A 119,950-nucleotide genomic window follows, 5' to 3' on the forward strand; every position below is an offset into this window, starting at 1 on the left:
ACAAAATTCAGGCAATACCTCTTGGTTGAAATGCTTGGTACTGGATCTGTCATCAGAATGGAGGACCTTTATTGCTACATCTAAGTGATTGAGATGGCCCTTGTATACCGTTCCATTAGATCCAGCTCCGATCTTGCGTGATTCTGAGAATGATGATGTAGCGTTATCAATCTCCTCCCAGGTGAACGTCGAGTACGAGTTGCCATGAAGTACAAAGAGCTCCTCCAACCTCGACTTCTGATCAGCGACCTTTGATGCCTTTATTAGCAGCCTATTTTTCTGCATAACCTCTGCTCTTACAAGATCCTTAACATGGGTGACTACCTCCTCTGTGGCACATCTACGGGCCTTCTCTTCCTGTACTTCATCATTGGCCTTATCCACCCTGGACTGTATCTCTCTTAACTGAGCTTTCCCTTCCACGCGCTTTGCGGCTAATTCGACCACCTGACATCAACAAGGGACAGAGGTAAGATGATTTAAACATCGTGCTGAATTGGTAATCTGTTTTAGTGTTTATATAGCAGCTATACCACTGAACTTGCCTGGCGAGATGCATCGGCAGACTCATCCTGGACGAGTTTGTGTGCCCCCTGTACATGTCTCAGTTCTAGCCTCAGCTTTTCGAGCTCTATATTAACATCATCCTGTGTTGGAACAGGTTATCAGGTCTGAGCAGACTGAGTATGCAATCACCAAAATATGCCATATTTCTTTCACCTTCTTTTCCAGAATAACAGTTAATTAGCCTAATTAAGGCATGCATCTATTCAAGAACAAGTTGCATGTAAATGTCCAATTCACTAAATAATTGAAAGCACACACTGTCAACGGGATTGGAGGAAAAAAAAAGTAATTGAAAGCACACATGCCATATTTCTTTCACCTTCTTTTCCAGAACAACAGTCAATTAGCCTAATTAAGGCATGCATCTATTCAAGAACAACAAGTTGCACCTGTCCAATTCATTAAGTAATTGAAAGCATACATTGTCAACGGGATTGGAGGAAAACAAAGTATGGCGCAAAGTTGGAAAAGAAAAATCGGGGAATTTTTTAGTATATTAACTGGATTATCTGGAGGGAAATCAAACCAGAAGCTTTTGGTTGGACGTCTAAATACAGTTTTCAGTGAAGAGATGCATGTCATTTAAATTCTGCCAATAACCTAAGAAATTGAACAACTAACCTTAGTTTCTGAAAGCATTAATCCCCGCAGTGAACTTCCTTGTGTTGGCGCCTTGTTGGAAGCCCGCAGTCTACTTGATATAGAACTTTCACTATCAGTGCATGAGGTAATTCTTCTGTCCTTGTCAGCATATACTGATGCAGATCCACTGATATAATCATATAGAGTAAATGAGCGATTACGTTCGGCAGATGAACTACTTTTGAGGTTCTCTGATGCCAAGTTGGAGCTTGGCAGACTTAGCAAACCAAGCAGAGTTCGTGCTGAACTGTCGCTCAAATCTGATGAGACAAGGTAACAAGTAACGTTCAGATGGTGAGAAGAGAAAATAAGAAACCCCAATTTGACATTGTTTTTCAGATGAAACTTTTGAGCCAAGTATTAGAAACAATAACAGGCTTATGTCTTCTTGCAAGTTTGCTATAGTTTTACATTTCCAGTAGGAAGGAGAAATGTGCAGGAATCAAGGATGCACAAATGGTGAGAAGGGAAAAATAAGAAACTCCAATTTGACATTGCGTTTAAGATTAAACTTTTCAGCCAAGTATTAGAAACAATAACGGCCTTATGTCTTCTTGCCAGCTTGCTACAGTTTTACTACATTTCCAGTAGGAAGGACAGATGGGCAGGAATCAAGGATGAACAACAAAAAGGGAGAAATATTTGGTCTTAGCTTGACAACAGGGGATGCCTTACCTGATCTCAGGGACATTTCGCCTGAAAACGCTTGGCTGTCGGAACTCCTACAAGAAGACGTTTCACTTCCTAGTCCAGGGGAATAAACTGAAGATAATCCATCCTTTGAAACAATATATGTAGTGCAAAAGCTGGGGATACTCTTGCAAATCTTGGATGATGCCTTATTTCCACTGGACTTCCTACAAGAAACAAATGTCATCCGATGATCAACAGAAGCATGTACATTGTTATTAATCGTGACACGAATCAGTACAGTAAAGTACAGGTATGAGCACCACATACCTAGTGAAGGCACTCCTGCTGGTAGGGTTACCGACGACGAGGACCCGTATCTTGTACTGAGTGACAAGATTGGAAATGGTATCCGCCACATCATCACCCTTAACAAGCAGTACTTCAACTTCAACCTGAGTCCAGCAAATAAATAAACACAACCAACAACAGAAGATGAGTTGATTCATCGACTGAGTCCAGAATAGGAAACGTACTTGTTGTTAAGGTTGGAGGGGAAAAGGCAAGTCAATCAAAACGAACCTTGTTCTCATCACACATTTTTCTGTAAGGGAGTAGCATTTCTTGCGCCTGAACATGCACTTCCTTGGCATAGGCCTCGGCAATGTCGGGGCGTACTTCATCGATCGGGATGTAGTTCCCCACTGAAGCCAAGCGAACGTTTCAGAGAGTAAGTAAGAACTACTCCCTCCGTTCCATAATTCTTGTCTCAAAGTTGCTCAAAAATGGATGTATCTATTCATAAAAAGTGTCTAGATACATGTAAGATTTCGACAAGAATTATGGAACGGCGGGAGTAGATTGGAAGAAATCGAAGGCGAGTTGGAAGAAAGGGGGTTGTAGGCAGCATACGTGGTGTAGGTACAGCGAGGACTGGGGTGAGGACATGGATGAGCTTGAAGATAGGGGCGGGCTTGTCCTTGCCGTTGGCGAACTTGGCGAGAGCCCATCGGAAGACGTAGGTGCTGGATTTGGAACCGCCGAGCGCCAATCCGACAGTGAGCGGCGCATCCGCTGATCCAGCCCCCTCTCCCTCCTCTTGGATGGCCATCGATCGATCAATCAATCAACCACAAGCCTGTTTCTTCATCAACAACGATAAGAAAGAGGGGAGAATCCATCAGCGACGTACGGGAGAAGACATGGATGAAATTACCAGTGGGATTGCGGCTAGCAAGAGAATATAAGCACGAGGGTTCGTTCCTCTCCGTCGTGTTCGCTCGCTCCGCCGCGCGCGGGCGGCGCCTCCGCTCCCTAGCTAGGCTAACTATCTCTCTCTCCCGCGGGCGAGCATTGGCGGGCGCGCGGACTGGGATTGGGATGCGGCGAGAGAAGGGAGATAAGAAGCGCTAGGGTTCGTGCTCCGACGTTGGCTCTCGCGCGCGGTTGCAGGCGAGCAGTGGTGCGCGCGCGCACTGGGTTGTAGGCTAGTGGAGTGGGTCTGGTGCGAATGAGTAGTATAGAGGATGGAGGAGAGCTTACCCGTGCTGTGGAGGGCAGTGCCGTCGTGCAGTGCTTCTTCTGTTCCGCCGGCGAGGAGAGGAGGAAGAAGAAGAGAAGGTGCTCTACGCCTTCGGCGCGGCGGTTAAGGAAGAAGAAAGCGGGCCAAGAGAAGAGACACCAACGGAATGGAGGGGAACGAACCCTTGTGCATAATTGGTCTCATCACTGGTGGTGGTGGCCTGGTGGGCTTCTTCTTTTGCTCGTGGTCCTGGGCTGAGCTGGATTCGGCCCACCCACTGCTTTGCTTTGTAGATCCAATCCTCGATGGCCATGTCGGTGCTCTCTCTAAAAAAAAAACAGAAAAAAAACAGTCCCACCCAAAAGCAAAACTGGTGCCCTTTCATATACGCTACATTTACATGTGAGACAGCTTCGTCTTCTACCATCACCCATATTCCATTAGCACTTGCTTTACAAAGGCATCTTTTGTTATTCTGCAAAATTCTTTATTTCCATTCCAAATGTCAACTTACGCAGTTACTTATAGCTAGTTTACATACTGCATACATGAGCACTGTTATTGAACTTACAGAGTTTGTATGTGCCCCAAAAATTGCAATCATGTGCCAACCAAAATCATATACAGGAAATTCATATGACATCCACATTTCATTCATCTCATCTCAAATCACATCAAAGTTTCCGTGCAAATCTAAGCATCCAACATGCCAACCAAAATTTCGTCATCCTATTATCTCAATTGTGAGAGAATTCCATATTTACCATTGAGAATTTGCCCATATGTCCAAATGCCACCGAGAATTTACCTGTTCCAAATATGACATTCAAATTTTACATGGGGTACAAATATGCCACTACCGTTAGTTGACCGCTAGTTGACCGTTAAGTCAATTTCATATTGACCGAAATATGCCTGGTCCACAGGTCAGAAAAAACAAAAAGAAACAAGAAAACTAAAATATCCTCTCGGTCTCTTCTCCGTCTCTCTCCACAAATTATGATGAGTTTTAGTATATTAACATGCTGAATTTATTATGAATCTTGTGATGTTAATTAAAATCAAAGGCAAGTGATATTGAAATTTTACAATTTTTCATGCTAAAATCATTATTGCTGAAACGTACTCCGAAATGGTATTATGGGCATCCTAAAAAGCTTGAAAAGCTAAGTTTTCTAAAATGAGTAATTTGTTGTAAACAGAACATCAACATATTACATAGGGGCAAAATTGTCTTTTCATCTTTTACCTAGCGGTCAACTAACGGTAGTGGCATATTTGTACCCCATATAAAATTTGAGTGGCATATTTGGAACAGGTAAATTCTCGATGGCATTTGAGCATACGGGCAAATTCTTTATGGCAAATATGGAATTCTCTCATTAATTGTTGCACTGTACTATCTATAGTAGTAACTTGGAATTTCAACCTGGTACTGCACAAATTGCAAAACTCAAACTGAGACGGTCTAACCATGGGTCACTTTCAACCATGTCATTTGACTACCATCTCACATCTCATCTCCTAACCTGGACATTCCTACGATGCAAAATTGCTCCTTCACTTTATGCAGAAGCTGACACGGACCTATAAACAGACAGACAAACAGGCAAAAACAACTCTCTACACCATCCATATTACCCTTCTCTGATATGTGCAGTTAGACTGACTAATTACCAATCAAAGGCCTCCCCCCTGGGACCTCCAGCTTGAGATCGCACTCAGAAGAGAATGGTTAGACACCAACGTCTTGTTAGGCAACAGTGCTTTCGTCACCGGTGACAGTTCATGCTTGGACAGCCACATCAGAATCGCGTTGCGCTCATACGTGTGTCCATCCGCAGCAATGCATGGGTCCTGCATCACCTCCTACACCAAACAAACAAACTAGTATCACACATACGTATGATGAACACAACATATACACTGACCATTATTATCCTATTTTACTTTACCTTGAGTATTGGGCACACGAAGTGGCTGGGTGGCCCTGGCACTGGCTCCGATGCCGCACCCGCAATATTCTTCAGCCGTTCTAGTTCTACCGCCACCATATTCTTGAGGTCAGGCCGGTCCTTGCTCCGCATTTCCAAACAGCTGAGGCCTAGATGAGCTAGATCGTACGCTTCTTTCGCGGGCCAATTCCCTGCGCTCCCATCCAATACATCCATAAGCTGGCCATCTTCCACTGCCCGCTCCACTAGTTCAGGTAATCCAATTGGTGACCTTGCCGTCAGCAGCTGAAGGATCACCATCCCAAGCGCGTACGTGTCAGACTTCACCGACACTTGCCCAGTCCTGTGGTACTCTGGGTCTATGTAAAACAATGTGCCTGCCAGACCAGTATTCTTGTACATTGTACCACTTGATGAAGAATCCTTCAATGGGACAAGTGTTGACAAGCCCACATCACCAATCTTGCTGACTAGATTGCGGTCAAGGAGGACGTTTTCAGGCTTAAGGTCGCGATGGATGATTGGGTTGGGCTTTGTGCTGTGCAGGAACACTAGGGCTGAAACAATTTCCCAGGCAATGCAGAAGCGGTGAAACCACGGGATTGGTTGTGTGCCATTTATGCATTGTAGCCTGTCCGCGAGGCTACCATTCTCCATGTACTCATACACCAAGCAGCCCCTGTCTGGCAAGGCTCCGAGGAGCATCAACAAGTGTGGGTGGCGTATCCTGCGCAGAACGTCAAGCTGCAGAAATAGCACGTATTCTCAAGTAGTACACAGTTTCACTATATTATGAAACATTGATTAGAACACAATGTTGCTTAACAAAATTGTTTAGTAGGACCACAAAATCCTTGCAATACCTCTTGGTTGAAATGCTTGGTACTGGAGCTATCATCAGAATGGAGGATCTTTATTGCTACATCTAAGTGTTTGAGATGGCCCTTGTATACTGTTCCATTAGATCCAGTTCCGATCTTGTGTGATTCTGAGAATGATGATGTGGCGTTATCGATCTCCTCCCAAGTGAATGTCGAGTACAAGTTGCCACGAAGTACAAAGAGCTCCTCCAACCTCGACTTCTGATCAGCGTCCTTTGATGCCTTTATCAGCAGCCTATTTTTCTGCATAACCTCTGCTCTTACAAGATCCTTAAAATGGGTGACTACCTCCTCTGTGGCACATCTATGGGCCTTGTCTTCCTGTACTTCATCATTGGCCTTATCCACCCTGGACTGTATATCTCTTAACTGAGCCTTACCTTCCACGCGCATTGCAGCCAATTCAACCACCTGACGTCAACAAGGGATAGAGGTAGGATGATTTAAACATCACGCTGAATTGGTAAATTCGTCCATTTTTATAGCAGCAATACCACTGAACTTGCCTGGTGAGATGCATCGACAGACTCATCCTGGACAAGTTTGTATGTCCCCTGTATATGTCTCAGTTCTAGCCTCAGCTTTTCGAGCTCTGTATTTACATCATCCTGTGTTGGAATAGGTTATCAGGTCCAAGCAGAGTACGCAATCCCCAAAACATGTCATATTTCTTTCACCTTCTTTTCCAGAACAGTTAATTTGCTGAATTAAGGCATTCATCTATTCAAGAACAACAAATTGTATGTAAATGTCCAATTCACTAAGTAATTGAAAGCACACATTGTCAACGGGATTGGAGGAAAACAAAGTACAGCATAAAGTTGGCAAAAGAAATAACTGTGAATTTTTGAGTATATCAGAAGCTTAAGGCATGCATATCAATAAAATTCTGGCAATAACCAAGAAATTGAACAACTAACCTTACTGTCTGAAAGCATTAATCCCTGCAGTGAGTTTTTTTGTGTTGGCACCTTGTCTGAAAGCATTAATGCCTGCAGTGAACTCCCTTGTGTCGGCACCTTGTCTGAAGCCTGCACTTTACTTGATATAGAGCTTTCACCATCAGTGCATGAGGTAATTGTTCTGTCCTGGTCAGCATATACTGATGCAGATCCACTGAGATAATCATATAGAGTAAATGAGCCATCATGTTTGGAAGATGAACTACTTTTGAGGTTCTCTGATGCCAAGTTGGAGCGAGGAAGACTTGGCAGACCAAGCAGAGTTCGTCCTGAACTGTCATTCAAATCTGACAAGACAAGGGAACAAGTAACGTTCAGATGGTAAGAAGAGGAAATAAGAAACTCCAGTTTGACATTGTGTTTAAGATTAAACTTTTTATCCAAGTATTAGAATCAATAATAGGCGTATGTCTTCCATTTCCAGTTGGAAGGGAAATGGGCAGGAATGTATTATATTGCATGCCAAGGATGCACAACAAAAAGGAATAAACATTTGGTCTTAGCTTGACAACTGGGGATGCCTTACCTGATCTCGGCGACATTTCGCCTGAATGTACTTGGCTGTCGGACGTGTCACTTCCTAGTCCAGGGGAATAAACTGAAGATAATCCATCCTTTGAAACAATATATGTAGTGCAAGAGCTGGGGACACTCTTGCAGATCTTGGAGGACGTCTTATTTCGACTGGATTTCCTACAAGAAACAAATGCCATCCGATGATCAACAGAAGAATGTACATTTCTATTCATCATGGCACGAATCAGTACAGCACTAGTATGAAGACCGCCTACCTAGTGAAGGCGCACCTGCTGGTAGTATTACCGACGACGAGGACCTGTATCTGGTACTGAGCGACAAGATTGGAAATGGCATCCCCCACATCATTACCCTTAACAAGCAGTACTTCAACTTCAACCTGAGTCCAGCAAATAAATAAATGAACACAACCAACAACAGAAGATGAGTTGATTCATCGATTGAGTCCAGAACAGGAAACGTACTTGCTAGTTGCTAGGATGGAGGGGGAAAGCATGTCGATCAAAACTAACCTTGTTCTCATCACACATGTTTCTGCACTGGAGTAGCATTTCTTGCGCCTGAACCTGCACTTCCTTGGCATGGGTATCGGCGATTTCGGGGCGCACTTTATCAACCGGGTAGTTCCCTACTGAAGCCAAGCGCGCAGAGAGTAAAGTAAGTAAGTACAGTAGATTGGAAGAAATCGAAAGCGATTTGGAAGAAAAGGGGTTGTAGCATACGTGGTGTGGGTACGGTGAGGACTGGGGTGAGGACATGGATGAGCTTGAAGGTAGGGGCGGACTTGTTCTCGTCCTTGTCCTTGCCGCTGGCGAACTTGGCGAGAGCCCATTGGAGGACGTAGGTGCTGGATTTGGAACCGCCGAGCGCCAATCCGACAGTGAGCGGCGCGTCCGCTGATCCAGCCCGCTCTCCCTCCTCTTGGATGGCCATCGACCAATCACGTGCCTAGTACTTCATCAACAACGATAAGAGGGGAGAGAAACCATCAGCAACGCACGGCAGAAGAAGACATGGATGAAATTACCGGTGGGATTGCGGCTAGTGAAGAGCATAGAAGCAGAAAGGTTCGTTCCTCTCCGTCGTGTTCGCTCCGCCGCGCGCGGGCGAGCATTGGAGGGCGCGAGCACTGGGATTGGTCTGCGGCGAGAGAAGGCAGATAAGAAGCGCTAGGGTTCGTGCTCCGGCGTCGGCTCTCGCCGTAGCGGGTGAGCAGTAGCGCGCACTGGGCTATATAGGCTAGTGCATTTGGTGCGAATGAGTAGCAGAGGATGGAGGAGAGCTTACTCCGTGCTGTCGAGCGCAGCGCCGTCGTGCAGCGCTTCTTCCCTTCCGCCGGCGAGGAGGAGAGGAGGAAGAAGAGAAGGTACGGTACGCCTACGCCGCGGCGGTCGAGGAAGAAGAGAAGAGACGCCGACTGAATGGACTTAATTGGTCTTATAATGGGCCAGTCGGCCGTGTTTATATCATTGGTGGGCTTTTTCTTTTGCTCGTGGGCTGGGCTGCTCCAGCCAGTGCCTTTTGCTTTGTGGATCCAATACTCGATTCTTCTTTTTTTTTTCTTTGCCCTTCGAGATGGTCTTCTCCTTGCCGCTGAAATAAACTCTCCAGCAGCGGCATTTATTCAGATTGATACAATGTGGTTTATCCATGTTACATACGTACTGACACACATGAGCGCTGATCGAACTATATATGTAACGAGTTAGGATACATACATACATATATACATACAAACAAGAATTTGATTATGGGAATCTCTTGATCATTGTGTGGTAGAAGAAGGTCACTAACTAATTACGTCCTCTGCTGGAGGACAAAGCTATGGCACTTCCTGCAGCAGCAGTCTCTGCACTCATGACATCGTCTTCTTCCTCCTCCGTCCCAACGACCCTTCTCCAGAACCAATGCCTCCTCCAGACCTGCTCCATCTGCTCCATGGGCAGCTGCTTCGTCTCCGGCAGGAAGAAGAAGACGAACAGCGTCATCAAGCACACCCAGCCCCCAAACAGAAAAAACGTCCCGGACCTCAGATGGCAAAGCATGGCGAGAAATGTCTGCCCGATCACGAAGGTCGCCAAGAAGATCACTGCGATCACAACGCTCTGCCCGGCCGACCTGATCTCCAGCGGGCAGATCTCTGTCGGAACCAAGTAAGTGAGCGGCCCCCATGACCAGGCGAACCCGGCCACGAAGACGCACATTATGACGAGCACCAGGTACGCGTACTCCTTGTCCATGGCGCCGTGGTCCTTGAACTTGGCGGCGAGGATGGCGCCCACGGCGAACTGGGACAGGATCATCTGGACGCCGCCGGCGAGGAGGAGCTTGCGGCGGCCGGACCTGTCGACGACGACCATGGCCACGACGTTAGCGGCCGTGGCGCAGAGCCGGGTGACCACGGCCGACATGAGCGAGGCGCTCTCCTTGAGCCCGATGGTCCGGAACATGACCGGCGCGTAGAAGTTGATCACGTTGATGCCGGTCACCTGGTTGAAGAAGGGGATCAGGATCGCCATCGCCAGCTGCGGCCTGTACTTCTTCTTCCCCAGGAGCGTCCTCAACGGGCGGCCTTGTTGTCCGGCTCCGGCTGCGGCGACAAGGTCATCGAGCTCCTTCTGGACGCCGGCCGTGCCGCGCAGCCGCTGGAGCATGGCTTTCGCCGCGTCGGTGTTGCCGCCGCCGCGCTGGATGAGGAAGCTGGGGGTCTCTGGGAGGAAGATGGCGCCGACGGTCAGGAAGGCGGCGGGAACGGCGGCCATGGAGAGCGAGATCCGCCAGCCCCAGCCGCCTTCGATCTTGGCGACGCCGTAGTTGATGAGGTTGGCGATGAGGATGCCGATGCTGATGCAGAGCTCGAAGCCGTTGTTGATGGCGCCGCGGTACTGCGGCGGCGCCATTTCTGAAAGGTACAGCGGAATCGACTGCGAAACATTACAAACAGAAAAAAAAGTTAACACGTCACGGAGTGAATATCCAATTTAGATTTCGAATATCGAAAGAAAGTTTGGTAAAGTTTCTTTTTCTCAGCTGATTTCGAAGGAGAATCTTAATTTTGTCTCTCTTTTGGTAAAGCATATAGCGATAGGAGAGGAGGGGCTGCCTAAATCATGTATAGTGCACTTCCTTTTTCTAGCTGTTCTTTCACTTTCAGTGACGTGAATATGTAGCCACCACTTTGGCCTCAAGACTCTGGCAGCAGCACATTGCTGTAGCTAAGTTCAGATACTGATCTGTCTTGTTGGTTTGCTGCTGTTTTTATCTAATGACCGAAAATACCCCAATTAATTCTGTCCACCACAAGAATGTTCGAAAGTTTGGACTTTGGACTAATAGATTGTCCTTTCTGACCATGAAGAAGACTGCTCCTGTCACTTGACTTTGGTCCCGAATATGCATTTGAAATATCTTAAGTAATGGAACATTTTCCTTGAGGTAATTGTACAAGTATGAACAATCTCTGGACAGTAAATACAAGTACTAGAGATAGTTGTGTGGTTGCCAAATTTGACAGCGGACAGAAGTGGTTCTACAGTGACCACGGTTGCTTTCTGGCCAGACTGGATTGGTTAGGTAAGAAAGGTACTTCCAGAAAATGGACTCCGCTGAAACAACAAGCCAATTTTTAGGTGTGTGGCTTGGACGCTTGGTAATTGGAGTCAATGAAACATTGACTTTGGTACCCTATCCGAGCATGAAGCTCATTTGGTCATTAAATATTCATACAAAACCGAAAGTCATAGCTAATTAACAAAGTATAAGTTGTAACAATATGAGGTTTGAGATATTAAAACATGTAGGTCAGTACCTGATTTGTGAAGCCAAGGCCGATGCCGAGGAGGATCCTGTTGAGGAGTAGCATGTAAACGTTGACGGCGGCGCCACCAAAGACGGAGCCGGCGATGAAGACGGAGCCGCCGATGAGGATGGAGGCGCGGCGGCCGTAGCGGGTGGTGACGGAGGATGCGAAGAGCGTGGCGACGAGACCGGCGACGTAGAGGGAGGAGGTGAAGACGGTGAGCAGCTCGCTGTCGAAGCGGCAGTAGTTGCTCACGTCCACCTTGTCCCCTTTCATCTGGTGGTACACCTCCGGGAAGAACTTCTTCAGAAACGACTCCATCGACGTCACTCCACCTACACAAAGTTTACAAGATTAATCTCAACATCACATCATCGTGATCGATCATGCATATAGTACTGATCCCAATTGTTTAAGTACTCCTAGCTTGCAGGATTAGTAGTATTAGTTTTGATTACAGTACTTTCCCGAAGGAAGATGCATGCTGGCAGAAAGCCTGAACCGGTTTCCTACTTAATCAGCTAGAGTGTTAAATGCAGAAGCCTCCAATCTGGCATGCCAAGTACTACATCAATCACTGCAGCGTGCAGCTGTAGTACTTGCGTGGCAGCTGAGCTGAGCTGCATTATGCAGATGGTAATACTAGTAGCAGTTGGCAGGCAGGACCAGGACTGAATTAAGCAGCTCTTCGTCGACTGATGGACTGACACCAAGGGATGGGAGTAGACTGCTTAAATTACCTGAGATTCCGAGATCGTAGCCGAAGAGGATGCCGCCGCTGCCGGCGACGATGCAAGAGAGCACCACGAAGGAAGTCACGCGCCCGTTGTACCCAGCCGCTGCGGCGGCGCCGCCCGTCGGCCCTTCCACGAACGCCCCTATCGCCATTAATCAACAAGCTGGAGCTCAAGCTAGCCGCACTGCTCTGCTCTGCCTCTGCGGCTGAGAGAAGCCGAGATGGAGGGGGAGCCCGCTCTCTTTACTTCCTCCTCCTCCTCTTCTTCTTCTTCTTCTTCTTGGGGCCTAGGCTATTTATTGTGTGAGCCACTCCAGTGTGTTCTGGTGGGCAATGGCAACGGCAATGCTCTGCTTTGCTGCCCCCCCTTAGCTCTCCCTCTCTGCCAGTGAAGTGAAGATTGGATGCTTCTGGCCGACGCTCTCGCTTTGGCATCACGTACAGTGGAGGGACCACGTGTCAGCCACACTCATCTTGGTCTTGTCTAGCATGAAATGGCTTGCTTCTGTTACGTGGGCCCACATGCAGAGGGGGCATGCCACATGCATTGTTTTTTTGTTTTGTTTTTTTTCCTCCTCTTTTTTTGCCTGCATGGACGCCACATGTAACGAGTTTAAAGCCCAATCACCGCCCTCCTTAATTTAATTTCAAAACGTACAATTACAACCTGGTTTTAATTATACCACCACCACCAAATGGATGATCTCTTTAAGCTCTGTTGTAGCACATGCACTTTCTCTTTTACCTGGTTTATTAACAACAAGGTTAACCCACCTTTTATTTTATTTTTGCATTTGCAGGCATGCAAGATGTTTCAGTGAGCAGCATTGCCATCCATGCAGTTTCCATGTGTGTGAATAGAGAGAGTCAGCTAGATATTGTGATGGAATCTGCATCCATCAGGTGTTGCTAACATTTTTTTCCTTGCTGCATGCATGTCATTTTGGTGGATTTGCTCTTGTGCTGTCCTGCTGCTACAAGCTAAGCTATCATCAGTATACTTTGCAGGAGACGAGGAGCTAGGGTGCATTATTTACAAAAAGGCAAGGGTGGAAGATTCTATACACATATGACATATCCATCTTTTTATTAGTCCCTCTTTTTCCATTCCATTCTTTTATACAGATCGAGCAGCAAACAAACTGACTAAAGGTGCTCATGTAACTGTAAATTGTATCAAGGAATTTGGCGTCGACCGGCCGATTGATAGGACGTGTTGGTACACATACATATGTACAATACGGGACGATGTATGGATTGATTGATACTACTGATGAGATTGCACTACACACACGTACCCATCCATCCTTTCTTAAACTTCTTTGGTGCCAAATATCTATTCATCCTCCCACTCTCTCTTGCTTTATATATGTTGTTCCATTGTGGTGCACACATATAAAGCTAGTACCAAAGTTGTATACGTGGATCTTACAACGATGGCACAAATGATCGATCTATCAAGATGCGTGTCACCTCACCTTAAGGAGACAAAAAGAAGACTCTTCTTTCTGAATTCCTTGTGTTAATCGGTCAGTAGTATTGGATAATTTCTGACGGCGATTTGGGTTAGTCCTACTGCTGTGATATGTACGCATTGCATCATCCTTCCTTACGACCGATTCCAAACCCAATTCAAATTCCAGATAAGTCAAGGAAGAAACTGAAGCCCAAAAAGGAAGAGAAGAAAAAAAGCAGTTTATTTATTTTATTACCGTGATTATTAAATGGTACATAATCCGGAACACATTGTTGTCTGAATAAACAGCAAACATTTTCCTGGAAACAAACTAAAAGTGAATCCACAACTAACGAAGCCTGTCCAGTGCTTGAGACGCCAGCATTACTCAGGTGACTAGGTAGCGTATGCCTGTTGTCGGACCGCTTCTATCAGTCAGGAGCTTGAGCAGGCTGCTACTCTCACCCTCCTCCCCTTCCATTTGCTGCCTTCTTCTTTCCAGCATTGAGTAGGCGCAGTACTCCACCTCGTAGATCTCCAAACCCGCCCCGAAGCACGCCACCGACGAACCAACGCCCTCGCCTGCAATGCAAAAAAACACCGCCTCAAATCCTTCACTCCAAAATCTGCACAAATGTTGTACAGAATCCGAGCTACGAAGAACGTGATAATGTGTAGTCTGTTTTCGCTTGCGGCTCAATGCTTGTGAACTCGACGACTCACCGTGTGTTACCAAAAGCAGGTTCTCGTTGGGATATTTGTCGGCAAGAGCCTTGATCACGCTGCCGTACCGAATTCTTGCCTCCCTCACAGATTCTCCCCACTTTGGTACCTGCAGCGAAAATAAACATGACAGTTTCATCAGGTATGTATGATGGACTTGTAGACAAAAAGGGAAATTAATGGTGACTTAACAAAGGATTACTACTGGCTGGGTGATTGGTAACTGTAAAAAGGAAATAAATGACGAGACCTCCGGGTAGAGTGGCTCCACAGAATGGTCGATAGTTCCAGGTGGTAAAACGGCTTCGAGTTCTGACAAGTCGGGAAACCACTTGACGACCGCGGGTGCAACCTGGCTAACAATACTTCCCATTGCTTCCACATTCATCATCTCAGACAGTGCATACTCAATTGACACCTGAAACCATCACAAAGAGATTTTACCCACCACTGCGCACAAATTATAAACAGAATGCAGGAACAGCAGCTCAAGAGTCGAAGTGCAGGCAGCACTATCTTCACCATTCTGTCTGCAATGTTGGCAGTACGCATCCACATTTGATAAAAATGCATAGGTTGAATTACATGTAGATTTATTCTGGTGAAAACCCCATATCAATCATACCAAAAGAGTACCAGACCTACTGAATGAAATGGTAGGCTGGCTCAATCCTGTACTTTGGCTGGTACTTGGCTAGTGGCATGAAAACTGAAGAATATGTGTGCCGCATTCATTGGCTATATGGGCCAAGCAAATTGCTGTAACTATTGTTATCCTAATCAGTATCTGTTGAAATAAGTAACAACTTGAAGTTTCTTTTTAGCAGGAGCAGGTTCAGGTTTAAGAAAGAGTCAGTCACTACTGTTAACTGAAACCATCCATCTCCGTGCAGATCCTAGAGATAAATCTCAAGCCTAAAAGGAAACTGTAGTGTTTGATGAGGAGAAGAAGAAAATGATTTATTTTCTGATGGAAGGAACTCGCTCACATTGCCCACAAATCGGCAGTCAACATCCCGATCCAGTTAACATTAGATTACGCGAACAAGAACGAATGAATGAGGAAAAGGATTCATCCATGACAGGATGACGAGCAGTAGGAGGAAGAGAGGGAGACCTTGACGCGGGAGGTGTCGAGGGGCACATTGGCGCTGGAGTCGACGGTGACGAGGGCGGCGTCGTCGGGGACGGCGCAGAGCGCGGCGACGGCCTGGGCGGCGGTCTGGAGGCAGCGGAAGAAGGGGGATACGAGGACCCGGTGGAGCCTGAAGCCGTCGGCGGCGGCCTGGGCCCTGATGCGCTTGCCGACGTTCCACGCCCTGAGGATGCCGGCGTCGGTGAGGGGCGGGTCCCAGGGCCGGGGCTTGTTGGCCGGCCACATGGGCTCCGCGTGGTCCAGCCGGTCGCCGTGCCGCATCACCACCACCCGCTGCTCCGCCGCCGTCATCGCCATGGCCTCCTCTGTTTCTTGCACGAGACGAAGAAGAGAATGTGTTCACAGTTTCTGTTTCTTCTCTTCTGAAACAACTCCCCTCTTCTTCAGCTTCTTTCTTAAACAGCAAAAGGTTTTCAATTGCGTTTTTTATTTATTTCTTTTACATTATTAGTACTGGTAAAGTCGACTTGTGAACAACCCTTCCAAATTTTCAAACGAACAAAAAATATAAAAATGTTGATAAGCAGACGTAGAATATTTCTCAATGTCTTCTCTCTACCGAACAGAGACAGAGACAGGTAAAAAGGTTATATATGAGGACACTTGTCTGCCTCTCTTCTATCAACCAATAAACACATAACATGACATGATCACATTCACAAGTTCCCGTGTACTGCTTGACAGTGATGTGATCAAACTTCCGTTCAGATTCCTATTCTTGTTCTTATTTTTTGAGGTAGATTCATGTTCTTACAAGAAGAGCACAAATACTCCACATGCTTCCCTTTTTACAGCACTCACACAGACCAAACCATAAGCAAGTGACCAAAAAGAGGCTTTCAGTTCCACTCTACAATATGCTGCTGCTTGCTAGAGGTTGTCAAACATGGACCCTGTTTATTCATTCTTGCCTTGCTAAAACCGAAAAGGATGTCTGTCTAGTTCTAGGGGATCAGCAATATGGAGCCAGAGGTTTTCCGAGCTTCGAGATCGGCATGAGCCTGAGCCGCTTCGGACAGCGGGTAGGTGTGGTTCACACGAATGCGCAGCACCCCGTTGGCCACGTTGGCAAACACCTCACCAGCTGAATGGAGCAACTCATCACGAGTGCCCGTGTAATGCAGCATACTAGGCCTCGTCAGGAATAGCGACTTGGGAGCCAGGTCGCTCATCGGAATGGGATCAGGTGAACCTGAGGACTGCCCAAAAGACACCAGGAAACCACGGGACGCCAGGCATTCCATAGAAGCCTGCAGACAGAAGAAAGATTGGGTATCATTCCTCATATCAGAACTACACAGTACATATGCAATACAAGTGACTTAGTTAAAACCCATTATGCCCACAGGAGTACTGAATCACTGATGTCAAGGGGAACAACAACCTATTATTTTGAAAGGAGTGAGCACTAAATTCTCATTAACAGGTACCACGTACATATAATTTACTTTTTTTTTGCTGGGACGATTGCAACACAAGCAGATAATGCCCACATCTCAGTACTTCTTTGCAAAGGATCAAATTATGTCCTCTCCAAGTCCAAGTGAAAATAAACTTTCAAAGTTAAGACCTACTACAACAGCCTTACCTTGTATGTATCCTTTCCAACAGAATCATACACCACATTTACACCTTTTCCATCTGTAATCTCCTTGACTCTCGTCGCAACATCTTCCTTTGTGTATATGATCACATGGTGACATCCATCTTGAGCCGCGTGTGCAGCTTTCTCTTCGCTTGAGACAGTCCCAATGACAGTGGCACCAAGGGCATTCGCCCACTGACAGAGGAGTGAACCAACTCCACCAGCAGCAGCGTGGACAAGAACAGTATGACCGGATTCAACCTGCATGGCAAGAAAAATACAGTCAAGCTCCCTGTCATGGCAATCAGTTAAAACATGATGTACTAATAATCTCAGAGCATATCTAATATCAGTAATAACAGAGGAATATAGAGCTCCCCCATTCTGTAGAGGCTGACAAATATTTTGCGATAATCTATGAGGAGAAAAAGCCCTATGTTCACCCTTGCAGTGGGGGATTTTGCACCTCGGATTTCGGAAGTTTGAATAGTTAATTATGTCTTCCACAGGTAAAATATAATGTATAGGGACCATGCCCTGGAGATATATAACGTGCAGCTGTTTTTTACTTCTTTATACTGACCAGCTGGCCATAATCCTTACACCGCTCGCAACATGTATGTGTGGATCAATTTTACGACTCCGCCAGGCCAAAACAACAGGGAACAATGAAGGCAAATAGTTAAAAACGGATGCTATACCATACCATACCACTATGCGCAAGACAATTATATGATTTTGCAGAGTCAAGGGGAGAATCTACAACCTTGAATACATGGCGAAGCAAGACATACAGTGCATAGTTACCATGCCCCTGGAGACATATAATGTGATTATGCTTTATGTAGCTGTTTTTATTGACCTGCTGGCCATACTATCCTTACATGGATGCTATCAAGCAAAGAAAATTATATGATTTTGCGGAGTAGAAGAAGAGTGGGTCTACCTTGAAGACGCGGCGAAGCAAGACATGAGCAGTCATCCCCTTGAGCATGATGGCGGCAGCCGTCCTATGATCAACGGAAGGCGGGACGGAGACAGCGACGTCGGCCGGGATGACCTGCTCCTCGGCGTAGGAGCCCATGGGCTTGCCGGCGTAGGCGACGACGTCCCCGACTTTCCTGCCCGTGAGGCCCGGCCCTACCGCCGTCACCACGCCGACGGCTTCCATGCCTGGGAGTTAAACAACGGCTTTAGGATTGGGTTGTATTGGATTGGGCTAGGAATGAACGGATTGGAGGAAGAGGATGGGTACCTGGGGTGAAGGGGAGGGGGGCGGAGTAGACCCCCTTGCGGAAGTAGACGTCGATGAAGTTGACGCCGACGGCGGTGTTCTTGACCCGGATCTCGCCGTCGCCCGGCGGCCCAACCTCCACCTGCTCCCATCGCATCGCCTGCTAGCCATCTCATGGAGAAATCAATCGATTAGGATTAGATTAGAGAAAAGGGCAAGTCGAGTCGATGGATCGTTGGCTGCTTGCCTCCGGCCCGCCGAGCTCGTGGACCCTGATTGCGTTGACCATCTCGGCGTTGCCGCAGCAGCAGCGGAGGAGGAGGCGCGGTGGAGGAGGACGCGAATTGAAGCGGGCGGCGGAGGGGACGACAGGAATGGAGAAGAAGGAGAGTGGGGATGGTGCTACTAATCGAGTGGAGCACGGCGTCGTCATCGCCTAGCTCAGCTCAGCTCAGCTGAGAGTGACATCTAACCCTGCCACCTGGGCTTGACCACCTGGTTACCTTCCCTAACTTTGCAATCCAACAAAGAAATGCAAATTAATTACTCCATCCGTTCTTTGTTTTTGTCATGCGGTACCGTAGTGCGTAGTACCAGTATGATTCTGTTGCTACCCAGAGTTAAATTAGCTCCAAGCAAACACACGCACACTGAACTGAAATCTGACTGCTGCACATTACAAACAACCATCTGCTGGTACACAAACTTACCCAAATGATCTTTGCTTTGTTCCAAGGATCAGATTATCCTTGGAACATCCCTCTCAGTACTACTATCATTTCCACTGGCAAATGAATGCACAAACAATTAAACACAAAAAACATGCATGGCCAGCGTGGGCAAGCGAAACAACGACCAACTATGTTTCTTCTTTTCTTGTTTCAACCCCTCCTCCAGTAAAGTATCACATCACAGCGTACGCTTACACCAGAAAATTTCCTTTTCGTTTTACACCACAAGTGCCGTATGCCATTGTGATCCTCTACTCTTAGAGCGAGCACAATAACATCCTACGCACTCTTGTGTTGTTAGCTTTGCTCTCAAACAACACACGCACCAAAACAGACCCCATCCCCCTTTTTTGTAAGTTCAATCTCTTCCTATCTACAGCATGTGTCGTGCCCGCATTTTCAACCAAGCACATTCCTAGTTCCTGCCACCACCGCATAAAGCACCACGAGACCCGCCAGCAACTTTTTCGAAGCGAAAACTCTCAGATTGATCTTCACCCTGTGCGCCCTCATGAACTTCAGCAGCGCTTGTCCTACCAGCGCAAGCAGAGAGCAGACAGCAACGAGCGCCATCTTCGCAGCATCCTTTGGGCCCCCGATTGTTGTCAGCTCGTTCCGGTCAAACTTTATGTAAGTTGAGTGAGCGGCACTATCACCAGCGTCATCGCAGCCAAGTCGAAGGGCATCATTCAGCCGGTCAGAAAGACGGATTAGGATCCTCGCAAGCCAGGCCACTTCGGTCTCTGAGATGGGCCTCTTCATCCAGTCACCTCTGTATTTGACTTCACTGAACTTACTTTTCCCTGAATAGGGATGCTTAGGTGTAAATACCTCACCACGTCCCTGATGTTGATGCTGGAACTCTTCTGGTGCGGTATTATGATGGATGCCCTCAATTCGACTCTGGAAAAGCTTTTTCATGCAGGATCTTATCAAATCCAATGACTGGAGAGCTTGTAGTGTGTCACCTGGTAGACGTTGTATCTCCAACTCTGCTCGGATCAAAAGCAGCTTCACAAAAATAAAAATTGAAATATCAGCACATGCTCGTAATAACAAAATGAGAAAAGAAACTACACACCAAGCACAAACAGATAACTATTCACTAGTCATCTAGCATATTCACACCGCAAAGCAAAGTATATATAGTATCAATAAAAACTGAACAAGAGTAGGTGATATCACACAGCTTCAAGTAGATACAAATTGCAGTTTGACCGCTATGTATTCTTGAGAAAAAAAAAACACTGCACAACTGGTATTAGCCTAACTACAAAATTGTCCTCCAGTCCATCAACATTGGTACAAAGTGTAGTTTAACAAAGTTGTATTCTTAATTAAAAAGTGCAAGTTATGGCAGACAAATTACAAAACTATGCTCCTGGTTCATCAATATATACTGACTGTAATTCGTTTGAGGTATCTGCTAATAAAAACCACACTAAAGTTAAATTATATCATGAAAGCTATTTAACTCGGTGGACTTTGTTCCAACAGTACAACTCAAATAATCAAATCTGTTGATCTAGAGCTGATTTCAGTTGAACTAATAACTGACAAATACACTAGAAGTGGAATCAAACATGTGAAAATATTAAACATTATACCAAATGACTAGGACTAAACAGGCTAAATTACTAATCATATGATCAAATGTGTACCTGAAGCAGATGATAAGCCCCTTCCTCGCCACAACTGAAAAGTCTTAGATCAGAGTTCCAATGCTCATGCAAGAAAGACCCGTCTGCATCAGTCTCTGTCAAGCCATCCTCCCAGTCCTGAAGTAAACCACAGGTTATACAAAATAATTAGGACGGTGACTTCATGGTAAAATCAAATTCAAATGCCAGTTGAATTGTAACACACCTTCAACTGCTCACGGATTGATGGCACATACTTCAGCACATCATCTGACGAACATGAGGGTGAAGTAGCCAGTCTAGAGTGATAGGCGACATCCACTTTATACAGAAGATCTACCAGTTCTGTAGAGGAAGACAAGACTTCCAGTACCTGGAAAGAGTATAATACAAATAAATATGTCATGGGACAATAATACTCAAACATATAGCACAAAAAAGCATTTCTTCTACTCCCTCCGTCCCATAATTCTTGTCGTTGTTTTTACTAAAACAACGACATGACTAGCTTCTCATTAGTGGGTTCATTCGACATGACTAGCTTCTCTCTCTTTTTTTGCCAGAAACATCTGAATTACACACAATAGCTACAATAAACATAAGGTGATCCTTGACAGGACAATCATGAAATGCTGAAAAAAGTTGCAGCACAGCAATGTATGGCCAAATACTTCTCTGAAGTATATAAACTGAACAGAAAAAAAGCTTAACACACAAAGCAAATAGATTTAAAAAAAAGATATCTAACAAAGGACCTTAAGCATGTTACACAAAGCCGCACATTTACATTTAATTATATCTTATGGCATGTACCATGTAGAAGTAAAACAGTGGGGGTTTCTCAATCAGATATTTACAATCCTAACTTTGAGTAATTGAACACCAAACTGCTGTACCTAGAAACACGAGACCTGAAGCAGCTAACTGAGTATAGAACATAAATTTGACTATTGTCATGTTTGCCATGGCAACAGAAGTAAAACTCAGGAGCCAGGACTAACCTTTTGGATCATCAGGAGCACCGAGGAGACATCAGAATGGATAAACTTGTGTGCAAAACCGAGGAAATGCACCACCATCGAGCTATAGAAGAGATAATTGGACAGCACGTAATTCTTCCACGGCGGAGTATAACAGAGCGCATCTCTTTTCTGGCTCTCCTTTCCTTCTGCAGCTTGTTGGGTGCCCTTCCCTTGCATCAGGGACACATCATACTCATCCAGGTCCTCTTGGGTAACCTTCCATGGCTCCATATATGCCAGCCACACAGAGAAGACTTGCGTAGCGTTTTTAATGACCGCGCCGATGGGGCAGAACAAGAAGGCCCTCAATACAAAGCGATACATAGGCCTCTGTATGAGGGGATTCCAGAAGCCAACCTGGGTATCAGAGATCACGTTCCTCGCGGCCGATCTTTCAAACACCGTGCGTGCATCCGTCCGCGGACCGCCGTCACAGCAGTTGAGGTACATGACGAGCAGCTTGACGGCATCCCCGAGCCCAGGTGGCGGCAGGTGGGCACTCAGCTCGGCGCGAGCCCGGGAGGGCAAGTGCAGGCCAAACGCGCGGCAGGTCTGCACGGGCAGCGGTGAGAAGTCGTCCCCGACGAGCCAGAACTGGACGAGCGTGTGCAGGAAGAAGTCTGCACGGGCGAAAGGGTCCATGATGTGGCCTTCTTCGCTGGCGGTCCGCTGAAGAAGGGTGCCGCCGAGCCGGCGGCGCAGCAGCGGGGTGCAGGCGGTGGGCACGAACTGTTTGAGGTAGGCGTAGAGTAGCTTGAGGTACAGGGAGGGCTCCGGCTTGTGGCCCGGCTTGCGGGTGCCGATGGCTGTGGGGGCGAGGGTGGAGACCCAGGACTCGAGGCGGGAGCGCGATTTGAGGGCGGGATTGGAGGCGGATGCTGGGGAGGGGGAGGCGGAGGCGTCGGAGGAGGAGACTGGGTAGTAGGCGAACCAGAAGAGGAAGTACTCGAAGACGGAGAGGTGGAGCTCGTGGCCGACGCGGGCGGCGAGGAGCGGCGAGAGGGCGAGGAGGTCGGGGTTGTCGTCGGAGAGGGCGGCGCGGAGCCAGTGCGGGAGGCGCTCGGAGGGGAAGGCGAAGCGGATGAGCGCGAGGCGGTCGGCGCTGGCGGCGGCGGAGAGGAGCGGGCCGGAAGGGGAGAGGAGGGCGAGGAGGAGGTTCGCGAGGGTCGGGTCTGGTTGGGCGGCGGCTGCGAGGTCGAGGAAGGATGGGGAGGAAGGCGGTGAGGAGACGAACAGGCGGTAGAGGATGGAGGGGAAGGCGTCGGCGAAGAAGGCCCGCGGGTTGTCGGCGGCGTGGCGCGCGAGGTAGTCGAGGACGGCGGTGGCCGCGGCAGCCGCGGCGGGCGGCGTGGCCGCGGAGAGGACGGTGGAGGCGAGGGCGGAGGCGTCGGCCATTTTGCCCCGGTCTCCTTTCTCCGCGTGCGTGGGAGACGAAGAAGGGACTAGGGTTTTGGACTGCAGCCTGGCTGAGTGCGGGGCGGTCGGTTCGTCTTCGTCGGAACGAATTGAAGAAGCGTGACGTGGCGTAACCGTAGGATAGGAGAAGAAGCGTCCATATTAAGCTAGTAGTCACCTCCAACGTACACTTCACACTCTCTCGAAAGAGACATGTAAAATGACCAATATTTGAATTCTAAATTTCTATTCGGTAGTATTTTCTCCATTCCTAAATACTTGTCGCTGTTTTAATAAGAGTTTGCACTAAAACAGCGACAAATATTTAGAAACGGAGGGAGTAAGTAGTAGCCTTGGCGTCTGGTATTTTAACTTTGTGGGCTACTCTATAAGTTTTGAATGCTTTCAGGCAGCATGTTTGTGCCCAACGCGTTATGATCGTTTAGATGCCACATAACATAACATACTGCTACTACTTGCTTCTTCTACTGACCCGGTTAGGGTCCTCACTCCTTAATTAGAGTGCCCATTGGATCAATCTGAATCTGCCTGTTCCCTGCTGGGCGATCGCCGGAAGTAGTACCTGTTTACCACAAAACAGCGAGGGTTATTATTCATCACCAAGTATATACACCGATCGACAACTGGTGGTAACAAAATTGGCTTAGAGAGGTCGTCGCATATATACACGAAAATGTCGATGCCGTGGAGCGACGAGTACTTCCTGAGAAGTCGCTCGATGGTATACCACTCTGATCGTTGGGAGCCACTTTGCTGACCGATCCGGGGCATGTGGATACTCGCTTCAGGTAACGCAAATGGAAACGAGAACAATGTGAGATTGATAGATTTACTAGAAATAGAATAAAACCGCATTGGATCATGCAATGTAGAGCTTGGTGACTAACAGCTTCCAAAGGAGTTAAAGTAAGTTAATCTATGCAAGCATGTTGTAACTATTGTTCTAGTATTACCATAGGCACAAACACTTACACCAACTATTGTTCTAAATAAATCGAGCTGGATTGGTAACTGAACTAGATTCACTTGTGATAAACTATTTGTACTGAAATAACTCGATGCTGATGGTTTAGCACACAACACTGTCTGCTTGCTAAGTAGTAATCATCAGAACTAGTAAAAATATTAAGGGCAGACATGAATGGGTGAAAACAAAAGGTAGCACTGGAATGTAAAGAATCAAAGATACAGTCCAGGTTTCAAATATCAACAAGGCAAAAAGGGATTGGTACCAGAACGCTGAGCAGCTGAGAAGGCAGCCTTCGATAAACACAGCTCCAAATCAGGTATTGAAATTCCACTTCTTGGAATTTTACGCTTCCGACTATAGGACTGCACAACAGCTAGTGCCACGCACAGAGGTGCATCCAAACTTCGGCTACAGTTGGCTTCTGCAGAGAGGATACAATGCAGTGAAATAGAATGTAGACTATGATTATCCGCAAAAAAAAAGTAGACTATGATTTATACGCTGATAGAAGCTCTGAAAAGAGGGTACAAATTAAGTGGTAAGAAAATGGCTTGAGTAACAGTGGACTACAATTTATACACTAATAGAAGGTGAAGCTTTAACAGATGCACAAAGATTATTGTATGTAGGAAATTTTCAGTATAGCCATGAAATTTCAGTAGACTTTTGACACCAAGCATTTCAAAGCCAGGAAACGGTGGCTCGACTTGAATTTGATTGGCATTAGCTTTACTGACAGGGTTAGCTCAGCAATTGGCGGCTGATGATGGAGCAAGACAATTGTGTATCATCAGAGTAAGCAGTGCAGTGCTTTGGGCAAAACGAGAGCAGTTCGATGACAGTTTTGGGCATTCAGGTACCACTTGAGTATGACAAAAGTAGCTCACACAAGTCAAACAGGTGCTTGTCTTAAAAGAAGTGAAATAATGGAGCCAGTGTAAGAGCCAACCATCTAGCTGAATCAAGTGAAGATCCCCCAGATGAAGATCGTCAAATTCACAAGCACGATGATAAGCATCTGGAATGCATGTCGAGAGACTGGCCAAAGCATCAAACATTCCTCCATGTCCCCATGTCCCAGAATTATCTACACAACTGCACCAGCATTTGGTTTGTTTAGTACAAAGTGTGCTTCATATGATATGAAACAATTAAAATATTGGAAGGAATTCAAATAAATTGCACATTTTAAGCTAAGCAGTTCAAAAAAACTTATCTAAAACCTCAGAGCATTCTATAAACAAAATATTGTATAATATGCTACAATTCCGTCAAGATTTCTAGTAAGGGGTAGTGGACTTTGATATGATGTAAACACACTTCTCCCTGAAAAAAGAAATACCTGAATATAATGGCAGGCTTTCCAGGGCAAACTTTTGATGGATTAGTACAATCTCCGTAAACAAGCTGGACAGATCCTGAGTCTGAAATATTCTGATTTGGTATGTCATCAGGATCTTTGACCGTTAATGTCTCATACCCTGAAGTTTTCCACTTTGCTAATCTCTTCTCTTCAGCTTTTTTCTTATTAGCTTCACGTTTCAAGACCTTTTCTTCAGGTGCCGATCTTTGTCTTTCTTGCTCAACTGTGACATTTTCAATAGAATGTGAAGCCTCTTTAAACTTTCCCACCCAGGATAGATATGCAGCTTCATTAATCCCAGGATCAATGTTAATAGAATCGCAAGTTCTCGTAATCACAGCTGCACTGCTGTCAGTCAAATTTGGATTGATTTCAAATGCTCGGTCATCCTTTTCTGAAGGTTCATGAGCACGCATCTTGATAACATTTTCTGACATTGATTCCAACTTTGCGAGTGTCTCCTCATTCATTGTTTCTGTGGCTGTATCTGCAGGGTCAAATTGGTGTAAGCCAAATATAATCGAGCGCATGTCACTAGCTTCATTTCGCAGATCTTCCCCTTTCCCATCAGTTGTATCCTCATCCCCAAAAATATTGTGGCTAAGCTTAAGTTTTCTCTCCGCTCTTCGCATGATGACCTGCATCCATTTTAAATAAAAAAGGTAAAAAAAAACTGAGGAACAACTTAGTCAAGCAAGTACTAGTACACCACAAGTGAGAGTCTTGACCTCTTCAATTGTGCGCTGTGATACCAAATTTATTGACAATACATGGTTTAGCTGCCCAATGCGGTGAGCACGCTGCAAAGCCTGTTTGTCAGCTTGAGGATTCCAATCTTGTTCGTAAAAAATAACCTGCAAACAATCATTCCAATGGGCAACAAAATGATAAATAGCACAAATTTTCAAGAATGGCAGAATGATCATCAGTCTGGAACTGTCTGCTGGGCAATAAATAAAAGGAATTGAACCATCACTGGAATCAGTAGATAAGAGTACTGGATTTGATTAGCTATATTTTGAATTTGACTACACTCACAGTATCAGCACCAATGAGATTAAGCCCAACACCCCCTGCTCTAGTTGATATCATGAAAACAAAAGCTCCACTTGGATTATCGTCATCTCTCGCAACACCTTTGGTAGGTTGAGAGCTGAATTTTCTAATTGCCGCAAACCGTTCCTCAGCACGTACTGAACCATCCAGACGCTCGTACGTGTAATTACGCAGTTCTAGGAAGTCCTGTTAAAGGGACGATGCAGAAGTAAATACATACAGGGAAATCACAAGCGTAACTTTAAGAGAAATAAGTCATTAGATGCCAGCATGGTTGGAAAAAAACAGAACCTGGAGAATGTCCAGTGTATGAGTCATCTGAGCAAACAGCAGTACACGATGACCTAACCTGTGTAGCTTCTTAAGAATGAGATCTAGCACAATGAGCTTCCCACTGGCCTGAATAAATATGACCATAAAATATCATTAAAACAACTGGTTTGCAAAATCCCTCTCAAATGTCCATGTTAAAAATTCACGCATGCAAATCAGTTCATAATACGCTAGAATCAGGCACAATCTAAACATGCTCTTTAAGTGTCCTGTTTTGAAACGAGTAGAACTGACCTGAACTAAATGCTCCCCTTCTTCATAAGGCTCGGGCTCAATGCCACTGAATAGATATGGATGACTGCAAGCTTTCCGAAGTTGAATTACCTGGCAGGAGTTACAAGGACAAGACACAGAACTTAATTTGTACAGAGCTTGGAAATAAAGGCAAAACAAAGTCAAAATGAGATATCATCAAAGCATGGCTTGTTAAAATAGTAGACCCCGTGTTACAGCACTCTAATATGAACTAACAAAACCCTAACAGTTACTCTGAAGAACAAAATAAACTGTAAATGGTATGCAAAAATAGCATATAAAGAATGTAAAGATACATTGAAGTACGATTTTACTGAGATGTGTTATGTTGTATTTGATAAAATACTTACAGCTGATAAGCAATGAGTAGACAAAAAGTCAGCCAGGAGGCAAAGAGAATGAATCAATGAACACTAAAACTCAGCCAGCGAAAAACCAAGAAGTGCATTCCATTAGCAAAAGAACAAGTACCAAACATGAAAAATGATACGGAGGATACTGAAATCTGCACAGTTTAGTATTGTGGAGCTGAGCATAGATACAAAATGCTGCTATAAAGAATAAAGAAAATCATTACAATGTTTTGCAGAGATTGATGACGAGAAGATCCACCACTAAATGAAAGAAGAGTTTGCAGCTCTTTTCTCAACACTGACAAGTATAGCTTCTTCTGTAAGGGTGCCATAGGTACCATCCTGTAAAGATCATGTTAACTTAAAAAAAGTAAAGGAGGGCAAAAATGCAAGAATATTATGCTGAAGCTCAGAGACTAACACTGTCAGCTCAGTTAATGGAGGAAGCTCAAGGATTCCACTCTGAGTTAGTAAAGCTTTTGTTCGCCGCAGCATAAATGCTCTGAGTATATGTTTAATGTTCTTGAAGTGTCCATTTGCTTTATTAGCTTCACTACCTGTTGAGAAACATTTTGACCAGATGGCTAATCAGACATAGTACTCACGGCCTAGTTGCGCACATGCCGTTTCTGACAGAACAAAAAATGTCACTGGGAAACTGCATAGAGCTAAATATGAATCCCTCGATATACCTGCCAGCAGATTCCCTGCTTCCTTGAAAGTAGAAAGAAATTCATCCAGAGAGCCGAAAACTGAAGGCATGCAGAAGTGCATCAACGCCCATAGTTCAGAAAGGTTGTTCTGGATAGGTGTGCCTGTTAGTAGTAGGCGCCTTGGCATGATAAAATGTTCTTTAAGCACATTATACAGTAGCTGACAAAATGCAAAACTAGTGTTATAGTCAGAGCCATACAACTCCCACAATCATAAAGAAAAGGCGGTTTTACTACATACACTGGATGGATTTTTAAGACGCTGGGCCTCATCAATAACCACATAGAGCCAGGGAATTTGTGAAAGGAAATCTTGATCCATTAAGGCTATGTCATAGCTTGTCAGCATCACATCAAATGGTAATTCCTATTTGTGTTGATGAAAAGAATAAAGAAATTATAGACCAAAAAACAAAGCTATTATGGGACATACAAGAACAACAGATATAACAGCCAACAGGTGTTACTGATATTGAAGGAGATTTAGAAATAAAATAGACAAAAAAAAACATACATTCGAATTAGATGATGCTGAAGATTTCTGGACACCTTCATGCATAATTCTCCGTAGATCACGACGATGCGCCTTGTCACCGGCATACTGGATAACTTTCAACGTAGGGCAAAATCTAGCGAATTCCGATGACCATCCATGTGTCACACTTAGAGGGCATAATACCACTGAAAGAAGAAGACCCTTATGAGGTAAAAACAGAAATGACAGTAGAGTAATAATCTGTGAAGTAGGCAAGTGAAAACAACAAAGGTTGGGTACACACGAAATGGTCCAGGTGTGATGGATTGGATCTTGAGGTAGCTCAACAGAGAAATTGCCTGTAGGGTCTTCCCAAGTCCCATCTGCCCATGGTCAGACACATGAGCAGTGACTCACAGAAGCAAAAATGTATGGAATGGAACCAAATGTTTAGTGCCCAAATGTAAGCTACGTTATCCCCGCCTAAGAAGGTAATCGTGCACAGAGGAGAGCTGCTGGAAGGAAGAAGCAAAGGGGATGGGTCACCTCATCGCCTGCAAAACGAAACGGGAATATTAATCGATTAATTAACTAGTCCAAACACACAATATAGCGATGGATGGAGGAGTTGATGCCGGCGAGAGGGGTGCGACTGAGAAAAGAAGGCGCGGGGCGCGGCGGCCAGAAGGAGGAGGCAGAGAGAGCCAGGGTGGCGTACCGAGCAGGACGTTGACGCCGAGGTGGTAGCGGCGGATGAGCCAGTGGACGCCGTCGAGCTGGTGCGGCTTGAGTTGGACCGTGACCCCGAGGTCGGCGGAGGAGCGGCGGGGAAGCGGGGAGTGATGGTCCGAGGCGAGGACGAGGTCGGCGGCGGCGAGCAGGCGGCGCTCGTAGGCGGTCGTCGGCATTGGGGGAGGCGCGGGAACTCGCGGAAGGAAGGAAGGAAGGAAAAAGGGAAAATCGAAGTGGGGAATTTGTCTCGTCAGAATTTTAATTCAGAGGCGAAAAGGCTAGTGATAAAAATAAAAAATAAAAAGAGAAATGGGAAATTTTCGCTGTGTCCAGTACTACCATCTATGGCCTGTTCCGTCTGGGCTCGGTGACGGATTTTGCCTGCTCCTGGACGGCCTGTCCCTGCTCCCTACAGATAGAATTCAATCCAGGCATCAAGTGCAGACATCAAGCACTGCATGCGAAACACAGAAATTGAAATAACTGATGCAGGAATCCCGAAGAGGGCTATATACGGAGTAAGCATATGTCACGAACAACGGCGTCTCCACACGATCCACGGCCGATCGACCAGCAAGTATTGGCTTCTGTTTTATTTCCTTTTTCAATCCGGCCCGATCGATCTCAATATCTGCCTATATATATATATGGGTACAAAGCTCTCGATCGAATCCAATACCCCTGCGATCCATCGAATCCAAGGCATGGCGTCGTGGTCAGACCACCTCCCGCTGGATCTCCTCGGCCTCGTCATCGCCTGGCTCCCCAACCCCGTCGGCCATGACGCGCCGCCACCGTCCACACCAGCTGCCGTGGATCGCCTTGACGGAGGGCGACGTCGTCACTCCCTTCGACGGCCGCTCGCATTCGCATAGCCTCCTTCTTTGCCCGACGACGTGTCACCGTCCAAGGCTCGACCGACACTTGCCTCCTCCTCGGCCTAGGCCGCAAGCGCTTCTTCTGTGGAGGGACGCTCTACGACTTGCAAGACCCTCTCTCCGACGCCCTCCACAACAACAACAACAACCAGACTTGCGCCGGTATCTGCAAGTTTGTCATGAGGTCCACCGTCGATGACTTCATCGCCGTCGTGACAAACAACGTCAACTATCCGATGGCAGTGTTTCGGCAGGGCAAGGGCGTGTGGTTGCCGAAGCCGCAAACACGCCCCTACATGTAATATTATCGATGTCGCATTCCTTGGAGACATGCTCTATGCAATCAACAAAGCCGAGGACCTCATTCCCCTTCATCTTTCCGTGGGTGGCGATGGCAAGCCCATGGTCGCCATGGGCAGACGTCTCATCAGGCAACCGCCGGATTGTTATGATTATGACATGTGAAGCTCATCCGATGATGATGAAAACGACGACCAGGAGGAAGAAGGAGAAATATATGATAGTGACGATGACAATGAGTGGGAAGGACAAATATATCATGATGACGACGACAACGGAGAGGGAGAGGAAGACCAAGGTGGAATAGATGATGACAGTAGCGATGATGCAAACAAGGTGGAGGAGGACTACAACGAGGCTTTGGGAGTAGATGTTGGCACCTTTTCATCTAATTACTCCACCGAGTCTACGAAAGTCAAGGAAACCGGCGAGACCAACATCTTATCTCGACACCTCATCAAGTCGCGCGGGAAGCTGCTCATGGTGAGACAACATAGACGAGTAAAACCTCCCGGCTACGTTGATGGCCACACTCATCACGTGGAAGTCTTGGCGGCGGACGCTAGCACAGGCGCGTGGGTACCGGTACCAGTCGGCAATGGGTGTGCCCTCTTTATCAGTATGAATTTCTCCAAGTGTGTCCCCGCACCTTGCGGAGAGGTAAGAGAGGACGTGATATATGATATCGATACAGGCGAGGTGTATGACATGAAATTTCGAAAGATGCAACGTTTCTATACGTCTCGTGGAGCAGTAACATGGCTCTTTCCTCCGGAGCTGGTGGTTTAGCAAAAAAACCAACCACAACATATGTGCAGACATGAAAAATAGCATGTCGTGTCATGTTTTGGTCAAGAACACTTGTTTATGCCAAGGGTTCTTCACAATCCATTAGCAAAGAAAATATAGAAATCCTGACACATGTCCATAAAGTTGTAAATTACAGCGGCTTCACATTGCATGTGCTTAAACTTTAGTATTCCCGCTAAATCAACGCACCATTGGATCGAGAGAAGTCCAATTTGTACTGGGTTTTTTCTTTTTAATTTTCGGACAACAAACTTTTTAGTTTTTACCCACTCAAGGGTCGTCGTGAATGTGTGGATATGTTTCATTTTTGATGTAAAGGGCACTGCACGATTTCTCATTTGCTAATTACTACTCCCTCCATTTCATAATTTTTGTCTTAAATTTATCTTAAAAATGAACGTATCTATTAATAAAATGCGTCTAAACACATGTACAGTAATTCAGAATCCTCGCAAAATGAAAAATCATTTTCCTTTTTAGCCGCCCGAACCCGAACTCCCGAAGTTACCCGACCCGACTCAAAAAGCCGACAAAGCAAGGCAAGCGCGTTTCCTCGAGTCATCCAGTTCAGATCTGGCGGTGCCAGTTTTGGAGTCGGTCGTCGTCGCCGCCGGCAACTCGCAATGGCGGAGGAGAGCCACCCGTCTCGCTACGTCAAGCTCACCAAGGACCAGGACGCCCCCACCGAGGACATCCGCCCCGGCGAGCTCAACCAGCCCGTCCACGTCCCACAGGTTTCCTTCTTCTCACCCTCGCACGCGATTTCCCCCCTCCCCGATCCTATCTCAAGCCCTGACTGTTCCCCGCCGTGCGCAGCTCGAGGGCAGGAGGTGCAATGAGTGCGGCCAGGTCCTCCCGGAGAGCTACGAGCCGCCCGCCGACGAGCCCTGGACCACTGGGATCTTCGGATGCACCGACGACCCAGAGACCTGTATGTATCATCATCACCTCCCTTCTCCCACTTCGTTCCTCCGAAGTCAACGCTATTTTGAATTCATTCCTGGGGTTTGTCTGCACCTCCTGCCACCCCATCGATCTGGGTCTGCCCCGTGCCTCATGTTGGAGGCCTTGTGCAGAAATATTTGCAACAGTTCGACAGTCTTAGAATGGAGACCCGGCTCGGATCTCGATGGATGATGTGAGTTCAGTGGGAAACAGGGATTGGCTGTAATTGCTTGCTTGTATTGTATCATCCTTCGTTTTGTGCAGAAATATTTACAGTTGCATTGCTTGCTTGTATTGTATCATCCTTCGTTTTGTGCTGTCTGGGTGACGCTGTAATTTCGACATGCTGCTGTTATTAGATCGAAACAGGGATTGGCTGTAATCCATCCCCTCCCCATTTTATAATCAAGGTTTGCCTTGTGTGGCTAGTCGTTAATAGCGCTGAAATTAGGGCTACTCACTTTTGGGTTGGCTGTAGCGCTGCAATTAGGGCTATTTAACAGCGCTGAAATGCTTCCGTGCGTGAGTGCGCGACGGTTTTGCAAGGCAATGAATCAATGAAGTGATGCCAGTGGTTGGTACCAGATATACCAAATTTGTCGACAGCTTCACGTGGGTATTCTGGTTGGACATGATAATTTTCAGAGTAACCCTCTCTATTTCCATTTACATGGAATCAAGATAACATACTTATTCTTAGTTTATTTGTCAAATGAGCATGGGAGAACTTCCAAGTTCTGTTACCTCCACTTGTCTAATATGGACATCCTCTTCATGTGTTCGATATAACGTTTGAACTCCTGCAGTCCTGCTTCACACTTTCCTTGCGTGTCGAGAAGGAATGTGAATAAGAACAATGGTAGCTGTGATAAATCATGGAAAGAATGTTAGATTCCAGTTTTTCCCTCTTCTATGTCTAACATTATCCTCTGCAGCTGCCTGACTATCTCTTCACCACTAGGCTAGTTTACTCTGTTTCTTGGATTTCTGCACCATAATACGAAGTCCGAGTTAAATCCATGCCTAGTGTTGAATGTGAATTATATTTTTGTCCCAGTTTTTGGACTTCTATTCTTGTGCTCCTCTGGCGCTTTTTATTACCTGCCGTACTCTTACTGGCGTATCCTTGTATGTGTTGACATGTTCACACCCACCTTGAACATAAACAAAGCTAATGGAAATATCTTAGGCTGAGCAAGAGAGGCACTATATTATTGACTTGCTTCTTTTAACTTTTTTATTCGCTTCTGCTAAGATTTGCATTTCTTAGTTCATTAATTGGCCATTTACTTAATTCTTAACCGAGTCATTATCTAGCTGTCTAATATACATTGACTTGAGAGTAGTTCCTAGTGGCTTCATACCCATCCTGCTTATGAAACATTGAAAGCTCAGTTTTGATGATAAACTTGCTGTTTGTGGCTTTGCTCTTCATTCGTCATCGTTTCCCTTTGGACAATGGCTATATCTAATTTTCTGTCCAGAGAAAGCTTTCTAATGGAATAATATCTAACTGTCAAACTGCACATTCTCGTCATGTCAGGTCGCACTGGATTGTTCTGTCCTTGCGTGCTGTTTGGGCGCAATGTTGAAGCCCTTAGAGAGGATATCCCTTGGACGACACCTTGTGTTTGCCATGCTGTCTTTGTGGAAGGAGGGATTGCGCTTGCAATTCTCACAGCAATATTTCACGGTGTTGATCCAAGATCGTCGTTTCTTATTGGAGAAGGTTTGATGTTTACCTGGTGGCTGTGTGGTACATATACTGGCATTTTCCGTCAAGAACTCCAGAAGCGATATCATCTCAAGGTGAAATTCTGAAATCCCTTCGCTGCATTCTTTTCTGTGTCACATACTCATGCATCAATTTACTCATATCGAAGTCTTTCATGCTTCCAGTCTTGTATATCCTCTTTTTGTGCGTAAGGTTATCCCCAGATGGCCAGAGCTCCCCAAGTTACACCAGCATGCTAAATCTGTTCATCATATTACATTATGTTTGGTCTTCTTGTATATTGGTGTCTAAATTTGCTACTCTGATGTGTAGTTTGCCTGCACTTCTGTGTTAACTAATTATTCTGTTTCAACCAGAATTCCCCATGCGACCCTTGCATGGTCCATTGCTGCCTGCACTGGTGCGCAAACTGCCAGGAGCACCGCGAAAGGAGGGGCCGCCTTGCAGACCACAGCGCCGTGCCGATGACTGTCGTCAATCCACCTCCGGTGCAAGAGATGACCGCGGCAGAGAACCGTGCCCCGGAGAACGGGGCACCCAACCAGGCTGAGCTTGAGGCGTCTAAGAAGGATCATGATGACGTGGAGGTCATACCTTTGTAGGCCAACCAAAGAAATAAAAAGGGAATTTTGATTGATGATACCTAGTTGAGTGAGTGAGGCATGAGACTGCTATATGTTGGTGGTGCTGATCGATGGATGATATTCTCGTGTCATGTGGAACCATTATATGTTAACACAAAGAGGTCTTATCTGCCGAAGAATTTTATACATGTGCACAAACAAGAAAATAGGAGCTGTGCATTGTTGATTGAAAACGTCAGGCCTAATCTATGTAGTAAACTTGCCTGCTGAACCGACTCATGCTATCTAAAGTTCATTTAGAACTGCATGGATTTTAATTACATAATGAGTTTGCAGGTACCATTTGCCTCTCTGCTAAACCAATTCATGCTATCTACTACGTACAATAGTGCATTCTTTACAACAACAACAAAAAAAACTGTATTTCTCACCCTCCTCTTCTCCTTCCTCTGCACGGAAGTGAAGGCAAGGGACTTGCACTCATCTGCCTTTGCACCGAGATGAGGAGGTTTAGCCGTTTAGGGTTCGTCCTTGATGGCAGCTGCCCTTCATCCACCAACTCCGCAGCCCGCCAAGCTACCTATCTGCTTGTTTTTCATGTTCTCCGCGCTGTGATGCTGCTACCAGCGACGCGTCCTAAGCAGCCCGATTTTCTGCTGTTATTCATCAGAAGAATCTACCTTTCCAGCTATTCATTGAACAGTCCAGGGTCAAGGATACTTCACTCTCAGCACTGGTGTGATGGTAAATGCAGCCCAGTTTTGTCCGGTTAGGACGTTCGTAAAATGCTTGGTACTTAAGCTGTTATTGCTGTTGTGCATCTGAAAGAGCACGATGATGCATGCCCACCCCACCATTTCCAGACAGCAGGCCGGATTTCACATAAGAATTGAAGATGGCGTATTTAGGAAACAGTATTTTCTTGCCAGTTGGCATCCACAACGCACTCTCCATTATTTCAACAATATATTTAAATTTGGCTAGCTAAAAGAAACATATGTATGTAATGCTTCTTCTGTTCAGTAATACATGATGTGTTGGTAGAAAACTAAAGAATTATGAAAATAATGAATATCTAGTTATAGATGTTTCTTGCGAGGGTAAGCCTCGACAAGGCGTACAGAAACGTGTGGCACGAGAAATTTGAGACTTGATGTCAAACACTTGGCCCGTGTCAAGATCATAAATGACACCCTCCTCCACCTCTCCGCAGGGTGCAGAAACACACTTGGAGAAGCACGTGCTGATGAAGAGAGCCCGGCCTAGCCCACTCCCGGCAGGCAATGGCACCCATGTGTTGGAAATATGCCCTAGAGGTAATAATAAATTTGTTATTATCATATTTCATTGTTCTTGATAAATGTTTATTACCCATGCTATAATTGTATTTATTGAAAACTCAAATACATGTGTGGATAAATAAACAAATACCGTGTCCCTAATACGCCTCTACTAGATTAGCTCGTTGATTAAAGATGGTTAAGGTTTTCTAACCATAGACATGTGTTGTCATTTAATAACGAGGTCATATCATTAGGAGAATGATGTGATGGACAGACCCAAACCTAAACATAGCTTTTGATCGTGTCACTTAAGTTTAAGTTGCTTATGTTTTATTATGTCAAGTATTATTTCTTTAGACCATGAGATCATGCCACTCCCTAGTACCGGAAGAATACTTTGTGGGCATCAACCGTCATCTCGTAACTGGGTGATCATAAAGGTGTTTTTCAGGTATCTCAGAAGGTGCTTGTGTTGGGTTCGTTGCATAGGAAACAAAATTTTTCCTACGAGAAGTGCGGAAGAAACCCAAGAATATATATACTAGATGTATGTAACGAGAGGGATCATGAACACCATACCCTCGTAGACCGCTAAGCGTTACGATCACGAGATCGTTGTTGGTGTAGTGGAACTTTCAATGAGATCAATCTCAGTGCCGAACGGACAGCACCTCCTTGGTATCCACACGTTCAGCTTCACGTTATCTCCTCCTTCCTCGATCCAGCAAGCGAGAGGGAGAGGTAGACGAGATCCCGGCAGCACGACGGCGTGGTGACTATGGTGAATATTCTCACGGGCAGGGCTACGCCGTGCGCGTGAGAAGAGGAGGAGAGGAGGGCTCAGGGGAGAGAGAGATCCAACTGAAAGCTTGGGGTGTCTCTCTCCCTTGCCCCCCCTTCTATTTATATAGGGGTAGAGGAGGCGTGGCCGGCCAGGACTATCCCGCGGCCAGGACTCTCCGGCGGCCAGGACTCTCCCGCGGCCAGGACTCTCCTCCTGGCCGCATGGGCCCTGTGGGCTAGCCCCTCGGCCCATTAAGGCCAGGGTGCTCCCTCACAGGCCCATTTAGCCCAGGGATAGGTGGGCCTCAAGGTGGAACCCTCCGGATCCCTCCGGAACCTTCTAGAAGCTTCCCGGTCAAAACCGGGAAATATTCCAAACTTTTCAGAACCCTGAAAACAACTTTCCATATATAAATCTTTATCTCCGGAACATTCCGGAGCTCCTCGTTGCGTCTAGGATCCCATCCAAGACTCCGAATCATAATTAATATCATCATCATTTATCTCATCTAACCCAAGCAACATGAAACGTTAAGTGTGTGACCCTACGGGTTCGAGAACATGTGGACATGATCAAATATCAATAACCAATAGCGGGACCTGGATGTCCATAATAGTTCCCACATATTCCACGAAGATCTCATCGGTTGAACCACTATGTCGAGGATTCAATTAATCCAGTATCCAATTCTCTTTGTCTCGCGATATATTACTTGCCCGAGATTTGATCGTCGGTATCGCCATACCTAGTTTAATCTCGTTACCGGCAAGTTCTCTTTACTCGTTCCGTAATATAATACCCCCGCAACTAAACACATTAGTCGCATGCTTGCAAGCTCATTAGGATGTTATATTACCGAGAGGGCCCAGAGATATCTCTCCGTCACAAGGAGTGACAAATCCCAGTCTTGATCCATACAACCCAACAAGCACCTTCTGGGATACCTGAAAAACACCTTTATGATCACCCAGTTACGAGATGACGGTTGATGCCCACAAAGTATTCTTCCGGTACTAGGGAGTGGCATGATCTCATGGTCTAAAGAAATAATACTTGACATAATAAAACATAAGCAACTTAAACTTAAGTGACACGATCAAAAGCTATGTTTAGTTTTGGGTCTGTCCATCACATCATTCTCCTAATGATATGACCTCGTTATTAAATGACAACACATGTCTATGGTTAGGAAACCTTAACCATCTTTAATCAACGAGCTAATCTAGTAGAGGCGTATTAGGGACACGGTATTTGTTTATTTATCCACACATGTATTTGAGTTTCCAATCAATACAATTATAGCATGGGCAATAAACATTTATCAAGAACAATGAAATATGATAATAACAAATTTATTATTGCCTCTAGGGCATATTTCCAACAGCTTGTTGGGTTGTATGGATCAAGACTGGGATTTGTCACTCCTTGTGACGGAGAGATATCTCTGGGCCCTCTCGGTAATATAATATCCTAATGAGCTTGCAAGCATGCGACTAATGTGTTTAGTTGCGGGGGGTATTATATTACGAAACGAGTAAAGAGAACTTGCCGGTAACGAGATTAAACTAGGTATGGCGATACCGACGATCAAATCTCGGGCAAGTAATATATCGCGAGACAAAGAGAATTGGATACTGGATTAATTGAATCCTCGACATAGTGGTTCAACCGATGAGATCTTCGTGGAATATGTGGGAACTATTATGGACATCCAGGTCCCGCTATTGGTTATTGATATTTGATCATGTCCACATGTTCTCGAACCCGTAGGGTCACACACTTAACGTTTCATGTTGCTTGGGTTAGATGAGATAAATGATGATGATATCGAATTATGATTCGGAGTCTTGGATGGGATCCTAGACGCAACGAGGAGCTCCGGAATGTTCCGAAGATAAAGATTTATATATGGAAAGTTGTTTTCAGGGTTCTGGAAAGTTTGGAATATTTTCCGGTTTTGACCGGGAAGCTTCTAGAAGGTTCCGGAGGGATCCGGAGGGTTCCACCTTGAGGCCCACCTATCCCTGGGCTAAATGGGCCTGTGAGGGAGCACCCTGGCCTTAATGGGCCGAGGGGCTAGCCCACAGGGCCCATGCGGCCAGGAGGAGAGTCCTGGCCGCGGGAGAGTCCTGGCCGCATGAGAGTCCTGGCCGCCGGAGAGTCCTGGCCACGGGATAGTCCTGGCCGGCCACGCCTCCTCTACCCCTATATAAATAGAAGGGGGGGCAAGGGAGAGAGACACCCCAAGCTTTCAGTTGGATCTCTCTCCCCTGAGCCCTCCTCTCCTCCTCTTCTCACGCGCACGGCGTAGCCCTGCCCGTGAGAATATTCACCATAGTCACCACGCCGTCGTGCTGCCGGGATCTCGTCTACCTCTCCCTCTCGCTTGCTGGATCGAGGAAGGAGGAGACAACGTGAAGCTGAACGTGTGGATACCAAGGAGGTGCCGTCCGTTCGGCACTGAGATTGATCTCATTGAAAGTTCCACTACACCAACAACGATCTCGTGATCGTAACGCTTAGCGGTCTACGAGGGTATGGTGTTCATGATCCCTCTCGTTACATACATCTAGTATATATATTCTTGGGTTTTCTTCCGCACTTCTCGTAGGAATTTTTTTGTTTCCTATGCAACGAGCCCAACAGTGGTATCAGAGCTAGATCTATGTGTAGATGTTTTGTACGAGTAGAACACAATTTAGTTGTGGGCGTTGATGTTCATATTGCTACCTCCTTTGTGCACTATTGGATTTTGCGGGATAGTGGGATGAAGCGGCTCGGACCAACCTTACTTGTCTTCGCACAAGAGACCGGTTCCGCAATTAACATGCAACTTGTATTGCATAAGGCGGCTCGCGGGTGTCTGTCTCTCCCACTATAGTTGAAATCTGATTTGCAATGGGAGGCCTATATGGTTAATAAGCAATTTGTATATCACCGTTGTGGCTTTTGCGTAAGTAAGAACGGTTCTTTTAGTGCAGCCCCTAAAGCCACGTAAAACATGCAACAACAAAGTAGAAGCGTCTAACTTGTTTTTGCAGGGGCATGTGATGTGGTATGGCCGAGATATGATATAATATATTTGATGTATGAGATGATCATGTTTTGTAATATTTCACGACTTGCATGTCGATGAGTTTGGCAACCGGCAGGAGCCGTATGGTTGTCTCATTAATTATTGTATGACCTTCGTGTCAATGATTTAATCGCCATGTAATTGCTTTACTTTATCGCTAGTAGTAGCAATAGTCGTAGTAGCAATAGTTGGTGGAGGCAACTATACATGACGCCCGAGGACCTAGGCGCCATGCTGGTGATGATGGAGATCATGCCCGTGCTTTGGAGATGGAGATCAAAGGCACACGAAGAGAAGGCCATATCATGTCACATTATTTATGCATGTGATGTTTATCCCTTTTATGCATCTTATTTTGCTTAGTTGACGGTAGCATTATAAGATGATCCCTCATTGTTAATATCAAGATAATAATGTGTTCTCCCTTAGTATGCACCGTTGCAAAAGTTCGTCGTTTTGAAGCACCACGTGATGATCGGGTGTTATAAACTCTACGTTCGCATACAACGGGTGTAAGCCAGTTTTACACATGCAGGAATACTTTGGTTAACTTGACGAGCCTAGCATGTACAGACATGGCCTCGGAACACAAGGAACCGAAAGGTTAAACATGAGTCATATGAATGATGTGATCAACATGCTGATGTTTACCATTGAAGCTACTCCATCTCACGTGATGATCGGACTTGGTGTAGTGGATTTGGATCATGTGTCACTAAACAACCCGAGGGATGTTGATTTTAGTGGGAGTTCATTAGTAATTTGATTAGCTTGAACTTATTATCATGAACTTAGTCTAATTGCCTTTGCAAATATGCTGTAGATCAATGGCTCGTACTACGTTCAATATGAATACTCTCCTAGAGAAAGATAAACTGAAGTCCAATGGAAGCAACTTTACGGACTGGTTCCGAAATGTGAGGATTATCCTCGAAGCTGCCAAAAAGGCTTATGTTTTTGATGCAGCACTTGGTGCAGAACCCGCAGCAACTGAGTCTGCTGACGTTACGAACGTTTGGCTGACTCAATCTGAGGACCACAATGTAGTTAGGTGCGGCCTCTTGCTTGGTATGGAACCTGAGCTCCAAAAGCGTTTTGAGCACCACTCGGCATATGCTATGATTGGGGAACTGAATACTTTACTTCAGACCCAAGCCCGTGCGGAGAGGTATGATGCCTCCGAAAGGTTCTTTAACTGCAAGATGGAGGAGAACAGCTCCGTTAGCGAGCACATGCTCAGAATGTCTGGGTACGCCGACCGCCTGAGACAACTGGGAATTGAGATTCCTAATGAATTAGGCATTGACCGGGTTCTTCAGTCACTACCACCTAGCTATAAAAGTTTTGTGGTGAACTACAATATGCAAGGGATGGATAGGACACTTCCTCAGCTCCTCGCGATGTTAAAAACCGCGGAGGTGGAAATCAAAAAGGAGCATCAAGTGTTGATGGTCAATAAGACCACCAGTTTCAAGAAGGCAAAGGGTAAGAAGGGAAATTTCAAGAAGGGTGGCAAAACTGTTGCCACTCCCGCGAAGAAGCCCAAATCTGGACCTAAGCCGGATACTGAGTGCTTCTACTGCAAGGGGACTGGCCACTGGAAGCGTAACTGCCCCAAGTACTTGGCAGATAAGAAGGCTGGCAATGTCAAAGGTATATTTGATATACATGTTATTGATGTGTACCTTACTAGTACTCGTAGTAGCACCTGGGTATTTGATACTGGTTCAGTTGCTCACATTTGTAACTCGAAACAGGAGCTACAGAATAAACGAAGACTAGCAAGAAATGAGGTGACTATGCGCGTCGGGAATGGATCAAAAGTTGATGTGATCGCCGTCGGCACGCTCCCTCTACATTTATCTTCGGGATTAGTTTTAAACCTTAGTAATTGTTATTTGGTGCCTGCGTTGAGCATGAACATTATATCAGGATCTTGTTTAATGCAAGACGGTTATTCATTTAAATCAGAGAATAATGGTTGTTCGATTTATATGAGTAATATCTTTTATGGTCATGCACCACTTGTGAATGGTTTATTTCTATTAAGTCTCGATAGTAGTGACACACATATTCATAATGTTAATGCCAAAAGGTGCAAAGTGGATAATGATAGTTCAACATATTTGTGGCCCTGCCGTCTAGGTCATATTGGTATAAAACGCATGAAGAAACTCCATTCAGATGGACTACTTGAATCACTTGATTTTGAATCATTTGATACATGTGAACCATGCCTCATGGGTAAGATGACTAGAACCCCGTTTTCAGGCATAATGGAACGGGCCAGTGACTTGTTGGAGATCATACATACTGATGTGTGCGGACCAATGAGTGTTACAACGTGCGGTGGATATCGTTACTTCCTAACCTTCACAGATGACTTGAGTAGATATGGGTATATTTACTTAATGAAAAACAAGTCTGAGACATTTGAAAAATTCAAGGAATTTCAGAATGAAGTGGAGAATCATCGTAACAAGAAAATTAAATTTCTACGATCGGATCGTGGAGGTGAATATTTGAGTTACGAGTTTGGCACGCATTTAAGACAATGTGGAATTGTTTCACAACTTACGCCGCCTGGAACACCACAACGCAATGGTGTGTCCGAACGTCGTAATCGTACTTTATTGGATATGGTACGGTCTATGATGTCTCTTACTGATTTGCCACTGTCGTTTTGGGGTTATGCATTAGAGACAGCCGCATTCACTTTAAATAGGGCACCATCTAAATCCGTTGAAACGACACCGTATGAATTATGGTTTGGCAAGAAACCTAAGCTGTCCTTTCTTAAAGTTTGGGGATGCGAAGCTTATGTAAAAAGGCTACAACCTGATAAGCTCGAACCCAAGTCGGAAAAATGCGTCTTCATAGGATACCCTAAAGAAACAATTGGGTACACCTTCTATCACAGATCCGAAGGAAAAGTGTTTGTCGCTAAGAACGGGTCCTTTCTAGAGAAGGAGTTTCTCTCGAAAGAAGTGAGTGGGAGGAAGGTAGAGCTCGATGAGGTTATTGAACCTTCTCTCGAATTTGAGTGTAGCGCAGCACCAGAAACTGTTCCCGTGCATCCTGCATCAGCTAGAGAGGAAGCTAATGATAATGATCATGAAGTTTTGAATGAGACAACTACTGAACTTCGCAGGTCGACGAGAACACGTAATACTCCTGAGTGGTACAATGTTCGTGTCATGAATGTCATGTTGTTGGACAACGATGAACCTGCGAATTATGAGGAAGCGATGATGAGCCCAGACTCTGAAAAATGGTTAGAAGCCATGAAATCCGAAATGGGATCCATGTATGAAAACCAAGTATGGACTTTGGTAGACTTACCGAATGACCGAAAGGCCGTTGAGAACAAATGGATTTTCAAGAAGAAAACAGATGCTGATGGAAATGTTACCGTCTATAAAGCTCGACTTGTCGCAAAAGGTTTTCGACAAATTCAAGGAGTTGACTACGATGAGACTTTCTCACCCGTAGCGATGCTAAAGTCTGTTCGGATTATGTTAGCAATTGCTGCATTTTTCGATTACGAAATCTGGCAGATGGATGTCAAAACCGCGTTCCTTAATGGTCACATTGAGGAAGAGTTATACATGGTTCAGCCCAAAGGTTTTGTCGATCCTAAGGATGCTAATAAGGTATGCAAACTTCAGCGTTCCATTTATGGGCTGAAGCAAGCATCTCGGAGTTGGAATCTCCGTTTTGATAAGGTGATCAAAGGGTTTGGATTTGTCCAAACTCACGGAGAAGCTTGTATTTACAAGAAAGTGAGTGGGAGCTCTGTAGCATTTCTAATACTGTATGTGGATGACATATTGCTGATTGGGAATGATATAGAACTTCTTAAAAGTGTTAAAGGCTATTTGAATAAAAGTTTTTCAATGAAAGACCTTGGTGAAGCAGCTTACATATTAGGCATCAAGATTTATAGAGATAGATCAAGACGCCTGATAGGACTTACACAAAGTACATACCTTGACAAAGTTTTGAAAAGGTTCAAAATGGATCAAGCAAAGAAAGGGTTCTTGCCCATGTTGCAAGGTAAGATATTGAGTAAGACTCAGTGTCCAGCTTCGGCAGAAGATAGAGAAAAGATGAATAGTATCCCCTATGCCTCAGCGATAGGCTCTATTATGTATGCCATGATGTGTACTAGACCAGACGTGTGTCATGCTGTTAGTTTGACTAGCAGGTACCAAAGTGATCCAGGAGTGGAACACTGGACAGCAGTTAAGAATATCCTTAAGTACCTAAAAAGGACTAAAGAAATGTTTCTCGTTTATGGAGGTGACGAACAGCTCGTCGTAAAGGGTTACGTCGATGCTAGTTTTGACACTGATCCGGATGACTCTAAGTCTCAATCCGGATACGTATTTATTTTGAATGGTGGTGCAGTTAGCTGGAGGAGTTCCAAGCAGAGCGTTGTGGCAGCATCAACAACTGAAGCGGAATATATGGCTGCTTCAGAAGCGGCACAGGAAGGAGTTTGGATGAAGGAGTTCATATCTGAACTTGGTGTGGTTCCGAGTGCATTGGATCCCATGGACATCTATTGTGACAACACTGGTGCCATAGCCAACGCCAAGGAGCCGAGGTCTCACAAGAATTCCAAGCATATTAAACGCCGGTTTCACACTATTCGTGAATATGTCAAGGATGGTGACATAAAGATTTGCAAAGTACATACGGATCTGAATGTCGCAGACCCGTTGACTAAACCTCTTCCACGAGCAAAACATGATCAACACCAAGACTCCATGGGTGTTAGATTTATTACAGTGTAAACTAGATTATTGACTCTAGTGCAAGTGGGAGACTGTTGGAAATATGCCCTAGAGGTAATAATAAATTTGTTATTATCATATTTCATTGTTCTTGATAAATGTTTATTACCCATGCTATAATTGTATTGATTGAAAACTCAAATACATGTGTGGATAAATAAACAAATACCGTGTCCCTAATACGCCTCTACTAGATTAGCTCGTTGATTAAAGATGGTTAAGGTTTTCTAACCATAGACATGTGTTGTCATTTAATAACGAGGTCATATCATTAGGAGAATGATGTGATGGACAGATCCAAACCTAAACATAGCTTTTGATCGTGTCACTTAAGTTTAAATTGCTTATGTTTTATTATGTCAAGTATTATTTCTTTAGACCATGAGATCATGCCACTCCCTAGTACCGGAAGAATACTTTGTGGGCATCAACCGTCATCTCGTAACTGGGTGATCATAAAGGTGTTTTTCAGGTATCTCAGAAGGTGCTTGTTGGGTTGTATGGATCAAGACTGGGATTTGTCACTCCTTGTGACGGAGAGATATCTCTGGGCCCTCTCGGTAATATAATATCCTAATGAGCTTGCAAGCATGCGACTAATGTGTTTAGTTGCGGGGGTATTATATTACGGAACGAGTAAAGAGAACTTGCCGGTAACGAGATTAAACTAGGTATGGCGATACCGACGATCAAATCTCGGGCAAGTAATATATCGCGAGACAAAGAGAATTGGATACTGGATTAATTGAATCCTCGACATAGTGGTTCAACCGATGAGATCTTCGTGGAATATGTGGGAACTATTATGGACATCCAGGTCCCGCTATTGGTTATTGATATTTGATCATGTCCACATGTTCTCGAACCCGTAGGGTCACACACTTAACGTTTCATGTTGCTTGGGTTAGATGAGATAAATGATGATGATATCGAATTATGATTCGGAGTCTTGGATGGGATCCTAGACGCAACGAGGAGCTCCGGAATGTTCCGAAGATAAAGATTTATATATGGAAAGTTGTTTTCAGGGTTCTGGAAAGTTTGGAATATTTCCCGGTTTTGACCGGGAAGCTTCTAGAAGGTTCCGGAGGGATCCGGAGGGTTCCACCTTGAGGCCCACCTATCCCTGGGCTAAATGGGCCTGTGAGGGAGCACCCTGGCCTTAATGGGCCGAGGGGCTAGCCCACAGGGCCCATGCGGCCAGGAGGAGAGTCCTGGCCGCGGGAGAGTCCTGGCCGCCGGAGAGTCCTGGCCACGGGATAGTCCTGGCCGGCCACGCCTCCTCTACCCCTATATAAATAGAAGGGGGGGCAAGGGAGAGAGACACCCCAAGCTTTCAGTTGGATCTCTCTCCCCTGAGCCCTCCTCTCCTCCTCTTCTCACGCGCACGGCGTAGCCCTGCCCGTGAGAATATTCACCATAGTCACCACGCCGTCGTGCTGCCGGGATCTCGTCTACCTCTCCCTCTCGCTTGCTGGATCGAGGAAGGAGGAGACAACGTGAAGCTGAACGTGTGGATACCAAGGAGGTGCCGTCCGTTCGGCACTGAGATTGATCTCATTGAAAGTTCCACTACACCAACAACGATCTCGTGATCGTAACGCTTAGCGGTCTACGAGGGTATGGTGTTCATGATCCCTCTCGTTACATACATCTAGTATATATATTCTTGGGTTTTCTTCCGCACTTCTCGTAGGAAATTTTTTGTTTCCTATGCAACGAGCCCAACACCATGCACCTGTGCTGGCATCCGCTTCCAAAATGTCCACTTGACGAGTCGACTCATGGGTGTTATGTACTCTCACCATGAGTAGCTTCCCACCTGACTCTATGAGATGCCGGGTAATGATGATGGTCTCATCGGTATCTTTGTCATGAATATATTCACCGGAAAAACTGAAACCATGGCTGCCATCATCTTCTTTGGGTGCCTTGTCGTCGTTAGCTACGACCTCGTCATCTTCGTCCTCCTCCTCATCATCATCAGAATCAGAAGTATCCCACACGGCATAACCATAAACTGGTTTCCCGATCCGTTGCGAGGAGATCAATCTGACGGACATTCTCGCGGGCTTTCCGGCTAAGATCGCCTCCTTCCCTGGCAAATATCTTGGATTGCCCCTTCACTTTCGTAGGCTACGGAAGGTCGACTTCCAGCCCCTCATTGACGAGGTTGGGGGCCGCCTCAAGGGTTGGAAGGGTAAGAACCTCTCTCGGACTGGGCGTGTGACGCTCGCCAAGGCGGTCCTTACTTCTACGGCGACCTACCACCTCTCAGTCATCAACATACCAAAATGGGTCCGCGCAAAGCTCGACAACATCTCCAGGGGTTTCATCTAGAAGGGTGACGACAGTGAGACTGCTGGGCGCGGTCATGCATTGATCAACTAGAAGACGGTGTGCAGACCAAAGGCCCTGGGCGGCCTCGGGATCACGGACATCGAACGCTTCGGGAGGGCCCTCAGACTTCGATGGCCTTGGCTCAAATGGACCGAGCCTGACGAGCCTTGGGTTGGTTCCTGTCTACCCTGTGATAGTGCAGATATGGCGTTGTTTCGTGCTTCCACCAGGATCACGGTGGGGGATGGTAACACGGCTCAGTTCTGGCTCGACAACTGGTCAGGGGCTGGAGCCTTCTGCTGCCGGGCTCCTGAGCTTTTCAAGATTGCATCCCGTAAGAACAGATCGGTGTGCAAAGAGTGACGGACGGAAACTGGATCAGAGCGGTTGGCCGGCTCTCCTCCCTCGCACAGCTGCATGAATTCGTCGATCTCGCCAACATTGTCAGCTCCATCGTCCTGGACCCCCAGCGCTCGGACTCCATCACCTGGGTTTTGACCACGGACGGCGCCTATTCCTGCCGCTCCGTTTACCTGGCCCAGTTTGTTGGCTCCCACCCACGCTTTTTAACCTCCAAAGTCTGGGAGGCACACACGGAGCCAAAATGCAGAGTTTTCTCCTGGCTCCTCCTGCACAACTGCATTCTCACTGCTGATAGGCTCGCCATCCGCGGTTGGCCCCACGATCCCACATGTCAGCTCTGTTTAGGGGGCCAGGAGACAGCCACTCATCTTTGCAAGGACTGTCCTTTCACTAGAGAGGTTCGGAGACTTGTGTGTCACTGGACGGGTGTGGTCACGGCTCCGGCTGAATCTTTCGACTCCATTAACGAGTGGTGGGATGCCTCCCTTCCCCATACCGGCAAAACTATTAGGAGAAGAGCAAGTGTCACCTCATCTACGTCTGGTGGAACGTTTGGAAGGAACGCAACTGCCGCATCTTCAACCACTCTCGTCTCACCTACGTCGAGGTTGCCCACAGGACTTTTGAGGACATCATTCAGCGTGGCGTTGCCTTCGACCTCAATGCCGCTGGCCTTGTCTTAGAGCCGGACTAGGTGCTCGGTGTACGGGGTTTTGGGTTCGGAGACTTGTGTGTCACTGGACGGGTGTGGTCACGGCTCCAGCTGAATCTTTCGACTCCATTAACGAGTGGTGGGATGCCTCCCTTCCCCATACCGGCAAAACTGTTAGGAGAAGAGCAAGTGGTCACCTCATCTACATCTGGTGGAATGTCTGGAAGAAACGCAACCGCCGCATTTTCAACCACTCTCGTCTCACCTACGTCGAGGTTGCCCACAGGACTTTTGAGGACATCATCCAGCGTGGCGTTGCCTTTGGCCTCAATGCCGTTAGCCTTGTCTTAGAGCCGGACTAGGTGCTCGGTGTACGGGGTTTTGGGTGTTCCCCCGGCTTTGTTAAAACACCACTCCTCTGTAAATACTTGTTGCTTTTTTCTTAATGAAAAGTGCTCCTGCCTGTTCCAAAAAAAAAAAGCACAAACTCACACGCACACGCATTCTCCAGCCCAATTGCTAAGCTGGTTCATTTTTTTAAAAGAAAATTGAGAGGCGAAGAGCAGGAATAGAAATAGACACGTCCGGAGTAGCGCCGATCACAAAGCTAAGACGCGTTATTCACTTGCTACTACTGTATTTCTCGATCAAACACACAGAATGACGAAATATTCAAAACGAAACTTAGATGGAAGAAGCATCAAGTACCTAACTTCCTCTGTTTTTTTCCCATGTTTTCTTGCAATTGTTCCCTTTTGTTGAAATTTCGTTCCTCGCCTTGAAAAGGGGAAAGGAGTAAAAAGACATTATTAGGTATAAAAGTTTGCATATCTGATTCAAAAATGACAATGTGAAATGTTGATCTATAGGAATCTCGAATCTTTACCAAACAATATACATAACTAAACCTTTCTTACCAAACACTGCACAAGTAATGCGAAATTAGAAACTAAAGAATCTTTGATTCGTTTACTATTTTACTTGGGGAGGACACCCACTGAGATCTACAATCAAATAGAAGAAACAGTTAGAAACATAAGAGGCGAGTACTACCGAGGAGTGCCTTGCGTTCGAGCATAAAGTAGGCAGTTGCACGTAAAGGCACGATGAACTACAACTTCCATGTAGCATGTACTTAAATTTGAGCATGCAGTGGTTAAAATGCTGTTAATGCAGGCCGCTCTGCTATCTGATCATCTGATGATGCATGGACAGTACTTGTGGATAGACAAGTGTAGTTGTTTAGGATGCACCCAAAAACAACAGAAAACATTGCCGTGAACAAGACAGTAGGCTTCAGTGAAGTCCTCCCAGAGGTGAACAAGGCATCACTTGGCGAACCCCCAATCATCTTTATCTTTATCTTTATATTTATATTTATACATTTATAAAGGTCTGAATTGGTGCTCGCGAGTTCACTCCAACAAGACTATCCCTTAATGGATACGAAATTATCTAATTGCCACTCATTCTATACATATCATGATCTTTTGACTATACTTGATTGGTTTTCATGACTTTCAAGATAATTGTTGTTTTCAAAAACAGTACTCCCTCCGTTTCTAAATACTTGTCCCTGTTTTAGTACAAGTTTGCACTAAAACAACGACAAGTATTTAGGAACGGAGGGAGTACTTGACAAAATTCCTATTTATTAGAATTTTTTAAAATATGAGTGACACATATTTAAACAACTCATGCATAATACAAATTCTTAATTTCGTAGCGGAGCACGGACATTTAGCTAGTATCAACAAAACATCAAGTTTGAATCCACTTTGCCCGCACATAACCAGACAAATCTCAAGCGAGTCATTCAAACACTCCTTGAAATGACACAACGCAGCGTTGTAGACTGAATTGCAATGTACGCACAAAAAATCCTAGAAAATCACACATACCACATATTTCTCAAAACAGTGCATATATCATTGTGCCGGCAAAACATGTCAAACGGCGGCCTGACTACCAACAAGGTCCATTTGGATCAGAACACATTGCGCACTGAAGTTCACCGGGGAAAACACATAGATATATTTTGTGCTCGAAATTTTTGGAAAATGGAGTTACAAACACTTTCAACTCACACTATTGACCAAAAACTACAACCAAACAACCAGCTCTCTTATAGACATGCATACATTTAGGGGATGGAGTTAAAATCTTGTCAATTAATACACGGAAACTAATGTCTGGAACAATTCTAGATTGTTTAATGGTCAAAGAAGGAATTAACCAGATTATTGCTTATAATCAATCTGACTAGATTGGCAGCCCATATGAAAAGTAACATAACTTGAAGCCCTACGTCAATCCTGGAAGGACTACAAGAACAACCTAAAAGGAACTAGAAGATTACTGAACAACATCAACACTGCCCACCTAAAAGGCAATAAAATAAAATAGAGGAACACCCTAACAGGAACTACAATACCACTAGCACAAAGAAAAACTCACTTATCTCCAGGAATGGACACACCCTGTGCGGCCAAGAGAGAAAAACTAAACCATAATTCACTTCACCTCTGTCCCCTCTCCCAACCGCTTCTCCTTCTCTCTGCACGCGCCCGAGGGCTAGGTCAGAAACTGCCAGAACATGTTGAACGTACAAATAAACAAATGTAATTTTCATATAAAGAATAAAAATGCACAACTTGAAAACCATAGATTCTTCAAACTCAGGCGTCATTGTGATGGTGAAAGATGTCCAAACGACAATTTGACTACAGGCAAGGGACATCTGGGTTGTTGGAATAAAATTTTGCATTGGTACACGCCACCCTTCAAGCTTACAAATGCACAAAACAAACCTAGGGGGAACAATAAGCTTCGAAACGAACAATGATTGGACAAATGCACAAAATGACTTATTTAACCATGGAAAGAAAAGGAGAGAGGGTAAGACCATGCATGATTTGCTCCATGCTGCTTGCTCCCAAAACAAGATCGCAAATAGCCCAAAAGGACCGCAAAACACCACTGCCACTCTCATATTAGCCATGATCAAGAAGAAGAAGGGTAAACACACATATACATCTGCAACAAGTCCGACAACAGATCAACAAACAGGAATCTCCAACTGCACAAATCAACGCTACAGCCGCCCTATGCAGAAGAGTAGAGTACGCACGCACATATTATGACATTAATCTACAACCGCCCACGAACAGATCAGGCACCAGGTTTATATCTTGACCTACATAACAAGAACCCCCTACCAGAGGAGCATGTACAGGAAAGCAAAACCTAACAGGAAACTACTGCTAAGCCATTGCAGATCAAGGATTTACTTGCCGACGATGTTGCCTCGATCGCTGCCGACGATGTTTACTCGCGATCTGCCTCGACTCTTCCAAATCCATTGGGCAGGGAAAATGACAGGAGAGTGAAAAGAAAGGGCCCAGGCAAAAAAGATAAGACACCAAAAGGCCCAACGAAAGGAATAGGGCTCATCAGGCATACGGGCCGGAAAAAACAGAAAACAACACAAAAAGCCCACGGGCTGTACACTCGCAGTCAAACTGCTGGAAAACACAGACGACACAAATCTTGATGCCAGAACAATCCGACGAAGATTGAGAAGAAAAAAATCAGCCTACTGTGGTTTAGCCACTCCTTTTCTTGTTACACTTTTTTTGGCGTTTGCAATTTGTCCTGGAAGTGAAATTCTTTGTGGGGTATGGAATGATGTTACTACTTATAGTTTACAGAGAGCAGTACCATGGAGTAAAGAAAGATGGCATGGTCTGTATTTCGAAGAAACACCTTTTACATGTACTAGTATTCGCCATACATGCACTCTGTTTTAAGATTTGAAACAAGGTTAATTGGATCTATACCGCTCTTTATTCTACCGGTTGAAGATATGTCATTACAAAAACTTGACTTGAAGAAATGCCATTCTAACTTTCTTATATCTCTAACTATGCCATTCTGTCCACATAAGACCAATAATTGTTCATAAAATACATGTATTTCAGCGTGTACAACAGTATTTACCATAATATCTCTATTTATAACATTCAGCAGTACGTTCGAGTCTTTCAGTCGCCGTAAAGGTTCAAAAAATTCAAATTTGGTCCAAAATTCTCAGAAAAATCTATAAAAGTTACAGAAAATCATAACTACTTTTATGAGCCTACTGTCCAAAGATGAGCCATTTCTAGGCACATATGAACCCCTAAACCGCTTTTTCTAGGGTTTGTCGCGCTCTCGAGACAGTTTGGGGACGGGATATGAGGCTCGCGTTGGGGATAAGAGGAATAGAACTGTTTGACTTGGGATTAAAAGAAAACTTCTCGTATAGAGCTATGTATATACGTATTTAGACAGTATACGTGATGGTATTGGACAAAATGGCATGAATAGAGTGGCATTTCTCCAAGTCAACTTTTCGTAATGTCATATCTCCAACCGGTGGAATGGCATAGATCCAATTAACCCTTGAAACAAAGTCTAAAACATGTAAGGGCAATTTTTTCACGACGCTTCTCTTTTGGTGCTATTGTGTCAAGTGTAAGACTGTCATTATTGCCAAGTTCCGAATTTACCACCCTGCATCATTTGGCATTGGTGCTAAGATTGCCATTCATTATAGTGTAGTCATCGTGCTCGATCCTCCCTCCTCCCTCCTCCAGCGGCCCACTTGTTCCCCTAACAAGCTAACTCCTTCCCCTCCTTCCTAACTCCTTTTCCACAACGCCGAGAGGAGAGCCACCCTTCGTTGGGCTCGACCTCTCGGGCGAGGTCAACGTAGCCCACTGTGAGGAGCTCTGTGCGGGTTGGAGTAACAGATGAAGTGGTAGATAGGCGCCTCGAGGTCCTCCGCCCCCTAGCACCGCATGGGGACAGAAGGACCGCATCGGAGACGCGCCCATTTGCGCCTACGATCCTAATCTACATCAACTACTTAATCCAAAAACTTTATTGTTGCTCGGTCGAATGTTTTTAGCTGCTTGTTTGAATTTTTTTTATTCTTCGTTTTTTCTTATTCAAATCTACAAGATAGTCCTTGGCAGAACAAATCAGCATGAGCACAGAGAGAAACCCTGTAAGAGGTCACCATGGCGCGAGTAGGAAGAGGTTGGAAGTGTCTGTCTATACATAAATTTTTTTGTTGATCGTCGAAATTTGTGGCACCTAGAGCAGGAGGGTGCTGGCACGGTCCCCATAGTGGCATGAACCGAAACCAAAAGGCAAATTTGATATTTGATACTACAGTTTGACCTACCTATGACCTGTGGGTGCTCTTATATGTTAACACAAACATGATTTTTCTGCCCCAAGTTTTTATACATGTTATTTAAACCTCCTCGCAACTCGTGAAGCTATTTCGTAATATGGTGTAGAAAAGTAGCCAAAACATTGATTGGATTTTAAGATATCTTACCACATAGGGAGCATGCCACATGGCAAGAAAAAGCAATTGTGCGTTGTTGATTGAAATTGCCAGGGCTAACATATTTTATTGAACTTTGTTCGCTGAACCAATGCTATCCAAATCTCATTCACAAGTGGATGAACTTTATTTACATAATGAAATTTGCAGGCATTATTTACTTGTCGAAAAGAAAACCCCTGCATTTCTTCTCCTCCCCTTCTTCTTCTTCCTCTACACGAAAGAGAAGGAAAAAAAAAGGGGCAACTGCGCTCCTCCGCCTCTGCACGGAGATGAGGAGGTTTAGGGTTCGTCCTCCATGGCAGCTCCCGGCTGCCCTGCGCTTCCCTCCCTCCCGCCGCCTCCACGCCTCCTCCACCAACTCCGGCGACTCCGCCGCCCGCCAAGGTACCTCTCTACTCTATCTTATTTTTCATGTTCGCCGCGCGGCGGCGGCGGCTGTGCTTCTGCTACTAATAGCGAACTATGGCAAGTTCTGTTCAACTAGACCGACGCGTCCTAAGCACCCCCATTGCTGCTGCTGCTGCTGCTAGCCTGCTACTGATTGCGCACATAAGTCGTATCAGCACCTTAATCCTGCTTATGTTAGCGACACACACGTTCTCTCTTGTCTGTCATGTTGATTAGTTCATGGGTTCATCTCATGTTGCCATGGGGGCGCAGCAACCTATCTTAATCATATTATTCGTACAGTCCTTGAGTTCTTTGCTGTATTCTTATTTATTTCCTTACCTAACCGCAGTTGCTCTTTTGTCTTCTCAAAGGATCCCAATGTCACGGGTAACATTGTGCTTGTTTTCTTTCCCGTGATGATTTCCAGGCAAATTCCTTTTACCTGGTGCTTCGGCAGCAGCTCTTCTCATGCTTGGTGTTCTACATGCTAAGCGTATGTACGATGACAAAAAGGTAAGCTGTCATGCACGCTCTGTCAATACGACAATACGACTAGAAAAACAATGGGACATATTTATTTATGTGCTGGATGGAGTTTACCTTATGTTTGACCTGATAAATAGCAACTGCATTTTGTTAGACTTGTTTAGACTTTTATATTGGTATAATTGGGTCATCTTGTTCAATGTGTGTGTAACCCATTTTTCATCCTTTATTTCATGAGTTAGCTTGTCGAAAGGAAGGAGAAAGGAATTGAGCCAGAATTCTCGCCAGATCTGAAGGTACCATAGTTACTAGAACTAGTTGTTTTTTCCTTCTGGAATTTGACACATTACTGCAAATTGATGTCATTTTTAATACGCAGGCTTCATTTTTTAGGCTTCTGCCATTGCGTTCGATGTCACGGTTATGGGGATCCTTGATGGAAGTGGTGGGTATTCTTTTACCTATAGAAACTGTTGAAGTCTTTCCTGCTTAATTAAAGCAAAATAATTTCTCTGTAGGAAGTTCCAGTGTTCATGCGTCCTGTTATCTACAAAGCATGGGCTCGAGCATTTCACTCCAGTATGTATTCTCCTGCCATGAAGATTTCTTATGCTACAGTTTGTTTGGCAAATATAGTTTTCCAGTCTCTGGTTGACTTGCCTTCTAAAGTATATAATGCTTGTATACTTCAATATATCATGCAATATTAGTGTGTTCAAATGTGAATAATACACAACATGCTTGGTACATAATATTGTCAATAAAACGACTTCTTCAAAAAATAATATGTAAATGCTTGAGCTTGTAATATGTATATGCTACTAGTGCTTAGTAGCATATACCATCTGTTTTCTTCACTCATCTATTCTACTCCCTCCGATCCATATTAGTTGTCGAAATATTACATGTATCTAGACGCTTTTTAGGCATAGATACATCCATATCTGGGCAAATTTGAGACAATTGATATGGATCGGAGGAAGTATGTATGAAATCATGATACTTTCTACGCTTATTTGAGAAATTTCCTTTCCATGTTTCAAGCGCCATTTTGATTATTTTCTACTGTAGATTTGCAAGAATCTGCTCTGCCCCTAGAAGAATATCCTTCTTTACAGGCATTCTTCATCCGCAGTCTTAAAGAAGGATCAAGGCCTATTGATCCAGATCCAAACTGCCTGGTAACTAGATATTATACTGTATGGCTATTGGTCTAATGTGGTGGTGGTTCGAGAGTTGACACTGATCTGGTGTGTGTGTTCAATGTTTCATTTAGGTGAGTCCTGTCGATGGTAAAGTTTTGCGGCTTGGGCAACTCAGGGGTCCAGGAACCATGATTGAACAAGTCAAAGGCTTTTCTTACCCTGTTTCTTCTCTTCTTGGTGCAAGTTCATCGCTTCATGATACCACAGAAAAGGATTTTTCTGAAGAGCAAACAGAAGAAAACGTGTCTGAGGGCTCAAATGCGAAATCGTGGTGGCGAGTATCAGTGGCTTCACCTAAACTACGGGATCGAACGCGACTGAGGTATTTATACTCAGATATAAAATTGACATGTCTAATAATTTTATGCATTGCAAGTGTTATAACTACCATGCCTGCCCCTCCTCTAGTACAAGCCCTTTCAGAATGCTTTGATCTGATATTTTTATATGTATTGATATATCATGAGATTGGTTTACTTGGAGTTCAGTAGACCTTTTTGACCTTAAGTTAGCTTTTAGTACAGGCATGGGTTCTGTGCTTGTTGGATTCCCCGTGGCATCTGTGTTTTGTAACAGAAATCTAACTGCACATGATGCACATACTGCTCCAGGCTGCAAGCTTATGACCAGTATTAGACATGTCAATTTTATACGTACCACCAACAGAAACTTTGGATGCCACTATTCAGACATTTTTCTTTGGTGCACCCTTTTGTCTATTCAAGTTAATGTGTTACCGTTGAATGCCTCTCAGTATTTGTTACTGAATGTACTTGTATTTCGACCAGTCGTGGGTATTAACTTCAACCCCTCCTTGTCAGCCCAAAGAGAGGGATCTTTTATTGTGTCCTCTATTTACACCCTGGTGATTACCATCGAGTTCACTCTCCTGTTGATTGGAGTATTTCCAAACGTCGGCATTTCTCAGGTTTGCGTTGTATTCTGTTTTGTAGTGTTACCTGTGTTGTCGGACCTTGAGTATCTCAAAAATATTGTGTCTATAGGCAATCTTTTCCCGACAAATGAGCGTGCTGTGAGGACTATCAGAAACCTGTATGTTGAGAATGAAAGGGTAATTTACCTTTTGCTTTCTTTGAGAAATTCAGACAAGATAATCATATATATATATATATCTCTTTTTCCTTTGAAACTACTGTTCTTACTGAACCTATCACTGTTAATAATAGGTTGTACTTGAAGGTCAATGGAAAGAAGGTTTTGTTGCAGTTGCAGCAGTTGGTGCTACGAATGTTGGATCTATCAAGGTATCTCTTCGCCACGACATCTATTTAAATCCAGATCAGTCCAAATCTATGCACCAAGTGGATATGTATATATGTGACTTGAAGCATTTCACTTTTTCAGCTATTCATCGAACCGGAGTTGAGAACAAACAGCAGTCCAGGGTCAAGGATACTCCAGTCCCAGCCTCCCGATGAGCGCTTTTATGGACCTGAAGGCACTGGTGTGATGGTTAAAAAGGGACAAGAGGTAAACGCAACACAGCCCCAAATTTGATATATAAAAACAAAAATGCTTGGTAATTTTAGCTGTTATGCATTATTGGCGAATGTTGCATCCGAAGAAAAGCAAAGTTTTGATGTCTCCCCCTCCCACCACCTTTGCAGATAGCAGGATTCAACATGGGGTCGACAGTGGTCCTCGTGTTCGAAGCACCGTTGTCCAAGAAGGCAATGGAGGACGGCATGCCCACGTCGGATTTCGGTTTCTGCGTCAAGGCTGGCGATAGGATCAGGGTAGGAGAAGCCATTGGGCGATGGAGCTGATCCTAGCATAGCATCGGTCTAGTTAGTTGCATGGTAGGATCGAGTAGCCCCTTGTTATTGTTTCCAGTTTGGGCGTTTGCAACTCGTGTTGGGAGTGATTTTTTTGGGTATGGAATGGAATGGTGGTAGTTTAGAGAGCAGTATGATGAAGGTGAAGAAAAGAGATGACATGATATGAATTCTGAGGAACATTTTTCACCTGCACCCTTAGATAGTTGGCAAAATTTGTCCAGAACATGAGACCTATGCTATCAAGTACCAACGCGTTAGCATTTCTAATTTTTTGTTTTAAAAATAAATTAATTGAGTTCATAAGATGTGTGTCAACAATCACACAAAAATTCAAATCCAAATCATTATTACACACACAGAAAAAAGTAAGACAAAATTTCAGACTCTATTAATGTGTGGATTTGTCTTTTTTTTTCACCGGTGCGTGCTGCATTCTAAGTAGATCAAGCTTTGATGTCTCTATCTCCCAGCACATTTTTAGATATCAAGATTCAACATGGAGACACAGCAATAGTTATTGTGTTCGAGAAACCTTTGTCCAGTAAGGCAATGGAGGACGACACGGTCTCGTCGGACCATAGGTCTAGTTCCATGGGTACTAGGGTCGACTACCCTCCTTTTTCTTCTTCTTCTTCTTTCAAGTTTGGCGTTTGCAATTCGTGCTAGAAGTGAATTTAACGGTGGTAGTTTAGAAAGAGCAGTACGACGAAGGGAAAGAGGAAAGACGTCCTAGTCTCAAACTCTGAACTCCAATAAACATTTTTTTTTTACATATACCATTCTTGTACCTGCACTCTATTTTGACTGGTGGAGAAAATTTGTCCGACAAATGTAAACAGTGAACTGAAAAAAGTACTCCATACCTTATTGCAAATTCATGGATGCCGCGTGCACAGCAGGAGGAGTCGAGTGCAGTGCAACGGACGCAAAGCGATGGTGATCCAACGGCGGGGAATGGCTGAAGTTGTTGGTCGAGATGGAAATCGAATAGATTAAGAATCATTAGAGATCCCCAAAAACTGCAGCAGCACGCAGATCTTCCTCTCCTCTTCTCTTCTCTTCTCTTCCTTCTTCTCCCCCAGCCAGCCAGCCAGATCCAAATCACCAAACTGACCCAACCTAGCCCAGATCCACCCTCCTCCCCCACCTCTCCCTCCTCCTGCCGGCCGGTGGGTGGGTGCGCGGCTGCTCAGGTTGTTTAGGAGGGTCCCGTCGCCGGAGAAGAAGAGGGCCGGCCGTCCATCCAAGGCGGCGGCGGCGGACGGCGGGCGAGATGCTGACCAAGTTCGAGACCAAGAGCAACCGGGTCAAGGGCCTCTCCTTCCACCCGCGCCGCCCATGGATCCTCGCCAGCCTCCACAGCGGGGTCGTCCAGATGTGGGACTACCGCATGGGCACGCTCCTCGACCGCTTCGACGAGCACGACGGCCCCGTCCGCGGCGTTCACTTCCACAAGACCCAGCCGCTCTTCGTCTCTGGAGGTACGATCCGCGCCCCCGTGCCTTTCTGTTTCTGCCTCCCACCCCCTGGATCTGGTCGGCCTCATGCTTCCGCGCTTTACCACTGCTTCGATCGATCGAATCCAAAATGGCACGGCTATGCTCCGATCCAGATCGAGCTGCTGTTTAATGGCTCTAGTTGTATGGCATCTCCAGTATCCAATGAACAAACAAGAATAACAGCAGATCTGATTGGTCATTGATCTGGGTTTCCAATTAGCAGTGTTGCAACATAAATTTGGGCTATAATTTTTTCGTGCGATTCTGAGTCTCACCAAAAGTTCTAGGTACCTGCCAGTTAACTCGTCATATGCTGAACTTTAGAAACACCCCAATTGTGCTTGTAGTTATATCTGAAGTATTCAAGCAAGAGAAGAAGAATAGATCTCATTGGCTATAGACGTTGTTTCTACTTATTGGCTATATACGCTGTTGTACTTATTGGCAGTGTTGCAAGCAAGTTCTGGATGTTCTTTAGCATACATTGTGCTATGTTTCATGTGATTCAAATTCTGGACAAGTTTCTAGGCACCTTAATAATAATCCTAATGTTTGACTGTAGTTCCTCATGTGTCTCAATACTCATAGGTAACTGATACTCTTTTGATGCATTACAGGTGACGATTACAAGATTAAGGTGTGGAACTACAAGACACATCGCTGCCTCTTCACACTCCATGGGCACCTTGACTACATCCGCACGGTCCAGTTCCATGACGAGCATCCATGGATCGTCAGTGCTAGCGATGACCAGACAATCCGTATTTGGAACTGGCAGTCACGCACCTGTGTTGCCGTGTTGACAGGGCATAATCACTATGTCATGTGTGCCTCCTTCCATCCCAAGGAGGACCTGGTCGTGTCAGCATCTCTGGATCAGACCGTCAGGGTGTGGGATATTGGGGCGCTCAGGAAGAAGTCGTCGTCCCCAGCGGATGACATTATGCGTCTCACGCAGATGAACACTGATTTATTTGGAGGCATTGATGCTGTTGTCAAGTATGTCCTGGAGGGTCATGATCGTGGGGTCAACTGGGCCTCATTTCATCCCACGCTGCCACTTATCATTTCTGGGGCAGATGACCGGCAAGTGAAACTGTGGAGAATGAATGGTAACACTATGAATCCCTTTCAACTTCATAGATTTTTTTCTGCATGGTACCGAACAAGCATTTGCATGCCAAACCAAATCCCATGCCACTATTCATATTTTACTAGTTCTGTTAAAAAACATGTTTTATCTTGCCGTTTCCTGAGTATTAAAATATATGTTCTATCTTGCTTTTTTCTGATCTTAGATTTTTATGAACAGATACAAAGGCATGGGAGGTTGATACTCTGAGAGGTCACATGAACAATGTGTCATGTGTACTGTTCCACGCGAAGCAGGACATCATTGTATCCAACTCAGAAGACAAGAGCATCCGTGTTTGGGATGCCACAAAGAGAACTGGTATCCAGACATTCAGGCGAGAGCATGACCGCTTCTGGGTCCTTGCTGCTCACCCTGAAATGAATCTTCTTGCTGCTGGTCATGATAGTGGCATGATTGTATTTAAGCTGGAAAGGGAACGCCCGGCTTTCTCCGTGAGTGGTGATACAGTGTTCTATGTGAAGGACCGCTTCCTCCGTTTCTATGAGTACTCAACACAGAAGGAGGTCCAGGTGGCCCCGATAAGGAGGCCTGGATCAGTCAGCTTGAATCAGTCACCAAGGACGTTATCATATAGCCCAACTGAGAATGCTGTCTTGATCTGCTCTGATGTGGATGGGGGCTCATACGAGCTTTACATTGTTCCTAAGGACTCTGCTGGCAGGGCTGATTATTTGCAGGATGCAAAGAAGGGTGCTGGTGGTTCTGCAGTTTTCATAGCACGGAACCGGTTTGCAGTCCTGGAGAAGAGCAGCAACCAGGTTTTGGTGAAGAGCCTTAAGAATGAGATCGTGAAGAAAAGTCCTCTTCCTATTGCAACTGATACTATTTACTATGCTGGAACTGGGAACATTTTGTGCAAAGCTGAAGACAGAGTGGCCATCTTTGATCTGCAGCAGCGGCTTGTTATTGGTGAACTCCAGGCGTCTGCCGTTAAGTATGTGGTTTGGTCCAGTGATATGGAGTCCGTTGCACTGCTCAGCAAGCATGCCGTAGTCATTGCAAACAAGAAGCTTGTCCATCGCTGCACACTTCACGAAACCATACGTGTAAAGAGTGGTGCCTGGGATGAAAATGGTGTGTTCATATATTCCACTTTGAACCATATCAAGTACTGCCTTCCTAATGGGGACAGTGGTATTATCAGAACTCTTGATGTTCCTATTTACATTACCAAAGTAACTGGGAACAACATTTGCTGTCTGGACCGTGATGGAAAGAACAAGATAATAATAGTTGATGCATCTGAATACATTTTCAAGCTGGCCCTTCTACGGAAACGCTATGATCATGTCATGAGTATGATAAAAAACTCACAGCTTTGTGGGCAAGCAGTCGTTTCTTATTTACAGCAGAAAGGGTTTCCAGAAGTTGCTCTCCACTTTGTGAAAGATGAGAAGACCAGATTTAACCTGGCTCTTGAGAGTGGAAACATCCAAATTGCTGTTGCTTCTGCAAAGGAGCTTGATGACAAGGATCACTGGTACAGGTTGGGAATTGAGGCTCTGAGGCAAGGGAATGTTGGTATAGTTGAATATGCATACCAGAGGACAAAGAATTTTGACAGGCTGGCTTTTCTCTATCTGCTAACTGGTTACTTGGACAAGGTTGGCTTTATGTCTAAGATAGCCGGGCAGAATAACAATTTGATGGGCCAGTTCCACAATGCATTGTATCTTGGGGATGTCAGGAAAAGAGTTGAGATCTTGGAGAGTGCAGGACAGGTACCTCTTGCATATGTAACTGCAGCCACCCATGGGCTCACTGAAATTGCAGATAGGCTTGCTAGTGAATTGGGAGAAAATGTGCCTTCTCTACCTGAAGGGAAAGATAGATCACTTTTAATTCCTCCTGCACCTCTCACAGCCTGTGGTGATTGGCCATTGTTGAGGGTGATGCGTGGTATTTTTGAGGGTGGACTAGATGCTACTGGGAGGGCGGAGCATGAGGAAGACGATGAAGATATTGCTGGTGATTGGGGTGATGAAGACCTTGAAATTGTTGATGTAAGTAATGTGGTTGAAAATGGAGATGTTACTGGCCATGTTGAGGGAAGTGAAGCAAATGAAGAGGATGGGGAAGAGGAAGGTGGCTGGGACCTTGAAGACCTGGAGTTACCAGAGGCAGAGACACCAAAAGCTACTGGTCCAGCCCGTTCCACTTTGTTTGTGGCTCCTACACCAGGCATGCCTGTCAGCCAAATTTGGACTCAGAAATCATCTCTTGCTGGGGAGCATGCTGCAGCGGGGAATTATGACACTGCAATGCGATTGCTAAGCCGCCAGTTGGGCATCAGGAACTTTGCTCCTTTGAAGTCCTTGTTTCTTGATGCACACATGGGTAGTCATACCTTTCTGCGTGCATTTGCAAGTGCTCCAGTTATACCTGTTGCTGTGGAGAAGGGCTGGAGTGAATCTGCTAGTCCCAATGTGAGGGGCCCACCTGCACTTGTGTTTAGCTTCTCTCAAATGGATGACAAGCTTAAGGCTGCATATAAAGCCACAACAGAGGGTAAATTCCCAGAAGCACTGAGGCAGTTTCTTAACATCCTATATACCATCCCACTCCTTGTTGTGGACTCGAGGAGAGAAGTCGATGAAGTGAAGGAGCTTATTGAGATAGTGAGAGAGTATGTTCTTGGTCTTAGGATGGAAGTCAAAAGGAAGGAACTGAAAGATGATGCTACCCGTCAACAGGAGTTGGCTGCATACTTCACTAACTGCAAGCTGCAGAAGGTTCATATGCGTCTTGTCCTCACCAGTGCCATGGGTCTTTGTTTCAAGGGTGGAAACTATGCCACTGCAGCAAACTTTGCACGCATGCTTTTGGAAAACAGCCCAAATGAGGCCCAAGCAAAGAAGGCTCGGCAGGTTCTGCAGGCTTGTGGTGACAGGAAAGATGGGCATCAGCTGAACTACGACTTCAGAAATCCGTTTGTTGTGTGCGGAGCAACCTTTGTTCCAATATACCGTGGGCAGAAGGATATTTCCTGCCCATACTGCGCGTCTCGGTTTGTGCCCTCCGTCGAAGGTCAGCTTTGCAGCATATGCGAGCTCTCGGTGGTTGGAGCGGACGCTTCGGGCCTCCTATGCTCCCCTACACAATCGAGATAAATGGCAACGGTGGCTTCACCTTGTGTTTATGTCTGTATCTCCAGTTCGAGGACCATCTGTTATCGTTATATCGTTATATTCTACCAGAGATTTCATTACCAACTTGTGAGGAATAAGTATAGTAATTGGTTGTCTTGAGTCATTTCTTCCTCTGTCCTTGATTTTGGTCTTATACGGCTTTAGACCTCATTTTTTGCCCTCGAGGAACAAGTATAGGAATAACTGTTTTCGTTGTATTCTATCAGTCAGATATGCTTTGTGTGTTTGGTTTCTGTTTATTGTTCTGCGTTTGGTTGGTATGCAACCCTGTATACAATTACAGGGTTTATTCTGGTGCCATGTCGGTTTTTGCCCAGACAACAACACCAGGAATGCTGCTGTGACCAAGATCCTCTCATATATTGATTTGTTTGTTCCTGTAAAAGATCAAATAGGTGCAGTATACATCAGCAGCTCAGCATAAAGATCACGCAGGCCTGACGCACCTCTGTATGCATATCAGATACTATACTTCCTCCGTCTTGACCGATTAAGACACCTTGACCGATTAAGACACCGAGCAGGAGCTCTTTATCTGATGAATGTAGTGAAGCATGCATCACTGGACTGGTCCAGACATGAGGTAAAAGCTCTTCGATTAGACATGGCAGCTTTCAGGTGGCCATGGGGTCTGGCCTGCTGCCATAAACCGTTGATGGGACGAAGAACAACTAGCCCACACTCGCTCACCTGTAGAGCCATGTTTTTCCTGAGTTGGCTTCCTCACCAACATCATCTGCAAAGCACACGCCACCCCCTTGCCAGCCAACTCTGTTGTATGAATGAACAAATATGTTGCTCAATGCAAAAATATGTGTGCTAACTAGTTACGCGAGAAACATGATAGCAAAAGGACTGCCGACACAAACTCAGCTGGTTTCAGGCATTTGAAAACCAAGTGTTAAGAGTTCTTTCTTGTTTTTTCTCAAAGATATAGTTACGAAACAAATGCCTTTTTACTCAAAGAACAACTTGATATTGGCGTAACTGTATCTGACTAGGTGGAACTTGGTGAGATTTCAGGTCAAGTTGGCCAGTCTTGCCTCTGTCTGGAGATCCACAAACTGATATTCTTCCTCCACCCTCATTCTAACTATTCTGGATCTTGGTATACAACTAGCCAGTATATTGGTTATCGTTGGGAGAAAGAAAAACATACCTTAGTTCACCTCACAGATTAAATTTCTGCTCAAAGTACTTGTGTATGAAGAAACATCATAAGCTAAGGCATTTTAACCCCAGTGTTTGGACAATAAAGCTTGGCCAGAAAACTCACATGATCCTAGAAAAAATGTAGGTAGCTGTTTCAGCATATAAAGGAGGTTATCCTTTCCCACAATAGCACAATCTCCACCTTTTCCACATGATCTCAACAAAAACCTTGTAAGAAAAGCTTTTAAGAGAGTGAACACCTTCCTGTGTCCAGTCTTCTTCACTACATTTCTGTATATTGCGTAGAGCCCCGCTGCACATAAATCGTGCAAGGCAGGAAAAAGATGGCGGCGTTGTGCATCTCTCCTACGTCGGCAGGCCCAGCACATAGACACACTAGTATAGTGGTTCAAAAGAGTCAGCTAAACTGATCTGTATCATCCCTAAAACAGTAGCATGCTCATGCTGCTAAGGTTACAACATATATGTTCTGTTCATTCAGATTAGCTTACCAAGTAAAACTGCATACAGAAGTGCCCATAATCAAGATGTTGTTCAGAGGAATGAATATACACTGGTTCAAGAAACAATGTAGGTACACTCCCTTATAATGTATTTGGCTCAATGAAGTTGAACAAGTACAAGCAAGAAGAACTACTCAATACAGAGAGACAGAACAGTGATCCACAACTCAATTGGCACTACTGCTGCTGCTACATGAGGGACGGATCGCAGATAGTACAAAGGGGATTCATTCTTCTTGTAGAAAACAGGAGCTAGCACACTATTAGCTAGAAGAACATAAGTGAGCACGCCAGGGTTGTTAGAAGAGCCCCTTGTTCCTGCAACAGAGAAGGAAATCAGATGAATCACAGGACATGTGGTTTATGAGAGAGACGGGGGAGGAGGAGGAGGATCGGAGAAGATGAGGTAGGCAGAGGCAGAGCACACCTACGTCTGCTTGGAGAAGGAGGAGGATGGGGCGGCGGAGGCGATGGAGGAGGAGGAGGCGGAGGAGGACGAGGACGGGGAGCGCTTGCTGCGGAAGATCATGTAGGCGAGCGGGAGCACGACGCCGGCCATCATGATCGCCGCTCCCAGCAGGTACCTCGCCGGCGACGGCGCCTCCAGCTCCATCGCGCGCTCCCTCTCTCTCGGCGGCGGGTGATCTGGATTTGGATCTGGAGACGATGACGAGATGTCTCCAAACTCCCTCCTCGTTGCTGTTGAGACGACGAGACTGCTACAACGCCAACTCAGCTTATGAGAATACGCCTCTACTCGGCTAACACGTAAAACTGAAGATTACGCTTTACGCAGACGGAGGCGTGCATCGGTTGTGTCTACCAACCGAAGACGAACAGAACCAACTAACCAAAGCAACCAAGCAGACGCAGGGGCTCGGATTAGAATATCGTCGGCGATGGGCTGGAAGAGTTGGCGCCATCCTCCTCTGCAGCACCAACAACCCACGCCAGCGCGCACGACGCCATGCTCTCACTCGCTCGCCGCCCGCTCTCCGCCGCCGTCCCCGTCGGCAACCTCCTCGGAATCCACCTCTTCCAGTGCCCCGTACGTCCCTCTCTTTTCTCCCCCATCCCTTTCCCCTTTCCTCATGTGCCGATGCGAATGAGAAATTCTTCGTCACCAGGACGCGGTGGGCATCGTGGCAAAGCTGTCCGAGTGCATCGCCACCCGCGGCGGCAACATCCACAGCGTCGACGTCTTCGTCCCCGACGACAAGCCCGTCTTCTACGCCCGCAGGTCCATCCCCTTTATTATGTATTTATGTGTATAACAGATCAGTTCAGTTAGTCCTCCTGTCAGTCTGCCACCTGTTCGATGAATTGCCCATGCTCCTCTCTGTGTCACACCACTGCCACGTCTTCTTCTTTGCAGCACTTAAAAATTATGTTAACGCAGGCCCTAGGTTCAGGTTGTCACCTTAATCCAAAATGGTGAAGCACACCAATTTCTTTTACCTCCTCTACTTTCATTCTACAATACTCCGTTATCATGAAGAAAATGCCTCTTTGTTGCAAATGCATTTTACGCAAGCCAAATTATCCATGAAACGTAGTTAGTACGCTTGTCGTGTCTTCAGTTATCTTCAGCTCATCTGGCTCATTTTACAGTGAGTTTACGTACAACCCAAGGCTCTGGCCGCGCGATGAGCTTGGCGCCGACTTCCTCCATTTGTCAAACCACTTCAAGGCACAAAAATCTACCGTACGAGTGCCTGATCTTGACCCAAAATACAAGATTTCAGTCCTTGCATCAAAGCAGGTTTGCGAATTTCATACCGCTATAGATTTTGCTGATAAAAAAATTGAAATGCTAGGTATGAAGTTCCGTATCTCTCTTTCTTCTGTAGTGATACTATGCTGTTTTGACAAGTATGTTCTCATCTTTTCCAGGACCACTGTTTGTTCGACTTGTTGCATAGATGGCAAGAAGGCAGGCTTCCAGTTGACATTAATTGTGTGATAAGGTGCATCATATAAGGCTTCTTATTTGGGCCTTGTTTCTTGCTTATCCAAATATGTTATTCCTTAAATAGATTTTCTCGTTTTCTTTTTTACAGCAACCATGATCGACCTACAGATAATCACGTAAGGCGTTTTCTTCAGAGACATGGAATTCCCTATCATTACTTACCAACAACTCCTGGGAACAAACGAGAACAAGAGATACTAGAATTGATTGAAGGTACAGATTTTGTTGTGCTGGCAAGATATATGCAGGTAATTAAGCTTTTTGTCATAGTTTGTTTACCTGTTCCTTCCTTCTTCTAAAGATTGTTACAACAGAATGAGACAGAAGTGCTAGCATCTAAAATTAACATACAAGGCTGAGACTGTTATTTGACTGATTTTCGAGAGCTCTTACGAGTTTTGCTATAGAGTTCGCTATATGTGCATATTTAAGAGTTGATCACATATGGGGTATTGGAATGTCTTGTCGCCATTAGTTCTGTAGACTTTCAAGGTCTAGAGTACTAACATGTTATATTGATTTCTGACACTCAAATAACGGTGACACTTATCATGTTTTGTCGCAGGTAATGTCTGAAAGCTTTCTTAAAGCATATGGTAAAGATATAATTAACATTCATCATGGACTTCTTCCCTCATTCAAAGGAGGGAGTCCTTCAAGACAGGTATTGAAATTATTAAATTTGTGAACCTAATCTGTTTTTTCCTTTTTCCTTTTTAATTTTCAGTCCTGTTACTCCTTTCAGGCCTTCAATGCAGGGGTGAAATTGATTGGTGCAACTAGCCATTTTGTTACTCCAGAACTTGATGCTGGGCCAATCATTGAGCAGATGGTAACAATATTTTTCGTATAAAAATAGTTATTAGTGGCTGAATTACTCAATCGTCTTTATTAGAAAAGGAGCTGTCATTCTTGACCACTTTCACATAGAACTGTTGCGACATTGTCTGTATTAAACCAATGCATTTTGTTTATGTAGTTGGAAATTCAATATTTCCTCCTTTTCATGTAATGCAGGTTGAACGAGTTTCTCACAGAGACACATTACAGAGCTTTGTTGTAAAGTCTGAGAATCTTGAGAAACAGTGCCTAGCAGAAGCTATCAAGTCATACTGCGAGCTCCGTGTGCTACCATATGAGCTCATGAAGACTGTTGTATTTTAATTTTTTTGTAATGGGTTATTTGATGTCTATTATTTTTCCAAAATTAGCAATAAGTTATTCATTTATTAATATATCCACATTCAGCCATTAGGTCAGTGCGGTCAAAGTTATGAGAATAAATAGTATGTAGTACTACATACTATTTGTGCAACCATTCCTTTAGATAAAAAACTACCTGGCCAAAAAATAATTTGATGTTTATTGCATACATTGATACTGCAAAGCACATGCCTTGCTTGGATTCATGTAAAACACCCTCTGTCCTGCAAAATTTGAATTCATGTACTAACCGCGCCAGTTGAGTTTTAGTGTTTCTAGCCTGTGTCCTACTTGATCGGCTACATCAACCTGCTGGAGCAGGTTTTGCACACCATGAACCCAATTCTGCTTGTTGGTGCTGCTCTGACACTTAAACTCAACAAGGCCTTGTGCTGTACTCAAGCCAAAGCAGCATGTCTCTGGTGAACTTTGCCCTGGCTCTGTCCATTCTGGCAGATCACTGTATACCCCATATACAACACCTATACCAGTTTTCAATCATCAGGTCAGTATTGAGATCCAGGAAGCACTCTCATGTATTAACTGTTCATATATATGATGTTGCAAAAAGAAGCTGAACCTACTTTTGTTATTTTTTGATAGCGCACCTCCAATATGTTTGCTCTTCAACTTCAATATGACCTGTAACATCCGGATTTGCTGTTATCGATATATACTGTTTGTAATGAACAGTTACTCACCAGAATTGGCCAAGTTATATAACTGTAAACCTTTTGTCCTATTGCAAATGAATCTCTGGAGGAAAATTGACCTACCTGTGACCTTTTGTTAATGTAGATTGATACCCATCTCTTGTGTAAATTCCCTGATTCAAGAACAAAAAAATATTGCATTTCAGGTCTCTTAATCTGGTTCATATTTTCATTCTATCAGATTTTCATTAAATGTTCCCAATAGTTTAGTAGTTCTCACCTTTTCTTGTGCGTTTGAGCAGCTTCCCTTCCTTGCACCAGATATCAGGGCTCCACGAAGGTGCCTTCTCACAAGGAAGGACACTTGCATTGCTTCTCGTCTCAAGCTGGACCCTCTTGTTCAGTGTTGCAGCTCCTCTCAAAGCTTTGCACAAATCAAGGAGCATACAACTTAGTGACCTATTATATTTACCAATGATAAACAGCATGTGGACTTCAGTGTGATGACAGTTTTAGAGATTTCTCACCAGTCGCCGCTGCCGCTGTGAGTGTTATCAGATCACCTGGACTTGCGACATCAACCACAGATCGGACAGCAGAGGACACCTGTTCATGACCTGCCCCTGCAATCTGTGCTACCTCAGCACAGTGTGAAGCTAGTAGCTCGGTGGCTGACGCCATAGCTGCAGCTATCTTGGAGTTCTGGTTGTCAAAACTGGTGGCTGCAGTGACTGCAGCAACTGCGGCGGACACTCGGGCCACAGAGACCATGGCGTGCACATGAGCCTTGTCGGCTCGTGCCTTCTCTTTTCTTCCACACTTGGCCCGTCTCGTAGTCTCCTTCCGTCGGAACCATCTGCTTACCGAGTTTGCGTGCTGGTGGTGGCAACTGATGGAGTTCCTTGTTGCATCTAGCTGCAAGTTAGCAATGGTTGTTGCAATCGGTGAGACGAGAAACTTCCAGCCAGGTAAAAGATTGTTCATTCTAAACTCATAACTAAAATGGTCCATACGCATCTTGTTTCCCAACATGACTGACAAACATGTGTATGTTGCAGATAACAAAGAACAGGGCAGAAAAGAAAGACGCAAGAGATCGATAGTGCTGCATGATCGATTGATTACATGTTGCTGCTGAAACTGATGATGACTGGAAGCGGAGACCGGGACGACGACGAGCGCGGGGGTCTCCGTCTCCGTTATGGCCGCCATCTGTGGCAGCTGCGGCATGAGACGATCCGTGGCGGCAAAGAAGGTCCTCTTATTGCTCCCGCTGAGCAGGAGAGCTTTGGATATCTCCTCGGCTGACACGCTCCATGACCTCGAGAGGTACTCCATAGGCTCCATGGGAGTCTGTAGCGGAGGTATCACCATGGACACAAGCCCTTCTTCCTCTTCCATGTGGTGTGTGGCAAGAAGACCAGCGGCCGTGTCCACTCTCCCTTGGCAAAATCTCTCCATTGCCAAGGCCAGGCAAGCAACCAGGTGGGTGTGTCCTTGTTGGAGACCAGACCAGCAGCTATAGGGAGGGAGCTATGCACAAGGTGGAGAGAAGCTTGGTACTACTAGCTGGAGTATTTTATGGTGGCTTGATGAGGGTGTGAAGCTAGGGAACAGCAGGGGGACAGTTCCCAGGTTAACCTTTTCTTCCTTGTCTCCTTACTTTCTCACACCCGCTGCATTTTGTTAATGTCTCTAGCTACCGGCCCTGCATTTGGGAGGTTGTTAGCCAGAGGAGACATGCATGGGTCCTAAGCCAAAGATGATGGAATGGAAGGCTTTTTTTTTCTTGGCCGTGCATGCGTGTCTCCAGTCGAGTCAACCTCATTAGTCGGAGTATTAGTATAAACGTGTGAGGGCATTAGCAGCAATAATTAAGATTCATATATCATGATGAAGAGGTAGGTGGTCCTTCCAGAACTCGTGGGGGAGAAGCGAGCGCCCGTGCAGCTGCACGCCTTTCGCTGTCTGTCCTACTCCCCTTGTTGTGCTGCGCGCTACACTACACGGAGCTCAAAGTCTTACTATATTGGATGGGTATTTGAAAAGAGATATGAATTCTGGGTTTTGCGTGCCAAAAAATGGCAGTACCTTCAGTTGAGTTCATCAGCACCAAATATTGGCTCCTAAGTGTCCAAATTCCGAACGAAATGGGACAATCTAATTGCATTGTCAGATTAGGCTCATCAATCTAATGTAACAGTATTTTAGCCATTGGATTGGATGGACCTTTGACTTGAGAAGGATCTGCCAGCAACACAGTACAGGTATATGTGATGCTTCCTTCAATAAGTAAGACTAATGCTGCTACTAATTGACAGGCAAAAGGACAGAACACACCGTAAAGAAGCGCAGCCTTGCAGGTGCTTGCTTCCTTCCGACTGGTATACATCTACGTCTACGTGCTCTTCTTGTTGATGATGGCAGCGATGGATCTGCTGTGCTCTGCTTCAAGCAAAGCAAAAGGTTCCTCTCTTTAAACGACTCTTATCTTCTTTCTTCTCTATTTTGCAGGGATTTAAAAACGCATCTTATCATGTCTGGCTTGGGCAGCAGCAGCTGAGTGGTCAGTCTGTACGTGCCTAGATTGTACTACTCCTTACATGATGACTCTTGAAGAAAAAAACTTAGTAGTATGTCAAGTGTCGTTAGCAGGATGATGAATTAAGCAATGCAAGGAGGGACATGCAGCAAACGGTGGGTTGCTTACAATAGGCCAGCCAGACTTTAAAAGGTTCCGGCCAATCAAAGTTTGTTGGCATTGGCAAACCCCCAACCAGACGACGCCAACTTCAGATTCCGGCCTCGAAACCAAGATTTTGACTCGGAAACAGAAGCAGCCCAGGAGGCCCATCGGGCCCAAGGCCTTCATTCGCTCTCGGCCGGTGTACTCCCCAGGCCCATCCATCGAAGCGTCTCTCTCTTGCTTCTAAAAAAACAAAAAACAAAGCGTCTTCTCTTCTTCTCAGGAAAGCCAAGGGGGAGTGGAGTGAAGTGGAGCGGAGTGTAGTTCATTCAATTCAAACCAACCCCAACACAGGCAAGCGATTACCCTAGAAGAAGAGACGGAGCTTCGAATCAATGCCCACCACCATCGCCGACTCTCCGCCACGACCTAGCTAGGGTTTTCGGGACCCTCCCCTCCTCTTCTAGCCTCCGGATACCGAGGTAAAACCCCTTCGATTCGATCCCATCTTCCCATTCCACTCACCGCGCATGACGCGGGCATAGCATGCATCATGCAAATCCAGCCGTGTTGATATATTTGCTGCTGCAACCTCACAGCATCGTTTGGCTCATGGCGTAGGACTAAAATATTTTGAGGTAGGGCGAATTTGTATAACAGTCATATAACATTCAATGTTATTTCATTCAAAATCCATTTTATTGTGTTTGTTTTGTATTTTTGTAATAATTCTTATAATGTTGTTTTTAAACATTTAATATTTCAGTACATAGATTTGTTTTGGTTTTGGGGATCCACTTGATATTTCAAATGTGTTCTTTTATACTGTCTACGTCTCATGCATGTATAATGCCCCATCACATACAAGTATAAGCTGTGTAATAATCCTAGTGAAATGTACCTTTTAAAGAATCGAATGTTTCACACAAGAATAAAACACGTAAAGGTGGATTATGAAGTTACGACTTTATAAGAGTAAATATATAGTTATATTTTTGCTTTTAGAAATATCTCCATACTTACATACTTAACGGATCAAATAGATATTCGGGGTTGTTAGATCTAAGTCGCTGATTTTCATTTACGGATAAGTAGATTGCTTAGCCCTTGGTTCTAGATCGTGCTTTAAGATTCAGAGCGAACGTTGTAGAGAAGGGAGTAGGGATGACGTCCAGATACTGATCCAACGGCTTTTATACTATCAACTCAGATTTAAACATTTTGTTTAAAAAATTTGACGTCTGAGATATAAACACACCCGTAGATATTTGGCATAATAAATAGACTTTTCTCAACATAAACATTGTTACATTAACAACGGTACAAGAATTATCAAATAATACATCTAATAAGTATGCAATTTTTTCTCGGGTGTAAAGTCACAAATACAAATATGCATGAGTTAATTATAGTAGCCACTCCGCTGCTAATTTTTATGAAATGGTTTAGTATAGGAGAAAAAAATGGTAATAACTTATGTAAAGGGATACACAAACAATATATAAATGAAACATCACTCACTTAATATTTTGGAAAAGTATTTTTGTCATCAATCAGAGTAGTCATCACCATCGTAGGTGATATTTAAAATTAGCTTGCTTATCATAAACACGGATAAAAATCCAAAGGCACGAACAAATGAACATCTAACAATAATGTATTAACTTGTGTTAGAACTAATATGAATAACAAACAATTTATACACAATAATTGCGACATCTCATGCAGGTTTGTACTTTTTGCATCAATGTATTCTTAAATGTGTGGCAACTAGTCTAATACAGTTTCGGATCAAATTGGTGCTTGTGTGAGATGCGATTAAAAAGATGTCAAAATTAAATTCAAAGAAATCAGATGTATCGTGAGTATGTGTATATCAAATAGTCATTCATAACCGACCTTATCAACTGCAACACTATTATACTAGTTTGCAGGAAAATAAAGAGTTGCATCTGGCTTGAATGCGAAATGTAGACAAGTATCACCACGAGACTGGTCTGTTTGGTTGTATTGCTCAGCTGGCCCATAGCTGAGCTAGCCTAGGTAGCTCAGCTCGGCTTTGCTAGCCTTTTGCATGCTGGCCACAAGAATCGGGGAAGGTGGAAGCAGTTAGGACTTGAATTTTTTTCGTGCGATCGGTTTTGCCGTCGAGAGCGAGCCGAATTGGCTCTCCTGGCTGAGCAAGAATTTCCTGGAACGGCGAGGCAGCTGGCTCCAAAAGACAGATTTTTTTACGAAACCAAACACATGTCCTCGCCAGGTATCGTTATAGGTGGCTATCGGGCCTGGCCCGAGCACGGCCCCATGAAGCCCGATATTAAATGTGCCGGGCCGGGCCGGCACCTTAAGGCAATGTCTCGGCCCGGTAAGCCCGACGGGCCTTAAAAAGGCCCCTTGAAAGCACCGACTCGACAGCCTTTTTTATGGGTGCCAGCAACTGAAAACGGGTCAAAAGAGACCTTTTCTGTAACTTGGTAGAACAAATAAGCCTAGCCTAGTGGTTAGCATGTGGAAGGAAGAAGTGGGAGGTCTCAGGTTTGAGTGCCCAAGGCCAACATGTTTTTATTCATGCTTTTGTGATCTGCGGTGATTTAAATTAAAAAAAACTTGCTAATCGAGCCGGGCCGGGCCAGCCCGGGGGCCTGAGGATGAGGCTCGGGCGCGGCACAGGCCGGCCCGGCCCGATTAACTCTGTGCCGGGCTGGGCACAACCGGGCCAAACCTGCCGGATTTCCGGGCTTTTGTAAAAAGTCCAGTCCGATAGCCACCTATAGCTACCGTTAATTTTGCCAAAAATCCAAACGCACCTCGGCAACCTCCCCTCCCTCGCCCTGGCCGATGGCAGACCTGGATTAACTTTGGGGGGCTAACATATGGACCAACAGGTCGTGGGACCCACACGTCGGCCACCCCAAAGTCTCAAAGTCAGTTGAAGTAACTTTACTGAATCCTTCTCCCTCGCTGCCGAGCGCCTCAACCCCGTCACTCCGTCGCTCGTCTTCCTCCTCGAGCGAGCGCCGCCACCCCTCCCTCCCCGTCCCGATGCCGAGCGCCCCAGCCCCGTAGCTCGCATCCCTCCTCGAGCTAGCGCCGCCACCCCTCCCTCCCCATCCCACTGCCGAGCGCCCCAGCTCCGTCGTTCGTCTTCCTCCTCGCGCAAGCGCCCGCCACCAGGTTGATCTCTCGGATTCTCTCGTTCCCGGCCGTTTCTCCTCCCATCACCTCACGAATGAATTACGCCCTTTAGCCCCCCGTTTCATCTCCTTAATCACCCCCAATTCGTAACTGAGCCAAAAATCAAGGTAGGGCGACCTACCTTGCCCTACCGGGTCCTCCGCCCGTGGTTTGGCTGGCCACCAGCCCGTGCTCTGCTGCTGCTGCTGCTCAAGTCTTTTTTTTCTTCAGAATCTATCTTTGGTTTGTAACATGGTTTATCATCCCACCCTGATTGATAGGCCGCGTTGGAGAACCGTCCGCCTGGAAGATCAACTGAGAACAACACCAGTGAAGCAGCCTCCTCGCCGCATCAGGCTCTCACTGTCGGACAGCATCAGCAGCTGCGTGCACAGACGCTTGTTCGCGCAGATCTCGTGTGAGTTGTTACTCCCAATTAAATCTTGACGCAACAGTTATTTGAGTTTCTCCAAGGTGATTTTATTTTTCTTTCCAGGAATGGAAACCCACCAAAAGAGGAATACATGGTTTGGGCTTTTGGACAGCCAGGTTTGTGCAATTGAATGCTGATGTTGATTCTCGCTGTGTTTATCTTTTTCTGCTTTTTGATGCTAGTGATAATGTACAGCAAAAGGTCAGAAACACGTATGGGAAGACGCCTGGCGTGCTGCTGTTGACAGATGTCAGCACCAAATGTCACCAAGTAATGGCTTGGAGACACCTAATAGTTGTCGGATTGGTAAACACCTTGCATTATGTAAACATCACCTGCTTATATTATTGTTCCATCACTAAATAAACGGGCTTGCAGATAGTTGTGCGACTGAACAATGCAGTAAGGATACTGCTGTGTGCAAGACCACCTTCTCAGAACCACACAGCAGGAAAAATAGCCCAAATTCTCTGCAGTATGACCGCGGCCAGGAAGCGAGTCAAGGTAAAAAGTATTCCAGTCATGATGTTTTGTGCAATTACATGCTGATAAAGATATTCTCTGTATATCTTTTCTACTTTTAATGGTCGTGATATTGTACAGTAGGAGGTTGCGAACATGCACGGAAGGACATTCCGTGTGCTGCCGTGGACAGATTACCAAATCTAACGTTGCCAATGGCTGGCTTGGAGACACCTGCTATTTCTCGGATCAGTAAATACCTATTTGTACATCACCTGCTTATATTGTTGTTCCGGCACTAAATAAACCGATTTGCAGATAATTGCATGATTGAACAAGGTAGGAAGGATACTGCTGTGTGCAAGACCATGGTTTCAGAACCACGGACCAGTTCTTTATCCAAGAAAAAGACTGGAAAGAAGATCAAAGACATTCAGAAATCTTGTCCAAACTCTCCTTGTGATGGGAATGAAGATGGAGCAAAGCAATCTTCGAAGAAGAATATCACAGGGAATGATTTGGAGCAAAGCGATCTTCGAAGAAGAATATCACAGGGAATGAAGATGGAGGAAAGCGACCTTCAAAGAAGAATATCACTGGGAGTACTGTTATTGGAACTTCACATGTGCACTGCTCAGATGATGGTTTCAGTGGCTTGCGGTTGAGTGCTCGGGATAAACATATCAACAGTTTGGTTGAGGACTGGACGGAACAAGAACTATGTATCATATGTGGTAAAGATGGCCAGCTGCAGAAATGTAGCACCTGCTTCTTAGGCATTCATCTTAGCTGCTTTGCTCCTCAGTGAGATTCAGTGACCGTGGGGGTTGCCCTATTTGCTTCGACAATAAAGCCACTGAAGCATTAGAAAAGGCTCAGAAAACACAGAATGAAGCTAGAAAGAACCTATCTGCTTTCTGCGCACAGCTATTAGCAAAGCGACACAGTGAGCAATCTACTAAAAGGCAGCAAAGAGCTGCTAACAGCGCTGTTGATTTGAATGGTTGTGGTACATCTAGAAGGAAGCCAAACCAGCAGTCCGGAGCAGCTAACATATCTCGTAAACATGACGGGCTTGGTCAGCAGAAAACAACTGTTACAAGTGATGCCTTTCCTGAGGAGGTAGCCACTGAAAAGACAACCTTTTGTCCGAATTCTGAAAATGCAGAAGCCCATGAAGAAAATAGCAATAGCAATTCATCTCAGTATAGATGCAATCCCATTGCAAATATAATATTGGGGCTGACAGAGAGAACAGTCTTATGAATTCTCACAATTGTGAAATTTCTGGTGAAAGAGGAGCTACATCTGGGCGAAACATGGGCCGCCGGAAAGTAAGATTTGAAGAAAAGGAGACAGTGGTATCAAATAGCTATAAAAAAGCATTCGGGTGCCAGGATCAGCTCATGCCTTCTCCATCAAGCAGACGATGCCATGCACATCCACCAGAGAAAGCATTGGGGTGCCAGGATCAGTTCATGCATTCTCCATCAAGTAGAAGACACTATGCATATCCACCAGAGCATTGGTAAGTGTTAAGCCCTCCTTTCCCTAGTCTTATTTGCTGGAATAGTTAGGATACCATGCCACTGAACCCCCTGATTTAGACTAGCGACGGATAAAGCTGTACCATGGATATTTGTGGGATGGAATCTACCAAGTTCTAGTTCTCTTGCACAATTGCATTGCCTTGCAGTTCAATATCATGATAGCGTGATGCTAATTAGCTTTGAGATGGTCTAAACTTGGAAAGGCTTAAATCTCTAGAGGGAGTGATAACATTATGCCATGATACTGATGAGGGAAAATTGAATTTGCGAGAATTTTTGTGCTATGGTTAGCTCCAGTAGAGTTATTTTTAGGATAGTTAAGTTAGATTGTACTCTGTATGTGATGCATACAATGCTGATTGCAGTGGCGTAGCTAAAGAGGCATGTTGTTACTCTCAGCTGTGCTTTGCCATAGCTGAAAGTGCCTGTAATAAAAGTAATCTGCGCACATCAACAGGGAAGCACAAATGTAGATTTGTTTTACAATACCAGTTTACCTAAATTCATATGCTCCATTTATTGTGAAAAATATTCTTGCTTCCATCCAATGTAATGAATGGTGCATGTTCCCCCTTTGTAATTTCAGAATCATCTTTCTTGCAGCTCCAATCTTCGTACACCAGCTAGAAGTGACATTGCATCATCAGGTAGAAGATCTTTTGCATCAACTGCAAGGCGCGCAAGGGTCATTTGGACGGAAGCAGAAGAGGCGGCTCTGCATAAGATACGAAATTTCATTACTAGTGCTGAACCATCTTTGTGCTGAGCTGATTCGCGTTTCAATTCCCTAGATTGTGTTGTGTATGTAGTTGCGTCGTCCTCTCTTACGCTATCTTTCACTGGTCCGTCTGGTTCAGGAAGCAGTGGCGAAATTCGCCCCAAAAGATAAGCGGCAGATTTCTTGGATTCAGATACATGATTATGGCAGGGATGTTTTTCACCAGGTGCGACGCCCACAGGACTTGATGCGGAAATGGGACTACATGAGAAAGAGTGAGGCTCTGAAAAAAGCAGGGTTTAGGGTTTAAGGGTCGGAAATGCTTGCATCTGAACAACTGTAGTTGCTGGTTGTGGTTTCCCTTCTTTTGTTTGATCTCATGTCCAGTGGTTTCCTTTTATGAAAGGGGAGAATGCATGCCAATGGGCGTGACATTTGAGTGGAGTCACCGTGTTCTGTTTTGCTGGCAATCACTGTAATCCTATCTCTGTTGTCTGCTGTATATATATTGATGATGTCTACCTCCGTTTGGAAGTAAGAAACAATGATCGGATCGCCTGTGAGGCGGGGAGGTTTTTAAGAACTTTTATTTTGAAATTTCGATTTAAATTATGGATTTTAGAACATTGCGTTTCGTAAGAAATTGTAATGGAAGAACTAATAAACGAAGAGAAGAGAAAAAAATAAAAGTGTAGGACGAAACGGAAAGAAGGCGAGTCCGACACCTGTTCACCTCTCGTCCGTATATAAGCAAACCCAAGCCCCCAAACGGAAACACGATCCACCGACTTGCTCCAGGTCCAGGCGACGAATCCTCCAACCGCCGCCGCCGCCATGAGCGCCATGAAGTTCTGCCGCGAGTGGTAGGTGCCTCCTTCCTTCCCACTGCTTCCTCCTCCTCCCTCCTTCTCGTTGTTACTAATGGTGGCCCGAAATTGCGTGATTAACCAAACACCAATGGCAGCAACAACATCCTGTACCCCAAGGAGGAGAAGGACAGGCGCGTGCTCCTCTTCGCCTGCCGCAACTGCGAGCACCAGGTACCTGCCCTAATTCCCCATCCCGATATGCAATGCCGCGGGGGTTAATTGTGCCTCCTTCCCCTGCCCCCCAAATCCTAGGGTTTTGGGTCCCTATTCATGGGCTCGCAAGTGTTGTTAGAAGCCGAATTGGGGCTCAATCACACACGCATACCACGTTTCCCAAATGCTCGGTTGCGTGATCCCGGTTCCCACAAGCAAACGCTTTTTAGTTGATTCAGGCAGAGACCATAAACGTGTGCCACATTTGTTTATATTTTTTTTCCTCTGTGAGAATGGATAATCACTTACTAATTGTTTGATTCTCCTCTAGCTGCGCAATATTTTCCACAACCATGTTAGTGACTGTTGCTGTACAAACTTAATCCAGACACCCTCTCATAAAAATGTGTAAAAAACTTGGAAGGAAAAACATGTAGAAGAAGGGTCACCAATTTTTGCTTCCTTGATTCAGGAGGTGTCCGACAATACCTGTGTCTATCGCAATGAGGTGCACCATGCTGCCACGGAGCGTACGCAGGTCTTGCAGGATGTAGCTTCTGACCCCACTCTTCCACGGACCAAGTCAGTCCGCTGCACTGCCTGCGGTCACGGCGAGGCTGTTTACTTCCAGGTTCATGCCAACAGCCCTATTTACTTGGTTATTATTCTTTGCCTTCAAATATCATGACATGGCAATGCATATTACAAAATCATAGTGTTGCCGTCGCGTACCAAATTTGCCATCTTCACCTTATCCAGTCCAAACTATATATTTGTGCGTACATGTTTATGCAAGATCAAGGATACCCTTTTGTGCAAAACTGCTACGGCCTCGTCGGTTGTAGCATTCCCTGCAGGAGAGGATTGAGAGGGATTGGGGAGGAATTGAACTGCAATCCCATCATTCCCTCTTGATCCCCTCCGGGATGGGATTAACCAAACGAGGCCTCACTGGGAACATTGCACTTTTTCTGTATGAGCATGACAAAATATCACTATTCATGTATGCTTTAGAAGAGATGCATCTTAACAATACTTATTTCATAAGTAGGTTGACTGATGGTTATTTTCCTGTCTCATGGTGCATCCACACACCAGTGCAAACATTAGTGTTTGCATGTTCTCTTAAGAAACCATAAAACTTGAATGTTTTTAGTTGCCCATTGACCTTTTGTACACTTTGACTGAAGATAGCTGACTGACAGCTCCTAACCTCTTGCTATCTTTTACAATGTGCAGGCTACAGCAAGAGGAGAGGAGGGGATGACTCTGTTCTACGTGTGCTGCAACCTCTCCTGTGGTAATCGGTGGAGGGAATGAACGGCTCGCATCTCCTGCAGAGATACCAACCCGTGCCATTAAGGCAGCTTATTAACCAGGATCTGGAATTTAGTCTCATCTAGCAGTCTTTTTAGAGTACAGAACTGATCTTGTTAAACATATGTTGTGATTGTGGTACTTGCTCGGGACAAATGTGTTTGGAAATCTGTATGCCCCCTTATCACATTTGATAGATCGATTGTTTCTAGCATATCCACTGTTTGTTTATTTTACCTGTTTCGTTCTTGCATAACTGCATGTCTCGTGCAAACTGGGGCATGAGCTGTGCGCCCATTGCGGCTATGAGCTAGCTGTACTGTATTATCGAATTCCTCCTATCAAGTCTGATGTTATCCTAGGAGGACAGCGGAGGTTGATTCTCAGAAAAGAAAAAAGGAACGCATGTTGGGCTCCCAGAAAAGAAAGAAGAAAAAACAATCAGGTTGGTAGGAATTTCTGAATAATAAATAAACTAGTGGATGCCTCGTTACCATCCATATATGCCAAATACATGGGGTATACAGAAGAGTCACTGAGCTCAGGGCAGAGGAGTTAGCATCTCAAGAGCCAAGAGATGGAATCTCTCCCCGTCCCGAGTGTGCAGGCGATGGTGGCTGCCACTGGTGGAGCCGATGTGCCGCCAAGGTATCTCCGGCCAGAGGCGGCAGCCGATGCAGTCGCCGGCGACGGCGAGGATCAGATCCCCATCATCGATTACCAGAGGTTGCTGCTTGACCCTGGCGAGGAGTCTGCACTCCTCCACAGAGCCTGCCAGGATTGGGGCTTCTTCCAGGTTGGTTCTCTGTTTCATAACCTCCGGTCGTTTTGCCATTGCATACCTGTCTCTCTCTGTGATGACTCCTGCCTTCCTTGGTGCTTGTGATTTTCCTCAAGCAACGAGCTAAGATGCAATCCTATCTCTGGGTTGACTTCCAAATTATAATTGTGCGAGCAGTTGGAAGGCCAACATTCAAGAATTCTTTCAGTTGGCCACTCATCCTGATGGAGTGTGGTTTTTGGTGTTCTGCAGCTAATTAACCACAATGTTCCAGACGATGTGGTGGAAGGTTTGAAGGCCAACATTCAAGGCTTCTTTCAGTTACCCGCGGAGAGGAAGAAACAGTTTGCTCAGGAGAGAGGGCAGTTGGAAGGCTATGGTCAATTATTCGTTGTCTCGGAGGATCAAAAGCTTGACTGGGCTGACATTCTTTACCTGAACACACAGCCACCTGAGGACAGAAACATGAGGTTCTGGCCTGACCAACCTGCTAATTTCAGGTATGATTGCGATTGTTCCATTGCCTGTAGCTGTCTCACTGCCCTACTTAGGAGGGCAAATTAATTAGGCACAGAGCAATAGGAAAAGGCATCATTTCTAGTCTCAAGTGTCAACTGCAATACATGTGACTTTAAGTTAACAAGTCTTGCCCTGCTAGATGGAACATCACTTTCTTTACAGTAGAGATTTGAAGTGTGTCTTAACTGTGAATTTCATTCAGATCAACTCTGGATAAGTTTTCTACTGCTGCTAAGGATATAGCAGATTTCCTTTTGGCAACCATGGCGAAGAATTTGGGATTGGAACCAGAAGTGCTTGCTGACAAATGCATCGGTGGAATACAGTCAGTCAGGATGAACTACTATCCCCCATGTGCTCAAGCAGACAAGGTTGTTGGCTTCTCTCCACACTCGGATGCCGATCTTCTGACTCTTGTCCTGCAAGTAAATCATGTTCAAGGCCTGCAGATTAAGAGGAATGGCAGCTGGTTCCCTGTGAAGCCTGTAGAGGGCGCTTTCATAGTCAACATTGGAGACATCTTTGAGGTATATAATCAAGAGTACACAATGCTGCTATCAACTGATGAGCATGTATTAGAGTGCCTTGGCATATGCTACTAACATTTCGTCGAATTAACATGGCATCGATAAGGGGGAGGTCTCCACTAAACAACGTCTTTATTGTTTTGCTTTGCTGAGGACAGATCTTCACAAACGGAAGGTACAGGAGCATCGAGCACAGGGCTGTTGTCGACACAGAAAAAGAACGACTGTCGGTTGCGGCTTTCCACTCTCCAAACATCCACGGCATGATAGGCCCTCTGAAAGAGATTGTGGTGTGTGAAGACGAGGCTTATCAGACGCTAGATCATGAGAACTTCATGAAGCTTTTCTTCACCTCGAAACTGGAGGGGAAGAGCTTCTTAGAGCGGATGAAGCTGAATTTTGACATAGAGTAGCAATTACCAGGTGAGCTATGTAGCTATTGTTGGTGGGTGTAGTTTAGTGTGATGTTGGCTCCAAGGAATGCAGGCATCACTAGTTTAGCACCTTTACATCTTTCCGTCGGACATTCAGACAGTAGTGGACATATCTGTGACGTGTTTTCCTTTTTGTCAATTAGACGACAGACAGGACAGGCCCATGTGTTAATCTGTTTGAGGCTTCCATTTAGGTGTAGATATTTTGTTGTGCTTGTGAAACAAGTAGGAGTAGGAGGGAGCAAGCTGCAAAAGCGAGCTTAGATTGTTTCCCCTGCAAGTAGGATTACGAGTATACAGGATTATTATTGTAGGAAAAAGATAGGTGGTGGGACATGTGTTGGAAAACTAAAGTCAAGAATGAAAGGAACATAAAGTGGGGGCAGTGCGCTTATTCTTGGGTCGACCAAGAAAACAATCCCCAGGAAATCAGGTTTGTTCCCATTAATTGCCCACCAAAACAGACCGTCCGTCAGCTTCAGTTTGACTAGCTAAAGATTGGAGCAGAGCAGAGAGATAGGAAGGATACTTGTGTAGTGTCTTGGGACATGGTGGCGATCGTGGGCGTGTGTGTAAAGCTGAATGAAAGCTCTCCTCCGTTCCGTCCCGTCCGTTTGATTGAGGAAGACACGTTGAGACGCACATCATCGATGAGGTTGGAAAGAGAGAGGAGCAAAAGTTTTCAAAGACAGAGAAACATATAGGAGTAGATGAGTTGAGCTGTGCCTGCCTGGCCCCATCCATTAGCCCGAACAAACAAATACTGCACCTCTGCTGAGAATTCTCTTATTCTTGATATGCTATGCGCGGCCGGCGTCCATGTCCCCCTCTTTACTCTTTTTCTTCCTGCACCTGTTGTTCCTGCTTTGTCTTGTACCATGCTGCAGCAGCTGCGCCCAACACATGCTCCTCCCCAACTCCTCCCTCCCAGAACTACTCGCCGGCGACAAGGTCACGGACGGGCTGAGGCGATACCTGGCGCGCTTCGGCTACATCAACATGTCACTGCCAGCTGACCAGCAGGACCAAGACGCTGGGCTGCTTCGGCTGTACCAATCAACCATGGGCATCCCGCCCACCGGCCGCCTCGACAACCGCACCGCCGGCCTACTCTCCACCCCACGCTGCGGCGTCCCCGACCTCCCCAACGTCGCCTCCCGCTACGCCTACTTCGACGGCCAGCCCCGTTGGGCGCCACGCGGCCGCCGCTTCACCCTCACCTACGCCATCATCCCCCCGCCGGCTACACCTGATGATCGCCTCCCGCACCCGTCTGCGGTGCGCGCGGCGTTCCGGCGTGCGTTCGCGCGGTGGGCGCGGGTGATCCCGGTGCGCTTCGTGGAGCTGGCCACCACCGCAGGCAGCGAGTTCAGCTACAACACGGCGGACGTGAAGGTGGGCTTCTTCTCCGGCGACCACGGCGACGGGGAGCCCTTCGACGGGCCTCTCGGCGTGCTGGCACACGCCTTCTCCCCTCCCAGCGGTCAGCTCCACCTCGACGCCGCCGAGCGATGGACCGTCCACCTCGATGACCAAGAGGACTCATCGGCGGTGGACCTGGAGTCGGTGGCCACGCACGAGATCGGCCACGTGCTGGGGCTGGCGCACTCGTCGGCCCCCGACGCCGTCATGTACCCGAGCCTCAAGCCGGGCACCCGGAAGGTGGAACTCACGGCGGATGATGTCAGAGGGGTGCAGGCGCTCTACGGCTCCAACCCGCGCTTCAGCCTCAGCTCCCTCTCCGAGCCTGACACCTCCTCCTCAGAGGCCTCTGCCTCGCCGGCCAACCTACTCTTGCTCCTCACCATGATACATGCCATGCTAGCTAGCTGCTTGGTTGATTCCCTCTCTCTCAATCTGCTAGATTAATTGTGAAGCTTAATTAAGCTAGCTAGGTTTATAAAAGTATATGCTACGTACTACACACTATAGGTATACACGTACGCACGCTTTATCTATCAAGCGTAACGTCGTCATACTGAACCGGGCTTCAATTACTTATCTAATTATTCGCTTCAGAGAAACTCGGGCAGGCAGGCATGGTCACGTACGTTTTTCTATCAACGAGTTAGAGCCATCGACTAGTTTGCTTTTTGTTTAAGGAAGAGTACCAATTGATTAAGCTACTATAGCAGTCAAGCGTTTTCTTTCTTTCTATACTTTGTTTTTGAAGCAAACACAGTGGAAAGGACAATTAAAGGTCTTATCGTCATTCATTGATTGGTGGGGATTGGGATTTTTGTAACAGTTTTGTTCGCCATAGAAAGATCCATGTCTCTATCTTGTTGCCGACCTTAATTTTGCAAGTGCATTACGTACGTGTGTGTCACCGATCAGGATCGACCTACGAAGAGCATATCCATGTTGCAAGAGATATAAAGAAGCTAACATCCACGATGATAAGACACGCGTGCGATCGATATCCTTCATCCAGAATTTCCAAGATATAAATATAACGTATACTTGGCGCACCAGCTTATTTATTAATTAACGTTGGCATGATAACACGTGTGGATTGCTCTCACTTGGACGAGCGTACGTACGTGGCACGTATATAATCGACATGATCGAAATGGATATATGGAGCCATTTAATTTTGTTACACTAGAGCTAGCTAGCTAATGCCGCCGAATTTCTCGACGATCTGTCCGGCTCCTTGTCTGCCTTCGAAATGAACTTTTCTTTTTCTACTCGTCACACAGGGGCGGGCCCGGATTTGAACACTGGGTATTCTTATATCTTGAATTGAGCTGTCGTCACATCCAGACGCGGGCGGAGGGCCAAAGAACGAGTCGATGTTTATCTTCCATTCGCTGATGTCTTGTCATGTTTAATGGGCTGGCGCTGCATAGACAAAGGACCAGAGAGCCTAAATATCCTACAGCCCGGACCAAACCTAACATCTAAGTATAATATATATGGGCTATAATTTATTTGCGCGCCCTGGGCCTGGCCCAGGGCCAATCGGTAACTCATAAGCTAACGCACCAAAGTTGTCTCAAAACAAAAAGAAGCTAACGCACCAAAAGTACAGCCGTTTAATTTCTTGTCATGAGCTACGCTTTGGTCATCCAACTAACTCCTTTTTTTTTACGCACCTAAAATCGGATTAATCAAGAAAGAGAAGCCCTAGTCGCCGTCTTCTTCCAAGAAACTTCAATCTCCAGCGGTTCCCCTCGTCTCGAAGGACTACAATGGAACTTTTAGTTTTGTTGACTATCTTTGTTATTTGTGTTCGTTCGTGTATCGATCTTTTGTACTTTGTCGCTTGAATCAATAAAGTCAGATCGTTGTTCTAAAAAAAAACTAACTCCATTTTTCCGTTCAAGTGTGAGCAGTTATATATTACGCCCCGGAACTGAAATCTGACGGCCCATATATCTGAGAACCATTAAGTAAGTGGCAATGACGTTTCGAAAGAAAGAAAAAATGTGAATATAGAAGGCCGGGTGCGTGCCCTGTGAAGTGTGGTAGACCAGGCCGGCAGCTCTGCTTCTCCCTTGAAGCTACATATGTCCACTCATGCCAGAGAACGTTATGCGAGCAGTATCATTGATGCATGCATGGGTGGATATTTTTGGCAGCAGCCTTAATTTTGGAGCCACGCAAAGTTGACATGCAATTGCTGCTGCTGCAGTTTTTTTACCCGGGCTGCATGCAAGTTGATAATGGCATGGCATCCTACGCCATCCGGCCAAGTCGATCCATTTCCAGAAAAAAGTTGAGTGCAAAACCAAACCACAGGCCCAGAATGAATGCGTGGTCGTAGTAATAATTGCTAATTGGAACGACATATATATATCGTGCATGCATGCCATGGACCAATTCCTCGCTAGCTGCATGGTGGCATGCAGCGCGCTTCGTAAACCACACGTTTTCCTTATGCGTACGTGGCATGGTACGGTACTTCCCCGTACCACAAAGATTGGCACGAATTTGGACTTGCTCTAGTTCAAATTTGTACCAATCTTTATGGGACGGAGGGAGTAGTTGTTGAATATACGGTAATGCACATTATAAGTCGCCAGCAAAACATGTCATTAATTATTTCATTGAAATGTACATATTTGGGCAATCGGTCACATATGACATTAATTTTGCGATCGACGGAGAAAATGCGTGCTGGCAATCAGAAATAATGAGAGAAGGATGGATAGAGGTACATACATCGATGATGCATGTATAGGATGGGGGTTAGGTAGGTAGGTGCAAGATGGAAGCAGCAGGCGACAAGTGAGCCCGGCTTGGAGGAAACATGCATGCATGTATTGGAACTAACGATCCACACCCAAATTCCATGCATGCATGCATATCCAGCTACCGCAGTACCGCGCCCATGCATATATTTGCACAAAATCAATAATGTGTGTAATAATTTGTTGGCGTGTGTGGTCATAAAAGTTGGATATGCATGATGTCAAAGATCAATCCTGTCGTCCTTTGAATCAACGTACGAGCCGAGCGTATGTATGTACGTACTAGTACGTGCCAGCATAGCATCCTCCATACATGGTTTTAGAAGAAGAAGCAGAAGAAGAAGAGGAGAAGAAGCAGAAGAAGCAGCGGAAGAAGAAGAGCAGCAGTGGTAGAAAAGTCTGCATGAATGATTGGAAGTCAAGTGGTGTGCACGGTAGATAATGAAGTGGTGTGGTCCCTGACGTCGGCACAGGGCAGGGTTTGCCCGGGCGCCAACCGACACGTGGCAGTGGTACGGCAGGACCCACGAGGAAAGCTACCACCACGTGCTGCCGTGCAGGCCGGTGTCAGAGCTAGCCCCGAAAGAGACTCCCCTCTGCTCTCCAACTAATCATGTGTTTTACAGCTGCACGCTGTCAGAACTCTCAAGACCAAAACCTCAACCATCACATGTACTAGTACTGGTGTTAGCTGGATCAATTAGTACTACAGTAGTGTGTGTGTATCCTCTCTCGAATTACTCGCAGCTTTTGTCTACAAGCAATCAGCTGTGACTGAGTAACTAGTCAGCCAATCAACTCGCGCATATTGCAGCAGGAAGCTTCAGCTCCATCGATCCAGTATGTAGAGCACGGTACGTACAAATGATTTTATCCGTTGACATTGTTTGCAGAGAGCTGTGCATCGTTTTCCGTTCCATCCATGGATCAGACATGCATATATATGCTTCATCATATCGATCGTCAGGCCGTCCTTGATACGAAATTAAAGTAGGTTTTGGATGATGACCTCTTAATTAACGGTGAAACTGGCATGTCGGGTGCTGTAATCAAGCATGCAACTGCAGGCAGCTAGCTCGTGAGATCGAAAAGTAAACGCGCCCCGTCCATGCATGCGCCGACACTCCACGTTGTATCGTCAACCCTTCATTCCCTTGTTTACGTACTTTTATTTACACGCCTAGCTGCGCGCTAGGTAACTCTCATCTTTTCTTACACCGATTCATAGAGGAGTATATATATGGTGGACTATAGAAGAAGAAGAAGCTACTGATCAGTAGGAGGGTAAATACGTATATTCCGCCAGCTGGCACCAGTGAACGACCCACCATGCATTACGCTCAACGGCTCAAGACGATCGACAGGCAAAGCAGCTAGCGCAACGGGTGAGGCGGCCGGCAAGGGAGGTGTGCTTGTGTCAGGGCAAAGCAGCATCTAGCTAGCTTATTAGCCGCAGGCCGGTCCAGCCACAGTAATTTATATACTGTATCATTATTCATCAAGACAAGATATGCACGTTATCTTGGCTGGCATATTTCTGGAGTAACATCTATTATAATACTGTATACACCATTGTTCTTGCTAGCACTATATTAGCACTAGTGCGTACTACCTCAAGGAAAATATCACTTGCACATATACTGTACTGTACGTAGCAGCGCACGATAGTATACAGTGTTGGCTAAAAACGATGGAGACGATATGGAATCACATCAAGTCGACCGAACTAACGACGACCGGCCAAGAGCTAGCTGGAGTAGCTTGATTGCATATATACGGAGGAGTATGAAAATGATGAATAGTAAAAGGAGTTAATTAGCTGGGGTGCACGTCGTCAGTGGTGTCACGTGCACGGGGGCCAAGCACGAGGAAGCACGTGCCCGGGTGGATTCCCCCCCGCTCCGCCTCGGGATCCTCGCCTCACGTGATTCGATGCCATTCTTCCCTTAATCGCATGCATGCTTTAATGTGCTTCCTTCCTTCCTTGTCTCCGGCCGGCCGCCTGTTCCCCGGCCTCACCGCTACAGCTGCTTTCAGTTTTGCCCATTTCCCATCGAGTATCCATCTCCACAACCAAGCAATTCTACACTTGCTTAGTACTAATTCAACTTTGTATGTATGTGTGCCAAGATCAATATATATTGCATCTCATACTTGCTCAGTCTTCTCTGTGAAGATCGAGACAGCTAGCTTAAGAGACAGACTTTACGTACAGTAACACATGTATAGTGAACGGAGTGCGAAACCAACAACATTGTTACCGAACGTACGTGAAGATGCTTCAAGATAGTACTGATCGATATGCGGTGTGTGGTCAGGAAATTCGCATGCTCCACGGATATGATATGATTGGAGTTGGAGGCAGATGTAATTTAATTGAAAAGACCGTTGAGTTACATGCATGGTGGATCGACATGACGTGAATTAACCGGGGACTGGACCTACATCTTTGTAGTAATCAGACGATAGTATGTTGCTAGCTAGCTAGCGTCTGACAAACTACAGCTTGTCACAGTGTCCTGCAACTGCAACCAGGTGCCCCACATGCATGCATGATGGTAAGAGTTGATATTTGCATGTACATACAGCATGCGATTGTGCAGGTAAATAGCAAGCTGAAAGGATAAAACGGTGAAAGTAGCAAGTTTGGTCTCTAACAGATTAATGATTGTATGCATGTATGCATGCATGGGCCCCTGTTACTGGCCTGGCCTGTGTGAGTGATCAGTGGGAGTGGTGGGGCGCCAATTGCAATTGTACAGAGCGAGCGAGTGAGTACCGGAGGCAGTGCAGTGCATGGGTCCTGATCCTATTCGATCGGGCCGCACCTTACTCAACCTCATAATTTACCACTGCTGGATGGATCGATCAGTTCCCATGTCTCTCGCCCTCTTCCTCCTCCTCCTTCTCCTCTATATTAATGGTTTTGCATCGGCGGCTTTCTTGTTACTGGTGCACGATTGGAGCTCTCCAGAGCACTCAATCTTAGTACAGTACGTGCTACAGCACACTCTCACTCTCACTCTCTGCTAGCTTAGCTTAGCATAGCTCCGCCATTACTGCTCCTCCAGCTCGATCGTTGATTTCTTCCCAGCTAGGCTAGCAAACTCAACTGCCTGCACGTTCCAGTCAAACAAGTGTAATTAAGCATGGCGCAGGAGTGGGAGGCAGCCATGGGCATGGAGCTCGGCATGGGAACTACTCCTCACTACGCAGCGTCACCAGCTGCTGCTGCTGCCGCAACCATGGCCGCGCCATTCGGCCACGGCAGCGCCTACTCTCACTCGCTGCCACACCATTACCACTTCTACGGTGGCTCGGGTGCCGAGGTGGCGGACCCGATGCGCGTCGACGAGATGCTCGACCTCTCTTCCCACCTCGGCGCCCACGACTTCTTCCCCGGCGGCAGCAATGGCGCCGCTCAGGGCGAGCAAGCTCCTCCTCCTGCTGCTCCTTCTTCCTCGGATCATCATGGCCATGGCCACCACCACTCGTCGTCCAACTCCTTCAACCTCTCCTTCGCCGACGAGTTCTTCGTCCCCGTGCCGGTAATGAACTGTCCCATCGATCTCAATTTCCTTTCATTCTCGAAGAAGAGAGAGAATTTTGGGCGGTCATGAGATCTAATAATGTGTAAATGCATTGCAGCGAGAGGAAGCCGCGGAGCTGGAGTGGCTGTCGAATTTCGTGGACGACTCGTACCCGGACACCCCCAACTATCCGCCGGCCGTGCAAGCCGCCGCCAGGAACGGCGCCCGCCAGGAGATGCTCCATAACAACAACAATCCCGCATCCACGGCGCTGCCTGGCCGCGGCGCGCGGAGCAAGCGGTCGCGCGCGGCCTCGGCCGCCGCCGCCGCGTGGCACGCCCTGGTGCCGCGGCATCAGGAGCACCAGAGGCCGTCGCCGTCCTCGTCTTCGTCTTCCTCCGACCAGCAGCAGCTGGTGTCTTCCTCGAAGCCGGCGAGGCCAAAGGCGGAGCTGGGCAGCGAGGAGCAGGGAGGCGTGCGGCGGTGCACGCACTGCGCGTCGGAGAAGACGCCGCAGTGGCGGACGGGGCCGCTTGGGCCCAAGACGCTGTGCAACGCGTGCGGGGTCCGGTACAAGTCCGGCAGGCTGGTGCCCGAGTACCGGCCGGCGGCGAGCCCGACGTTCGTGCTCACGCAGCACTCCAACTCCCACCGCAAGGTCATGGAGCTCCGCCGCCAGAACGAGCAGCTCGTCCACATCCGTGGAGGCGCCGCCGCTGGATCGCCGTCGTCGGGATCGGCCGCCAGCGGGGAGCACATGTTCCGCGACTACGGAGTCTGTTGAGTTGACCTCGATGGTCGATCTTGGACTTGCAGGAAGGAAACAGTCAGAGCTTAATTGGAACTTTGATGGATCCAAGACGGCGCTAGCTTAGCTGTTTAAATTACTAGCACTCTCTCCAACGGGATCTCTCTCTCTCTAGATCGTTCTGCTTAATTTTGCATGCAAATTCCTTGCTTCCTTGCCATCTTTTCTTTTACTTCGCAATTTCTTCCTCCATGTACGATTTTTGTTGCTACCTTTTTTTGTTTGTCAGAAATAAATAATGAAATCTGTTGAAAAAAAGACTTGGAAATAACTGGAAATTGTAAGCTTTTTTTTGCTTCTGTACAGTGTGTTGTGTGTACTGTGTAGTAGTACGTATGGGGGCAGCAAGAGTGCATAATTCATCCATCAGTGGTGGAGCAAGCAAGCTTTTTATATAAAGGAAAGGAAAGGAAATGCACGTGATTTGGTTCGTTGGTGCGCTGCAACTTTTGTCAGACGACCGGCCCTGAAGGCTGAAGCTGATTGTTGGTTCCGATCACGTGACAGGGGACCCCGGCCCCTCCCGTTGCCCGTCTTTCATCCATCTTTTATCGTTTCTTTTTGATATACTCCGTATATATCTTTTGTGTTTTCAGCCACCGGCCCGATTAATGAATCAATTTGCAACGAGGTCACACGGACATCTCTATTCATTCCAAGCAAGGCTCCTTTTAGTCCTTGGGCTCTGAAATCCCAAGGCCGGTGGAGCCCGTCCTGAATGGAGTTTGGTGCTTCCATCTGCAGTCACGCTTTCGTGCCACCCATGTCTCGGCGGTGTCAACGTTGATAGGCTTGTTTGACTAATTCAGGTGGCCTACATGTACGGCCTTTTACACGAGCGGCCCAGGGGTCAGCTGGGCTGGCCATGTCCAGTTCGATGCAGCCGCCAGCAGCTGAGCTTATTGCAACGTTAGTGCCGGTCCACTAGCCCGTGCTTTCATTCATCAGGCGTACCCGTGGAAGCAGATTAATCATGTACCTAGACCATTAGCTTGATTGCAATCCCATACGGTTGCCCTAAATTGTTAACGATTCTCCCTTAGGCGGTCACCCTAAATTGTTAACGACTCTCCCTCCCCCCCTCTCTCTCTACATGTATGGACGGACATGCCACGATGTCAGAATGCAAATCATAGAGAGATGATGTCGTACGTACTGTATGTGACGCAAGCTAGCAAGTCCGGATGTAGCGGCATCATTTTTGCTTATCGCCGCCCCCTTGCCTTTTGCTCAAAACGACAATGGTCAGTCCATTCCTCCTTCTTCGTGCCCTAGCGTACCAACCGCACACCAATCCGCCACTCATCGCCTCTCGGTGAGACCGGATGCTCTTGCCCAACCCTAACCTCAAAGATGTTACTCCAAATATGGAAGTTGGTTGTCTATTTCTTCTCTCAGCTTATCGTCCCTCGTCTTACTCTTCCTCAAAGATGTTACTCCTCTGATGCTGGCTTTTCCAAAACCTAGGCGGTCACCCTAAATTGTTAATGACTCTCCGAGAGGTTGATGCACCAGGGCATTTCCGATTCCAAACCGCAAATCCATTCGGTGCGAGCTCTGCCATGTAATTATGTAAACCCTGGACCCCGTTCTTTTATGACATGGTCTAGTTATGGTATGAAGTATATGATATTGGCGGGGAGAACATTACAATCTTTTTGACCATTGCCAATCCCATGAACATCTATTTCACCATTGCCAATCCCGTTCACCATTGTGTTTCCAGTTAAAAAAAATTCCCGATGTTCACCATTGCCAACCGTTAGTCCCTAAACAACTAACGGTGTTGTTTTGGTCGCTCCGTCCACCTAAACATCCAGTGGCGATGGTAGAGAACTGGACTATTGGGTTCAATCTCTTGGATTATTGTTTAACTTTTCGTGTTTCGCTATTTCTTAGTCGACTGAGAAATAATAACCTTTTGATCTGATCATTAAGATTCGTGTAAGATTAATATATGTCCGATGGATATGAAAATCTCTACTGGATGGCTACGATTGTCGGCTGAGAAATAGAAACTCCCTTGATTTTTCACTAATAAGCAAAGCAAAGATTAGATTAAAGAAGGAATTAGTTATTTTATTGGGTTCATTTCAATCCTTGGGTTCTGTACCAATCTCATGATCGAAGAGAGCAACGTATACACATGACGAGGCTGGAAGTAGTACATTGCAACCCAGTGTGAATCTTTTTCCTAAAGAGAAATACTCCTATATAACGATATAAGCATATGTTATGCTCGTATATATGTAATTTTTTCCATCGCAGCAGAGACATTGGTAACATTAAGCCGCTAATCACTGTCTCTATCTATCTGATGGACACAAACGGAGGGACAGGAGACGAGGTGAGGACGCCGATTAGATTAGATTAGAGAGAAGGAATGGTATACGTATTTTGCTAGCAGTATACGGAGTACTCCGTATTAAAAAGTCGGGACGTATGAACAGGGCCCCGACGGCACGAGCGGCTGAATGCCGTCTGCTTGCCTTTTGCCTGAACCGACAACGGCCAGCCGACTGTTGCATTCCCCCTCCTCCAAGCCCTAGCGCACCGACCCAACGCCGCACCCGGCTCCTCCCTCCGCCGCTCGCTGTCTGCCGGCGAGACGAGATGCTCCCGCCGAGCCCTGACGTCCTCGCCGCCGAGGTGCGGCTGATGCTCCAGGGCGCCACCGACTCCAACCGCGATTCCATTCGCCGCGAGCTCTGCCAGGTAAAACCCTCCAAACCCTAGACCACGGGCTTCCCCCACCCGGCCAATGCTCTTCGATTCGCCCGTCGATCTCGTCCGGATCTAGGCGTTGCCCGCCTTGACGCCCATGTGCTCCTCGTGTGTATCTAGGGTGATTGCGATCTAGCGTTGCTGGCCCCGTTGATCCTGATCTTGGATCTTTATAGCTTCTTGTCGGCCACAATTTGATTCGGCCTGCCCGAATTGTTTGTGTTAGGGCAATTTCCGCCCAAGCTTATGTTATCCAGTAAATTAGGGCAAGCCCAAGCCGTGTCATAATCCCGAGAAACCGGTAACAAGACACGTTGCTACTGTTAGAAAGTAGAAATGGGGATTCCTTTCCCACCCCAAACTTGATGATATGTATATATCAAACCAATCGTGTGAATCAATTGCGGTCACTATGTGAATTATGGGCGGCCCATATTTGTATCCCAAGTATATAGAAGGATTCAGGACTGTCTTTGGCGATAGGAAATGAGATGCGACGTAGCAGCACGTGGGCGTTGCTGACGTCTGGGATTCCATCTCTTTGTCGCCGTGCAAGGTACTCAACTGCAGATAAGGCACACAATTGTCGGCATGCCCCCCTCCACTCTACTTTCTTGTTACATCAACATCAATGCCAGCCTTGCGCCGTTATAATTGTTTGATTAGTTACAGGTTGTTACTTTATATGACTAGAGTATTATGTTTTATTCAAGCAAAATTTATTGGCTTCATTAGCAACTACTGGCTTGATTGATATCTGCGAGTGCTCGGTATGGATGGAAGATTCTCTTTGCTACTTTCATTAAAGAGTTTATGGTGTATTTCTTCTTCCACAGATTATGCCAGTTGTTTATGTAATTCAGGGGACCATTGTGCACAATCTGGCAGTTTGCTGGCCGATTACAAGAACTTATTGCTTTTAACCATTTCCTCATACAAGCCAGAATACCAATTATGTCTCAAGTTTGCTAGATGTTTTATAATGTATTTTATCTACCACCTTTTCAGTTAGTTGACAATGGTCTGGATGGATGTGTTTTGCTGCTCCAAGTCTGTTTGGATGAAGTGTTGTTGAATGCCGGGGAGGAGAAGAACTTCCAGTGGAAACATGATCTTCTCTCCGCCATTTTCAGATATTGTCTGGATAAAACATACTTCTGTACTTGTTTTTGTGAAGCAGTGATGATGATAACTTCTACCGATGGCCTCCTTGAGACCCTGTCGAGTGTCCTGGAACTCTCAACAGCCGAGAAAGTCGGTATTGGTCTTGCATTGTCTGATTCTCAGAATTCAGTCATGAAGCAGAAAGGTAAACAGTCACTGCTGTTGAACATTGTGTTGAGTGCGTCATTCTTGCTCCTCCATTAGTTGTTCATTAACATCTACATTCTTTTCATTCCAGGGCAACAATTTGCAATTGCTCAAATTGAGGAGTTGTGCTTGAATCCTATCCAATCGGTATCAAATGACCAAATTCATGAAATTGTTGTCTTCCTTCAACAGACTGATGGCTTGTCAAAGCATATGGATACTTTTAGCAGCATTACTTCTCTGCTAGAAGTCGGGCAGAGTCCTTTTTTTGCTCCTATCCCCAAAAAGCAGCGTGATATTCAGTCAACAAATCCTTCTAGGTGTTCAGTCTTTCACTAGACAAAATCTTTATGTTTTAGTTTTCTTCATGTCCATTTGTTCACTTATGTTTACCCCCCTTAATTTCTGTGTCACGCAGACATTTGGATCTGTACTTTAATAGCACAAGTGCTGACTTTGAGTCACTTCTTTCTGAAATTGGTAAAGAAATAAGTATGGCAGACACTGTAACCGAGTTGGGTTATGGATGTACTGTTGACATTGCACACTGTATGGAAATGCTTTCTGCTTTTGAGCCCCTTGATAATGTGGCAATATCTAAGTTGCTTGGGGCAGTTATTGGCAATCACAACAGTCTTGGAGAGGCCCAGAATAGCACACATGCAACCTTTGTATCTGCTATTCGAAATAGCCCTACGAGCAACTCACCCCAATTAACTACATGGAACACGGATGTTCTTGTGGATTCCATCAACGCAGTTGTGAGCGCTCGATTTTTTTTGTCCTCATGCTGTATTGTTTTCCTTCGCCTTGCACTTCTACATTCTGACTTGTTTGTTCTTTTCCATGTATAGGCCCCGAGTACTAACTGGGTCCAAGTAATGGAAAATCTTGACCATGGGGGTTTCAGTATTCCTGATGAAGCAGGTTTCTATTTGCTGATGTCTATATATGCTCGTGCCTGCAAGGTTTGTTTGTGAGTGTTTCTGTTCAGTCATTTCAACAGACAGAACTGCTTGGCTGACAAATTTGTTGAATACTACAGGACCGATTCCCGCTTCATGCTGTTTGTGGGTCAATGTGGACAAATACAGATGGCCAGATATCATTCTTAAAGCATGCCGTTTCTGCTCCTGCTACTATGTTTACATTTGCACACTCTTCGAGGCTGTTGGTACTATTTTGAATTTTTGACAACATGTGGCCTTACTCATGACAAAAGTGTGTGTAATTCATACATCTAACATTTGTGATTTCTTCTAGGCACTTCCGGAGTTTGCAAGTCTTAGTCCAGGTAATAGTGCTTGGTTCTGCCTTGACCTTCTAGAGGTTTTATGCCAGCTTGCTGAAGTCGGACACACTAAGCCGGTGCGAGAAATGCTCGAGTACCCTTTGGAACACTGCCCTGAGCTCTTACTTGTTGGCCTTGGACACATCAACGTATGACTTTCTATCCCTGCTTAACGAGCTATATCCAAAATTATATCATTTTACTATTGTTAAGTCTCACCCTCTGGTATGCAGACTGCGTATAATCTCCTGCAATTCGAAGTACTGTCCTGTGTGTTTCCTGCAATACTGAAGGACGCTGCAAAGAGCAATGTGGTGAATTCTCTCTGGCATATTAACACTTGCCTCACCCTTCGAGGTTTTGTTGATGCTCATTCTGATCCGAGCTGCCTTCTGAGAATTGTTGATGTGTGTCAAGACATGAAGGTTTGTACAGCTACATCAACATTGACAGTAGTCAGAATCAAACAATTTCATTGCAGCTTCTTCTTTACTTGTTCTGTTTTGGAAGCTAGGGGTAATATTGTCTCTTTACAACTACAACAAATAGTAAGCTTTTCATGAAACAAAAATCGCCGATGCACATTGCACAATGATCACCCCATACACATCTAACAGTAGAGTATGTGGTGATTGGTACCATTTTTAAACTGTAATGTGTTCTCGATATTGTCATCTTGCATTTGTTTCATTCAATTTTTATTTCCACCTGAAACAGATCCTATCTGCTGTCCTTGGTTCTACTCCATTTGCATTCAGCATTAAGTTGGCTGCTGCTGCTTCTTGGAAAGATCACAACCATCTTGAGAAATGGCTGACTGAAAAGTTAATTATATACAAGGATAGTTTTCTCAAGGTAATATGCATAATTATGGTACAAAATTACTGCATCTCAATGATGCAAGTTTATCCTTTTCCATATTTGTTGTGGAGTTTCGAATATGTTAATTGTTAAGTACTACCTCCGTTTTTTTAGATGTCGTTTTAGTAATGCAAGCAGTCAATGTTTTGAAATTTTGACTGCTAATATACACAACGATATTTGGATTTTTCATGTGCAAAGGCTATTACTAGATTTTTCAAACAATTACTTCGGAACCGCAATAGTTTTTATACTCATGATTAACATGTAACTAAAATGGTTGTGGTAAATTGCTTACAACTGAGATTGTTGACGTACAAAACAACAATGAAGAAAAACCTGGAGGTAGTACTTTTCATCGCCGTCTCCAAGTTTTTAGCATTCCCTACTTACACTTCTGATTCCCAGGAATGTGTTAATTTCTTGAAAGAAACTATGAGCGCCGCATCTTATGTGGTAGAGGGTACCATGGAGCAACCTCAAGTTAGTGTTATCAATAAATATTTGGAGGCTTGCCATCCTTTTATGAAGGTTTGGTTGTGTCTTTGGTTATTGTAATTATGCGATTTACTACTGGCTCTTCCATTAATATTGACGCATTAATACGTGATCCACATTTGCAGGTTCTCCAGTCCCACTTAGGGCTGCTCTTATCCAATCATCTTTCGGATGAACTAAGGGAATTGTATACGTTGTATGAATCAAGGAATCATGGTTCTGTAGTAAGGGATACCCCTACCTCGGAGGGAGGTTCAGATGATGTTGAAGTAGAAGCTAATGCATATTTTCAGCAGATGTTTTCTGGACAGATAAGCATTGATTCTATGATACAAATGCTGGCTCGCTTCAAAGAATCTCCTGAGAAGAGGTGCTCAATTATACTAAAATCGACATTATTGCCTGTTCGAGTTAACCATGTGGTTTATGTAATGACATAGAAACACTGCAAAGGCTAATGCAAATGCTTGCAACGAGGATTACACCAACTGATGTTTATAAGCTGAAATGGGGGTGGGGGGTGGGTGGGTGGGTTATTCAAGAGTATAGCTGACCCAAGCATTAAATACAACATTATTACTTTCCTTCTGTTGTGTAGGGCATGATGTAGATACATCATCGTTATTTTGGTTATCTGGCCTTCTAGACATTATTATTATTATTATTATTATTATTATTATTATTATTATTATTATTATCATTATCATTCCAACTCCTAACTTCTGTTCAATTAGGGTAGACTGCACACATGCAATAGTTGTTTCGAGAAGTTCCAGCTAACATGCCGACTTCTTATGTTGACAATTTATTGCCTCCAAATTTTCTTCTCAAATTTTCCATCTTAATAATGAACACCACAACCTAGTAGTATCCTCTGTTCTTATTTTTTATGGTGAAGCATTGTCTTAGAGTAGATTTTCTTGCACCGACCCATGTTCAGTTGCTGACAACTTGATTACCTGATTGTTATGGATATCCAGGGAGCAATTGATTTTCAACTGTATGATCACAAATCTGTTTGAGGAATACAAGTTTCTTACGAAGTATCCTGATAAGCAGCTAAAACTAGCGGCTGTGCTGTTTGGTAAGTATATCTTCACTTTGCTGAACCTTCATAAGCATTTATCATATTAATTGTGACATCAGGTTACTTTTTCATTAAAGAGTATGGACTTGTGTAAAGAGTCTTTTGCTCTACATGAACAGATCCACAATCCAGCCTAGGAAATTTCAGCTCAATGGATTGCTATGTTATATAGACTCTTACCATGTTGGATTTTGCTAGAAGTCACACGTGCTTCCATCAAGGTCTTATTGTCCTTTACTATGTGATGCTATCCAAGCAATGCAAGTTAATTGACATTATGGTTTTATGGGATTTATGAAAAATGCACACATGTTCTATGTTAGTTCTTTACATATGTTCAGTTGCCAGCAACATATGTCATTATAATAGAGTTCACACTCTGTTCATTTCTGCTACACCAGTTTATGCTGTAAATGAATGCCCTGGTTGCTTGCATAGAACATATTTTCTTGAAAGTCATCATTTGCCTTGCATTGAGCACGTTATGCGGAAGTGCAAAAGTCATCGTCTGCTTTAATCAGTTGTACTGTTCTGTAACCAATTCCATCTTTGAATATAGGCTCCCTTATTAAACATCAACTTGTGGCTCACCTCGGACTAGGGATTGCTCTACGTGCTGTTCTTGATGCCTTGCGCAAGTCTCTTGATTCAAAGGTAGCTATCTATTCTGTTTTGGCATTTTGATTTGTTAGCTGATCTGTAAATTTTGTAATCCTGAAGGTGTTATTTGGCTGCAGATGTTTCTGTTTGGTACGATAGCACTGGAACAGTTCATGGATCGTGTAGTAGAGTGGCCACAGTACTGCAATCACATATTGCAGATTTCACATCTTCGTGAAAATCATGCTGACATGGTCTATGCAATTGAGCGAGCCCTTGCCAGTATTTCATCAGGTCAAAACGAGCCCAATGTTGGCAACTTGCTTTCTGCAGAGCAGCATGTTTCTGGCTCGTCATCAATGGAAACCATGGAGGTAACGTACCAGAAACTTAGAAAGGGGAAATAATCTCTGGGGACTGAGTTGGAACCGAAGGTGGAATGGCCATCGCGATTGTATTGTTTGATTCTTTTTCCCGGTCAATAAGAATATAAGATTGTCCCACTTTCTTGCTGATTTGATATCCTTTACTATGACATAAACCCTTTCCCTGATTGACATGGTTGAATTTATGCAGGTTTCTGAACCATCATGGCAGTTCATGGGGACATCCCCAACTCAGCTAGGAAGAACACTTTCTTCTTTCCCGTTGCAGCAAAGGCAACCAGAACCAGGTGTTCTTGGGGACAGGTCTATGGTCTCCATGGGCACCTCTCAGAATAATAGCACTTTACCTAGTCAACCTCCAGTTCCTTTGACGCCTGCTGATTCGACTATTGATTTAAAGGTATCAGGATTACCTATATATTTGCCTATTATTTCGTCACTGCATAATCGTGAGATCCTTGGATGCAGTTCGATTTTCCAGTCTTTTTTCCTCCATTTTCGTTTTTGTAATTTACACACTGGTTGTCTCTTGACCTACTGCAAAATCTAACTGTAGGCAACTGCACTAGCTCACTCTACAAACATGGCAACTACTGGTTTTCTGCGTCCTCGAAGTACTCCCACAGGTTACTTGATTGCTTGTCATGTATATGGGAATAGTGGCCATCATTATTTATTTATTTATTTATTTATATATAACCTCTATGCTACCACTCCATGAATTATTGTTATGGTCCTCTTTTTTCAGGCTTGCCTCGGCAACATTCCTATGTGACGGGATTTGGAGCTGCTTTAAATATAGAGACACTTGTAGCAGCAGCGGAACAAAGAGATAGACCCATCGAGGTTGGTATTACTATCTTTTCTCTTCTATGTGCTGTCACGTCTCGGTGTAATTCGACAAAAAATGACTCTGTTCTGAAGTTCAGCTAAAAAGGATCTTATTGCAAAACTTTAACGAAACCTGACCCCTTTGCTCAACGCCAACCTCTATGGCGTTGAACTTGACTAGTTACCGTCATATAGCTTGGTGTTGAAAAAACATAGCAATTTGACATCGATTAAAAAACATCGGTTGCTCACGAAATTGATAATTTTTTTCAACGCCAAGCCATATGGCGTTAACCTAGTCAGGTTCAATGCTGCGGAGGTTTGGGGTTGAGCAAAGGGTTCAGATTTGGTTATTTTTTTTAGGAAACGGTCGTTTTTGTTGATTTACACTCGTGTCTCATGGAAGAATACATAAGTTGGGCTAATTAATTTTCCCCTCCACCTAGACTCCTCCATCTGAAGTTCAGGACAAGATCTTGTTTATGATTAACAATATATCCACCTCTAATTTGGAAGCAAAGGCAAACGAATTTAATCAAGTGCTTCAGGAACAGTATTATCCTTGGTTTGCACAATACATGGTCATGAAAAGGTATCGTGTTTGTTTGTTTCCTTTTTTTTTGCATAAAGTCTTGTAACCTGGATGAATTATACAGTTACATACTATCTTGGCAGGGCAAGCATCGAACCAAATTTTCATGAGTTGTATCTGAAGTTCTTTGCCAAACTTAACTCAAGATCCTTGAGTAAGGAGATGCTCAAAGCTACGTACGAGAACTGCAAGGTCATGGTCATTCTATTTTGTCTACCTTCTTTTTTTCTTTTTCTTTCGTGTGGTAAAACTAGTTTATTGAACCTTAAGATTTGCTTATGCAGGTTCTGTTAAGATCAGATCTTATCAAATCTAGTTCTGAGGAACGTTCCTTACTAAAGAATTTGGGCAGTTGGTTGGGAAAATTCACCATTGGAAGGAATCAGACACTAAGAGCTAAGGAGATTGACCCAAAATCTCTTATTGTGGAGGTTCTTCTTTTGTACTAGAATCTGCATTTTTATTTGCCTCTTCTACCAAAGTTATCTTTGATCTCTATTATTTATGTGCATGCATTGCCGGGGGTGATTCTGCCAATCGGTTTCAAGCAATTCTCTACCTATTGCGTAATGGTCTTTTGGAATATTTTTTTCAGGCATATGAGAAAGGACTGATGATTGCTGTAATTCCATTCACTTCAAAGGTGTGCTTTCGCAGTATTATCATTTGTATGGAATGTGTTACTTACTATCATGACCAATGCTTGCCCTGCAGATTCTCGAACCTTGCCAGTCAAGTATAGTATATCGTCCTCCTAATCCCTGGACAATGGGAATTCTTAGTCTACTAGCTGAGATCTATAACCTACCAAACCTCAAGATGAATCTCAAATTTGACATTGAGGTTCGAAATCTTTTTTGGTTAAACTGTCTTGTTGAATCTGTATCTTCTGGTTTGTTACATTGCGTGACTCACTAACTCTTATTATTTGGGATATAAGGTCCTGTTTAAGAACCTCAGCGTGGATATGAAAGATGTAAAACCGACTTCCCTTCTTAGAGATCGAGAACGTGAAGTTGAGGGAAACCCAGATTTTTCAAACAAAGATGTTGCATCTCAAATCCCAGTGGCTGCAGAAGTATCTTCGGGCATAATCCCTCCAATGAACCACGCGGAACTGCAGCCTCAGGTCAATAGCACTTCCCGTGCCATGAGCCTCCCTAGTATATTGAATCAGGTTGGATTTGTATCATCAATTCAATTGCATTGGTGTGCGTTCTTCCTCTGTCATAATTTAAACATCTTTTGTGCCTGCAGTATACTGCTCCTGTTCGTCTTCCTCCTAACAGCATGGCGGAAGATGACAAAATTGCTTCATTAATGCCTGAGCAAGTCCCCTTGCACACCTTTACCCAGACACCATTGGCATCACTGTCACCATCTCCCCTCTCTCTTAGTCAGGTTTGCTGTGCTACCATTTTCACATATCTTTAACTGCATAACTAGATATTTTATGTAATTGCATCTTTTTTCTATATTGTTTGCAGCTTTTGTCATTGATTCCACATGAGGAAATACACTTCAAAATAAATACAAAACTTGGGTCTCTTGGCTCACAATTGCAGTTCAGCAAGTATGTTTGATATTTCTAAATATTGATGCCGTATGTTGTTTGAATTTTGTTGGATAGCTAATAACGCCTGTTATTTCATAGAATCATCGGTGTGGCGTTGGATAAGGCTATCAAAGAGATAATTCTCCCTGTAATTGAAAGGAGTGTTACAACAGCAAGCAAAACTACAAAAGAACTTGTCCTCAAGGTTGCCTTTCTTATCTGTATGCGTTAAGGAAGCTTCGTGTTATAGTGAAATTGTCAACATGTTACTGATATTTTACTTCCTGAAGGATTATGCAACGAAATCGGATATAAATTCTGCAAATCGTTCTGGTCGTTTGATGGTCGGGACATTAGCTGGAAGTCTAGCTCATGTTACTTGCAAGGTACTTCTTGCTTGTCTGAAGTCCTGCTAGTCATTATTGGTATTGATCTTGTGTGCAACCTATTATATGGTATCCTTTTCCCTCTGCTGTAGGAGCCTCTTCGTGTTGCACTATCGTCTCATCTTCGAAGCCTTATTCAAAACCTTACTAGTAACAGTGAAACTGTTGACCAAGTAACCGATATTCTAATCAATGACAATTTGGATCTTGGCTGCGCAATTATCGAATCTGTAGCCACTCGCCAGGTAGCTCCTTGACATGCTGTATCCTGTTTTTTAAATTCTTGACTCATTTTCTTGAATTCCTATGGATTATACGGTCTTCTTTAGTTGTTGGCTTGTTGCTTCTAGTTCAGCAATTTACATTCCAACATCTAGCAATTATTTACCTTCATACTATGGAGACACCTCTTATTTTTTTTTCTTGTCACCGTTGTGCACGATCCCTTTAGCATTTGGTCAAATAGTTTACTTAATTGCAGAAGCTGGCGAAATTCATTCTCTAGGTTCATGACAAATACATCATTTTGCAGGCTGTTGATTTGATTGATGGCGAAATAACTCAATCATTTTCACAACAAAGGAGAAAAAGAGACGCAGCTGGTCCTGCATATTATGATTCTTTTATTTATGCTCAAGTTCCATTTGCCCCTGTACCTGAAGTACTTCGTACTAAGCCGGAGTCTGCTGCCCAACAACGAGTGTATGAGGTGTAGCATCAGGACTTGAATTTATCAATTGAAATTAACATGTGATGTTTCTGTACTATACATGTGACTAGCTGCATCTTGTGTTGATTTCAGGAGTTTGTTCATGTATGGCAGAGGCGCAGCCAAAGTATTGGTGCTGCCGGTTCTAGTTCAGCTAGTACAGCTGCTGTGTCGAGCAATTTTGGTGTACCTCGAGCTTACAGCCCAAATTCAGCACCAGCAACCTCCAGCACTATCTTGACATCTCAAACAGCTCATCTTACACTAACTCAGCCTACAGAGCTGGTTTCTGAGGAATTAATTCCTGGTGCCGCACAACTTTCTAGGTAGGCCTATTTTGCTACCTTCTGGTTTTGAAATGCTGTTTGCTTGAGCTACTAGCACTGGATTGATGAATATCTTGTGTCTCCTGTAGTGATTCTCCTTCTCAAATTGGGACCAGTGATTCTTCTGGCTGGCTTGGCGGAACCATCGCCTCTGCATCCACATCTCCCCCTCCAGTGACATCTAATGACCTTCCTGTGGGAGGAACAACGGTCACAGCTGACGTAACTTTTCTTCTTGATTTCATGTATATATTGCATACCACATACTTCTGACCTGTTTCAACCCTGTACCAGGATTTAAGTGCTATGATGTTCCCCCCATCTACAATTTCTGTTGACAATTTTGGGTTGGTTTTGCCTGATCCTTTGAACACTGATGATGCTTTGAAGAGATACAGACTAATTTCACAAAAGGTAATGACATTGGGATTCAAATATTCAATATTATGTATTATGCTTCGAATAGGTATGCCATATATGTTTGAACTGATAATCACAAACGGAAAACATGTGTTATTCAAAATTCCTTATGATTTACTCACTGCTATGTATAAGAATGGATACGTAAAGTATTCCATGAGCCAAAGGCCGACATACAAGTCATACATGTGTGGGCAATAACAGAAAACACCCTGTAGGAACAATTATCGGCATGTATAATATAGTCTTAATACTGTCAAAGGGCAACCTTTATATATTTGGAAGGGCAAGTGTGCCTTCTGAGTCGGTTGATTTGTTGCATTTTAGGTCTCGTTTTAGTTTGTTAAGTTTCAATATCATATGTTCTATCAATTTAATATCACCCTAAGGATATTTTTTTGGTTGAATGTTATTATAATATATTTGATAATTTATCTTAGTTCTTAGAGAAATTAGCTAAACATACTTCGTTTGCTACTTACACAAACATAGAACCAATCACATTAAGCCATTGCAATGTTGGCTTGCTTGTCCGAGTACTGCCTAGTCTGGCATCATGCCTCAACGTCCGTGCTCAGTCTACACCCTGCTTGTCATACGCCGGCACCATGCCTAGTTTTTTTTTTGTGATCCATGCCATGCTTCATTTCTGCCATAGATTTTTTAGAGGTGGTTAACTTAGTTTGTTCAGGAGTAGCTTTATTGTGTTCCAGTTAGTTATATTTTTGTCAGAGACCTTTTTGCAAGGTGTAAAAGGGAGGTGGGAGGTGTGAGTGAACCACCTCCAACTCAATAGTAAAGATAAAGATTTAACTTGGTTCCATCTCACATGTATGAGTAGGGAAATACCGTCGTATTCCACAGCTTGCTTGGTTGGAGGGAATTAGAGAAGGCGACGTATCCTGTGCATCCGGAGGATTTGTGTATCCATGCATCCGGTAGCGGTCGACCATCCGATCCAAATCGCATGCACGATATTTTTGTGGGGCTGTTTTGCACTTACATGCCCGCCGCTGCAAGGCTGTTTTGCAAAATGATCTAAACACAAACGATGCTGCGTCTCTTCCGTGGGAGCACACTGACGGATGACCATGCACAACGGCAGAGATGGCATCAGCTAGACACAGGATGCAAAGCGGCAGGTGATGGCAAATCGCCGGCGATCACAACAGTTTTAGAAAGACTCGTAATTGCACGCTGCATAACCTGCTACTGCTAATTAATCCATCTAGCACACATATGTGCAATTAATCTGGCCACCGCGCCGCCATGTTGCCGTGGTCCGGTGCTGCTGAACGATTGAATCGGGCGCAAAGCCCCACTGGCCCGCTTCGCACCCAGAGGTGGGCTGAAAGCACCGCAGTCTCGCAGCCGTATGTCCGCCGCTGCGGCCCGCGTCGCAGATGGAGCGCCTCACCCCCGCAGACTCCAACCGACGCGCCGTTGTCGAGCCCCGCCACCGCCGTCAATGCACTGGTTTTTGTCCGGCGCAGACTTCCAGCCGCGGCGAGGGGAGGGAGAGGCTGCTGGTGGCCTGATTTTTATAGCCATAGCCGGCATGATCCGGTCTGTGACCTGTTCAATCGACGATGAGGTTAGGGGCTAATTGAAAATAGTCACTTAGATTTCAGGCGGGTGTTTACCTGCAAATTAGTGATGATTGCAATACGGTCTCTGCGATTTCGATCGGATGGTCGACGACGGCCGGATGCATGGATACACAAATCCTCAGGATGCACAGGATACGTCGCCATTAGAGAAAGGGAATGTGAGTTTAATTGGTGTGGGCTATTAAATTAATTGTTTGGGAAGTAAGTCCGTTTTACCCCCCTCAACTATTGGCAAAGTCCAAATTTAATCCTAAACTCTAAAACCAGGCAAAATACCCCCCTCAACTTCTCATACCGTTCATATGTACCCCCTGGACCTGTTTCCCCTCGATTTACCTGGTTTTGGCCGCCATGCTGGCACTTTGACCTGGCCTTGACCAAGACATTATTGGTTCTCCAACCTCTCCTGTGAAGCCACTCTGGCCAGACATCGACGGTGGCCGAATTAACGAGAACAGAGGAAGGTGGGGAAGAGCAGGAGTTGCTGCTGCTGAGTTGCCGCCGCCGCTGCTGGTACCGAATTCACCAACCGTCATGCTCAATGGTCGCCACCAGTGCCAAATCAACCAACCTGCTGTGTTGCAGCTCTAGGATTCAGAGAGAGAGGGAGAGAGGGTGTGAAATGGACTTACTTCATTGTTCGGTTGGTGGGAATGGGAGTTTAGGAGAGATCGGGCATGGGAGTTGAGAGACCAACTCCCACCATTTTAATAACAGGGTTGAGGTGGGAATTCAGAGGGAATTGTTTGTTTTAGATGGTCTCGGTCGTTCATCGTAACTCCTAAGCTAACTCCTCGTGAACTCCCAGCAACCAAACACAGGAATAGCCTTTCCTACTCAATCCCCAGTTATATTTCCCATAACATACCAAACAAGGGATTGGGCCTCTAAAATCCAACCCCCCTTTCCCAGTGTTGCCAAACATGCTGTTTCGGATGGCATGGAGTGATTCACACTAAATTTTGTTATTTGCATCGTCATTCTTTGTTTATATACCTAGTGTAAATATTGTGAAAATTGCTGTAGCTTCTCGCCTTCTCTACTTTCTGGTTAAATCCTAGTTCCCTGTATATTTTGGCAACTGCAATCTCTCTTTCCAAATCCTCCATTCCCCCTACTTTTCTGATTTGCTTATGTAACTTTTTGACTTGCTTAACTCATCTGTGCTTACTGTCCAGCTGGAAGCCTTGATTGCCAAGGATGGTAAAGATTCGGAAATCCAGGTCAGTTAACCCTCATTACTTGTGCTACACATGCTAATGTTTTAGGCAAAGTGTGACATTCCAGATGCTACTGCTCCTGTTGTGTGAACCTCTCAAAAATTGGTGGGAAAACTGTAGCTAGAGAAACAATATTGTCATCCTCCCATGTATTTTCTAAGATGTGTAGCAACTAGCAATTGTAGTGTAAGACAGTGTGTGGTTGTTGGCAATGTCTGACTGTCAACCAAATATCTCTTCGTACTATTTCTCTAATATTTAGTGGAACTATGAAACCAACCATCGGTTCATTAATGAATAAGTTAACCCATGTTTTATCTAATTAGCAATTTAGCTATTAGATTAACCTATCTTCTTTGTTGTATTCTTCTATTCAGTCTGTTATTGCAGAAGTTCCTGATCTTTTAGTCAAATGTGTTAGCCCGGATGAGGCTGCATTAGCTGTTGCACAAAAGGTAAACCGTATTCTTTTTTGTTATGGCTACTATTCATAGTACTGGTTTAATTGTTGTTTTGAGCTTTTTGGTGTCTTTGTTCCCAGGTTTTCAAAAGTTTATATGACAACACATCAAATAGTGGCCGTGTCATGTGGTTTGTAGCAACTTTAGTTGCGATACGAGATGTCTGCAAGCTTGTTGTTAAAGAGCTAACAAATTGGGTATGTTTATTCGTGATACTCACCTGATATTTTGGTTACCTGCTTTATTTGTCCTGGCTTTCCGTATTTCAGTTGTGTTATGCTACTGGTTGATGTAGTTTTGGTTGTTAATCCTGAGGTATTTCTTGTTCATGCATTCGTCGTTGAGCCTGAATCATCTGAATGCCATGTTTAAATTTGTTATACCATCTATTTTTATTCCACCTGCATGTAACATGTCCTGTAAAGCTGCTGCTCCCTCAACTATCTAGTATGGGTTGTTATAGCCAAGGTTGATGTCTGTTAGGTTTGGATTTTCTTCTACGAGAGTGAACCATCCTTTTTATCGTCTTGTGTGAGATAATTTAGTGTTTTGCATGTCAGGCAGCGCAGATAATAATATTTAATTTAATAAACAACAGACCGAGAATACAGATTACAACCCCTTGTTCCGTTTTTTGAACTCTTGGAAGGTTTGGTGGGCGACTGGGGTAGTTGGTCATGTCGCATATTTTCAGAATCCTTGCAGTCTTGCTTTGTGTGCAGAGTCAGTTGGTATTCAGTCTTTCTAGTGAACTTTATGAACCCATGGTCTTAGATTGCTTCTATTGTTCCATAGTTTCAGGTTAGGGATTTCACATACAATTTTTTTAATTTTCTTGTTAACGTGTACAGGTGATATTTTCTGACGACGAGAAGAAGTTTAACATTGAAATTATTATTGCCCTTATTCGTTCTGATTTGCTGAGTCTTGGGGAATACAATGATTATTTGGCAAGGCTAATTGATGGTGGAAGAAACAGTACGTTGAAGCGTTCATATTTGTTGCCAAAATTACATTTTTATTATTTCTGAATAGATTTTAGTACAGTTTATTTCTGTGGGTATTTGTACGGGGATATACCCACAAAACTACACGTAGATGTCCTCCCTACCTACATTTAAATGAACTCGTTGTTTTTTTTAGGGCCAAGATGGTTTGTTGAGAATCATATTAATATGACAAACCTCCAAATGAACTAGGTTCTGTGAATTGTATCATATGACAAACGTCAACGATGAGGTGAAATTGCATGGTGGGTATCATGGGGACCTAGAAAACTTTTCTGACGCTAGCAACATTTTCAACTGGGTTAACCTAAGGCGTGGGCAATCAGACCTATTTATGGACTTAGCAGTATTTGTTTCACAGTTTGGGTGCATGCAAACTAGCTATCCCTCATAATTACTGGAGCTGTTTTATTAATTAATGTTTGATTAAGAAGTGTGTAATTTTCATCAACTAATTAGTTTTGCCAACTATTTTTTTTTTCAATCTCAGGGATCGCAACAGAATTTGCCATGTCACTTGTCCAGAAATTGATTTCTCAGAACTCTGTTTGCATCTCAGAACTTTTCAGTGTTGTTGATGCACTGTCAAAGGTACACTGATTTTATGAGCTGATCTATATATTTAGCTGTTGCTTTGTTTGTCTTGACCCCAGGAGCTGGCTCTGGAAATCGGGGACAGCTATGTATATTGGTTCACCTGACGTTTTTTAAACATTTTTTTTCCAAGAACAAAAACATCACAAATGTTGGAGATCAGCTAGATATTGCAGTAACTGAAACAGATATTAAGTTTAGTGTATTTCAGTTACCTGATTCAAAATGGGTTCACTCAAACACGCGTGCTTTTAATGCTTCTGGCCTTCGCTAGGAAGGTTTGGTGGTTACTGACAAACAGATTTCACCAGTGGTAACGACTTTGGTTTGCAGATTTCAAGGAGGCCAGGTTCACCTGAGTCCTTGCAACAATTGATTGAGAAATCAAGACATAAGGCCAACACTGCTCCTACTTTTGATTTTGGGATGGATGAAAAAGTCAGACAACCGAAGGATAAAAAGGTCAGGAAATATTTAAGAATGATCTCAATTTTCACACTCGTGAATATGTCTCATGACTCGTAAGATCTTTTGTTCTCGTAATGGATTTCCGGTGACTCAATTATATATTGCTCTTGCATATTCATAGGTCTTGTCTAGCCAAACAAATAAAGAGGAAAACAGTGTTAATGATATCACTCTAGCTGAGTCTGTTACTTTCCATGACCAGGTATCTTCGACTCTTCGTTGAAACTTTTTGCTGAGTTGCATAGCTCTTTCTGTTGTATTTAGTAAGACTTGTTTTGTTTACTTAAATCTTGAAGATAGACTAGTAAGATTTTTCTGTGCTTCAGATGCTTATTTCTGTTGCTGACATCCTCTTATTTCCACATTATTGATAAATGATATTGTTATTACTATGCAATATAAGTCAATCTGTTACATCGAGGTTTTCTATTAATAATTTGTGTATGGGTTAGATAGTATATAAATCATCACTTCATCAGGGATGAACTCTATATGCAAGGAAGTTTGGTGCATTATGTTTATTCATTCACAGGTTGCACACCTATATACTGAGTGGTGTCAAGTATGTGATCATCCAAGTGCTTGTGATGCGGCATATAGTCATTTTGTTATGCAGTTGGAACATATGGGTCTGCTGAAGGGAGATGAATCCACTGAACGCTTCATCCGAATTCTCACGGTGGTTATTCTACTTATGTAGTTTGTACTGAACTTGTATGCTATCTTTTTATTTACTTCGATGCAAATTTTGATCAATCAGGAACTTGCTGTGACACGCTCTCTAGTCTCTGAGCAAATTGTTGCTCCTGGTGGATTGTCTCAGCAGTCATCACAACAACCACATATATCTTATTTCCCCATTGATTCATATTCGAAGCTTGTGTCTATGGTACTCAAGGTATCTATAAGGATATTTCTTCACATGTTGCTTATTACTTTTGAGTTTTGAATTTGGCTGTTGATTATTTAGGGTTATATAAACAAGCATCAGAACATGACAGAACTGAAAGGTTCAATGAAATGGAATTTTCAACTGTCAATATGTTATGTGTGTGAGCAGGAACTGGCATGTGAAATGTTTTTATTAGGGTTCGTTTGGTTGAGTGGATATGACTGGATGTGATAGGGATATCCACATCTTTTTGGGATAGCGTGCTTGGTTGGATATTTGTTTGGTTTATTTTATTTCAATGATATATCTTATAAATTGATGCATATATCACAATAAATGAATTTGAGGTTTACTCCCCTCCGATCCTAAATTGTTGTCGAAATATTACATGTATCTAGACACCTTTTAAGAAAAGATACGTCCATATTTGGTCAAATTTGAGACAAGAATATAGGATCGGAGGGAGTACATAATATGATCTATATTATTATGCACTACTATGAGTTCTGCTGCATTTTGTTTCTTCATTCACAGTTAAATTGTTGCTTCTCCTGTACACCAAGTTAGTAGGGATTATTAGATTTGCTTGCAGTCAATATTATCAACTGGATTGGCCATATAACTCGCAGAATTGTTCTGTGATTCTTGTAGGAAATTTAACCACATTTCCTGATGTGTTAAAAATGTTGCCCTATTAATAGCCACATGTAATAATATTAAATGGGAAGTCTGCCAAAAAGATTTTTGAAGTCACAATTTTTTTGCCATGCGCTAAAAGGTTAACGGAATTCTTTTCTACTGATACTAATTGCTTGTTTGTTGTTTGTCTTCAGCACTCTTCAGTGGAGATGGGACCAAATGAAGGCAGTCTTCTTCCCAAGGTACACAATTGTAGATTTTTGACTGAAAACTATAAGGATGCCCTGGCAGTATTGTTTTAATCGAGACACATATGTACAAGAAGAGGGAGTATGGAGGAGGGAAAGGAAGAAAGTAGAGGCTGAACAAAGAGATACTCCCTCCGTTCCATAAAGATTTGCACGGCTAGTTCATAGCCGTACTAGCCGTGCCAATCTTTATGGAATGGAGGGAGTACCGGAGTACTATACAAGAGGGTGAAGCCAAACAGAGAAGTTATCTGCAACCTCCTCTTTAAGCCTAAAAGAGAGGAGGTGGAGATTCGTTTTGTAGAGATAGGACCAAGTGCCTATTCTAGGATAAAGATTGTCGAGAATTTTTGTATTTCTCTGCTTTAAAACAAAATCGTAGATTTTGAAAATGTTGTAGTTTTGAATTTACAATTCTTGCATGCAAACTCCTGAAAGTGTTGAAATTGTTATGACAGCAAACACAAATTGTGTTAAAAAGAAGGCGATGATAACTTTCTTACGAGTTCATTGCTTTGCTCCCTTTTGCTTACGTGTTTTCATAATTGATATCGAATATTTGTTATCTTGGCAATGATGCATGATCAAATATATTTCTTTATTTGCATTTCATGAAATAAACTTGCTATTGTCTCTTTAATTGGTAGCTAGCTGGTTAGCAGCTTCACATTCAAAATTCTGGATGGTGTTATTTGACCGTGACCGGTGTAATAACACTGGTAACCAGGGGGTTACCAGCACCGGCCAGGTCTGTTATTTTCTCCAATTCTTGCTATTCTCCAGTTCCCAAAATAAGTATCATTCAACTTGTCCAGATTCTGTCAGTGACAGTTAAGATCATTCAGAAAGATGCTGAAGAGAAGAAATCTTTATTCAACCCTCGACCATTCTTCCGTCTGTTTATAAATTGGCTGAATGACCTTAGTAGTTCTGACCCCCATCATGATGGCGCTAATTTTCAGGTACACAACCTCTTATTCCTTTTAACTATGTATAATTTATTCCTTTATTCTTTATTCTAGCAGGAGTAATATAACAGTTTAATTTGGTCTAGCAGGTTTTGACTGCATTTGCAAATGCATTCCATTTACTGCAGCCCTTGAGGATTCCTAGCTTGAGGTTTGTCTTGTCATATTTTTGGCCCATTATCAAATTTCTCATGCTATGTCAATATCTAGATGCTATATCATTTGACACTTCCGAATCCTCATATTTTTTGGCATCATACGAGACTGTAAGGTCGATGTGCTTAGCTTGATATTGTATGCAACAGATGAGGTTCATTAATCCTCTCCTTCCCAAAGTGGTTTGTTAAATTTTGTTTTGTCTGAACTGTAGCTTCCATGCTTGCGCCTATACCGATGCAGAGTTAGATGCTCGCAGTATCCTAATAGTGTAGTTCTTGAAAAATTTAACCCTGTGCCAGACTGCCAGTTGATTTGGTCTGAGATCATACTGATAAAGTAAGTACAAAAAGTTTTGAACCTTTTTTCTCCCACCCTCCCTCGGGTTGCTACCTGTAGGGTGTGGATATACCTGGGCATGGGCAGCCTGGCCCGATGACCCGGATTGATATATGGAGAACTGGAGACTGCATAGTGTGTAGGAGTATGTACCAGTCGCTCCTTCTCTTCACTTGCGTAATTTCTTCATCTACTTCTTCCGATCCATAATAAGTGTCGGGGATTTGTACTAAGGTTAGTACAAATTTGCACTAACTCCCCGACACTTATTATGGATCAGAGGGAGTAGTAAACATTTGGAGATGGCTAACAAAGGATGTGGCTGCTGCCTTCCTCACTGAATCTGATTGCAAAATTTAGATGGGCAATTCCTTTTAGGTTAATTATTTGGTTTCAGCAATTTGTTCCCCAACTCAGATGAATAAGCCTATGTACTCTGAAGTTTTATATTAGTGTCAACCCGTAATCCCGCACCACAGTCAAATTGATTGTCTTTTCCCTCTACTCTTTATGTGGCTGTTACGTGCAAAGTTGTGTACATTGAGGAGTCATTAGGGTGCTAACGCTTATCTAGCTGCCAGCGAGGCTCTTCCCTGTAGAAGGAAGGGGAGGAATGGAAAACCTTGTTTGTTTCTTTGCCTGCGTCCAGATGGCCAGGCCAATGCTCTTTGGTAGTGCTGGCCTCACCTAGCAGTTCTTCTCTTCTTATCTAATGAATCAAATGATAAGATGGCCAAGCAAAATAAACAAACGAACACTAGGATAACAGTACATATATGATACTGCAGCTGCCTGCTTCTGCTGCTTGCCATGTGCTTACTGCCATCAAGCTCAATTCCCATAACAACGGTAATATTTTCTGGTTGTTGATTGCAGCTAAAACCGAAGTATTCACTTCTAGAGTCGTACTGTATTCGACATCTGAATTCGTAATAATATTTTGGTATTATCTGATTAACACTGTTCTGTTGCAGCTTTGCTTGGCTTGAGTTGGTGAGTCACAGAACATTCATGCCAAGACTGCTGATGTGCAATTCGCAAAAGGGGTGGCCCTTTTTTCAACGGCTGCTTGTTGATATGTTCAAATTCATGGAGCCATATTTGAGAAATGCTGACCTTTTAGAACCAGTTAAATCCCCCACTGCCTCTCTCTGTCATCTGGTTCAAGTAATGTTGCACCAGTTCTTATACCCTTTGCGTATCTTTTATGCAGGTGCGCCTTTTGTACAAAGGAACTATGAGGGTGCTGCTTGTACTACTACATGATTTTCCTGAATTTCTGTGTGACTATCACTTCAGTTTCTGTGATGTGATCCCTACCAGCTGCATTCAAATGCGCAATGTCATTCTTAGTGCTTATCCACACAGCATGAGACTTCCAGATCCGTCGACTCCTAATTTGAAGGTCTATTCAAGGAGGCATTAACACTTCTTTGTTTACTCTAATTTCAGTCAGATCAGGCAATATTTGACTAGGTTTCTTATTTCTTGTAACAGATTGATCTGCTAGCTGAAATTTCAATAGCTCCACGAATCATGTCAGATATTGGCGGTGCTCTGAAGTTGAAGCATATGAAGACTGATGTTGATGAGTATCTTAAGGTGTTAGCATTTACTTATGTGGATTGCTAGTCTTTATTCGAGACTTCCATTTCACAGCTTTGATGAATCTTCATTGGTATTGTGCAGAGACCAGAAGGCTCTTCCTTTCTGAGTGACATTAAGCAAAAGCTGCTGCTGCCTCAAAATGAAGCTATTGTTGCTGGGACATGCTACAATGTGCCTCTGATTAATTCGCTTGTTCTATATGTGGGCATCCAAGTGAGTGTTTTTCTTCTTAAATTAGCTCATCAGGCGGAATACAGTACGAATTGGTACTGCCGAACGCATGGGGTTCATAGACCAGAATTTGCCCTAAAAAGCTACCAACCTTTTTACACTACTCTCTTCTGCTGAACATAGACCAAACTTTTTACATCCGATGTGCCCTAAAAAGCCAGATGGTCCTCTTTTCTCGTCTTACATGCTTTTCTTATTAATCTTTGATAGGATGGCAGCAATCTTCGTCCTATCATATCTGTTTAAATACGTAGTTTGGCTCGAGTAATTTTTTTCCTTCTATTTATCTTATGCTTTTCTTACCTGGTATTTTGAAATATATATCCAGGCTGTGCAACTGCAAGAGAACAAGGTTAATGCATTGGCAACAACCCCAATGGATATTTTTCAGATTGCAACTGCAACTGAAATATTCAGAAATCTTGCAACAAACTTGGATACAGAGGGACGGTACCTTCTTTTGAACTCTATTGCTAACCAATTGCGATACCCCAATAACCACACACACTACTTCTCCTTCATCGTTCTGTATCTATTTGCTGAAGCTACCCAGGTATTTTTAGATGTTCCTTGTATAATATTTTTAAGCCACTCTTTCCTTGTTATGGGTTAAAATTTTGATTTGCGCAAGTGATATACCCTTCGTAACTGTGTTCGTGGAACTGAATGTTCAGGACAAAATCCAGGAGCAGATAACTAGGATCCTTTTGGAACGACTGATAGTGAAACGTCCTCATCCTTGGGGATTACTCATTACTTTCACCGAGCTGGTAAAGGTGTGTATTTTTTTTTTATGGTTTCATGAAATCAAGCAAGGCAATGTCACTAATGCAACATTCCTCTGTTAGAACCCTCGTTACAACTTCTGGAACCGATCCTTCACACACTCGGCGCCTGACATTCAGAAGCTGTTTGAGGCTGCTGCGAAGTCCTGTGCTGCAAAAGCTGCTGTCGAGGGTGTCCCTGATGTTAACCGGTCAACGATGGCCTGACTTCTTTTTTGTTTATCTTTAGTGTTGAGTTTTGTTCCAATAACTACCAGTCACCTTATAAGTATTCACATAAATTTAATATGGATGTAATAATATTTGCCTATTCCCCCAGCAAATTGGCAAAAACAGATTTTTTTGGATTTTTTGGACATTAATATGGATGTAATAATATTTGCCTACAGCTGACGAAAACGGGCAAGTCGGCGAATTTTCTGCATCGGATTGAAACTATCAGAATCCGTGTATCTGGGGCCACGGTAAGTGAAAATCGTTCGGGAACCCAAAACGTGTGTGCTATAATCCATGACGGCCAAAACATCGGTTCAAAATTACCTGTAACCGTGTACCTGGGTCAATGTATGTGAAAATCGCTCGGGAACCAAAAAATGTGTGTGATAGCCAATTTGTCCGACATCTCACGGTATCGTAAAATCGTCTTGGAACCTAAAAAACGTGGGCAGCCCACGGAAACGGTCAAACTGCCCAAAACTGTCTATCTGGGGTAACGGTATCTGAAAATCGTTTGGGAGCCAAAACGGTGAGTTTTCTGGACTGGCCTAAACCGTGTATTCGGGTTCACGGTATCTGAAAATGGCAGGGAACCCAAAAATCGTGAGCTATAGCCCACGAAAAAGGCCAAAATGGTGAATTTTTTGCACCGGACATAAACTGTTCGAAACCGTGTACCGGGGTTACGGTATCTGAAAATTACACGGGAACCCAAAAACGTGGCTAGCCCACGAAGACGGCCAAAATGGTGAATTTTCTGCACCGGCCTAATACTGCACGAAACTTTGAACACGGGGTCATGGTATCTGAAAATCACTCGGGAACCCGAAAATGTTGGCTATAGCCCACGAGAATTTTTTGCACCGGCCCGATTGCCCGAAAGCGTGTACCCATGGTCAAGGTATTTGAAGCTCGCCAGGAAACCATAAAAACGTGGGCTATAGCCCACGGAAACGGCCAAAACAGTGAGTTTTCTACACCGGCCTGAAAATGCCCGAAACGTGTACCCCGTGTCACGGTATCTGAAATCGCGCGGGAGCTCAAAAAACGTGGCCTATAGCCCACGAAAACGGCCAAAACGATAAATTTTCTGCACCGGCCCGAAACTCCCCGAAACCGTGTACAAGGGGTCATGGTACGTGAAAATCATCCGGGAACCCAAAAACGGTGCTATAGCTCACGAAAAGGGTCAGAACGGTGAATTTTCTGCACCGGCCGAGACTGCCCGATACCGTGTATATCTAAAAATCGCCCGGGGTCAAGGTATCGTAAAATCTCTCGGGAATCTAAAAAAACGTGAGTTATAACCCACGAAAACGGCCAAAACGTTGAATTTTCTGCACTAGCCCGAAACAATGTACTCGGCTTCACAGTAACTGAAAATCGCCCGGGAATCCAAAAACGTGGGCTATAGCCCACAAAAACGGCGAAAACGGTGAATTTTCTGCACCGGCCCGAAACTGCCGAAAACCGTGTACCCAGGGTCACGGTGTCGTAAAATCGTCCGGGAAACCAAAACACGTGGGTTATAGCCGACGAAAACTGCTAAAACGGTGAATTATCAGCACAGGCCCGAAACTGCCAGAAACCGTGTACTCGGGGTCACGGTATCGTTAAATTGTCTGGGAACCCAAAAAACGTGGGAACTGCTCGAAACCGTGTATATCCGAAAATAGCTCGCGAACCCCAAACCGTGGGCCACGAAAAACGGCCAAAACAGTGAATTTTCTGCACCGGACCAAAACTGTGCGAAACCTTGTATATCTGAAAATCGCCCGGTAATCCAAAAAACGTGGGCTGCAGCCCACGAAAAGGGCCAAAACTGTAAATTTTCTGCACCGGCCCAAAACTGCCCGAAACCTTGCATCCGGGGTCACGGTATTTCAAAATCGCCCAGGAACCAAAAAAGCGTTGGCTATAGCCCACGAAGATGTCCAAAACGATGAATTTTCTGCACCGGCCCGAAATTACCCGAAACCGTGTCTCCGGGGTCACGGTATTCCAAAATCGCCCGGGAACACAAAAACGGTTGCTATAGCCACGAAAATGTCCAAAACTGTGAATTTTCCGCAGCGGCCCGTAACTGCACGAAACCGTGTGCCCGGAGTCAAGGTATCGTAAAGTCTCTCGGGAATCTAAGAAAAATGGGCTATATAGCCCACGAAAACGGCCAAAATGGTGAATTTTCTGCACCGGCCCGAAACTGCCAAAAACGGTGTTCCCGTAGTCATGGTATCTGAAAAATCGCTTGGCAACCCAATAAACGTGGGCTACAACGCACGAAAACGGACAAAACGGTGAATTTTCTGCAACCGGCCCGAAACTGCTCGAAACCGTGTATATCTGAAAATCGCCTGGGAACCCCAAAACGTGGGCCACGAAAACAGACAAAACGGTGAATTTTCTACACCGGACCGAAACTGTCCGAAACCTTGTATATCTGAAAATCGCCCATGAAAAGGGCCAAAGGGGTAAATTTTTTGCACCGGCCCGAAACTGTCCGAAACCGTGTACAAGGGGTCACGGTATTTGAAAATCTCTCAGGAACCAAAAAACGTTAGCTATAGTTCACAAAAACGGTCAAAACGGTGAATTTTCTGCACCGCCCCGAACTGGCCGAAACCGTGTACCCGGGGTCACGGTATCTGAAAATTGCCGGGGAACCCAAAAAATGTGGGCTTTCGCCCACGGAAACGGCCAAAACGGTGAATTTTCTGCACCGGCCTGAAAATGCCCGAAACCGTGTACCCGGTGTCACGGTATCTGAAAATCGCGCGGGAGCCCAAAAAACGTGGCCTACAGCCCAGGAATAGGGCAAAATGGTGAATTTTCTTCACCGGCCCGAAACTCCACGAAACCGACAAGTGGTCATGGTATTTGAACATTATCCAGGAACCCAAAAACGTTGGCTATAACTCACGAAAATGGCCATAACGGTGAATTTTCTGCACCGGCCGAGACTGCCGGATAGCGTGCATATGTGAAAATCGCGAGGGAACCCAAAAAATGTGGGCTTTTACCCACGAAAACGGTGAGTTTTCTGCACCGGCCTGAAAATGCCCGAAACCGTGTACCCGGTGTCACTGTATAAGAAAATCGCGCGGGAGCCCAAAAAACGTGGCCAGCCCACGAAAACGGCCAAAACGGTGAATTTTCTGCACCGGCCCGAAACTTTCGAAAACCGTGTACCCAGGGTCACGGTGTCGAAAAATCGCCCGGGAAACCAAAAACCGTGGGTTATAGCCCACGAAAACTGTTCAAACGGTGAATTGTCAGAAACCGTGTACCCGGGGTCACGGTATCGCAAAATCGCCCGGGAACCAAAAAAACGTGGGTTATAGCCCACGAAAACAGCTAAAACGGTGAATTTTCTGCAACCGGCCCGAAACTCCCCGAAACCGTGTATATCCAAAAATCGCCCGGGAACCCTAAAACGTGGGCCACGAAAACGGCCAAAACGGTAAATTTTCTGCACCGGACCGAAACTGTCCGAAACCTTGTATATCTGAAAATCGCCCGGGTTCCCAAAAAACGTGGGCTATAGCCCACGAAAAGGGCCAAAACGGTAAATTTTCTGCACCGGCCGAAACTGTCCGATACCGTGTACCGGGGTCACGGTATTTCAAAATCGCGCAGGAACCAAAAAAGCGTTGGCGCCCACGAAGACGGCCAAAACGGTAATTTTTTTTGCACCGGCCAAAAATTTCCCGAAACCGTGCATATGTGAAAATCGGCCGGGAACCCAGAAAACGTTGGCCACGAAAACGGCCAGAACGGTGAATTTTCTGCACCGGACCGAAATTGTCCGATACCTTGTATATCTGAAAATCGTCCAGGAACCTAAAAAACGTGGGCTATATAGCCCATGAAAAGGGCCAAAAGGGTAGTTTTTTTGCACCGGCCCGAAACCGTGTACAAGGGGTCACGGTATCTGAAAATCACCCGGGAACGAAAAAGCGTTGGCTATAGTTCACAAAAACGGTCAAAACGGTGAATTTCCTGCATCGGCCCGAAACTGGCCGAAACTGTGTACCCGGGGTTACGGTATCTGAAAATCGCGCGGGAACCCAAAAAATGTGGGCTTTTGTCCGCAAAAACGGCCAAAACGGTTAATTTTCTGCACCGGCCTGAAAATGCCCGAAACTGTGTACTCGGTGTCACGGTATCTGAAAATCGCGCGGGAGCCCAAAAA

General features: G+C 44.8%; 19 protein-coding genes and 1 long non-coding RNA gene across 34 annotated transcripts in view; 11 read left to right on the forward strand and 9 right to left on the reverse strand.

Moving 5' to 3' along the window:
* The window catches only part of LOC100838561 (U-box domain-containing protein 35), a 7,421-nt gene extending 3,882 nt beyond the window's left edge, over positions 1-3,539 (reverse strand). For 5 of the 8 annotated variants that reach the window (XR_002961746.1, XM_024456855.1, XM_024456856.1 and 2 more), the window contains exons 1-8: positions 3,382-3,539; positions 2,752-2,977; positions 2,422-2,543; positions 2,170-2,294; positions 1,885-2,066; positions 1,189-1,469; positions 534-647; positions 19-447 (exon numbers count right to left, since the gene is read on the reverse strand). Coding sequence is in view for 7 of the 8 variants with exons in the window: in XM_024456855.1 (XP_024312623.1) it covers positions 19-447; positions 534-647; positions 1,189-1,469; positions 1,885-2,066; positions 2,170-2,294; positions 2,422-2,543; positions 2,752-2,950 (1,452 nt within the window). In the remaining variant the exon portion in view is untranslated. Of the gene's footprint in view, positions 1-18; positions 448-533; positions 648-1,188; positions 1,470-1,884; positions 2,067-2,169; positions 2,295-2,421; positions 2,635-2,751; positions 2,984-3,381 lie in introns of those variants that run through there. The other 3 variants (XM_010231048.3, XM_014897543.2, XM_024456857.1) reach the window with 3 other exon arrangements.
* Positions 3,540-4,696: 1,157 nt separating this feature from the next.
* Positions 4,697-9,132, reverse strand: LOC100838870 (U-box domain-containing protein 52). 4 transcript variants are annotated; one of them, XM_024456863.1, is made up of 11 exons: positions 8,984-9,123; positions 8,724-8,836; positions 8,419-8,644; positions 8,209-8,324; positions 7,951-8,075; positions 7,686-7,852; positions 7,118-7,446; positions 6,704-6,805; positions 6,180-6,608; positions 5,317-6,060; positions 4,697-5,230 (listed from the first exon to the last, which is right to left on the reverse strand). In XM_024456863.1, exons 2-11 carry the CDS (start codon positions 8,808-8,810, stop codon positions 5,042-5,044), a joined length of 2,514 nt encoding a protein of 837 aa, XP_024312631.1. In that variant the 5' UTR covers positions 8,811-8,836; positions 8,984-9,123; the 3' UTR covers positions 4,697-5,041. The 4 variants fall into 4 exon arrangements, with proteins under 4 accessions (XP_024312631.1, XP_024312632.1, XP_024312630.1 ...); XM_024456864.1 differs by having other exon boundaries at positions 7,966-8,075; positions 8,209-8,327; XM_024456862.1 differs by having other exon boundaries at positions 8,209-8,327.
* A 158-nt stretch (positions 9,133-9,290) lies between these two features.
* LOC100842488 (hexose carrier protein HEX6) lies at positions 9,291-12,566 on the reverse strand. The gene is made up of 3 exons (XM_003558985.4): positions 12,236-12,566; positions 11,505-11,830; positions 9,291-10,620 (listed from the first exon to the last, which is right to left on the reverse strand). Exons 1-3 carry the CDS (start codon positions 12,381-12,383, stop codon positions 9,490-9,492), a joined length of 1,605 nt encoding a protein of 534 aa, XP_003559033.1. The 5' UTR covers positions 12,384-12,566; the 3' UTR covers positions 9,291-9,489.
* Positions 12,567-13,906: 1,340 nt separating this feature from the next.
* Positions 13,907-15,944, reverse strand: LOC112268585. The gene is made up of 4 exons (XM_024456866.1): positions 15,528-15,944; positions 14,661-14,828; positions 14,411-14,519; positions 13,907-14,269 (listed from the first exon to the last, which is right to left on the reverse strand). The coding sequence occupies exons 1-4, from the start codon at positions 15,861-15,863 to the stop codon at positions 14,076-14,078; spliced, it is 807 nt and encodes a 268-aa protein (XP_024312634.1). The 5' UTR covers positions 15,864-15,944; the 3' UTR covers positions 13,907-14,075.
* Positions 15,945-16,153: 209 nt separating this feature from the next.
* LOC100839175 (quinone oxidoreductase) lies at positions 16,154-18,848 on the reverse strand. Its single transcript, XM_024456865.1, has 5 exons — positions 18,633-18,848; positions 18,407-18,545; positions 18,098-18,324; positions 17,155-17,412; positions 16,154-16,816 (listed from the first exon to the last, which is right to left on the reverse strand). Exons 1-5 carry the CDS (start codon positions 18,816-18,818, stop codon positions 16,511-16,513), a joined length of 1,116 nt encoding a protein of 371 aa, XP_024312633.1. The 5' UTR covers positions 18,819-18,848; the 3' UTR covers positions 16,154-16,510.
* A 344-nt stretch (positions 18,849-19,192) lies between these two features.
* LOC100843100 lies at positions 19,193-23,322 on the reverse strand. The gene is made up of 4 exons (XM_003558987.4): positions 21,758-23,322; positions 20,983-21,129; positions 20,778-20,894; positions 19,193-20,127 (listed from the first exon to the last, which is right to left on the reverse strand). The coding sequence occupies exons 1-4, from the start codon at positions 23,171-23,173 to the stop codon at positions 19,516-19,518; spliced, it is 2,292 nt and encodes a 763-aa protein (XP_003559035.1). The 5' UTR covers positions 23,174-23,322; the 3' UTR covers positions 19,193-19,515.
* A 192-nt stretch (positions 23,323-23,514) lies between these two features.
* LOC100839485 (probable helicase CHR10) lies at positions 23,515-29,688 on the reverse strand. The gene is made up of 17 exons (XM_010231055.3): positions 29,431-29,688; positions 29,259-29,266; positions 29,017-29,095; positions 28,752-28,918; positions 28,479-28,604; positions 28,217-28,397; positions 27,946-28,081; positions 27,749-27,866; positions 27,151-27,240; positions 26,875-26,982; positions 26,566-26,769; positions 26,256-26,381; positions 25,507-26,165; positions 25,114-25,259; positions 24,427-24,585; positions 23,862-23,976; positions 23,515-23,756 (listed from the first exon to the last, which is right to left on the reverse strand). The coding sequence occupies exons 1-17, from the start codon at positions 29,618-29,620 to the stop codon at positions 23,708-23,710; spliced, it is 2,661 nt and encodes an 886-aa protein (XP_010229357.1). The 5' UTR covers positions 29,621-29,688; the 3' UTR covers positions 23,515-23,707.
* Positions 29,689-31,973: 2,285 nt separating this feature from the next.
* Positions 31,974-34,967, forward strand: LOC100843402 (cell number regulator 6). Its single transcript, XM_003558988.4, has 4 exons — positions 31,974-32,166; positions 32,249-32,363; positions 33,921-34,186; positions 34,469-34,967. Exons 1-4 carry the CDS (start codon positions 32,056-32,058, stop codon positions 34,712-34,714), a joined length of 738 nt encoding a protein of 245 aa, XP_003559036.1. The 5' UTR covers positions 31,974-32,055; the 3' UTR covers positions 34,715-34,967.
* A 273-nt stretch (positions 34,968-35,240) lies between these two features.
* LOC100843712 (phosphatidylserine decarboxylase proenzyme 1, mitochondrial) lies at positions 35,241-57,541 on the forward strand. The gene is made up of 13 exons (XM_003558989.4): positions 35,241-35,391; positions 53,559-53,778; positions 54,212-54,297; positions 54,513-54,566; positions 54,650-54,715; positions 54,789-54,849; positions 55,342-55,451; positions 55,547-55,797; positions 56,297-56,403; positions 56,480-56,547; positions 56,663-56,740; positions 56,841-56,966; positions 57,104-57,541. Exons 1-13 carry the CDS (start codon positions 35,311-35,313, stop codon positions 57,260-57,262), a joined length of 1,467 nt encoding a protein of 488 aa, XP_003559037.3. The 5' UTR covers positions 35,241-35,310; the 3' UTR covers positions 57,263-57,541.
* Positions 57,542-58,547: 1,006 nt separating this feature from the next.
* LOC100844017 (coatomer subunit alpha-3) lies at positions 58,548-63,317 on the forward strand. Its single transcript, XM_010231056.3, has 3 exons — positions 58,548-58,755; positions 59,391-59,885; positions 60,086-63,317. Exons 1-3 carry the CDS (start codon positions 58,548-58,550, stop codon positions 63,037-63,039), a joined length of 3,657 nt encoding a protein of 1,218 aa, XP_010229358.1. The 3' UTR covers positions 63,040-63,317.
* A 1,387-nt stretch (positions 63,318-64,704) lies between these two features.
* Positions 64,705-65,466, reverse strand: LOC100844315. Of its 2 annotated transcripts, none has more exons than XM_010231057.3 (2): positions 65,182-65,465; positions 64,705-65,072 (listed from the first exon to the last, which is right to left on the reverse strand). In XM_010231057.3, the coding sequence occupies exon 1, from the start codon at positions 65,365-65,367 to the stop codon at positions 65,182-65,184; it is 186 nt and encodes a 61-aa protein (XP_010229359.1). In that variant the 5' UTR covers positions 65,368-65,465; the 3' UTR covers positions 64,705-65,072. The 2 variants fall into 2 exon arrangements, with proteins under 2 accessions (XP_010229359.1, XP_003559039.1); XM_003558991.4 differs by having other exon boundaries at positions 64,809-65,072; positions 65,186-65,466.
* Positions 65,467-65,625: 159 nt separating this feature from the next.
* LOC100844926 (formyltetrahydrofolate deformylase 2, mitochondrial) lies at positions 65,626-68,096 on the forward strand. Its single transcript, XM_024457446.1, has 8 exons — positions 65,626-65,802; positions 65,882-65,994; positions 66,366-66,516; positions 66,648-66,721; positions 66,815-66,974; positions 67,292-67,390; positions 67,472-67,558; positions 67,744-68,096. The coding sequence occupies exons 1-8, from the start codon at positions 65,722-65,724 to the stop codon at positions 67,888-67,890; spliced, it is 912 nt and encodes a 303-aa protein (XP_024313214.1). The 5' UTR covers positions 65,626-65,721; the 3' UTR covers positions 67,891-68,096.
* LOC100840090 (VAN3-binding protein) lies at positions 67,891-70,074 on the reverse strand. The gene is made up of 6 exons (XM_003562191.4): positions 69,708-70,074; positions 69,110-69,497; positions 68,863-69,006; positions 68,706-68,755; positions 68,514-68,571; positions 67,891-68,411 (listed from the first exon to the last, which is right to left on the reverse strand). The coding sequence occupies exons 1-6, from the start codon at positions 70,041-70,043 to the stop codon at positions 68,176-68,178; spliced, it is 1,212 nt and encodes a 403-aa protein (XP_003562239.2). The 5' UTR covers positions 70,044-70,074; the 3' UTR covers positions 67,891-68,175.
* On the forward strand, positions 69,409-72,050 carry LOC112269931. 2 transcript variants are annotated; one of them, XR_002962195.1, is made up of 5 exons: positions 69,409-69,550; positions 69,641-70,217; positions 70,904-70,966; positions 71,097-71,469; positions 71,552-72,050. It is a non-coding gene; the product is annotated as an uncharacterized LOC112269931 (long non-coding RNA). The 2 variants fall into 2 exon arrangements; XR_002962194.1 differs by having other exon boundaries at positions 71,097-72,050.
* A 2,298-nt stretch (positions 72,051-74,348) lies between these two features.
* On the forward strand, positions 74,349-78,154 carry LOC100845235. The gene is made up of 8 exons (XM_024456774.1): positions 74,349-74,442; positions 74,724-74,860; positions 74,939-74,991; positions 75,071-75,181; positions 75,254-75,379; positions 75,479-75,589; positions 75,656-76,865; positions 77,491-78,154. The coding sequence occupies exons 3-7, from the start codon at positions 74,967-74,969 to the stop codon at positions 76,000-76,002; spliced, it is 720 nt and encodes a 239-aa protein (XP_024312542.1). The 5' UTR covers positions 74,349-74,442; positions 74,724-74,860; positions 74,939-74,966; the 3' UTR covers positions 76,003-76,865; positions 77,491-78,154.
* A 156-nt stretch (positions 78,155-78,310) lies between these two features.
* LOC100845538 (DNA-directed RNA polymerases II, IV and V subunit 9A) lies at positions 78,311-80,158 on the forward strand. The gene is made up of 4 exons (XM_003558995.4): positions 78,311-78,468; positions 78,570-78,645; positions 79,100-79,258; positions 79,867-80,158. Exons 1-4 carry the CDS (start codon positions 78,440-78,442, stop codon positions 79,945-79,947), a joined length of 345 nt encoding a protein of 114 aa, XP_003559043.1. The 5' UTR covers positions 78,311-78,439; the 3' UTR covers positions 79,948-80,158.
* A 169-nt stretch (positions 80,159-80,327) lies between these two features.
* LOC100845845 (S-norcoclaurine synthase 1) lies at positions 80,328-82,379 on the forward strand. Its single transcript, XM_003558996.4, has 4 exons — positions 80,328-80,740; positions 80,978-81,225; positions 81,447-81,771; positions 81,930-82,379. Exons 1-4 carry the CDS (start codon positions 80,522-80,524, stop codon positions 82,182-82,184), a joined length of 1,047 nt encoding a protein of 348 aa, XP_003559044.1. The 5' UTR covers positions 80,328-80,521; the 3' UTR covers positions 82,185-82,379.
* Positions 82,380-82,541: 162 nt separating this feature from the next.
* On the forward strand, positions 82,542-84,417 carry LOC100840393 (metalloendoproteinase 4-MMP). Its single transcript, XM_003562192.4, has one exon. It carries the CDS (start codon positions 83,025-83,027, stop codon positions 84,072-84,074), a length of 1,050 nt encoding a protein of 349 aa, XP_003562240.2. The 5' UTR covers positions 82,542-83,024; the 3' UTR covers positions 84,075-84,417.
* Positions 84,418-89,185: 4,768 nt separating this feature from the next.
* Positions 89,186-91,038, forward strand: LOC100846147 (GATA transcription factor 2). The gene is made up of 2 exons (XM_003558997.4): positions 89,186-89,949; positions 90,050-91,038. The coding sequence occupies exons 1-2, from the start codon at positions 89,551-89,553 to the stop codon at positions 90,713-90,715; spliced, it is 1,065 nt and encodes a 354-aa protein (XP_003559045.1). The 5' UTR covers positions 89,186-89,550; the 3' UTR covers positions 90,716-91,038.
* A 2,157-nt stretch (positions 91,039-93,195) lies between these two features.
* Positions 93,196-115,977, forward strand: LOC100840701 (CCR4-NOT transcription complex subunit 1). Of its 3 annotated transcripts, none has more exons than XM_010231058.3 (51): positions 93,196-93,454; positions 94,472-94,772; positions 94,866-95,094; positions 95,193-95,535; positions 95,629-95,742; positions 95,820-95,948; positions 96,038-96,214; positions 96,299-96,490; positions 96,783-96,920; positions 97,335-97,457; positions 97,550-97,794; positions 98,405-98,508; positions 99,071-99,165; positions 99,249-99,485; positions 99,688-99,897; positions 100,054-100,123; positions 100,246-100,343; positions 100,775-100,920; positions 101,004-101,112; positions 101,205-101,351; positions 101,516-101,563; positions 101,635-101,763; positions 101,861-102,097; positions 102,178-102,321; positions 102,408-102,493; positions 102,575-102,680; positions 102,766-102,861; positions 102,954-103,106; positions 103,394-103,570; positions 103,664-103,896; positions 103,986-104,118; positions 104,191-104,310; positions 107,105-107,149; positions 107,524-107,601; positions 107,688-107,804; positions 108,459-108,585; positions 109,105-109,205; positions 109,542-109,670; positions 109,798-109,878; positions 110,209-110,355; positions 110,437-110,574; positions 111,402-111,449; positions 112,271-112,417; positions 112,513-112,574; positions 113,893-114,046; positions 114,132-114,323; positions 114,416-114,520; positions 114,608-114,739; positions 115,086-115,310; positions 115,432-115,533; positions 115,606-115,977. In XM_010231058.3, the coding sequence occupies exons 1-51, from the start codon at positions 93,353-93,355 to the stop codon at positions 115,747-115,749; spliced, it is 7,245 nt and encodes a 2,414-aa protein (XP_010229360.2). In that variant the 5' UTR covers positions 93,196-93,352; the 3' UTR covers positions 115,750-115,977. The 3 variants fall into 3 exon arrangements, with proteins under 3 accessions (XP_010229360.2, XP_014752687.1, XP_014752689.1); XM_014897201.2 differs by having other exon boundaries at positions 103,986-104,106; XM_014897203.2 differs by having other exon boundaries at positions 101,861-102,049.
* The last annotated feature ends 3,973 nt before the right edge of the window (positions 115,978-119,950 follow it).

This window comes from Brachypodium distachyon, chromosome 1 (genome assembly GCF_000005505.3).
Source record: "Brachypodium distachyon strain Bd21 chromosome 1, Brachypodium_distachyon_v3.0, whole genome shotgun sequence".
Lineage (NCBI taxonomy): Eukaryota > Viridiplantae > Streptophyta > Magnoliopsida > Poales > Poaceae > Brachypodium > Brachypodium distachyon.

Coding starts and splice junctions, on each gene's coding strand:
- LOC100843712 (XM_003558989.4), top strand. CDS start 35,311: ATGCTGCTACCAGCGACGCGTCCTAAGCAGCCCGATTTTCTGCTGTTA. Junction 54,567..54,649: donor AATTCTCGCCAGATCTGAAG/GTACCATAGTTA, acceptor TTTAATACGCAG/GCTTCATTTTTTAGGCTTCT. Junction 56,967..57,103: donor TGGTTAAAAAGGGACAAGAG/GTAAACGCAACA, acceptor CCACCTTTGCAG/ATAGCAGGATTCAACATGGG.
- LOC100844017 (XM_010231056.3), top strand. CDS start 58,548: ATGCTGACCAAGTTCGAGACCAAGAGCAACCGGGTCAAGGGCCTCTCC. Junction 58,756..59,390: donor GCCGCTCTTCGTCTCTGGAG/GTACGATCCGCG, acceptor GATGCATTACAG/GTGACGATTACAAGATTAAG. Junction 59,886..60,085: donor GAAACTGTGGAGAATGAATG/GTAACACTATGA, acceptor TTTTATGAACAG/ATACAAAGGCATGGGAGGTT.
- LOC100846147 (XM_003558997.4), top strand. CDS start 89,551: ATGGCGCAGGAGTGGGAGGCAGCCATGGGCATGGAGCTCGGCATGGGA. Junction 89,950..90,049: donor AGTTCTTCGTCCCCGTGCCG/GTAATGAACTGT, acceptor AATGCATTGCAG/CGAGAGGAAGCCGCGGAGCT.
- LOC100840393 (XM_003562192.4), top strand. CDS start 83,025: ATGTCCCCCTCTTTACTCTTTTTCTTCCTGCACCTGTTGTTCCTGCTT.
- LOC100839175 (XM_024456865.1), bottom strand. CDS start 18,818: ATGACGACGCCGTGCTCCACTCGATTAGTAGCACCATCCCCACTCTCC. Junction 18,546..18,632: donor ACGAGCTCGGCGGGCCGGAG/GCAAGCAGCCAA, acceptor GATGGCTAGCAG/GCGATGCGATGGGAGCAGGT. Junction 16,817..17,154: donor TTGGAAAGGATACATACAAG/GTAAGGCTGTTG, acceptor TTCTGTCTGCAG/GCTTCTATGGAATGCCTGGC.
- LOC112268585 (XM_024456866.1), bottom strand. CDS start 15,863: ATGGCGATGACGGCGGCGGAGCAGCGGGTGGTGGTGATGCGGCACGGC. Junction 14,829..15,527: donor TCGACACCTCCCGCGTCAAG/GTCTCCCTCTCT, acceptor TGATGGTTTCAG/GTGTCAATTGAGTATGCACT. Junction 14,270..14,410: donor CCTGCTTTTGGTAACACACG/GTGAGTCGTCGA, acceptor TTTGCATTGCAG/GCGAGGGCGTTGGTTCGTCG.
- LOC100839485 (XM_010231055.3), bottom strand. CDS start 29,620: ATGCCGACGACCGCCTACGAGCGCCGCCTGCTCGCCGCCGCCGACCTC. Junction 26,382..26,565: donor ATCTCATTGGTGCTGATACT/GTGAGTGTAGTC, acceptor GATTGTTTGCAG/GTTATTTTTTACGAACAAGA. Junction 23,757..23,861: donor CACGGCATCGACATTTTCGT/GTATATATGCGA, acceptor TGTGGTAAACAG/GTACTACTTCCGGCGATCGC.
- LOC100843100 (XM_003558987.4), bottom strand. CDS start 23,173: ATGGCCGACGCCTCCGCCCTCGCCTCCACCGTCCTCTCCGCGGCCACG. Junction 20,895..20,982: donor CAATCCGTGAGCAGTTGAAG/GTGTGTTACAAT, acceptor GGTTTACTTCAG/GACTGGGAGGATGGCTTGAC. Junction 20,128..20,777: donor GGGCTTATCATCTGCTTCAG/GTACACATTTGA, acceptor ATTTTTGTGAAG/CTGCTTTTGATCCGAGCAGA.
- LOC100843402 (XM_003558988.4), top strand. CDS start 32,056: ATGGCGGAGGAGAGCCACCCGTCTCGCTACGTCAAGCTCACCAAGGAC. Junction 32,167..32,248: donor AGCCCGTCCACGTCCCACAG/GTTTCCTTCTTC, acceptor CGCCGTGCGCAG/CTCGAGGGCAGGAGGTGCAA. Junction 34,187..34,468: donor AGAAGCGATATCATCTCAAG/GTGAAATTCTGA, acceptor TGTTTCAACCAG/AATTCCCCATGCGACCCTTG.
- LOC100840701 (XM_010231058.3), top strand. CDS start 93,353: ATGCTCCCGCCGAGCCCTGACGTCCTCGCCGCCGAGGTGCGGCTGATG. Junction 97,795..98,404: donor AAAGAATCTCCTGAGAAGAG/GTGCTCAATTAT, acceptor ATGGATATCCAG/GGAGCAATTGATTTTCAACT. Junction 107,602..107,687: donor CATTAGCTGTTGCACAAAAG/GTAAACCGTATT, acceptor CTTTGTTCCCAG/GTTTTCAAAAGTTTATATGA.
- LOC100842488 (XM_003558985.4), bottom strand. CDS start 12,383: ATGGCGATAGGGGCGTTCGTGGAAGGGCCGACGGGCGGCGCCGCCGCA. Junction 11,831..12,235: donor CTACGATCTCGGAATCTCAG/GTAATTTAAGCA, acceptor AACTTTGTGTAG/GTGGAGTGACGTCGATGGAG. Junction 10,621..11,504: donor GCCTTGGCTTCACAAATCAG/GTACTGACCTAC, acceptor AATGTTTCGCAG/TCGATTCCGCTGTACCTTTC.
- LOC100844926 (XM_024457446.1), top strand. CDS start 65,722: ATGCTCTCACTCGCTCGCCGCCCGCTCTCCGCCGCCGTCCCCGTCGGC. Junction 66,517..66,647: donor CAGTCCTTGCATCAAAGCAG/GTTTGCGAATTT, acceptor CATCTTTTCCAG/GACCACTGTTTGTTCGACTT. Junction 67,559..67,743: donor GGCCAATCATTGAGCAGATG/GTAACAATATTT, acceptor CATGTAATGCAG/GTTGAACGAGTTTCTCACAG.
- LOC100845235 (XM_024456774.1), top strand. CDS start 74,967: ATGGTTTGGGCTTTTGGACAGCCAG. Junction 74,992..75,070: donor TTGGGCTTTTGGACAGCCAG/GTTTGTGCAATT, acceptor GATAATGTACAG/CAAAAGGTCAGAAACACGTA. Junction 75,380..75,478: donor CGGCCAGGAAGCGAGTCAAG/GTAAAAAGTATT, acceptor GATATTGTACAG/TAGGAGGTTGCGAACATGCA.
- LOC100838870 (XM_024456862.1), bottom strand. CDS start 8,810: ATGCTCGCCCGCGCGCGGCGGAGCGAACACGACGGAGAGGAACGAACC. Junction 7,447..7,685: donor CGAAATGTCGCCGAGATCAG/GTAAGGCATCCC, acceptor TTGTCTTGTCAG/ATTTGAATGACAGTTCAGGA. Junction 5,231..5,316: donor TCGTGTGCCCAATACTCAAG/GTAAAGTAAAAT, acceptor TGTTTGGTGTAG/GAGGTGATGCAGGACCCATG.
- LOC100840090 (XM_003562191.4), bottom strand. CDS start 70,043: ATGGAGAGATTTTGCCAAGGGAGAGTGGACACGGCCGCTGGTCTTCTT. Junction 68,756..68,862: donor GCTCAAACGCACAAGAAAAG/GTGAGAACTACT, acceptor TTCTTGAATCAG/GGAATTTACACAAGAGATGG. Junction 68,572..68,705: donor ACATTAACAAAAGGTCACAG/GTAGGTCAATTT, acceptor CGGATGTTACAG/GTCATATTGAAGTTGAAGAG.
- LOC100844315 (XM_003558991.4), bottom strand. CDS start 65,367: ATGGAGCTGGAGGCGCCGTCGCCGGCGAGGTACCTGCTGGGAGCGGCG.
- LOC100845538 (XM_003558995.4), top strand. CDS start 78,440: ATGAGCGCCATGAAGTTCTGCCGCGAGTG. Junction 78,646..79,099: donor GCCGCAACTGCGAGCACCAG/GTACCTGCCCTA, acceptor TCCTTGATTCAG/GAGGTGTCCGACAATACCTG. Junction 79,259..79,866: donor GCGAGGCTGTTTACTTCCAG/GTTCATGCCAAC, acceptor TACAATGTGCAG/GCTACAGCAAGAGGAGAGGA.
- LOC100845845 (XM_003558996.4), top strand. CDS start 80,522: ATGGAATCTCTCCCCGTCCCGAGTGTGCAGGCGATGGTGGCTGCCACT. Junction 80,741..80,977: donor AGGATTGGGGCTTCTTCCAG/GTTGGTTCTCTG, acceptor GGTGTTCTGCAG/CTAATTAACCACAATGTTCC. Junction 81,772..81,929: donor ACATTGGAGACATCTTTGAG/GTATATAATCAA, acceptor TGCTGAGGACAG/ATCTTCACAAACGGAAGGTA.